Source organism: Anastrepha obliqua, chromosome 1 (genome assembly GCF_027943255.1).
Source record: "Anastrepha obliqua isolate idAnaObli1 chromosome 1, idAnaObli1_1.0, whole genome shotgun sequence".
NCBI classification, from domain to species: Eukaryota; Metazoa; Arthropoda; class Insecta; order Diptera; family Tephritidae; genus Anastrepha; species Anastrepha obliqua.
This window is the reverse complement of record NC_072892.1, coordinates 135,275,410-135,384,008: the sequence shown is the minus strand read 5'-3', so window position 1 is coordinate 135,384,008 and position 108,599 is coordinate 135,275,410. Positions and strand designations below refer to the sequence as shown.

Here is a 108,599-nt window from a genome sequence, read left to right as displayed (position 1 = left end):
CAAACAGTATTAAATAAGTAAAAACAATTTCTATAGGTAAGTTCAAAAATTGACCGGGTGTGGCGGCCATTTTGGTGTATCTGTTAAATGTGGCAGAATATTCAGTCAAAATATTTAACAACAGTAAGCTACACGATTTATACAGTAAAAACTTGGAACTCACCTTCAAAATGCAAAATGCAACTTATCCCTCATTTTGCTCTCTTATTTTCCCCTACATTGCAAGTTTTTGGATACATGAACACCAAAACTTGATAATTTTTAACAATCGCTACAAATTATTTATGTCATGAGCGTACCTTATATGGTATATGAGAGAAACGCAGCATAGTTGGAGAATAATGCTGCTGTTTGGAACAGTGTCCGAAAATATCCAATACAGTTCATTATGTGTTATATGGAAAAACTCGGATTTTCTGCGACATTAACTCTATGTAACTCCTTGCCTCGACGTGTGGACGCTGAAAGGAAGTACATTATCTCATGCGGTATAATGCAAATAGAGATCACTCATTGTAAATCTCATGCGATTAAACGTACAGTTTATGAGGTTTATCTCATGCAATGAACAGCCACTTTGGCATTTTGACAGCTATATTTTCATTTATATGAAATCTTTCATATGAAATTAAAAGAGAAATTTAAAAAAGTAGTGTTTCTTCTAATTTCATTAGACTACTTAACTATTTTGGTTCATAAAGGCAGAGAATAGATTGATTTAGCGATTTTTTTTCTAATTTTTCATTCAATAAGAGGGTCGTTCATTTTGTACTGAAGAAATTTTAGCCAGTGAAAATGATCCATCATGAAAACGTATGATTTGTAAGCATACGATTTGTTTTGTAAATTAACAAATTATTTTGTTAGAATCTGGTCTTTGGCGCCTTGCGTAGGTTTGAAATTTGAAATCAGAAACGGTAGAATGGAAACTTTAACAAGAAAAATCAGAGTTAATTAAGTATATATCTAGTAGTTTTTTTTGGCACTACCAACATTTTTACCAAATCTCGGCTTATATGTATGTCTTTTTCTACCAGCTTTTGCAAGAGATGGCAGATTTTGCATTCGTTCACTTTTTTTGCGTTTCTAGTTTTTGGGAGAAAAGTTTCGTTTATGTTCCTGATTTGGATTGCTGGCGATGGCTCATTTTGTTATCGAATACAAATACATTTTGATAATTTTAAGATCATATAAAGTTAAAAAAGTTAAATCAGCTGCTCAATAGCTACTATCTTATTGATGTGCCTTATCTACCCTCAAAAAACTTGCAAGAATGGAGAAGTCAACAGAGTATCGACTTAGTTGATTTTCAGTATTAAGTGCAAATTATGCTTTACATATCCATTTTTATTTACAATTTTTACAATTTTATAACTGAAAAACATAATTTCATTGGACAGTGGAGTTTAAATAAGCTTAATTCGGCCATAAAATCAGTAATCCTCATCAGAAAGCCGTCAAAATTTCGCTGCTGGGTATTCGCCTTTTTAGGTACGAGCAAACAATCTGCTATTTTATGTATGCTTCGTTATTTAATATAATTAGTTCCAGAAAAGTAAAGGAACAGCTCGGATGCATGTAAATATTTTATTATTGCGAGCTTACGACCAAAAGTTCATTCCGCAAATGAGCACTTGCAAGTAAATGTTTTTTTTTTTTTTATTTACGCTTTTATTTTTCTCGGCGCTGGTGCTCACTTAAAAAACCTGCCATATTTTAGGAGGAGTGCTAAATATAGTCAGATTAAAGCAACTACAAGTTTATATTCCTCTTCAGATCAATCAATAAAATGAAACTGCCTTCTCAGAATATGTTTCGCGTTCGGTCAGAAAAATTAATACCACCAAACTTTTTTTGATAAATGATGAGAAAGCGCTTTCCAAAGAGGGACTTGGATATTTGTTTCTCAAAAGAAAATTAACCCTGCTGTTTGTGGTTATTAATTTCCTACAGCCTCATTTGAGTTTCTTTCCATATAATATGCCTTAGTAGGCAATGAGCAAGGAGAGACTCCCTGTTGGTACTCCCAAGGATGTTGTTGTGAGAATAGTTAAGCCAGAATAAAGTTAAGAAAATTTCACCATTTTCCATCAATTCCTCCATGCATCTCGATCTGCATCTCTGCAATACTACGGTAGTTGGTCTAATCGTCGCTCTCTTCGCTTTTCGCCATACATGCGTGCATCCAAAACTTTGCGAGGCTTTTTTCAACCTTGTAGACATTCCTCTAGCTCATTATTATATCTGATACGTTGGATATCATTTTCTCCTCATACTGGACCCAGTATTCTTCTTTCCAATGTGTAATTGTATGTGCTTTCAGTTTTCACATCCATATTTTGCCACTGGTCGAATTAGTGTTTTATAATATATAATTTGATTTTCATTCTTCTATTTAAGAGCTTGCTTTTTAATTTTTTCACCTAAATTATTTACTTGCATTTAAACATTTTAGTATTTTTAGTAACTTTTGATATACATTTTTTTATTACTTTGTGTGCCCTTTACTGTTGCTTCGGAACGAAAATAAAGTTGTCTTACTGAGAGATAAGTTGACTTACTGAATAGAAGAAAGCTTTATTAAGCTTAAAGTTTTTCCACTGCAGTTAATCAGTTGGTTTAAGCTTTACAAATTAACTTTGTTGAAGCTGTGTATGAATGTATGTAATGAAGAGTTTAAACATTCGTTGAAGGCTTGTTGTGAAACTAAATAGAAAACGCATTTTTTTTAACTTCTCGAGTAAATATTTTTTGATACAAAATTAAAGTGATTTAATAATTTGCAAAATGCGACATATTTCTCAAGTGAAAGGTATGAAAGGTATATTTTCTATACTTAATATATTATTATAAAGAGGAAAACTTTGTTTGTTTGTAATGAATAGGCTCAAAAACTACTGGACCGATTTTAAAAATTCTTTCACCATTCGAAAGCTACATCATCCACGAGTAACATGGATTATATTTTATTTTGGGAATAGGGCTCGAGATATAGGTCAAAACGTGGACCCGGGTAACCTTCGGATGTGTATGTACAATATGGGTATCAAATGGAAGCTGTTGGTGAATGCTTTAGTTCAGAGTATTTCCATCCGCTCCGTGACTAGGCTCTCGAGATATAGGTCAAAACGTGGACCCGGGTAACCTTTGGTTGTGTATGTACAATATGGGTATCAAATGAAAGCTGTTGATAAGTGCTTTAATACGGGGTAATTTTCATACCTATTGATGACTAGGGCCTCGAAATATATGCCAAAACGTGGACCCGCCATGTCTTTGCACCGAATTAAACCAAACTTACGCACATTGTTAAGTAAGTATTGAAAATGGGTTTCGTAAAGTTTGGTTGTAATTCGGAGCACTGGCAACGGGTACAGCGTTCTTTTGAACCAGCCATAATGTCGCTTACTTTTTTAACGCTTGGGGCGGAACTGAACTGTCAAATTGACAGTGTGAGTTACAATGTGTCAATATTTCTTTCTGATTTGGATGCCATAAGGAAAAAACGTAAGTGCAACATGTAAAAATTGTTTTTGAATTTTTTTGGAGTGGATTTTGGAACAGTGAATAATTTCTCACGAAATTTGAGAATTTAATGTGAAATCCGAATGAAATTATATGTTCGTGGAAAAAAAATTTTTTTTCGTTTTTATTTTTGAAAAATATAAATGGATAATGGTTAAAAAAGCTCCAATGCTTAATAAAACATATAAATTGAAACGAAAAATTCATGAATGATCAGGAAAAAAGACGATTGTTTCTTAGTTATTCATATGCGTTGATTTGAAATTTAAAAACAATCTTCTTTTTTCCTGATTTTCAATTTATATTTTATATTTACTCAAAAACAAATAGAAAAACAAAAAATATTGTTTATGCCAAAGCGCTTGAATAAAGAGTAAAGAAATAAATAATATGAAAATCATATATTTTCTGTTCTAAACCATATCTATTCTATTTTAGTGTGCCCAGCGAAGGGGGCCGGGTTTGCTAGTCTTTCAATATACGGATATATTTGACTATTACAAATTATTCTTCCAATAGTGGAAAATACCGTTACTTGGTTTAAAAATTATATACAAATTAAAAATAAAAACACAATTTATTCGTACAGTTACAGTTTATAAACAGATACACCTGAACTAAGCACGATGTATGTATACAAACGAACAAAATTTTGATATATTCGTAAAGAATAACATATTTATTCAATATTTAGAGAACAAAAACGTTCAATTTCATTTCTGGAATTAGAGAACCTAAGGCAATAACGAAATAAGGCACAATTTCATGCAAAAATATTATTCGTATTATTCGGCCAATGCCAAGAAATTGAAATGTTGCAAAATCTACACGATAATTTTTATCTCCACAAAAAATTAAAAGAAACCTCAGGCATTTACAAAAAACCAAATCATTCCTTTCTTGTTAACGAGAACAATGAAGAAGTATTTGACACAAATGTGAAAAAGAGGATTTGGGTAAGATATATATCCGATGCCTTTAGTGACAGCAACAGAGCAAACGAGATACCACTGCCACACACAGTATCCGGGACACCGATAAGTAGAGATGAAGTAGTGTCTGCGCTCAACAGCATGAAAGAAAGAAAAGCGGCCGGACCAGATGAAGTGCCGGTTGAAATCTTAAAACTTATCGATGGTGACAATATTCAACTTCTGGTGCAACTCTTCAATCTTGTCTATGACACTGGTAACTACCCGCAAGACTGGCTTAAATCAACATTTATCACTCTTCCAAAAAAGAATCACGCAAAACACTGCGGCGAATATAGACTTATAAGTCTTATGAGTCATTCGCTTAAAATATTTCTGAAAGTGATTTATAATAGAATATATCAAACTTGTGAGGAAGTAATGGGACAATCACAATTTGGCTTCAGAAATGGCATGGGTACAAGAGAAGCATTAATTTGTGTTCATTTGCTAGTAGAAAATTGCATGGACGTGTAAAAACACGTTTTGTTATGTTATGTTATGTTTTATTAATCACGAAAAGGCATTTGATAATGTGCAGCATGAAAAGCTCTTCAACATTTTGAGGGCATTACATCTTAAAGAAAAGGACATACAAGTGATACAAAACTTATATTGGAATCAAACTGCACACATTGTTATTGACGGTGAAAAAACGAATGATGTACCCATTTCCAAAGGAGTACGGCAAGGATGTATTCTTTCTCCACTTCTATTTAACATCAAATCAGAAGCAATTTTCCAAGAAGCCTTAGAAAACACTGAGGATGGTATTAAAGTTAATGGCGTATATATAAGCAACATAAGATACGCTGATGACACAAGTTTAATATCGGACAGCATGGAATGACTCCAACATTGGTCGATAGTGTGACGAGACGAAGCCAAATATATGGTTTGAAAATCAATGTCAATAAGACCAAATTTATGTCAATCAGTCGTAAGAATGCCTACAATAATCTCACACTGACAAGTAATAACATGCCAATTGAACATGCCAATAAATTTAAGTACCTTGGCCGATATATTAATGATACATGCGATGATTCAATGAAAATTAAATGCCACATACCTAGAAATGGATAGAGCTGCTTTTTATAAATACAGCAGCGTTCTAAAAAACCATAATTTTAATTTAAATTTAAAAATACGTTTTGTTAGATGTTATGTTCTGTCAGTTTTGTTGTATGGCATGGCTACTTGGACGATGAAAGTTTCTGATATGAATCGCATAGAAGCATTCGAAATGTGGATACTAAGAAAAATACTTAAAATTCCGTGGACCGACTGTGTCTCAAACTCTGAAGTGCTTCGAAGAGTAAATAGCGAAAGAGAGCTTCTACGGTGCATTAAACGCAGAAAAATAGCCTACCTGGGTCATATAAGCCGAAATCATAAGTATAATCTTCTGCAACTTATACTGCAAGGGAAAATTGAAGGAAGACGAGGCATCGGAAGAAAAAAATTATCCTGGTTGCGAAATATACGTCAATGGATCGGAGTCCAAAATATCGGTCATCTTTTGGAATTAGCCCGAAACAGAGACGCTTTTTTCAAATAATATATTATAAAAAATTTATAAAAATGTTTTTTTTTATAAAAAATTTATAAAAATGTTTTTTTTTTTGTGAGCATATTTGTTAAGCTTTATTGTATTCATTTAATTTTGTATGCATAGAATTTTATAGTTACACTAGCAAACCCGTCCCGCTTCGCTGGGCAAAGACACGGCGGATCCACGTTTTGGCATATATTTCGAGACCCTAGTCATCAATAAGTATGAAAATTACCCCGTATTAAAGCACTTATCAACAGCTTTCATTTGATACCCATATTGTACATACACAACAAAAGGTTACTCGGGTCCTCGTTTTGACCTATATCTCGAGACCCCAGTCACTGAGCGGCATGAAAAATACTCTGTACTAAAGCATTCACCAACAGCTTCAATTTGATATCCATATTGTACAAACACATTCTAGGGCCCACGTTTTGGCCTCTATCTCGAGACCCCAGTCACTGAGCGGCATGAAAAATACTCTGTACTAAAGCATTCACCAACAGCTTCAATTTGATATCCATATTGTACAAACACATTCTAGGGCCCATGTTTTGGCCTCTATCTCGAGACCCCAGTCACTGAGCGGCATGAAAAATACTCTGTACTAAAGCATTCACCAACAGCTTCAATTTGATATCCATATTGTACAAACACATTCTAGGGCCCACGTTTTGGTCTCTATCTCGAGACCCTAGTCATATGATCGCTTATATTCGGTAACGAATTGCAAATAAAGAAGAAGATTATTCATACATGACCAAATAAAGAATATTTTACTAAAAAAAAAAATATGATAATAGGAAAAACGAATACTCAGGACTTTTTTGGGCCGCCTTTAGCTTTTATAACTGCTTCCAAATATCGTTGCATACTTTTTACCATACCTTGGTTTCATTAGCTGCTATTTACTCCCACTCAACACTTAAAGCTGTCGTTAAAGATGCCTTTGATGTTATTTTGAGCTTTCTGATTATCCTTTCTAAGAGCTCCTAGACATGCTCAATTGGGTTCAGATCCGGTCATTGAAGTGGAGTTTTAAGCTGCTTACATTGGTAAATAAGCCATTCTTACACGAGACAAGATGAGTGTTTTGGGTCATTGTCTTGTTGGAACAAGAACCTTCTAGCATTCAGTACGATTTTTTTTCATTATGTTCTGTATTTTCTTTTCGCCAAACTTTTGGAGACCCATCTGATCCGGAAACATTAAATTTCGACTCACCACTGAATATGACGTTTTCCCAAAACGAATGTGGCTCATTTATATAGCATTTGGTGAACTCTAATCTCTTTTTTCTGTTAATATCTCAAATGGAAGGCTTGCGGCGTGCCTCTCTGCTATGATAACCAGCGTTTTGCAGACAATTACGGACTGTTTATGGGCTTACTTTTTTATGCGAAGACTTTTGAATATTTCGACATAGTATTGTGGAGGTTGTTTTGGGATTTTTTGGGACTGATGCTACTTTGTTGCCGTCCTCACGTGGAGCCAATATTTTTCGCCTTCCGGTTTGGTGGTGATTAGCTTCCAATTTACCAGTATTAACGTAACTAGCAATAACACTTTGCACCGTAGAATGCGATTTGCCAATTTTTTGCCGATTTCGCGCAGAGACTTGTTTTCCATGTACAATTTAATAACAATTTTACGCATTTCTATTGGTAAATCCGCACTTCGTACCATTTTGCCTCTTTCAATCGAGATATTACGCGTAACTGAAACTGAATTAGCGAAAAAGTAAAAAAAAAACTAATATATAGTATATTATTTCGTTTTAAGCAATATTCGTAAAAACACAAACGATTTTTACCGCATCCCCACACGATGATCGAAAGTTTGTCATATTTCACTGTTAGTATAATATTCCACCGTTCCAGTGCGTTTAATGACTGCCTCCACATCGTTGTAATCGAGCATGATTTTAGTCTCATCGCAGAATATCTGGTTGAGCTAGATACGTTCTAACGAAAGATAACCGCTTTTTAATAGGTTGTGCCGAGAGCAAAAGCTTCTTTTGAGCAACGAGTATAACTGTACTTTTGTGAAACTTGGGGGACTGTTTCATTTGAAACGTTTACCCCACACTCATTTGTAAGCTTATTAGCAGCAGGTTTTCTTGTCGAAATATGCGGGTTCCTGGCTACTTTGCTCAACGAAATTCGTTCGGCGCGGACAAATATTTTCCATGGTCTTCTATTTGCAGATTTAGGGTCCAGCATATTTTTAAAATTTTTGTCGGGTTAAGTAAAACAATTTTGATAACTGCTGCAGGCTTTTTCCTATTGTATAATTATAATAGACCGACTAAGGCTTCTTAAACGATGTCTGTTTTTCAGATATTTCTACGTCCTTTATAATTTACGTACGATTTGATCGACAAATCACTCTTGCGATCACTTTATGACTGAGTGATGGCTAGCGCGTGCGTAATAACTTAGTGAAATAACGGTATATCGGATCATCTGAGCAAACGATGCCGAAAAAGAGATGTTTAAAAACACTTTCTTGATAGCTGAGAGAAGCATTCGTTTTGTTGTACCTTGGCGAAGTACCGGCAACTGTGTTAGTTAATGAAATAGTTCCGAAAGGCTTTGAAAGGCACACTTAAGGGGTTACATAAGGCCAGTTTTTTTTACAGATTATTATTCTTTATAGTTTAAGGCGTATTTCTGGGGAAGCCGATTGGAAAAATTCCTCATAGATACAAAGTTATGGTAGAAAATGTAACTGCCCGACGAGAGTTTGATGCACACAGGTAGCTGTCCTTCGTTTGAGGCAGCTGGCCGTTACTTTTGGAGCCTTTCAGCCTGTCGGTTCTTTTGTTACAATAAATATACAAGAACAATTGCTTAGTGATCAGGAAGGCATACAATATGAAGCTGGAATGCGAGATTAGACGTAAGTTAACAAAATAAAGCAAAAAATTCATTTTAAGTTTTTGCTTTAAAATGCGCGCGACTTCGAGCAAAATGCACTTGAAAGTTTAACACGTTTTTCTCGAAACTACTTTTTCCGGCACGGTCTGATAACTCATACAGTTTTTATTATTATTTTTTTTTTTTTGATGCGGCTTTTTTTTAATATTCGAAAGTGTTTTCTCTATAGTCCGTCGAGCGTAATTTTTGATATTGTTATTAAACAAATTTATAAACATAACTGAAGTGTGACATTTATGACGTAAAACGCCTCCTTTTTTTTAAATGCCGTAAATTGCAAAATTTTTCGTAATTCAAAAACTCGGCTCGATAGACTATACCTACAACTTTATTTTACAAGAATTTTTTTACTTTTTACAGATACATCAACATGTCCAGGAGAAATGATGCAGACCGTGGAGCTACTTTTTTTCATTCTTCTTCGGGTCACGTGATTTTTTATGTATCAATTTTTGTAAAGAAAAATTAAAATAAATTTTTTTACAATGTTTAAGTATTAATAAACAATGTATACAATTTTTTATATATTATTTTTATTGTTATCCCTTCTAAAAACAGTTTTTCTTTTAGCGCATTTTTGGCACTGCTAGACGTATGTAACCCCTTAAGAAGTGATGATTTTAGTTAAAGGAGTGCAAACAACTCGAATAATTTAGTGTGTCAAAACATTTTCTTGACAAACTGTATGTATTTCTTTTTTCAAGATGTGTACAAATCGTAAGGTACAAAACCAATTGTTGTTTATTGTAAGTATTCCGCAGTTTTACTCCTTAATACATCTTTTAAGTAATGAATCTCTGGATATGAGAAGAAAATTATGCTCTTATAGCAAAGGTGTCCTTAAGTTCACGGTGCAGACTGTACTTTTGCAACAATGTCACTCCAGAAAGTTCCATACTCCTTTAATACCGTGCCCCTGGAAAGAGAAGCAGTAAATATAATAATAAAGTCAAACTCTTAAAATGAATACGCTTTTTATGGCATAAAATATTTCAAATAAACGTTTAATTTATTTATAAAGTATGCGCTATATTTTCAATTGTATATATGCTTGATAAATAAAAGTATGAACGCTATAATAATATAATATAATAGCTATATACATAACTTCCAAAAAAAGTGCCGGGAATTGTTCAATAAAACGCAAATAATTTTTAATTATTAAAATTTATTTTGCCGCCTTCAAAATAGGCTTCATTCGAAGCAATACGCAAATGCCAACGATTAGTTCAACCATCAACGGCACCTTTTAAACGCCTTTGCAGAGATCTTCTTCAGCTCCTTCAGCTCTTTAAAGGACTCTATCGACTCAATGCACCGTCCGCCGAGTGGTAATTTAAGTTTTGGGAAAAAGACAAATCCACAGGTGGCTAAATCCGGTGAATACGGTGGTTGTTCGATGATATTTGTCGAGTTTTTGGTCAAAAAAGTGTTCACAATATGATCCTTGTGAGACGGTGCAAGATTCATGAGTTGTCTTTCCACATTTGCAAAGAGCAAATTGTTGGCGACACTGCACAACTCGACAAACGTGACGTCACGCACTCTTGATGGGCGCAATCTTGTTTCTATCATTCTTGCATCGTGACATAAATCCTGAATCGATAAATCGTCGAACTGAGCGTCCGAAATGTATAGGGTTATCTAATAAGAGGTGTTATTCTCATTTTTATTTCATTATAAGGAGGAAGGTATGCCGCTAATAATGGAAAATAACATCACGAAAATGACCACCACGACCACGCTTACAGGACAATATCCTTTTCATGAAATTTTCTATAACCGTATTGCAAAGTGGCTGCCCTATGCCCTCGATAGCCTCACGAATTCCATCTTTGAGGTATTGAATCGGCCCTGGGCTGTTGGTATAGACCTTCTCTTTCACGTGGCCCCAAAGAAAAAAGTCACAAGGTGTTAAATCACAAGATATCGGTGGCCAATTGTGATCACCTCTTCGAGAGATAACACGGTCCGGAAACTTTTACCGTAAAAGATCAGTGGTTTCGCTGCTTGTGTGGCACATAGCGCCGTCTTGTTGAAAATAAACGTTGTCCAGATCAATACTATCTAATTCCGGCCTAAAAAAAGGTTAATCATCTCTCGATACCGATAGATAACACCTGTTATTGGAAAACCCTATATGTATGTACATAAAAAATCACGTGATCCAAAGTACAATGAAAAAAAGTTGCTCCACGGTCGCATCATTTCTCCGTGAAGTAAAAAAAGTAAAGTAAAAAATTCTTGTAAAATAAAATTGTAGGTATAGTCTGTCGAGCCGGATTTTAGAGTTTCGAAAAATTTTGCAATTTAAGGCATTTAAAAAAAAACTATGCGTTTAACGTCATAAATGTCACACTTTATGTTTATAAAATATAATATTTTTAATGGAACTATCAAAAATCAAATCTATAGAGAAGATTCTTTCGAGTATTAAAAAAAACGCATCAAAAATATTAAAAACATGCAAACCGTGCCATAATATTGAGAATTTCCGCATGAAAATTTCACTGTACTCTATATCTATATCGAAAAAAATCGCTATTTTGAAATTTCTGGACGTATTAATTGTCTATCTTAAAGTTGTTATTTCCACCAATTTTAAAAATTCAAAAACTTTTTAGGCGCCTTAACTTTTTCAATAAGCTTTATTCAATTGTACAGAGACCTTTCTTAAATAAAGTCACTCATTCATAGAGTTTGTACATCGTCCACTAATTTTATTATTGTTAAAATGAAAGAAACTTCCTTTTTAGTAGGCTAAGTAATGCTTAATTACAAACATACACACACATACCAATATACATACATACGCACATATATTCGTCTATAAAAACAACCGACACCACTCAAGCCATGATAACCGGCCTATGCTGACCTACTTACCTTTTATATTAACGGTAGCCAGAGAGTTTGCAGCAAGTCGGCAAATCTTGCAACAAATGGTAAATAATGTTTACCGATATTGCACAACTTGAAATATTTATTGCTTGATTCATTAACCATGCTTTGCCATGTTTTTTCTTAAGTTTTTATTACACAAACCTCCAAATACTATTTAGTACTTGTGCATGTAACGTACATTTGTATGCATTGATGTATGTGTGTGCATGGCGTTCTTGTTTACTGGTGCCGGTCGGCTTTTTGCCCATATATTTATGTTTATATCATGCATACGTATGTCTGTATGTATCAATTAAATCTGAGGGTCTGTTAATGGTTTTCGAGTTAGTATTAACTTTTAAGTTTTGCTGATAGTTTGGCGCAATTTTTGTGATTATTTAAAGTTAAATGCAATAAAATGTTTTTTCGTAGGTGTGTAGTAATGCTGAACGATGTTGTTACAAGATTTTTGCATTAGCGGATTTGATGAAACGAAAATAATTGGTTAGAAATGTCTTCGCGGAAATGTCTTCAGAAATGGTTGGCCACGGGTTTTTAGTATGCTTCAGTTCAAATGCGGGTTCAACCTCTCAATTCTTGATTGTTTGTCGAGTGCGTCTAAGCGGTTAGGGGCAGTTAGCATTTTCAAAAAAATGGATTGTTTTTTCTTTACATTTTCTTAAAGTATAATATCTTAAAAATATTGTGTGAAAATTTGAAGTGAATCCGACAAATACTTTTCCAGTTATTCAACAATTAACAAAGGGCGCTCGGACGCTCCGGTAATCGATAGCAAAACTTTAAATGCGTTTTTCTCAAAAGAATATTTTTTGAACTGGTGATCACTGTAACTTAAAAACCGCTTGGTTGATTTCAATAAAATTTATACTGCTTTTGAAAAACATATAATAAAAAATTCGTGCCTGATCGAAGGATTTTGTTTTTTCAAAATTTCGATTTTATTTGAACAATTATTTGTCGGTTTTTTCCTTGAAAACCTGAAAAATATTTCCTGATTAACTATGGGTGTCATTCTACGGATAGAAATTTCAGTTTTTTCACGCCAAAGAGAATTATTGGATTGCTCAAATAGGGCTCGCTGTCATTTGTCATATATGCGATCTTGTGTTAAATACATTTAGAGCGATCTTAAATTTTTTACAAATAGACGGGATGAAATGAAATGCAAATTTCTGCTTAGATAATGTCTGACGGCTCCATACCCGAATTCCCAAAAAAACCTGCATCTTCATCTACATCGTCAAACCAACTGAGCCGCGTCTTCTTGTGGCACTTTCCAAAGAGTATTTTTTGGGGCGAGTTTTTGCCCGTAATATGCGACCTGCCCATCTCCGTCTGTTGATCATTATTGTGGTTAATACAGACGGGTGCACGTACAGTTCAGTCAAGTTCATTATTGTAGTGCTTTCGCAATTCGGCTTTATCACATATCGCGCCAAAAGTTTTTCGCAGAACTCTTCTTTCTAAGATCAGCAACTTCTGTTTATCCTCATTTCGGAGTGACCAAGTTACGAGATTGAAATACAAGTAATAATTGAGCGACATAAAGAAATATCTGTTCTCCCGTCTAGAAGGCGGCTCTTTAGGCGATTGCGCAAAGAGAAATAGCAGTGGTGCGCAATTCTGAGCAATTTCTGTAGAAATTTTGTTGTCATGATCAATGGTTACTCCTATTTTGGAGTTGGCTTTTACATCCTTTTTGGGTGTTGAGCTGAGCTCCTCCTCCTATTTATGGTGTACGTCTTGATGTGTTTCCACAAGTGAAAAGACCCTCGGTTTTAAGCCGACTCCGAATGTCAGATGGTTTTTTATGAATAGCTTTTTCATGGGAGAAATACACTCCGAGGATTACCATTGTCTGCCGAGGAGTGACAGCCATTAGAAAAACTTTTTTCCATTAATTGGTGTAGCGTGACTGGGGTTTCGAATCTGCACTTCCAACACTTGGTAGTCACGCACTAACCCATTGGGCTACGGTGACTGTTAATCCAGAACTTTACTTATACCTAAATTGAGTAGTCACTTACTTGGCCGAGTCATAAATTGTTTTACAACTTCAAAAATCGTGACGTGGATCTGGAAGACATGCCTCACTCGCTAGCCACCATTTTCCCTTTCCTCAAGAAATTTCGATGAATTCACAACAGCACAGTTTTTATGGTCTTACTCGTACGAACAATGCGCTAATGTCTGGTTCTGACTCTGTCTTGCGCTTAATATGATTTTAAGAATGATTCGTGGTACGATGCACAATCCATCGTGGCATTCCGAGCTTTATCACCTGATTTTAAAACGCTTTTTTATGTAAAATGGTTGCTTAAAATATAATTACATTTCATAGAAAATGGTATCAAAAAGTCTAAAAATTGTCGTACAAACTAAGATATTTCTCAATAAAAAAGCATTATTATAGCAAAGAAATCTCTTAAAACTATTTGTTATTCTAAATTTTCCAACTCAAAGATATTATTATTATTTTTTTGTTTTTTTTTGTCGATATTCTGTTACCATAATCGATATCGATATAATGTTACCATAAAAATTCTAATTTGGCATAGCAACCCCGCCAACACGCTCAAACGAAAAGATCAAGCACTCACACCATCACACAACTGGGGTGCCTTTCACACTCACATCTAACTGCCTGTCGAAAATTAGGAAGAAGAAGCGTATTTTTACTCGTAATTTTATACAATGGGCAGTACTAAGTAAATGTGCGCCTGAAAAATTGAAATTTGAATTGGTCGAGCCAAGGAGCACCAAGAGACTTGGTGGCTCCTAAAACACTTAAACTAACAAGCCCACTGTATTTAGAGCTCTGGAAAGAGGTTAGATAGTCAAGGAGGAAAGGAGAAAAGTATCAGAGAGATAGGAAAGAAGAGAGACAGAGACAGAGGTAGTTAGTCCTGTCAAAATTTTCCAGATTCTTTGGTAATCTGTAAATATCTTCCAGTTTTAAATAACGAATAATAATAATTCTCATGACCTAGGAACCCAAACTAGTAGCTTTGCTCTAGCAAAGGCAGGACACTCACAGAGCAAATGCTCAGTCCTATCCGCCTCTTCTAAGTAAAACAGGTACATTGGGTCCTCAATCAACCGAACGTTTTCCTTCCAAGTTTGAGTAGAAAGCTTGACAGTTTTCTGTTCGAACTTGTCACAAAACACTTGCAGTTCTGCAGCTTTCTAGACCGGACCATCGCTATTTATGCAAATTGCAGATCTAATCGCTGATCATTATTCATTATTGCTGCAGAACTGATTCCGATTATTGGCTTTGGAGCTTGTGGGGGAACCGCTGATCCACGATTGGTCAATTCATTGGCAATTTTGTTTCCTTGAATACCGGAGTGTCCTGGAACCCATATAAGTACAAGCCTGTTTTGTCTTGCGACAGAATTAAGCTTCTTCTTACATTCTTGAACAATCTTTGAGGTTTGCTTCGCGTTCTCCAGGGCCTTCAATGCAGCCTGACTGTCACTGAAAACTCCAATCTGTTTTCCGCTCCATCTCCCCTCGACTATCAATTCGGCTACTTTGAGGATGGCAAAAATTTCCGCTTGGACAACAGTTGCCATTTCCCCAATGTGCGCCTACTCTACAAAATTTACGATTTAAAATCAGCCAAATGAGATTTTTTAGTACATCCGTGGTGTAGCCTCGGACCCCCCATAGTATTTTATTTTACATTACAACTTGAATATAGCAAATACTTTAAAGCCATTAAGTGGTTTTACTATTCTTTTAATTAACATTTTAATTGTCACTTGGTATTTAGAAGCTCGTCCATTTGCATCTTCTGCTTAATTTCCACGTTTAATAGTTTGTCTGTTAATATGGATACCGGCATTTAGGTTAAAATCAGAATAAAAGTAATAAACGCTAAGAACGCACACACTTTTGCCAGACTTATTTGTAAATTATAAAGAGGAAAACTTTGTTTTTTTGTTTGTTTGTTTGTTTGGTTGTAATGAATAGGCTCAAAAACTACAGGACCGATTTTAAAAATTCTTTCACCATTCGAAAGCTACATCATCCACGAGTAACATGGATTATATTTTATTTTGGAAATAGGGCTCGAGATATAGGTCAAAACGTGGACCCGGGTAACCTTCGGATGTGTATGTATAATATGGATATCAAATTGAAGCTGTTGGTGAATGCTTTAGTACAGAGTATTTCTCATGCCGCTCCGTGACTGGGGTCTCGAGATATAGGTCAAAACGTGGACCCGGGTAACCTTTGGTTGTGTATGTACAATATGGGTATCAAATGAAAGCTGTTGGTGAATGCTTTATTACAGAGTATTTTTCATGCCGCTCCGTGACTGGGGTCTCGAGATATAGGTGAAAACGTGGACCCGGGTAACCTTTGGCTGTGTATGTACAATATGGGTATCAAATGAAAGCTGTTGATAAGTGCTTTAATACGGGGTAATTTTCATACCTATTGATGACTAGGGTCTCGAAATATATGCCAGAACGTGGACCCGCCGTGTCTTTGCACCGAATTAAACCAAACTTACGCACATTGTTAAGTAAATATTGAAAATAGGTTTCGTAAAGTTTGGTTGTAATTCGGAGCACTGACAACGGGTACAGCGTTCTTTTGAACCAGCCATAATGTCGTTTACTTTTTTAACGCTTGGGGCGGAACTGAACTGTCAAATTGACAGTGTGAGTTACAATGTGCCAATATTTCTTTCTGATTTGGATGCCATAAGGAAAAAACGTAAGTGCAACATGTAAAAATTGTTTGTGAATTTTTTTGGAGTGGATTTTGGAATAGTGAATAATTTCTTACGAAATTTGAGAATTTAATGTGAAATCCGAATAAAATTATGTGTTCGTGGAAAAAAATTTTTTTTTCGTTTTTTTTTTTGAAAAATATAAATGGATAATGGTTACAAAAGATCCAATGCTTAATATAACATATAAATTGAAACGAAAAATTCATGGATGATCAGGAAAAAAGACGATTGTTTCTTAGTTATTCATATGCGTTGATTTGAAATTTAAAAACAATCTTCTTTTTTCCTGATTTTCAATTTATATTTTATATTTACTCAAAAACAAATAGAAAAACAAAAAATATTGTTTATGCCAAAGCGCTTGAATAAGGAATAAAGAAATAAATAATATGAAATTCATATATTTTCTGTTCTAAACCATATCTATTCTATTTTAGTGTGCCCAGCGAAGGGGGCTGGGTTTGCTAGTATAATATAAATACGTACGCGTCTATACCTATGTATGTATGTGTTATTGTGTTCCAACATTTATCATATTTCACAACAATTAAAAAGGAATATAGAAGTACTTACGTAAAATAGACACGCCCACGTTTATTTTGTGGCGCCTTCCAAATAAGTTTCGCCCCCAACTTGTCGCGATTGTCCGAATGTGTTATTGCCGAGCATTCCGGAATGGTTTTGGTGTTTTCACTTTGTATCCACTCACCACTCCATTCGTTGGAGTTGGCATCACGCGCTTGCAGAAAGAATCCGCGGAAAGTGGCCTTATTGTCAACGGGATAAATTAAGACTGTAAGGAAATGTTTACACACACATAAGTAGGAGTAGGCACTTAAATATTACCATATGTACAAGTATATCTGTTTTTTTTCGTTAGGTTTAATGAAATTTAATTAATCGCAAGTTTAAATACTCTTTGTGAAATAAGATAAGCTTGCCCATTTTGATATGAAAGAAAAAAAAGAGGTTGTCTGTAAAGTCGGTTTACTGACGATAGTTTAACGTGATAACGTCGTAAGAAAATACTGATTGAATGGTTGCATTTTTCAAAAGAAAATTTTAATTTTATTTGCTTGATAGATATTTTGTATGGATATAGAGAATGAGTTAACATTAACATAACATAATATACTTTAACATAACATAACATAACATAACATAACATAACATAATATAACATAACATAACATAACATAACATAACATAACATAACATAACATAACATAACATAACATAACATAACATAACATAACATAACATAACATAATATAACATAACATAACATAACATAACATAACATAACATAACATAACATAACATAACATAACATAACATAACATAACATAACATAACATAACATAACATAACATAACATAACATAACATAACATAACATAACATAACATAACATAACATAACATAACATAACATAACATAACATAACATAACATAACATAACATAACATAACATAACATAACATAACATAACATAACATAACATTTCATAACATAACATAACATGCTGTTCAAGCAAGGTAACGACGCATTTTTTGGTGCGTGCAGCCGGCTATATAGAATTATAAGACGTTATCACGTCAAAAAATAATAATAACATTAAAACAACAGGTATTATTAACAAACTTGGTTTTATTTTAAATTCTTCAAGTAAATCAAATTAATAATAATCAATAAGAAGGCATATGCAAATACAAATACGTGAATTTATATATGTACGTATGCGCATATACATACACATATACGCTTAAAAAGGAGAGAGCAAGATGTCGAACGTTGCCGTTCGTTTGCTTTGTTTGCTTTGTCGTTCGCTCCGCGCTTTCGCTTGCAGTTCATTCAAGGTAACGGCAATGAGCAAGGTAACTACAAATGAGCAAGGTAACGGCAATGAGCAAGGTAACACTAATGAGCAAGGTAACGACACATTTTTTCGTGCGTGCAGCCTGTTAAATCGAATTATAAGACGTTATCACGTCAAAAAATGTGTTCTAAATTTAAAGAATATTGAAGCTGAAGTTGAGCCAACACGAGAATCGCTTGAAAAGGCCGTGCAAAGTCAGAGAGATGGCACTACTGGTGCGAATCGGGAGATATGGACGAGTACATACCAATTTTCAGCCAGATCGGTATATTTCTTTGTGTTTGGTAATCGCTTGAATCGACGAAGTGGAGTGATTTTCCTTTTCCATCGCTACAACCCACCAGCTCACGCCTCAGCAGTTGTGATCGCAAAATTAATGGAAATAAGGTTCCAACTCGTTTTACATCTCTCCTATTCTCCAGACTTGGCTCACTCGTATCCCTCGGACTACTTTTTGTTCCCCAATTTGTAGAAATGGCTGGTGGGGAAAGGATTTAATTCAAACGAGGTGGTAAATGCAGAAGCGAATGGCTATTTTTCAGACTTGTACAAATCCAATTATTCGGCACAGCGTTGGACGAAGTGTATAAGCCTAAAAGGAGACTGTGTCGAAAAATATAAAAGTTTTACCCTAAACAGTTAAGTAGTTTTTGCTTTTGCATGGACATTTCAAGCGGCCATCGCACACCACCCTTTAAGCGTACGCTGCCAACATTGACATGATCCGGTGTCACCAACTGGGAAGTCTATTATAAATCGTCGATGTTTGAAACGTGGTGAATGGGCAAAGTATCAATTTTCACTTATTCGCCGAGCCGATGATGCAAAGTTTTAAGTTTGAGTTGACCAAAAAAGGGGGTTTTTTTTATTTAACCTCTAAAAATGCATATAAAAAATCAGCTGAAAAATCAGCTAATTTATGCAATAAAAAAAAACAAGAAGACGCCTAAAAATATCAAAATTTATCTTACATCAGAAAAACTGCGCTTCAAATTAAAATAGATGTCCTTGAATCTGGGGGCCATAGCATATAAAGAAAGGGTAACCTACGGCATTTGTGATAATAATTTTTTAGTAAAGGACCTCGTTTACTTGGAATCCAACGATAGCATTGATAATAACACCAGTCTTGAAATTAATGAAATTAAAGAAGAATTACTCGTACCAATAAGCGCTGCAATGAGCTGAGTAATACCAATAAATAATAAATAGAACAACAAACTCCTCTCTCGACGTACAGAAACTACACTTCAGCAGACTCTCTCCAAAACCATTATATCTCAGAAGCGAGAATGAGAATAGTATCTATTGAGAAGGCCTTTTGAATGTTCAGAAAATGCACTACCACTAAATTTGTTTCAAAATAAAGGTTTCATTATCACTAAGTACTCAATTTTTCAGTGTTTTAACTATCCCCTTACTGGATTAATTATTTAGTGCATTATGCCCAACACTGCGGAAGAGAGATCCGCGGAAGATAGAAGGTCGACCTGCCGATGGAAGGTGGAGTTGCATTGGCTTAGGAAAGACATCGATATAGTCACATCGAAATAAAATCCGGTGTCTCCGCTGGACAGGCTTTATCGTTCAAATGGATACACGTATTCGAGCCCTATCGGCAATCTTTGTTAGGTGCTTCGCTGAACTTCTCCGATTTCGAACGAAATTCAGTGTTTAGCCGAAGCTTCTTCATAGCCGAAATACACTCGGTGTGGTACACATTTGTGGTTCGGCCATATTTCTTGTCCGGGCTTTCGTCTGCTATCTCCATTGTTTCCTATCTCGGCTATTGTAACATAGACGATAATGAGAGGTTTAGAGCTGTAGCTTGGCGGGTTGAACTTTAAGAAGAGCCAGTTACATTTGCTTTAGTTTTAATGTGGGGAGTAATTCGTCAGCAAATCTATGGCGAAATATAGTTAGGTAGCGAAATCTCTAAACTTGTAAGGCAGAAAGCATCTGAACACAATCAAATAGAGGGAGAACAATAAATTTAGTGAATAGGCCAAGAATAAATTGGTGCACCTATGAAGGGATGTTCCAAAAAAGTAGGTGATACAATTGAAAATGGCACCTAAACGCTGTTTAGGAAAAAGTGTCTATATAAGTAGCTCAGTAGTTTACTTAAGAACTCGGAAAAACACGAATTACTAAAAGGTCGCGGAAAACTAATTTCACAAAAATATTCTTTATAATTTAAAAGGTTCCCCGTAATTTAGTCCGGCTTAAGTTAGTCCAAATACAATTATTAAAAATTAAATAAAACTAACAAAATTATTGGAAGAACAAGTCACTCTCATTATTTGTGGAAAATTATTCGAATCATGTGGCTGCCTGGACTGGCTTTGCACCCTGTGAATTTTTCCTCTTCTTGATGAGTTCTTCCTCCATCTGAAGAGTATATATGTATAAGTACATACACCCTTTATGGGTGTTTGGCCGCGCCTCCTCCTATTTGTGGTGTGCGTCTTTATGCTGTCCCACAAATGGAGCGATCTGCAGTTTTAAACCGACTCCGAAGGGCAGATGATTTTTATGAGAAGCTGTTTCGTTGCAGAAATATATACAATCGCCATTGCCTGTCGAGTAGCGACCGCTATTATAAAAAACTTTTTTTGTCATTTGGTGTTAACCCAATAAGGAACTGTATACGGTATTGCAGTTTTCAATTCAACTTCATTTCCAAATTAAGAATTATAAAATAATTCAAATTATTTTCCATCAAATATACAATTAGCAATAATAAAACACGAAAAAATTGTCTATGATTTTATGACATTTCGAAATATCCCCTCATTTGTGCAAGTGAGTGAAAGAGCAGAACTGAAGTGCGAGTGATTCATTTTCGCAAAACGATAACAGAGTAAAACGTAAATACTTTTTGACAAAAAAAAATACTCCATTGTTCAACTTCTAAAAGTTTGCTCAGGAAGCAGCTTTCTCGTTCGCTCTTGACAAATCGGCTCCCTTGGCAAGACACTGTGTTGCTAACTCTAGAAATTTTGAGTAAACGTGGAGTAAAATAAGGCGCATTTATTAAAGGTGGTGGCACTAGACCAACAACAATGTTTTGTACGTTTGATTGTGAAAGCAAACTATTGGAAAAGTAGAAAATAAAAAATTAATTCGCCTTGATTAATTCTGGGCTTACAGCTACATGGACACGGCGAAAGAAAAAAAAAAAAAACAACTCAGCTGATTTACCAACACCACCTGTAATAGATTCGCCTGCATCATTGCTATTTGAGTTTTTTGATTTTTTCATATTCGCTGACATTTGAATTTCGGAATTCGTGAATTTGAGTGTGTATTTTAGTAAATTCGAATTACAATATTTCATAAATAAATTATAATTTTAGATTGATTTGGTTATTTCCGCGCTGATTTGAGCCTTTTTCTGCCCAGTGTAGCGACATTTCCTTCGCAAGTGCGTCGTACAGACATAAACACGTATGTAAGTTCCAACCAGTGGTCAATAAACTGTGTTACTACCGTCTTTTTCCGAAAATAAGACATCCTCCGAAAATACACCTAGTCGTGATTTTCGGAACATTTTGTAAAACAAGACATTTCCCGAAAATAATCATTAGTTAAAATAATGTGACAAAAAGAATTCGTTAAAAAATGCTGTTGATTTATTAAGTATAAGTAATAATGTGTCTAGTTTTCCTAATATTACTGGTATTTCAGAGAAATGTTTGAAACAAAATATTCCAAGAAATTGATTGTTTACCTCTACAGTTCATTTCAAATTAATCCTTGGAATTTATCCAAAAATAAAACATCTGCTGCCTTATGTGTACATTGAGCGACAGTGCAGGTATACAACGTTCATTCATTTCAGTTTAGTAAGTCTGATTATTTCCTCATATGTAATTTTATTTAAAAATAAAGTGAATAGTTTATAACCCCATTTAAAATGAGTACAAAACGAAAGAGCTATTCCGTCGAGTACAAAAAGGGAATCGTGGAAGACTCCAGGGGTGTAAATCTTGTAGCATTCTGTAAAGAGAAGATGCTGGATCGTATGGTTCGTAAATAGTGTGGAGACAACGATTACCTATGTCAATTGGTGGACCAAGGAATTGAGAAAAAAACGCAGAGTTGGATCAGGTCGGCAGCCGTTATTTTCTGAGTTGGAAGATTGCATCTGGGAATGGATTGCAGGCAGATAGCACTGGCTTTAGTTGTGCACAAGGCTGACATTAAAAAATTTACCCTTGAAACAGCAATCGAATTTGATATATCCACAGAAGAATTTAAAGCATCGTCACACTGGTTGGACAACTTCCTTAAACGATTTGAACTGTCTCTAAAGAGATCAACAACATTGTTTAAGCTGGAAGACAATGAAGTTGCTAAGCGTGCACTTGCATTTAACGACAGTTCACCGCAAGGCTTCTTCGTCAACTTATGTTCCTTACTCACCGCGCTAAAGACGTGAAAAACTTTCTTGCTGAGGGAAAGATTGATCAAATAATGATTCCGGCAGGAATGGCTGGTTACCTCCAGATACTTGACATTGCATTAAACAAGCCATTCAAGGATCATTTTCGGAGAGAAATCAATGAATATATTGAAAACAGAATGGTGATTTTGGTACTGAAATTTTCTAACTAGTAGTTTTGTAAAACCAGGCTTACAGAAGTTGTGAATTGGATAAAATATTCATGGGACAAAATAACTGATAGTGATGTTTCCAATGCACTACGAACAGGCTACTTAGACAAAAAGTATTCATTTAATGATAGATACAATGCACGACAGGAGAGATTCGGACCAATGATTCAACAGGAAATCGATTTGGAAGAAAATTTGAATATAATTCAGAATTTTATTTATGACGATGTTCCAGAAGAAGATTACATGACTGTAATTGAATAAATTTAAATTTCTGTATTCTGTGTAAAATAAATATTAAATAAAAATATATAAATATACTTTTATTTTTGCCCTCCTCCGAAACTAAGCCCCAGCGCGTATTTTAGACCAAAAAAGAAAGTACAGTGTCTTATTTTCGCAAAAAGATGGTATTTAACAAGTGAACCTTTTTGGTTAAAGGTTTCTAAGCGCCACTCGTGTTTTACAGCCCATATCTTAATTGACTCTGTTAAAAGAGAATAAATATGGGAAGCCTTAAATAGGTTGGGTATACAGGGGAAAATCACAAATCTAATTAGAAATAACTACAATGGAGCGAGAGTTCTTCACAATGGAAAGCTCAGTGAAGCTTTCAGCTCCACTACTGGAGTGCGGCAAGGGCGTGTCTTGTCCCCTTTGTTATTTATCGTTGTAGTGGACTGGATTTTTCAAATATTTGACTCTGTAAACCGTGGAATTACCTGGAGAATGAACACCAGCCTCGAATATCTAGAATATGCAGATGCCGCTGTGTTACTCTCGCGGTCGCCTCAACACATGCAGATGAAACTAAATTTGCTTCAGCAGGAGTCCGCAAAAGCAGGTCTTAAAATTAATATTAAAAAGACGGAATCAATGCGTATCAAAGCTAACAACGCTGCGTTGTTTACAATTGGTGATGAAACCATTGCAGACGTTGACAGTTTTTACTATTGGAGAAGTATGATCTCCATAGACAGTGGTGCAAAAAGTGTCATTTACAACCGAATAAATAAGGCACGTAACGCATTCGCTAAGCTTCGAAATATATGGCGCTCCAACAACATCACAGCTTGCACAAAGGTTAAACATTTTAACGCTCCTAAATCCACTAACCTCCCCGCGGATTTCGCTGCCAGATTTTTCGCATAAGGTCAATAGGTGGTATGCAGAGCAGCGAGTCGCTGAATCCTTTCCAGTGGCATTAAGTATGTCAGTTTTCTTGTCGTAAAGTAAATTGACATGCATAAGTATAATATTTAAATTCTGCGTTATTTTTTTTGTGTCGCGAATATAGTATTTGTTTTTTGAAGTGAAAACTTCTTTAGAATCGTTGGGAGTGATTTGAGAAAAAGTGAAACGAAAAAGCGACCCTCTTGGCTACGAAGCGTTATATTATATGTTGATATAAACGTAGCGACGAACTAAATAACTTTTAGGCCAGCGCCGATAGCATGGCGCGATAGCCGAGCGGCTAGCAATGTGAGCTTCCGATCCAAAATTCTTGGTTCGAATCACAAGAAAAAAAAAATTTTTTTTTTTTTTTTGAAATTTGCATTGTAGGACATTTCTGATTATTTATTGAGAACAGGTTTTTGGCTTTTTTTATTTTTGGTTTAGATACTGAAAGTCAGTTTAAGTGAATCGGTATAAATATTTCGTACATTAATTTTTGTGAGCGTGTAATTCTCAAAAGGTTTATTAGAAAATGTATTGACAAGGTAGTTTGTTGGTTGTGTATGGTTATCGCTTCTCGGCCTTATGGCTAAGATCAAAGTGTGGCGATCTGCCACCTCTCAGTTGAAAAGGTTGGTCACATCCCTCAATTGTGACAAAATATACTTTGAACATAAGCAAACTATTAAGGAAGTAATTTCCAGATACAAAAAAATCAAATCAACAAAAACAAATTTCAAAAACAAAAAAACAAACAAACTCTTCTAAGATCACTTTCTGCCCTTAAACAAGGCCAAAGCGGTTTGAAATAAGAAAATTCTCTCAATTTTCGTCGAGGGGTTTAATTGATAAGATACTGGAGAGGTGCAACGTAATCGCCATTGGCGATCTGCCACCTCTCAGTTGAAAAGGTTGGTCACATCCCTCAATTGTGACAAAATATACTCTGTTCTTATCAGCTTAACATCTGATAGATCCTCCATCCGAGGACAACAAATGTTAAACTGATTTTTGGAAATGGGCGGAGTGTTTTAGGGGCTTACTCCACCTCTGCCACGGGTTGGCCCGGTATTGCAGTACCGCCGGGATTTCGGCCTTGAATAAATACAAGAAGAAATATACTAATACATTTAGCTTTGGTGGGAAGAGACATAAATTTTTATATGAATACAAGTAGACGAAAATGGAAGAAATTTGTAAGTCTGTTTCTTCGGTCCGTTTGAGTATTTTTTTTGACAACATCGAAACCAAAGCATTTGTATCATATTTTATCTATCATAAGCCACTCGTATCATTTGTTGAAATTGAAAACATTGAGGATGAATAATATTAAAATGAAGAAAATAAAATATGAACTTTATAGCAATATTATAATGAACCTATAATTATCCCGCTCCTAATGCTGCTTTCGTCTTATTCTCTCTCAGTTTGTTTTACGGAAGGTTTCACTTCTATCGCGTCTAACCGTTAGACTGGTATTTTTTTTTTTTTTTAGCCTACAAGTTATATAGTTTTGTTTTATATATTTAGTATTTATTTAAATGAATGATAACACTGTGCGACAGCAATTTTCGGGCCCAAACCAAACCAATTGTAAATGAAAGTGCTCATGTAGAAACGTAAAACCCCAACTGGGTTTTGGTCTACCGGGTCACAATTTTTTGTACAGTGTATTAAAGTTTTGCAATACTGATCAAATGCCATATTAAATAATACGGTAAATTCAGTAAAAATATTGATTTTTCTTAAATTTCGTCTTAGAAGACTTATAGTAAAATTCAATGATAAATTTTTTTGTAGAACATTAACACATTTTTTTAAAAATTGTTCAAAAGGTCTCTTAAACTGGGTATTAAAGGGTTATTATGATCTACAAAAAGATTACTTGGAAAATTTCACTAGGAGTTGTCAAAGACATTGAGCACCTATGGGTTAAACGTACATAAAACGTAAACGATTATATAATAATACAAATAGTTACAAGTTACATCAATAAAGCAAACAGAAAACAATAACTGATGTTCTTTTAATTTTACTGCATAGGCCAAGAAATATGGTAAAAAACAGCGGCATATTATTTGTCTACGCTGGATTATTGAACGTTACTTATGGAGTTTATTTTAGTTTAAATATTCTATCGTCAACACAAATTTTGCTCCGGTTGTTGTGTAATTGGAGTGCAATGTTTATAGTCAGCTTGCAATGTATATAGTCTTGGGAGCTTGAAAAGTAAAAAAGCTGATTAAGTTTTGTAACTAATTTGTGATCAATCCGCTTCTTCTATGAAATAATTCATCATGACCCTATTTGCCTATCGTACGGCAGTCGTTACTTCGTTACCGGAACAACCCGGAGTTATATCCCTAAGACTGTCGCTCAAGCAACATTTCTCAACATTTATGGGTAATGTTTAGCAGCAGGCTAATCACCTACCCTGTTAGAAATAAAATAGATTAACGAAACCAATGCAAGACAAGTCTTGTCGAGTCCGTATGCTCCCCACAACAATCGGAACCCTTTTTGCTTAGGTAACATGCTAGCTTCATATTGGCGAAATTTCGCAACTTCGCGATCTGTTTTCAATGCAAAAATTAATTCACAAAATCTGGTTATTGGATTAATTTAAATAATTTTTTGTTTTAATTCTCATTAGGCAATTTCTGCTATAACTGCTATTTGTGCTATTTGTACCCTACTATTATTTACTTATACTTCCCTTGCATATGGAAGTAATATATATGAAATATATTTCATTGCCCATAAACAATGAGTTTTAAAATAATTTATTTAAATTCAAATATTAATTTTAAAATATGCTTTAAACCGTTTGCAGTTTGTTCCCATTTAAGGGGTTAGGTGGGTACTCAGAATTATCAAAAAATTGGATTTTATTTAGCATTTTCTTAAAGTATATCTAATACTAAAAATATTGTGTGAAAATTTGTAGTGAATCCGACAAATACTTTTGGAGTTATTCAACAATTAACAAAGGGCCTCGGGCGCTTCGGAGCTCGATAACCTGGGGCCGTGCGCCAACCTAAATCCAATCAATCTGCTCCATTATATCAACAGCTCTGGCTGGCTGTAGATATATACCTGTTATAGGACTCATAATGGTATCAAAACGGCGCTTTAGTGCTACTTGAGTAGTGCCAGGTGCACTTCAACCATTTTACCTAGCTACCTACTGATGATCACTGTAACTTAAAAACCGCTTTGTAGATTTCAATAAAATGTATACTGCTTTTGAAAAATAAAAAAACTCGTGCCTGATCGAAGGATTTTTTTCACAAATTTCGATTTTTTTTAACAATTAATTGTTTGTTTTCTCCTCGAAAATCTGAAAAATATTTCCTGAGGCCGCCATATTCATAATTTAAAAAAAAAAGCTTTGATCAGACACAAGAGTATCTATTAATAAAACTAATTTCTCTTGTCCGATTGATTTTGGATGAATCTCCAAGGACTTGTGATGATCACCGCAAGAGACTTCTGGAGAACCGGCTACACACAAACAGCGATAACTTTTACAATTATTATTTTTTTTTAATTTTTCTAAAGTCAAGTCGAAACATGATGAATTAATGCTATGTTTTTATCTTTGTGAAATAAAGCAATTGACTAGCAAAAAAAAATTATTGAAAATCATAATTTTTTCGGGCCTCTTTCTACCCATTACGCCTTAAGTAGAAAAGTGTGTTTTTACTACCATTATCATCAAAAGAGATTTAATTTGTTCCTTTTTCTCCATCCTTCTTAAATGCCTCCTTTTGTAAGGGAGTGTTAAAATTCTAATATCCCAAGTGAGCAAACCTTTTATTATTGAATCGTTGATAAACTCATCTTTCTCAACGGATAACATTTTTTCCGTTTTATTAATGGTTCCGTAAAAAAACAAAAAAAAAAATATACTATAAAATTTTATCATTATTTTTCTTTGAATATTTTTTAATTGTAACTAAATAAAGCTTTTCCGCTTTTTCATCGATTTATCAATTCATGCAGTAAAGGGTTAACTTTATCTCTTATTCATTAAATATTGCCACTATACAATGTACAGACTGGCGCAAAATTAATCACCCTATCGGAAGATTAGCAGTTTTATCAAATGGCCTTGTAGGCCCATCATATTTGACACTTGTGAACAGGAAATGAAAATAAAGATTTCAACCACTCAAAACATTTTCTTTTAATTTTAATAAAAAAGGCTAATTTTGCGCCGCCTTGTAAAGGGGTTTTCAATAAGGGCGGGTAGATGTTGAAATGGAATAAAATGGCGTTTGCTGTGTGGCACGTAGCGCCGTCCTGCTGGAACCACATGTCGTCTAGGTCCATATGGTTCAATATGGGCCATAAGAAATTGGAAGGGCCACTACGTCTACCGAAAAATGGGCGCAATGCGCGCAACGTTTGCGTTAATGAACACTCATTTTGATAATAAAGTTTTATCATTTGAACGTGCTGTTCAATCGTGTAACTTGCAATGATGATTTGGCATAAACAACTGAATAATAAACAAAAGATTTGACGGATGTCACCAAACCAAAATGGCTGCCACAGGGCGCCAAAATCGACCCGCGCCAATTGAAAAACCCTTTATAAACACTTTATTATTCATCATCCTCTGATAGTTCTAAAAATTCAGTGCTAAATACTAGCTTTTTAATACCATTCCACAGCACCCATCCACACATTCAGTGCAGATTTTAGATCCCAACCCAATAAACTTTGCATATCTAGTAGATTCTCTGAGCATGCTCGTATGTCTGTATGTAATTTGATAATATTTTAGATCACCTGAAATCTCTTGTCCAGGATGAAAAGTTTCCGAATTGGCGACGACTTCATAGAGATTTGTATGCCCTGGCTGAGTACGCGCTTTTCCGTGATTCGGTTGATTGGCACGCTGTTTCACGCAAGTATCAGCGGGAGCACCATCAGGAAAAGCACTTGTTAAGCCAACGAGAGCCGTTGCAAGCCAAAGAACACTGCACAATACACGCATATCGATCACTAGAATGCACTGAGTTTTTCTTTTAACTAAAGTAATTATTTTTTGATAATTTTTTTTATAATTTTAATTTAATTTTCCAATTTAAATTTAAATTAATTTTTTTTTATTTAAATTAAAATTCTTAGTATTTATTTATTATTTATGTATGTATGTATGTATGTCAACAGCAATTTAATAATTTGCTTGCTCAAGTTATTAAGCGCTTGATTGCTTTCCGTTCAGCGTTAAACCGAATCTGATGTGTATCTGAATAGTGGCCGCAAGCCTGGCGCTTTTTAAGCCTCAACATATGCCGCGTGGTTCAAAAGATATGGGTAGGTGAGTATGTATGTCGACAAAGCTTGCGTGGGAACGGCTGAAATAGAGATCGACGCTCCGAACATACCTAAGCTTGTTTGTTGAATGAAGTAGCCGGGCCAGGAAAAGCGCAGACCAAGTTTTTTCGAAAAGCTACTTAATTTTTTTCTTCCTCTTAAAATGGCCAGTTGCAGTATGAAACCATAATGCAAAGGTATTACACACAATTTTTTATTTTGCGCGTTTCGCTAGGTAAATACGCTTGTAATTTGCAGAGAGCGTAGAGGTTTTTGCAACTTAAACCATTAGATGTATGCGCGACGATTGCAAAATCTTGATTGAAAAGAGCCTGTAATTGCTTACTCATATCATATGAAATAAAATAAAAAAAATTAAATACTAAAAGGTTTGCTCTAATTAAAGTGCACTCTCCAACATAAACAAACTATTTGATAAGCCCAGTTGGAAATCTAAGAGCTGTGTGCCGAATGTATGCTGAAGTGACAGAGACAAGTTTTCGGATTCGAGAAATGTCTGCAGCTGCGACAGTCAACAAACAAAAAGCATTGGAATGTAAATCGTTTGAGAAAATATCAAAATGTAATAAACGCTAAAAACTAATACATGGAAATATAAAAACTAAGAATTTGTAAGGTAAAATGTTTTTTAATTATTTTTATTGTAAGCTTTTAATGGTATTTTGATATTTCTCCTATTATTATTATTATACATATGTATGTAGATTTAGCACTGCTGGGCGACTCTTTCATGGGAAATTTGTCAATCAAAGAAGTTCGGCATTGTAAATTAAGGGTTTTTCAATAAAGCACTTTTTTAATTTTCTTTACATCTACTCGGCCTCCGAAGAAATCTGAGTAGATCTTGTGGTGCCAAGGAGTCAAGGTGGCCGCTTCTTAGCACATCAGTGGCTTTGATGGTTGCAAAAGGGAGTGACAGAACGGCCTCCGGGCCATAAAGTTGGCCTCAGAGCCCATTCTGGCTAAAGAGTCAGAGAATTCGTTACCCGCGATATCTACGTGTGCCGGGAGCTATGTTAGCATCAGGCTATTATGTCTACCCCTGATGTGGTTGGGGGCTGTCTAAGGCCATGAGCGCAGCTTGGCTGTCGCTGCAGTCACATACAGATACACCTCTCCACCTGTTTTTAACAATAAAGTTCATTGCTTTTTGAACAGCATACTCCTCTGCTTCAAACACAGATGCCTCTATTCCAAGAGCAAAGTGCAGTTCTGTCCTGCTGGATTCCACGTAGACGCCAGAGCCGGAGCCGTGCTCGGTCCTGGAGCCGTCCGTGAAAATGCGAAAACAGTGCCTGAGTTTAGCCACAGCTGAGCCTCTGGCAGCACCACACTTTATCTCTTGTCAAGCACGACTCTGTATGGCATGGAGTCAAGGGGTATGGCGTTGGATCGAAGTCCAAGCATTTGCACGCTCGTTTGCCACTAAAAAATAATTCGATGGTAGAAGGAGTTTCATTATGGTCTATCGGTACAAGAAGAAATTGGTAACATCAGATATAACAACCGGATTGCTAACAATCTAAATAGTCGAGGGTCAAACCTACCACAACAAACCAACATCTGATGCAGGACTTAAAAAGTTTATGCCTACTGAACAGCGGTAATCAGAGCTGCTTCAACCTATCGCACTGCCTCAGGCGCAGCAGTTTTTGTGATCAACTGGAAGATATCTATGGGTCTCATGGCCCGAAAACAATTGGATGCATGGGATTCCAGGAAAAAACGCGTCACTACTAACACCGCTGAATGGAGAAGCCAACCATGAAACCGTGGCAAAGCTGATGGGGCACTGAACTGAGTGGCAGATGGACGATGAAGCTGATTCCTACAATAGGCAAACCCAAAAAAACTTCGGGGAAGTCGGCTATTTCATGGCTCAGTTCCTCTCGGACCATGGCTGCTTACGGAAATATCTATAGCGCATGGGTAAGGTAAGCGACCCCAGATGCATATATTGTGAAACACCGAGCGATGACTCCGAACACACGTTCTTCAGTTGCGACAGATGGCTCGTGGAAAGAGGGGCGCTGAGGGTGCAAATTGGCGACATCGCGCCGACCAATGCGGTTACAAGATACGTTGAAGTCGTAGATAAACAAGTAAGATAAAAAAGATAGACCTCGGCGGAATACAACAAAGCGAAGCCTCTTAGAGAGGGAAATAAGAAGACGAGCCTATAGCATGAAGCTGACTACAAGCATGGTGGGCCCAGACGTGTGCGAATAGAACTGGTGCATTTTATGGACGTCATTCTGAGTAATTCGGGAAGTAGTTTCGGGAAGGGAGTCTCCCCAGAAGAGAAGAAGGGATTGTTTTAGAGGCCACACCACTTGACGACGGTCGCTTTGGTTTGAGAGTGTTTAAGCTTTTTGTCATATTTTGAAAATTGTAATTAAATGTAATACTGAATGCTATTTTATGACAGATTGCATTCAAAATAAAATAGCAAAAAAACATCAAATAACAGGTGGCACAAAATTAATCATTCAATTTGTTTTTTAATAATTTTTTATTTAAAAAAAAAGAACATTTCTTTGAGTGATAAAAATCTTTATTTTGACCTTTATTTAAGGGGTCCCGGTGGTATAGAGCTCGAAAATTTAGGGTATTTTCAGTATTTTTTTACAATAAAAAAATGATGTACGATATTTAATTTTTTAGGCTCTAAAAATCGAGTTTTTTTTCAGTTTTATAATAAAAAAAATACGAAATATTTGAAATAAAAATATGATTCTAGTACGGGCGCTAGCCATTGATGTTGTGAACAACATATTAAAATTTCAGACGATTCGGTTGAAAGTTTTTTTTTTTTTGTTTTTTTGTTTTTTGTTTTTTTAAAGTCGTTTCGAGATAAATGAATTTAAAGTTCGAGGTACTGTTTTGGGAATTTCCGCGTGAAAATTTCACAGTATATTCTTAAGATACTATACTTTTGAAATATCGGAAAAACAAAAAACCGATCTTTTGAAATTTCTAGACCACCCGGTCCCCTTAATAGATGCCCTACTGCTCGTCTGTTTGTATACTGCAGCCGTCTAGTTCACAAGTGTCAGATATATGTATGTATTTCAAATCTATTGCGACGCTTTCATAGATTCAAAGTATTTCTCTGAGCCCAATTTCCTCAATTGGTCGAGCTCTTCCTCCTATTTCTGGCATGTGTCTTGATGTTGTTCCACTGAGTCGGCAGACATTTTTTATGAGACGGTTTTTCATGGCAGAAATACACTCGGAGGCTTGCCATCGGCTACCGACGGCAACCGCTATTAGAAAAACCTTTTCTATTATTTGATTTTTATGCACGAAGATTAGAACTTATGTACTCCGAATGGTAGTCACGCACGAAACTATTCGGTTACGGCAGCCGTCGCTGTTACCCAGGTATTTGTCCCGCTCAAGCATCAGTGCTGGGCACGAGTCTAGCACATGTTTTGCAGTTTCATCTTGCTCTCTGCAGAACATGCAAGTTCCATTAGAGTATATTCCAAGCTAGTAAGATTAGAATTCAGTCTGCAATGCCCTGCTAGAATTTTTAGAATTCCTGCGATGATTATAAAATTCCTATGAATTCCATACAATCCTTAAATCGGTTAAGGTTGAAGCTAACTTTCATTAATTTTTATTACGATAAACCCGGTAGATTGTCCCAATAAGAACTTTCTTGTCTTGCTGCTACTTCCTGAATAAAAAGAGGGGATGTTACCCTATCGTAGGCATTAAAATGTTCCAGCCATTTATAGAACAGTCCGAAGTAGATTGTGAAACACATCTATTCCTTCAAAAATTTTAGTTATTGCCACCTGAAATCCTTGAGTGTGTTGGTAACTTTTCTGAAATGACTTCTACTCTCGAATTATATTTGGGTGGCAATCGAGCGTGCACGTGCTTTATTAAAAACTCTTAATTTATAATCCCAAAATCCCTTGATTGGCAAATGTCCCATAAAACATCCGCCCTAGTGCATTTAAGTTTAACGAAGTGTGCCTTATTCATATTAATTCATGCTGTTGCAAGCAAAATTATGCCAAATGTATTGAGAGCAACAAACTCAGAGGACCTCTACTCGTATGACGTACGCGCATGCGTTGTAAGTCGTATTCTCTCTTCGTTAAGTTACGCCTTACCGCTTTTATAGCCAACAATTTGTAAGTTATATTTCTGTTTTGGTCCAAAAGTAAAAACTAGAAAATTGTGCTACGAATCCCGAAAGAGAGTTTAAAAAGTTTGGCCAGTTTTAAAAAATACGACTAGTTACGAAAATGGATTATTTTTGATAGAGATAAAAATGTAAATAAAATATAAAAATATATCAATTTTGTTAGCGACATTTTTTGTACGGCGACATTTCATCAAGTGTCTTTTTGTGCGAGTAGCAACGCAGAAATGACTTAGTTCTTTCTTGGTGAAACAAGTTTTATAAGTCTCAAAAACTGAGGTCACTGGAATTGTAAAATTACTTGAATATAGACTAGGCTGTGAAAGTTCCACACCTAAAGGAATTGTTTTGGTAATTCAGTGAAGGGAGCAGAGCAAAGGCGATGTCTCGTCTACAATGGAATGATTAAATGGATCTATATTTCGCTCCACACGGAACCTAAGCTGTCATTAATAACGCAGTTGTGTCAATTTAAGTTGGAAGTATTCTACTATGAATCCAACTGCAGATAAGTAGCTGAAATCTGGCAAGAGTTTTTACGCCTACTATAAAGTAAAAATAATCAATTAGAAAATTATATATATTTTTATTAATTTTTCGTCTTAATACGAGCGGAAAAACATTTCCGCCTTTTCTGTTTGGGGGATAAATAAACAATTTATCCATAGTACTAGGTCTGGAGCAAACTAGACATAGCTGCAATGGATTTTTCAAGCTCAATCCAATCAGATTTAAAGTTAGTCCTTGAACGTTTTTATTGTAATAACAAATGCAAGGCGCACAAGATTTTTTCTTCGCACTTGGAATCTTGATATGATTCGGCTATCCGGTTAAACAAAAAGAGGTTGTCTGTAAAGTCGGTTTACTGACGATAGTTTAACGTGATAACGTCATAAGAAAATACTGATTGAATGGTTGCATTTTTCAAAAGAAAATTTTAATTTTATTTGTTTGATAGATATTTTGTATGGATATAGAGAATGAGGTAACATTAACATAACATAACATAACATAACATAACATAACATAACATAACATAACATAACATAACATAACATAACATAACATAACATAACATAACATAACATAACATAACATAACATAACATAACATAACATAACATAACATAACATAACATAACATAACATAACATAACATAACATAACATAACATAACATAACATAACATAACATAACATAACATAACATAACATAACATAACATAACATAACATAACAAAACATAACATAACATAACATAACATAACATAACATAACATAACATAACATAACATAACATAACATAACATAACATGCTGTTCAAGCAAGGTAACGACATATGAGCAAGGTAACACTAATGAGCAAGGTAACGAAATATGAGCAAGGTAACACTAATGAGCAAGGTAACGACACATTTTTTCGTGCGTGCAGCCTGTTAAATCGAATTATAAGACGTTATCACGTCAAAATTACAAAAGCAAAAATGTAAAGCGTGGATGGCGTCACTGCTATCAGCTGGTGTTTGCTTACAATATGGCGGTCGTCAAAGTGTTGTCTTCTTTAATAATTTGCACGAGAGTAGAAATGATTGGGATTTCCGGAATCAGCAAAATTTCTCCTATAATATGTATTGGCTATGGGAGTAAGTTTCCGCCCTCGCAAAAGAGTGTGGCTGTTGATACTATTTTTGTGTTCGCTCTAGTAATACACTGGTGATTTGAAGGTGTATATGTGAGGTCTCGATCGCAGTAGTTGACATTCGTTTGAAGCGTAAAGATCCTTTTTTATCATCGAAAAAGCAGCATTTGCGGGAAGTCAGCTTCATTATTACCTTTTAAAGAAAAGTGCAGCTGATACGTGTCGTATATTGATAAATATTTACGGTAATCACGCTCCATCAAATACAAGTTGTAAAGAGTAGTTTGAACGCTTTCAACTACAAAAATTATTGGAGGAAGACGCATGTTGAACTCTTGAAGATATGTCTTAAGAGTTGGATGTTGACAGGTCAACCGTCGGTAAACGTTAGCACGCGATGTTAATGTTTTAGAATGCAAGTGACTGGGTAACTGGGTGCAACATCAATTGAAGGACGGGATATCGAGGGACGTTTGGTGACGTGTGAGATGCTTCTTGAAGGGTAGAAAAGAAAAGATTTTCTGCATCGCATCGCCACTATCGATGAAAAATGGATCTATTATGATAACCCCAAGCATCGAAAATGTTGGAGCGTGTCATGTGAACCAGGTCCATTGACAGCGAAAGAAAATATTCATGCTTCAAAGATTATGTTGTATATTTGGTGGGATGAAAAGGGTGTCATCTGTTCTGAACTCCTTAGACCATATGAAACCTTCACTGGCAATTCTTACCGATTGAAGCGAATGCGTTTGAATCGTGTTCTCAAAGAAAAGCGGCCGGAATGGGACGGTAGACAGGACAAACTGATTTTGCTGCATGACAACGCCAGGCCATACGTTGCTAAATCGGTCCAGAAATATTTAGAGGGACTGAATTGGGAAATCTTACCCCAACCGCCGAATTCCCAGACATTGCACCTTCGGATTACCATCTGTTGTGAACTTTTCCCGTAAAAGATCAATGGTTTCGTTACGTGTGTGGTACGTAGCGCCGTCTTGTTGAAAATAAACGTTGTCCAGATTAATACCATCCAATTCCGGCTATAAAAAATCGTTAATCAGCTCTCGGTAGCGATAGATAACAACTGTTATTGGAAAACCGTTATATAATAATTACCGCCTATAATAATTTTCGTAATACCATTCAGAATTATGCTACTTTTGCTCCATTGTCTGGTGTAGGCAGATCTACATTTCGAAGGAGCATTGCATGTAAAGATAATTCTACAATTTTCAATTCGAGCGCGCCTTCCTATACATTAACACCACGGCTGTGATGTCAACTCAAGTACCTTTCCTCCCTTCATAAGTCATGGAAATAGTAATTGCATCCATCCGGTCCATCCAGATTGAACTATTTTTCGTCAATAAATACTACTTTTTCCATTCACCGAAATTCCAAGCCAAGAGTTCCTTTGCAAAATCGAGGCGGCGTTTTTTGCCCTTCGAATGGCGGATGTGCTGGCTGCAACATTTCTCATTTCTTTGATTTTTGCTGTTGGAAGGGTGCAATTTGATGCAATCCTAAGAATTTTGTGGGTTTCCTTCTGTGTCAAAGCCATCGCAGTTCTGACTTTGCAGTGCAAGTTTTGCACCTTGTTTCACGTAAATATCCACAACGTTTGGATTTCGACCAATCTTTTTGGTAATTTGAAAACCCTTCTGAGCTCAAGATATCGATTTTACGCTCAGAAGAGCTTGTATTAGAGCTCAGAAGTTTTCGATTAAACACAATTAATGCTTTAAAAAAACGATCCTCTTTGGCGTGTTCGGCGATTTTCTGCTATTGAAAAAAATGGATCAAACAAGTTGCACCAAATTTTGTGCAAAAAATGGAATTAAGTGCTCAAAAACACTTGAAATGTCGACATTGACATACGTTGAAAGTACTCTGAGATAAAAAATGTTTATAAGCGGTAGAAGCTTTTCACAGAAGGCCGAGAAAATGTGAATGACGACGTCACAGCATATCAACAAACATGAAAATGTTGAGAAAGTGAAGAAAATTTTTATGGAGAATCGTCGAATTACAATTAGAGAAGCTGTTGAGGATGTCGGAACATCTTTTTTGGAAATTTTGGGCATGAAGCGTGTGGCAGCAAAGTTCGTTCCAAAATTGCTGAATTTTGATCAAAAACAACGGCACATGAGTATCGCTCCGGAATTGTTGAATGACGTCGACGATGATCCAGATTTGCTCAAAAGGGTCATAACTGGTGACGAATCATGGGTATATGGTTGTGACATCAAAACCAAAGCCCAATCGCCCCAATGGACGAGTCCGGGGGAGCCAAGACCAAAAAAGCACGCTAAGTTCGATCAAATGCCAAGGTTTTGCTCACTGTTTTCTTCGATTACCATGGCGTAGTGCATCAGAAGTTCTTATCACATGGTGGTACGATAAATAAGGAGTATTACCTTGAAGTTATGCGCCGTTTGCGTGCAGCAATACGAAAAACGGCCGGAATTGTGCAAAAAATGCATGGCTTTTGCATGCATAATGCACCTGCTCACCTCTGCCAACGTATTCACCAGATTTGGCAGCCTGCGACTTTTTCCTGTTCCGAACATTAAAGATACTCAAGAAAGGTCGGCGTTTTGCGGAGATAAAAACCGCCTCGCTGAGAAGCTCAAGACCATACCAAAAAGTGCATGTTAGAACTGCTTCGAGGATAGGAAAAACTGGAACAAGTGTATTATATCCGAGGGGGGACTACTTTGAAGAAGATCAAATGGATATTCATGAATAAATAAATATTTTTTGAGAAAAATGAAAATTAACGCTATTTTTTGAACACACCTCGTATACCTATGCATTGGATTTGTCATTGGCTATTCCTGTAGTTTCTTATCACTCACATGCCTTACTTTGCATTTGAAATTAGGGGAACTCAGCTGCGAACATTTTTTACAATCGAAGCTTAATAAAGCTCAACTTTCTACGAGAAATTTTGTTTATAATTTAATAAGTTAGGTTTAATGTGGACACAACTTTCCTTATCGCTAAACTAAAAGTACATATTATAGTGATTTTATTCCGAGAGTACTGCATTACATATATGATATTATACAATATAAGCATTTAAGTATGAGATTACCCCCAGTTGAAACCACTGAGGTGCGGGTGAAGCCAATGTGGGCGACTTGTGCACTGATAAGCCGTTTGTGCAAATTTAAAGTGAACTTTTTCTCTTACCACACTTGTCCAAACAGCGTAGGCAAAAATATTTTCTCTAAAATACAAAAAAAAAAAAAAAAATACAAAACTAAAACAAAAATTAGTAAGACTATTGTGTTCAGAACTAAAAAAAAATTGAATTATTTAAATGTATTTGCCTTTTCGCGAAAATTTGCTGACAAAGAGCGATACCAAACTTTTTTTAATTCAAGTGACTGTACTAAGAATATTTATGTAAGAAATCACTCAATAAAAACAAGTGCAATTACCCACCAACTTGTTTCCTTCATTCCCTAAACTTCGATCCTGGCTATTATATATACTATATTGTATAAATAAAAAATAATTACCACCTTGGCACCTCGGAAAATTATTTTCAGTATTGACCTAAAAAGGGAGTAGTAAAATGCTTATTAAAAATAAAGTTTAGATTTAGTAATAAAATGATTAGGAATTTCCTAGTTTAATGTAATTTGAAATCATAGTAACTACAAAAATTTAAGTTTTTTAAGCGTTCAAGTAATCTGTTTACTCGGTTTGAAAAAAGTGGTTTCCAACGCGAGACGCTCCAAAGAAAACACCACTATATAGTGTGTTTAGGACCGATATTATTATTTAAGCTCATAAAAACAACAACAACAAAGTTTTCAAATTTTAGAGCTGTGTGGCCCATTAAGTCGAATTTCTCTGGCTTTTGAAATATTTTCTCGGTAGATGGCTGTAGTGATCGATATCTGGTAAAGTATCGATCAAACAATTTAAAGTTTATGCTCGTTGTCAAGGTGGCATTTCACACTTAAAAAAGTGTTTGTGCTGTGTTTTGTTTGACTGTGAGTTACAGGGTGTTAACAATGGAATCCAACGAAAAGAGAAAATTCGGCACATTTACAGTTTTTCTTTGATAAAGGCGAAAGTGCAAGCCAGGCCCCTGAAATTGTGGATGGTGCTTATGATGTTCTTGGTGCGGATACTGTAACAGCTAATTACGAGCAAATTTGGCTCCATCGATTCCGTTCAGGCATTTTTGATGTTAAGGGGTTACATGGGTTTCGTGGATTAAAAAAATCGATTTTTTGGCTTATTAATTTCTACAGCATCTCCGTAATATTATCCTAAATTTTCAAGTCGATGCGAATAATAGTTTCGGAGATACAGCCTTTGGAAGGTGTGCGCTCCAAGCCACTTTTATTGTTACTCAAAACTTTAAATGCGTTTTTCTCCGAACCGTGTTTTCAAAGTCGGTTGTCAAATGTTCTCGAAAACTACTTAACCGATCTTGATGAAATTTTACATAGGTGTTCGTGATACAATTTTCTCGTGCTTGGACGAAGGATTTTTTTTGTTTTTCAATTACAACTTTTTAAAAAAAAAACAAAATGTCAAGCGAATTTGACCGAAATTTTCATTTTTTTGGAAAAATGTCAAAATTCCAATTTTTACTTTTATTTGCTTTCCTTCGTTCAAGCACGAGTTTATGGTCTTAATTAAAACACTTATTTTTGTTTTTTCATTTTCATTGATCCTGTCAGGAGTTATGCTGACAACGCGGATGCACCTTTTTTCCGAGGGATCACCGGAAATCACGTCATAATGGAGGAGTTTTAATTTTTATTTTTGAAAATTTCAGAAATTATTCTTTAAATATGTATCTATACGACAGAAAAAAGTTTGAATTAAATAAATAATTTTTTACACAGAAAAAAAAATATTGAAAATAGGCCTTTTTTTACCCGACGAAACCCATGTAACCCCTTAAAGAAAATGTTGGCAATGTTGAAAATGTCGATAAAATTAGAGAAATAATCGCATGTTATGACTACTAACATGCCAGTTAAATGTTAGTAGTCATAGCATCGCCCAGGAGCTAAAGATGGACAATAAACCCAAAAATAATGTATTCCTTTTTGCCATATCTAATATATACAAATGAAACACCAAAAATAAGAAAAAGTGTTTTCTAATAGTGGCCGCCCCTCGGCAGAGAATGGCAAAACTCCGAGTGCATTTCTGCCATGAAAAAGCTCCTCATAAAAATATTTGCCGTTCGGAATCGGCTTAAAACTGTAGGTCCCTCCATTTGTGGAACAACATCAAACGCACGCCACGAATAGGAGGAGAAACTCGGCCAAACAGCCAAAAAGAGTGTACGCGACAATTATATATTATATATATATATATATATATATATATATATATACAAGGTGGTATAAAATTAATCATCCAATTTTGTTTTTGATACCTTTTTAATATAGTAAAAAAATGATTTTGGGTGCTGTAAGTCTTTGTTTTGACCTTTACGCGCTCCACTGCTTTTCTGTTTGTATGCTGCAGCTGTATGGCTCTCAAATGTCAAATATGACATTTTGAAAAATTACACATCTTCCGATGAGGTGATTAATTTTGCGCCACCTTGTATTTTCTTTTTGGCTGTACTTCGAATTTATAGATATGGCTTTTCATGCAAGTCATTTTTTGTTATTTCTGTGTGTGCTTTTCACCAACTGCTTTCGGGACTTACAACACTAGGCACGGTGTACATGTGCACTGTTCTCCATACGCTCTGTACGTGTTGGAATTCCAATGCATATATTATTCAAAAGCATCGCTTTGAGAGACGAAAGTAGAACATGAATTCGAAGGAACTGGCGAATATTTCAAACCGACAAAGAAATCAAATCAGACCGCATTGCATAGTCAAGGAGATTTAACTTGTCGCGAAAGTGTAGCGGATGCTTATAGTTCATTCACAAAAACAAAAATAGAATGAGAAAAATAACAAAGTAGAATATAGAGCAGCAACAAAGAAAACACAAAATAAAAAAAAAATTGTGAAATATTAATAAAAAATTAAGCAAAAATCAATTCGATCGCTGCGTGAATATTGTGCAAATTTCAGCAACAATAATAAGGTAAAACACGCACGTCTTGTGAAATAAATTAATAATTCTCTACTGGATTCTAAAGTAATATATTTAAATGAGGAAAGAAATTCATTCAAAAATCTATGTTCACTTATAAAAAGGACTTTGAAATTTTGAATATTTGAAAGATGCTCGAAAAAATATTTATTAAAAGTCAAATAAATGCATGGAAGTACTACAATTGTGCTGAAGAACGTTGAGCAAAGAAAATTAGCGAAATTTTGGACCAAAGCCTGAAATAAAATGTGATTAATATTTAGGTCACATATTTTCCATGTACACATGTATGTGTGTTTGTGTAAGGGATCTCTTCTTTTCAGCAGTCGACTATTCCTCAATAAATACGTCGGTATGTAATGTATGTATGTATGTGTGCATAGAAATATTTCACTCAACCGATTTCGTCTGGCTTATAAAGATCAATTGCAGTTTATAAAACGTGGTAGTACTTTGGGATTGCGACTGTTTCTTTGTGAGTGTTTGTTGTTGCGTAGTTGCCGCCACATGACTATTCGCTATTGATACTATAATGTGTAGTGGTGACTAATAAACGGAAAATTAATCAATAATTTGACAAAAAAAAAAAGAAATAAAAGAAAAAGAAAAGAAAACCAGAATAAAACAAACATAAAATCATAAAAAATCGCATTATTGCAATGAGTTAATGAAAATTTTTATTCCAAATAAATACAAATACGACAAAGTAATAAGAATACCACCGGGAGTGTAAGTTGGAAATCTATTTTTCCTTACGGAGTGTATCAAAAATTGAAAAATATTGTAAAAAAATTGTGAGCAAATATTTTTTTTGATGGAAACCGTAGCGTAAAAGAACTTTTTGCACTCACGAGATGAGTACAATAATAAAATTGGGCGTAGTTGGAGGCTGAAGGCCACTTGCATATATTTGTTTTTATTACCTTAGAATGCCGACAGGAACTATCGTACGTAGCCACTTTAGGGCAGCAGAATAAAGGCAATTTTGTTGCAAACGGAAATAAATTTGTGTGTGTGTGCGTTTGTATGAATTTTAAATTTACTGTACCACCGCTTTATTCTTACTTGCAGTATGATACGAGTATCGTTCACATACAGGTATTTTTTCGAAGTCAAATGCATGAGCGTGACAAAAAACCGTGAGGCAGGACATTCTATGCGAAGCAGTGACAGCAGCAATGGTGACATGCGTGAACATTTCGTATCGATTCGGTTTAACGACGCTTCCAGAGGAGAGAACTCACTCGCTCAGTTGCCTTATAAATTTGTATTTACGTACACATTTATGCGTTCGGGTGTGTGTGTGTATGTCGGTGCGTGCATTTGAACAATGAAAGTTGGCCTGCTATAAATGAAGAGTGGCCACCACTCTTGTTCCTCTAAGGATTGTATTGTTGTTTTTGTTGCTGTTGCTGTTGTCGTAGTGTATTTAGTGCTTATTTAGCGAATTTATGAATAATAATGCAAGCACATATACAAGTACATATATAGCACCGACACATGTACATATATGCGTGCGTACACTTGTGCATGAAAATTCTCTTTGTTATTCTAATATTTCCACATCGCAAATACGTAAATATTTGTGTTTAATCGGTCAGCTAACTGTAATGGCTTGGGCCACTTGACTCAATGAACTACTCATAAGGCAAAACAAAGCTGAAATGTTTATTGAAAGCAGCGTGATTCAGATGTTAATGCACTAATAGAAGGCGCCATGATTCTAACGGCACTGCTATAATATTTCACTGCAAATCAAATCGAACGTGCGGGGAAATTTTATGAGTTTATTCGCAATTTTAGTGGTTTGAGTAGCAGCTGCGTATTCTAGCGTACTTCTTTCATTCTTCGCAAAAGTCCTCAACATTGTTGCTTTAAACAGGAAGTGTCAGCGGTTAAGCCGATTTCCCACTTTAAATTATTGGTACGAAGGAGTTTCTGAACAATTTGAAAAATATTCAGGCCTTTAATACGCATTAGTAGACCCTGGCAAAAATGTCAATTTGGTTTAACATAAATAAAATAATAATTTTAAGCAATAAAGCACGGAAATGTCAGAGAAGTCCGTATATTTATGGAAAAGAAATCGAAATAAATTGCGAAATGAGTACAGAATAAAAAAAACATATTCATTGTGCTTGATAATTCCCACACAAAATGAACGAAGCTGTGGTCAAATTGACACGAGGGACCAAATATTTATTCCTTTGATTCCATAATGAAGCATAGCGTCACGACCCAAGGGTCTCATGCGTGCTAAAAGTACACAAACTCATGCCATGACAACGAAAAGTAATCGTCATGACAGGATGTATAGCCGGGGAAAGCCAAAGTGGAAATTTCTTTTGTTTTGATTGGCAATATAAGAACCTGCGTACTTTTGACTGAACTCAACTATTAAACTATTCAACTATTCGTTTCCTCTTTCTCGTGCTCCACAATGCCAAAAAACAAAAAACCCGAAATCAGCACGGAACAGGTTTCCTCAACTACCAGCGCCAGGTGCCGTATATAATGGTGTGGTTTTTGTTCGCGGAGGGAGGAAGGTGATTAATTAAAAATAGAATGTGTTTTTTTATATTTGTCGTGGTGAAAACCAGTTCTTTTTTCATTATTTGCTTTTGTTTACTACCCTTCTCACCCTCCTTTGTATAATTTGTTGTGCATATAATTAATAATGACCAACAATTTTGAGCTCTTGTGCGATGATATCAGGGCGATTTAGTTCTACAATTTAAATTGCATATTTTCTTCAAGATGACATTAAAGCAAGAATGATAGAAAGAAGAGTGCGCCCATCAGAGAGTGCGTGACGTAGCATTAGCTGAGTTGTGCTGTGTTGCCAAACATTTGCTCTTCGCAATAAATTTTGTGCTTTTTTATACCCAAAATGCGAAAATTTTTAAGTTTGGCGTTTGTTTCTTTTTTTTTTAATTTAAAGCTATCCTATTAATAAACAAAAGAATGTTAAAAAAGGTCACTCGGAGAAGAGTTTAGTGTTAATGAAAATTTGTTGGTTCTTATAAAATTTGATATTTTGAAAGTGAAAATTTAATTTTTTGCTCCTTTTAAGGTTATGTTAGAATATTAAATGTCCCTCTCTCACCTCTTCTTAACATTGAAAACCTTTTTACATTTTAAAAAGCGTTTGTATTTACTGAATGCGAATTAAAACCATAGAGGTGTAATCGTTTCTTCCATTCCTCAATCTTTAGTGCGACATAGGGCATCAAGAGGTGTATTCATACTAAAAATAAGCATCAAAATACTACTGAAGCAACTATAACGGCATTTTTACAAAAATAGTACATTATCTTGTTCCATAACCTCAAATATAGCAAGAAAGTCGTTCTCTTAACAAAAAACTCATAAATTAAATTGTGCATAACTATAAAACATTAAATTAAAAAATCCACATTTTAAAGAAAATTTGTTACGCATACGTTCTTTGAGTAATTCAATAAAAATTTGGTATTTTATTTTGTTTAAATGGGCATTTTAGTGCGTTTTTATATCCCAAGCTGGCAACACTTCAGTAGGGAGAGAGATATTTGACTGCAGAAAGGAGAAGGACACCAACAATAACCACAAACGCGGGTAATGCGAGCAGACGTTAAAAAAAGTAAAGATATATTAAATAAAACTGAGTAATTACGAAAAATGGTAATCTGCCATACTGGTGCTAATACGACGTCACTCATTGTCAAATTTGCTGAGAGCAAAGTAACGTTCCACGATAGGCGCCATCTCTTTATCCTTTCCATCATGTCATTAAAGAAATCTCATGACACAAATTCCGCTGTCTAAAACCTCTCTGACATCAAAAAGGATCAGAGAGTTACTTATTAGTTTTGGAATTTCGCTCATTGATATTTCACCAAATATTCTCTGAAACCCATACTTATGTGGCCCAATTAATCGATTGAGGGTGCGCTTCAATCTTGCACACGATTTATACTATATAAAATTATATATGATAATATGATAGTAACTACTTGTAGTTAGTTCTGTAGTACTCCGTATAGAAATATATTCAACCACTTTAAAAGATCCTCAACAATGAATTTATGAATGGCTCAATGGGAAACTCATCATTTCATCTGTTCTTGCAGTATTGAAATTGTTGAGCTTCCTCACAGCTTTTCCTACTTTGCCACAGTCAGACTTTGCATTGCCTATTCGTATTCCACGCGGCCACCGTAGCCGACTGAATTGGTGCGAATCTTCGTGAAAAACAAAAATGAAGAAAATGTTTTTTCTAATAGCGGTCGCCCCTCGGCAGGCAATGGCAAAACCTCCGAGTGTATTTTTGCCTTGAAACAGCTTCTCTCAAAAAAAGTGTCTTGCATTCGGAGTCGGCCTAAAACTAAATAACTAAAATAATTTTGCTTGATATTTTTCTGCTTGGTTGTTTTGATTTTATTCAACGAGGCATAGCAATGAATGCCGGGTATTGTATATTATGGTTATTAATAAAAAATTATTTTCTATGAAATTATTGTTTGTAATTCTTTTATAAAAATATCCTAAATCCCTCAAAACCACTCCTACGCTAGCGGGGCCGCGGGTTAAAGCTAGTATATATATATTATATAAATATATATATTCGAATTCCACTGAGTTTTCGAGTTTAGTATGACCACTTTTTCCGTTCTGTTCACAATTGAGTGAAAAGACAATTTTTTCACACTTGAAACATGCTCTAGAGGCTGGTTGCGAAACATTTTATAATCTACCGAGCTATCATGTAGATATTACGGCTTATTTCCCCATTGGTCAACATCTCAATCATCTGGTCAGAGCTCCCACTAAAGCCTTTTTAAATCTTTCTTCTTTGTTTCTATTTCTTTTGCAAATGCGTCTATCTTCTTTCTAAAACTCACAATATGAATGCGCTCTTATTTAACCCTTTTAGCGCCGAGAGTTTTTTTGCAAAAATCGCCCAGAAGACGAGGGAAAGTTAGGTGTAATTCTAAAATGTTTATAAGAATGGAAACTTTAACTAAACATTTAAACTGATTTATTTAGATATGAATTCAATATATTTACTTGATTTTTAATTTTATATGACCAACAAACCAGGGATGTACAAAGTTGCAATATTTGTTAAAGAAAACTACAGTGATGATAAATAAATGAAATGAAAACTGAATTATTTTCATGTACGAGGCCTTTCGTTTTCTATCTCCTAAGTACTACTATGCCCCCGTAGCAGTGCCTTTCGGCCGTGAAAGGTTAAAGGCACTATTCGTTAGAGAGAATATACGAGTGTTTCTGATCTATGCGCTCTTCTTACATGGCTATGTAATCGTTTGTTGGTTTGCGCCGAGACCAATGCCGCTTATTTTTTACTGCCGTGCCTAGTTCATTACATTTCCTGCACTGTGGTGATGACAGCCATAAATTTCTTGATGACATACAACTGTTGAATAAATGCACCATTCTGGTCGGGAGGTTGTTAAGATTTGAAGAACTTGTTATACAAGCATTTTTGTGCACTTTCATTGGTAGAGAGTTTTATAAAGCGAGTCCAAAGCCAAGAGTACAATCCAGTTTCTAGAAGCAGACACTTTTATAAATGGAGCCATTTTTTAAGACAAATGTACACTCGTAGCCGTATCTACGATGAAAAAGGCTGCCTAACCTAGGAAGGACTTGAATGCCCTCCTCACGGTTCACCTTATCCTGCTAGCTTCCCGAAAAGTGAGCTTTGTTTGCCACCCAGATGTTATTTGATCGCATCTACTTGGAGGACTTCGGTATAGTACTTGAACAGGTCACTGCATTAAAGGGTTGCCAGTTCAACAATTTCTTGACGATATGGCATTTGCTTATGGTCGTCATTATGTTGGAATATTATATCATACATATCTTCTTCAGGATAGTCCTGTTATCTATAAATCGCGTAGCCGGTCTTTAAATTGTGCAGATACTTATTCTTCTTTTGTATTCCAACGATGCAACGAAGAGGTATCGGGCATAAATAGTTTTCTTGGTTGAGGAACATAAGGCAGTGTAGATCTGTATACAACGTGTGGGTTCCCTCTTGGAAACAGCTAGAGACCGCGAATTATTTTCAAATATAATTCAAAATTTGTATTAAAAAAAGAGGTTGTCTGTAAAGTCAGTTTACTGACGATAGTTTAACGTGACAACGTCATAAGAAGGTAAGGGTTGGAATTTTCAAAAGAAAATTTTAATTTTATTTGTTTGATAGATATTTTGTATGGATATAGAGGAGGAGGTAAATGGGATTGCAATGGAATAGTCCAAGTTACATTTACACAAACGTAAAAAATGACGAAACATTTATCAAATTCATGAAAGATATCTTCAATTTCGATTGTGCATCAGACGTTAATAAGTCAACAACACTAAGAGGCACCATCATCGATTTGCCTTTTTCAAGACACTTTACACTCGAAACACTCCCTTTCATTTCCTACTTTTTCTATCATCGTCCTATTCTCAACAGAGAAATGGTTCAATACCATGCACACAGGAAGAAGGCGTATGCAAATACAAGTATGTGAATTTATATATGTACATATGCGCATACATATACATATACGCTCACTTAAGTAGGAGAGAGCAAGATGTCGAACGTTGCCGTTCGTTTGCTTTGTTTGCTTTGTCGTTCGTTCCGCGCTTTCGCTTGCAGTTCATTCAAGGTAACGGCAATGAGCAAGGTAACGACAAATGAGCAAGGTAACGACAAATGAGCAAGGTAACACTAATGAGCAAGGTAACGACACATTTTTTCGTGCGTGCAGCCTGTTAAATCGAATTATAAGACGTTATCACGTCAAAAAAAAATTGTAAAAAAATTTTATTACTTTAGAATTCTATAATCGCTAATATTCGATTACGAATAGCAAATAAGGAAGAAGACGAAGATTCCAACGATGATTTGCAGTTGTCCAACATGCCACCACATGAAGCAACCCCACACCGTGTCGTTACCGTTACTGTGATTTGCTTTTTCTTCAACACGGTAACTTTGATTGGTTTTCCCGGCGGATTGAATGCGATTAAATTTAGACCTATTATATTATGGTGTTATCTGGCATATTTCAGCCGAACCTTAACGTTTTGTAATGAGAATGCAAATTTTTGTTTCATTTTTTACCGCAGAGATTTAGGGGGCGCTTCTTGCAGTCCAATCAGCTTATTTATTGTTATAAAAATATACTTAGGTATTTAACACTTATTTCTTTTCTTTGAGTTATCGTGAGAATAAATTCGTTGAACACTGGCGAAATTCTATTGGTCAGCGACAAGCGAAAGAATTCCTAACACCGGATTTTTTGATAAACTATTATACTTACGCTGGGCAGAGCAGACTAAAGACTCTCAACAGGCCCCTGTAGCCTGGGATATCAATTAAATAAAATTGGTTTCGATTATGTAGAATGGGCACTGAAAATTCAGAACAAATTCTTTGTGAATGTCCTGCACTAAGAAGGAAAAGGCTACACCACCTTGGTATTTCCGTGCTAAGGTACACAATACATGTCTTTTCGTTGTAGTGTGCAGTAGCTTATCAATAATATGATGAGACGTGCCTCCGCATTGGTTAAACGTTTTTCGCTTCCTTTAATTTGTTTTCTAGTAAGAGAATTTTTTCTCTTTTGGACTCTGACTCTAGGAATGATTGCCTTCCTTTAAGCTACTTGCCATTCTTCATTACTTTGAGCTATTTGCCATTTATTCTTTCACATGGGCACAATGCTGTCCATAATACCTCAGAAAAGTTTTTTTCATAATTTTAAATATCTTAGATATTTTTACTTACTTCGCACATTTAGAGTCTAAACTCACCGACACGCAATTCCGATAAAAAAAAATTTTCACACTCAATTTATCATTTACGATTTTTCAATTTTACATCGATAACTTTTTTTAAATTTTTCAATTGATGCTAATTTAAAACAAAAAATTAAATTTTAATTCAATTTTCACAAAAGATTTTAAAAACAAGAAAAAAGTAAACAATGAGCTTAATTCATTTACTTTAACGTTTATTTGGAATGGTTCGATTTTGGTTCGCAAGCACTGTATACTACACTGACATATCTAAACTGTTTCTAGCTGCGTAAAATGTTTGTTGATGCGCAGGCATAGCAGGGTATTGTTTGTTTTTTAGGGAAAAAACGCGCTGTTTGTTGGTGTGCGCTAGCTTGTAATTTCCGTTTGCTGCTCTGGATATCAGATTTACCAAAGTAAATTTGGTCGTATTTAATTTCCTAAAGTTGGTAGACCAACCTTAATTATTTGTTTGGGCAACGCAAAACCCAAAAGCGTATAGATTACCTAGATGACTTTAATAAGTTCTAATTAAGTGGAAAATTTTCCAGTTGTGTTTAAAGCGATGAAAAAAAAATTAAATAAAAACTGTACTTCTCCATAATCTTCAAGTCAAATATTTTCCCGTCTAAATGGCACCAATGGAAAATTAGTAGTAGCCAAAACAATACAGAAACCAAAAAATAAAAAACTAAAACAAAAACAGAGGTTGGGTGCACTGTGCTTGTGCGTCCTCCTCTAATTTCCTCACGCCTGTTGACTATAGGCCAATTCTTAAATTTATTACAATATGGGCATGTGCGTGGGATGGGGCTAAGTTGAATTAGATATTTAAATTGTAATGCGGTTTTGAGGAACTAAAAAGAGGCGTTTATTTATACGTATAAATTATTTATTTACGCGTTTCGTCTGCCAGTATGTGCCCATTAATATGTTTGTGGCCCTATTTAAGCGTGATTCGCTAAAACTTTGGCAGCAAACCGCAAGTTTCTTGCATCTGAAAGGCATGAAAATTGCCCAGAAATTGGGTTTGCGGCGGTGTATATTCAAAAGCATATTCTTAGGGATTTTCTAATTTTTTTTTAAAGTCAACTTCAAAAGGAAAAATCTACCATGCCGCATTACAACCGCGACAACCTAACTTAACCTATATTCTCCTTCTTGCCCCTAAAGCATCTGTCAGCTGAAACTAATGACAACCGTTAAGATAAAATACACTTTCCGATGCGGATACTGGGCAAGGATAAGAAATATTTTAAGCCACACGTTTCATCGTTCCCACGACAGTCGATTCTGCGCTACCGGAACGTCCCGTATTTAGATCCGGCCAAGGACCGTCACTCCAGCAGCATTTCCCGACATACCAATGTTCATGGTATTCAATGGGAATGTTCGTGCTGCTACAGTAACAACCACACGTTTCGTTATAGTTCAAATCGGGAGTTAGCCAAGAGAAATAATAGAAATGGAAGCTTAAGTTGGGTTGTGGTTTTTATGGTTTTATTTAGATAGAAAGAATTCAGTCTTCATTTTTTCGCTTCAAAAGGAATGTGAGAATTATTGTATTTCTTCACTTCTAGAAAAATGACGACATGTTACAATCGGGGTTGGATGAACTCCAGCTTAACTGAAATCCTCGATCGAGTGATCATCAAATTTCTTTCATTGAGTATTTTGTAGAGAGAAGTCACAGAGAGTGATCAAACATTAAGGGGTTATATACAGTTAAAAGGCCGAAAAAACCGAATGTACCCGAATTTTTTTTGAGAAAACTTTTAAATTTATTGATCTAAAAATTTGTACACATATCTTTTGTTATCTTTTAACTTTATTCGAAGACTTAGTATTAGTATAAATATTTATTTGGAAAGGAGCTACAGCTGATCTCCGTGAGCTCTTCTCACAAAATACGTTTTGCGGTGACCTCTATATCTTTGATCTGGATCCTCTGAAATTAAAAAATCAAGCCGATTTCGTTAAAGTAATGGTAAATCTAATAATTAATCGAAGGAATGAGCAAAATAAAATTTTTTGGCGGCTTCTCAAAAAAAAAAAAAATGATGATATACGAAAAGAATCAGCCAATGGGCACTTCGTTGCTGGCTGAACATCGACTGATTGGACAAGTGTGTGAATACATGCAGAACTCGGTTCCCGAATCTTCCAAGTGAGGTGGCTGCCGTGGTGTCCCTTACAGTTTTCTTTTTCACCATAGTTAAAGAGCAAACCTTGTACGTTCCCACGACAGTCGGTTCTACGTTACCGGAACGACCCAGATTTATATCCGGCCAAGGACTGTCTCTTCAGCAGCATTCCCCATATAGTATGTATGGGGAATGTTTATGCTGCTACAACAACAACAACAGCAAACCCTGTAAATCTATCATCTTGCAAGTTATAGAGAAATAGTGAAATGGTAGAGAGATTGTAAACGAATAGCGATAATGAAATGCTCTGGGTACTTTAAATTTAGTGCACTGGGCCCAATTATGTTCATTACTGGAAACGTCATCTTTTACTAGCCATGAATGCTCTATCGAATCTTTATACAAATATTTACCTTTTGTTATTTATATGGCCGTATATTTGAACGCTCAATTTATTTCAACTTTTATTTTCTATTTTAATCACTTTGTAGATTTTCATGTGCGTACACCAACTGCAAATCTGAAGACGGGCCTCTAGAATTTTTTTCGTTATAAAAATCCAACAGAATGGATGAGGACCACGACGACGACGTAATATGAGATCAGATGGGGCTGTAAAGCCCCAGCATAAAGCTTTCGTCTCCACTGCTGCCGGCAGTCGTAGTAAAGACGCTAAAAAACACAATTCAAATGCTAGCAAATGGTGTGAGGACCAACAACGTCCATGTCAAATATTGTTATCGCTTAAAATTATCACTGTTGCTGCCGCTCTCTTCACAACTGCCGCTTGCGCTGATGCTTTTGTGATCGTTGATGCTGCCGCAAATGTTGCCACTGTTGAGGATCGAATAGCCATTGTTGCACTGTGGTCCAGCAAGAGTATTAGCGAAGAGAACCGTAGCGAAGAGCATCATAAATACAACAGCAACTACTTAAAAACGTACACAAATAGAAACAAAAATAAATACAATGCACGCAATTGTTATGAGCTGATGAGAAATCAAAACAATCGCAATGCTATAAAACGCGAAAAGAAAAACATTATAGAAAATTATAAATGTGTAGTTTGTACAATTAACGAAAATATAACTTACACTACGAAAGCTTTAACACAAAATAACGAAAACACCGATTTTAAGGATACTCGTCGTAAATGTGAAATAGCCAGTAACGTTAACATAATGAATTCGATTTTCAAAAGCTCCCATTGGTCCAATCGAGACGACATCGATTCGAATAAAAGTGTGCCCCCGACAACTACGTCCAATACTAATTACAATGCATTCCTAACAATACCATTTCTAACGGTTTTCTGGTTGTCAATCAGTGGTTTCGCAACTTCTTTACTTAACATTCAATCGTTTGCTGTGAAAATGCTCCGTATACAGGAATCGCTGGTATTGTGTGGCTTGAGCAGCAATTGTAATAACAATCAGCAAAATGTGAGACCTTCTGAGAGTACACCAGCGGTGCCGTCAATAATTTGGCAAAGGCTGCCACTACGCAAATCGCTGCCTCCAGCGCAACCTTTATCTTCGGCTGCGCCCAGTACATCGCTGGTTGCCTGCTTGAGCACAAGGCCAGTCTCGCAGATAATTTTCGCCATGAATCCACGTTTACCTTTTACAATTTCATATGTGATGTATGCTGCCTTCATTCTCTTTCTCTTGCCGACTGTTCACAGCGATGATGGCGACAATTTCTTCTCGGTGAATACATTTAGTATGAGCCCGGAAACTACTACGCCTGAATTTGGTAAGTAACTGTGCCCCCCGAAAATCCGTGCTTGCACTTGTGCTCAGATTTAATTAGTTCTACATGCACATGTATGCACTTACACATACATATGCGTACTCACATAAGTAAGTTAAAAGCTCTCCAGGCATGCCTTTGATAATGCAAAAATCAATATTCTATTATCGGCATCATCTTCGTAAAATTTATCCATTCGTGATAGCTACTCGCATCTGTATTGTTACATGATTTCTACCTTCCACTTAAAACGTGCTTGTCAATTTTTAAGAACCTTTGAAGTATCTACGCCACATAAATAAGCTTTTATGTTCGCCTAATTATTGTGAAAACCTTGACTTCTATACGTATCAAATTTACGAGTGTGAATTTTATTAAGGTGAAAATGAGAATGTTGCACACAATTTTTTTCTTCAGATATGTACGGGGCTAGAGATGAGCGCTTTGAATCATTTTCAGTTCCGTTTCTTACAGTTAATCATTTGTGTTCGTTAGTAAATTTGTTTAATTTATTTGGGTTTGCTTGATAAAACAAGCTATCAGAGAGATTTTATAAAAGGTAGCCTAAAATTAGTCAGCCTATTGGAAGATCTATATTATAATTTTTACAAATGCGCCGTAAGTCAATCATATTTGACACTTGTGAACTAGACAGCTGCAGTTTACAAGCAGATGGAGCAATAGAGCGCGTAAAGCCCAAAATAAAGATTTCCATCTCTCAAAAAAATTTTTTTATTTTGTAAAAAAGCTATTGAAAAACAAAACCGGACGATTATGGAGGTGGTCATGAAGGTGGTCATCAAAAGACTGCAACGTCACGTGAAATGGTTCAAAAAGTGAAGAAGCGACTTGAGCGAAATCCACGACGAAGTGTCAATCAAATGGCGAAAGAACTGAAAATATCTGACAGTAGCATCCGTCCCATACTGAAAACTGATCTGAAAGTCAAGCCTTGCAAGATCCAAACAGCGCATGATCTCACACCAAATCAGCAACAAGTCAGACTTGAGAAAGCGAAGGAGTTCCTTCGCTTCACCGAAAGCGGTCAATTTCCGAACATTGTGTTTTCTGACTAGAAAATTTCAAATTCAGCAATTCGTAAACTTCCGTAAAAACGATAGGGTTTATTTGACCGACCGTTCATACGAGAATTTGAGTCATCGGTTGGTCACCAGGAGGCAGTACCCGCCACAGGTAATGGTTTGGGCCACTGTAACCGCAGATGGGCGCACTCCAATCATTTTCATCGAGCCTGGCGTCAAGGTAAATGCGAAATATTATCGGGAAATGTATTCTGGACGTTGCTTTGAAGCTGTGGGCTGACAGCCATTTCGAGGGCAGATCATGGACATTTCAACAGGACACGGCACCGTCTCACAAAACTCGAGTGAACCCAGAATGGCTAAAAACCAACGTTCCGAACTTCATAACGTCTACACAATGGCTCTCAAATTCACTAGACGCGAATCCGATGGACTATTCTCTTTGGGCCATTTTGCAGAGCAAAGTCCGAACTAAAAGATTTACCAGTCTCGAGGCGTTAAACAAAGCCATTGTCCGCGGGTCTGTCCAAATACCTGCAGGTCACATTCGGGCAGGTTGCGACTCGTTTCTGGAGCGTCTCAAGGCCATAGTCAAGGCAAAAGTTGGTCTAATCGAGCAAACCAGAATTGATTCTTAATTTTGTATTATTTTTACACATTTTTTACTTTGAATTGAATAAAAGTAATTTTCCAAACTAAAGTTGTGGCCTTTTTAATTGGTTATACTTCGAGTGCCGGGCGCTGTATTTCGAAACATGTACTCGCTGTTAAACCGTAAATCTCCCATCTTAATGGATAAGAAGCTTGTCCTTTACAAATTTGTACTTAAACCATTCTAGACTTATGAAATTAAACTGTGGGGCACAGCATCTAATTCAAATTGGGAAATTCTGCAACTTTTCCCGTCCAAGAACCTACGCACTTTAGTAAACACTCCGTAGTACGTGACGAATGCCTAAATTCATCGGAACACACAAATTCTTTTAATAAAAGGGGAAATAAAAAAATTAACTAGCAAATACCGAGATCGCTTTCAATTCCATACAAATGAACTGGTCGGTCCTACTCTCATGCCACCATTGCGAATCTTTTTAGTGTTGAAAAGGAAAAAAACCGATCGTCTAAGAACTACCTATAAAATGTAAAATTTGTTTACTAGAAAGAATATTTCACAGGATATACAAGTATCATATAATACTCGTATAAGTATACCTTTAATATTTAAATCAAGGTCACTCTTTAAATGAATACAAATATTTGTAGAAGGCCTTCTATGAATCCCAAATATAGACAGAACACAAAATGCATTTTAAAAATGTTAAGTTAAAAAAAAGCGTAAATACTGTACAACTTTCCATCTACTAAACACATTTCGGTGCAAAAAAATTTTTAGTTTGTCTCTGAGATATCATCTGTTGAATTTACACTGAACTCATGTAAAGTGACCAAAAAAATTCTATTCGGTAAATACCTCCTGTAAAATCAGCAATCGGAGTTATTCCCCGAGATTGTTATTTTTTTTCAGCACTTTCGGAACTTTTGCTCTTTGCTCTTGCTTCCTACAGTCGATCAAATGTAGTCCAAAGGTAGTCATAGCAGTCTCAAGCTCTAAAATTAATATAAAGCCCCAATTTTCTTTTACGCGGGGAAGGCTTTAAATCGCACGATGCGATAAGAGTTTCACAGAAGTCATATTTATCCATAGTTAGTTAGCAATGCTCAAAGAAAAAGGTTAATTAGTATAATTATAATAACTAACAACAATGCCACCATGGTGTGAATATATGTGTGTATGTATGTACGTATGTATACAACGGAAACTGCTGTGCCACAATGCCACAAAGAAAGGAGAGCGGTTAGTTATTTGCTTTTATAGAACAAAAGATTAAGTTGTAATACGTGTACTGAAGTATTTTTGGAGGAGTGTGGTTATGGTTGTGGTTGTGAGTACAGTATTTTAAGAAGCTTTTCACATTTTGGCATGACACGTGGCACATCTACACAGTCAAACCAACTTGAATCCATTTATATGAGTTCAAAACCGAACAGCAACCAGCTCACCGGGGAAGGGATTTGCTATTTTTATGTATATACATATGCACCATAGTGTTTTTTAGTTTGATAAAATCCTATATAATATGCTCTTTCTTTTAAGGGGGGGGTAGGGTCACAAAATCGAAATTTTTTTCTTCACTCATCTTATAGTAAATCATTTCAAGAATGTTGTGTCAAAATTTTAAGTGGATCGGAGCAGAACTCTCAAAGTTATAGCCTTTGTAGGCACTCTACCTCGAATGCGGAGCATAGATCATTTTTCAGAGTCATTTTTTCAAACGCGTTTTTCCCGAAACGACTTCTTAAAAGTCGGTGCCCATCACAACTCCGAAACTATTCAACCGATTCTTTTCAAATTTGGCACACGTTTTCTAAATCAAAAATACCTCCCCCCCCACACTGTTTTTTTTTATTTTTTTTTTTTTAAGGTTGTTTTTCACTTACAAATATGGCGAAATTTTTCGCCAAAAATGCTCGTTTTACGTTTTTTTGCCACCAAAACTACAAAAATGAAAAAAAAAAAATTGTATTCATGTGGGGGGGGGGGGGGGGGGGGGGGGGGGGGGAAGCATTACGTCATACTTTAACTGAAAAATTCGATTTTTTTGGCTTCAGATGATTCTACGACGAATGCCGATTGGCACCGCAGAGCACCTCTGCAAAAACATATCTCCAAAAAAACTCTGTCATGGGCTTATTTGTCAATATTTTATTATTAATATTTTTTAAAAACTTATTGAAAAGATGTACAATAACATGCAACTGATTTTATTAAAGTATCTTAAGCCATATTTCTGTAAAAAATTCAAAAAAAAGTGTTTTTTTTTAGCGCTAAACCCTACCACCCCCTTAAATAAATTTAAAATTCTGAGCAGTAATTTTTTTCAATGCTTTAACCACTTTTTAAAATACAATTTTTGCTCTTAGATACAGCGCTAGCTACATACACAGAATCCCTCAGCTAAGTCCAATTATGCTCAAGGGGGAAAATCTTGTGATTTCGTAAGAAACCAAGACTGGGGACTAAACATAGATGGAAAATTGACTTGGAAGCCAAACATCTTAGAAAGAAGCCAAATATCTTAGGAAAGCGAACCCAGCTTTTTATGGCTGTAAGAGAGCCTTAGGTAACACCTGGGGAATTAAAGCTAAAGTTGCTCGTTGACTTTATACTGCTGTCGTCAGACTCATTCTTCTATATGGAAATGTTGTGTGGTAGTGTGCTATGTAGAAAAAAACCTATTCTAATTTATTGAATAAGGCGCAGAGATCAGCGAAATTAGCAATATGTGGCGTCATGAAAACCACGCCATCCATGGCTTTGGATATCATATTACATCTGCCATTCCTTGATCTCTTCTGCAAATTTCGCTTAAAGACTCAGTGCGAGCTCACAATGGAAGACTGTAACACATGGACATTCAACCATCTTGGACTCCTATACGGATATACCCAGTGATTATAATTATCACCCCCCATTTACTGCTTCGAAAGGAATTTCGTAATAAAAATCCATTCCAGACTGGAATGGCTTGAAGAAGATCCATCACCCAACCCGTGAAGATCTACACGGACGGATCTAAAATGGACACCGGTGTAGGATCTGGGTTATATTTCGAAGAGATTTTTATCAGTGATTCCTTTAAACGACCTGATCACTGTAGTGTTTTTCAAGAGGAAGCCTTAAAATGTTTAGAGATAAACAGAATATCATCAACAGATATCTGCATTCTATCAGACAGCCAAGCTGCCCTACGGGCACTGGATGCATTCCAACTAACATCAAGGAGTGTCTTTCATTGTCGCCAATCTCTTAATGAGGTGGCCAAACAATATCGTATAATCTTATGCTGGGTTCCAGTTCACAGAGATATACCAGGGAACTGTAGGGCTGACCAACTTTCAAGAGACGGTACTTGTACGAGTCGGGGGTACCTCTCGCAACTTGTAAGCTTCTTGTTATAGACGCACTAATGCATTTTAGAAATCAAAGATGGATTAGTGTCAATACCTGTGAAATTGCTAGGCAAACATGGCCAAGGCTAAATCTACGTCTGTCCAAGAGTATTATAAGATTGAGTAGACTTCAAATTGGGACCTTAGTAGGGGCCCTCACAGGTCATTGTCTGATGCCAGGAAATCATGAAAGGAGATTAGGCGTTTACACGTATGATTTCTGTCGTAGCTGCAGAAATGAGGAGGAGTTGGAAACAATGCAACACCTTTTTTGCACATGCCCGGCTCTAGTCAGAAGCAGGAACCGATATTTAAAATCCTACTTCTTAATGAATATAGCTAATCTATACACTTTAGGTATCAACAACCTTTCACGATTTGTCAAAAGCTCAGGATGGTTTAAAATGTAAGGGGAATTGTAGCCCAGCCAGGCTCACAACGGACCCATTTCGAGGTCTAAGTGGCATCGCTGTCTCTATGGGCGATGCGGCTGCCAAACCGAACCTAACCCAACCTACATACATACGTACATAGCTGCCAATATATAAGGTTGTCAGAAAAGTCTTGCGGTATTTTTATTGAATTTTCAATTGTTCATAAAATTGGTTATAATAATGCGATTTAAGTCAAATATGCGCCGTTTTGTTCGATGACGAGTTCCCAACGAGATGCCAACTTCATAATGCCCCTCTTATAGAAGCTCGCTTCCCTATTGTCAAATAACTCGGAGAGCCAATTTTCACAGGACTCTCTTGTGGACAACTTCCGACTACCAAGCTCGTTCGCCATGGGCAGAAATAGGTAGTAATCACATGGTGCGATATCCGGACTATACGGTGGATGCAAAAGAACCTCCCATCCGAGCTCCCGGAGCTTCTGGCGCGTCACCAAAGATGTGTGTGGCCTGGCGTTGTCCTGATGGAAGACAATTCGGCCTCTGTTGATCAAAGATGGCCTCTTCTGCATGAGTGCTGCATTCAAGCGGGGCAGTTGTTGGCAGTACAGGTCCGAATTGAGCGTTTGGCCATAGGGGAGCAGCTCATAGTGGATGATTCCCTGCCAATCCCACCAAACACACAGAAGAACCTTCCTGGCCGTCAATCCAGGCTTGGCCACCGTCTGGCCAGCTTCACCTCTTTTCGACCACGACCGTTTGCGCTTCACGTTGTCGTAAGTGACCCACTTTTCATCGCCAGTCACCATCCGCTTCAAAAACGGGTCGATTTTGTTGCGATTCAGAAGCGATTCGCATGCATCCATACAGGCAAAAATGTTTTTTTGCGTCAAGTCGTGTGGCACCCATACATCGAGCTTCTTTTTGAATCCAAGCTTCTTCAAATGGCTTATAACGGTTTGATGACTCATGCCCAGCTCTTGGCCGATGCTACGGCTGCTACTATGCCGGTCTCTTTCGATCAATTCAGCGATTTTATCGCAATTTTCGACGACAGGCCTTCCGGACCGTGGCGCATATTCGATCACCTCTGCACCAGAACAAAAATGTTGAAACCATCGTTGTGCGGTGGAAATGGAAACTGTATACGGTCCATAAACTGCACAAATTTTATTGGCAGCATGAGATTCATTTTTGCCTTTATCGTAGTAGTACTGTAAAATATGGCGTATTTTCTCTTTATTTTGCTCCATGTTTGCGACGCTATAACTCACGAACGACTAAAAGCAAACAACAATTAATCAAACACGTGTTAGCACGTGAAAAGAGCTTTCCAAAAAGCTTTAGCGTGAACCGATGCGACGAATACAACTAGAACTTCGCGCTTGCAAAGACAAGCTTGCGAAAATACCGCAAGACTTTTCTGACCACCTTATAGCTTTTAATATGACGGTAGTTTTGCTTAAAGAGGTTTAGTCGTTCGTTATATAGACACTGACCGTACATCGATTTTTAAGACCGAAACTGAACCGAAACGTTTCAAAGGCCCAAGTGATAAACAAGCGATGACTTTTGAAAAATCCAGTATTTTTTTTAATAAAAAAGTTACATAAATTTCAATCAAATTAATTTCAGCCCACTTCAGTACGTAGAATTAATAAAAAAAATATGTTTTTAAGTGTAAATGCAGTGATTATTTTATTCTCATAAAGAAGTGCTCATCGCCGTTTTCACCTTTCGTGCTTTCACCTGGCCGTGCCGCCAGCCTATCGGTATAGAGCAGACTAGCAGCACGGAACGATTGCTCACTAGACACACTCGAAGGAGGAGCAGATGTATTTCAAAGGGAACGAGTTTTTGAACAAAAAATGCAGGCTTTGATAGTAGTGTTAAAACAATTTTACAAAAATTGAAAGTTTCTTAAAATTTTGAATAAAGACAATGTTATAAATTGAAAAATTAAATTTTTTTGTAAACGAAAAATTAAAAAAAGTAAACTTTAAAGTAAACATGTAAATTGCTCATTGATCGAGAATTTCACAGCATTGCTGATCGGAGGTGGCGAGTGGAAACTACTTGCGTTACGACCAGACAAATCTGGCCATCCTACAATCTGAAACAGACAAAACCCCTTATAAGTCTTTCGAAACACGAACTAAGGCATATAATATCTCTTATCACCGGCCACTGCCTTTTGGGCACTCACGCACGTCGGCTCGGGGTTCCTCAAAACGACCTGTGCAGATACTGCGAGGACGAAGATGAGGAAGTATCGAGCAGACATTTGCTGTGCAGTTGTCCCGGTCTAGCCAGAAGTCGACTCGCTCTTCTAGGCTCTCCAACAATTGACAATCTTTCAGTACTCTCGGACCTGAGAATCGAATCTCTCATCAAATTCTCGAAACGAATTAATATCTTTGACCAAAATCTACAATAAAAATCTCGGTTAGGTGGGGAAATCATTTAAAATAATGAGCTCTAGGGCAACACAACGGACCCAACTTGTGGTCTATGTGGCACTCCGATGCGGGGTCACCCTTAGACCAACCAAACCAACCAACCAACCAAACTTTTTTTGGCAAACATAAAAATTTTTACGAAATTGAACCGACACCTAACTGAATTTTTGTGGACAAGCATGACCAAGGCCAAGTCAAAGTTAAAGTTCAGTCCTTCTCTAGACGTTAATGTTTTAATTTATAAAAATTGGCGAAGATTTGTTATTTGATATTCTGCCTGCACTAGTCGCTAGAGTTTTTGTGTTGTATATTAATAAATAAATGAATAAACATCACCATATGCTAGATGGCCTCCGACTGTCTTGCGGGCTCCAGTCTAAGCCTGCTTTTGTGATATCTCCATGCGGTTTTCGCAGTGACTGACCGATCCATTTCCACTTTCGCCATCGGATTTCAACATGAACGGGTTTATGCTTCGTTAATGCCCAGTGCCCGGTGTTAGTGATGGTATCAGGCCAGAAAACGCGCATAATTTTGCAAATACTGCGATTGTTAAATACCAGGAGTGCTTATATATCACCCATTGTTGAGTTCCATGTCTCATACCCATACAGATTTTGCATTAGATTCCAAGATTTATATATGTGATGATCTTCATACTTTGTCCAAAAGTCCAAATACAGCGCGACACTTCGATATTCGACTGCGATGTCGGCTCTTGAGCCGCCATTTTTGTTGATGATGCTTCCGAGATAGCAGAACTCATCTCCTATTTTGAGTTTAGTGCTGTTTATCTGAAAGGTTTGCGAGCCCGCAATGTTGACAAATAAAATCTTTGTCTCCGCAATGTTGATTTTCAAGCCCATTTTCGCTGTGTATGTGAGTATTTGTGCGGTAGCAGACATACATATGTCGTCGATGTAGTCAAGATCTTCAAAATAGCCGCGCAGATTCCCGAATATATCTCTGTTAGCCAGGTTGAATAGGAGCACGCATCCCTGTCTTAGACCTGTCTGCCTTGAATGTCTCCGCTCAGGATGTTTGCAAATCTCACTCTGCAAATGGCATATATGTACCATTCTTTCATGATGATTTTTTCAGGTACTCTTCTACAGACAAGAGCTCTCCAGATCGCATCATTGTGAGTCTCAAAACCTTTTCAAAGTCGATGAAACCCATGAACTCAACAGACTGCTCTACGATCACTCTTAAGGTGACGCAAGAGCGACGTGACAGAAATCCGGCTTGTTCTTCCCTTAGGCCACACACCAGAGCGTCTGATAGTATGTTGATTATATGAGCCACGCAATGCCTCTTCAATTTTTGCATTCAGATAGATTGCCCTTTTTCGGTAAAAGTGTGACAAGACCTTCCTTTAGCCCACTGGGTATTTTTTCTAAATTCCAAATATCCTCTAGTAGGGGGAGTGTACAACGTGCATTCACCTCCCGATAGTCTTGAGAAGTTCTGGATCCATATTATCTAGTCTTGGCGCCGTTTTAGCTTTTAGTGCGCCAATAGCTTTTATTGTTTCGCTAAAATCAGGGCAGGTGGTCAGGATATCGAGTTTAACTCAGTGGCTTACGCATTCACATGACAGGATGGACTGCGATGATTTTGAAGGCAGCAGTTTCTTGTAATACCTCGCAAAAATCTGGTCTTTGAACATCGTTGTTTCGCTATTCTCATCCTTTAAGGGTTTTGTTGTTTGCAGCGATGTATTTATTAGACTACGCGCTGTATGGTACAGGTCGCCCGTGGGGAATGTCTCCGCAGCAGCCTGAGCTTTACTGGCTAAGTTGTCATCCCAGAATCTTTTGGCTGTTCTTGCACTTTTCTTGATATGTTTATCAATGTTACTATAACGTTACTATTAAGTTGACTTTTTACCGCTTTACGTTCCCTTATTAGGTTCCAGGTACCTAAAGGAAATAACCCTCTGTGCTTTTATGTACATTGCCATTGCTCTGGTCTATCCTGGCTGACGATTTGGTACCAACGCGTAACAATAAAGGCTATAAAACAATAGGGTATGCAGATGGCATTTCTGTAATAATTAAATGCAACCACGAAAGGATCAAAAAGGACTTAATGCAGGATGCCTTAAATAAACCTTGGAGTGGTGCAGAAAAGGAGGATTATCAATCAACCCTTCCAAAACCACTATTATTCCATTTCTAAATATTCCCACCCTGGGAATAAATGCAATAGACGTACCTATAAAGGAAGAGGGAAATAAAACTCACAAAAAAGGCAACGAAAATCCTTTGGACAAGAAAACAATTCTTGGATAAATCCTGGGGTCTGAACCCTAAAATGACCTTCTGGATCTACACCCAAATGGTATGACCTATGTACTATATGGGACTTTGGTATGGTGGGTTAAAAAAACCAAGCTACTGCTACATCAAAACTGTGTAAACTACAATGGCTGGCGTGTCTAAGCATAACAGGGGCCATAAGAACTACCACAACTGCTGGCATGGAAGCGCTTTTAAATTTACCACCGCTACATTTAGCAATACAAGAAGAAGCTCTTGTGCAAGCACTCTCTTTTCATATGAAAGAAAAACTTAAACCAGGAGATCTTACTGGGCAACTCAATATCTTGAACAGGCCTCAACATGCAGTATGCATAACCCAGGCGAATGACTACACGGAACCCGTACTCAATTTTCCCGTCTAGGGAAGAGTGGAACACTAATCCAACATGGCTAAATGATGACTCATAAAAATAGTGCAAAGATGGTTCCAAAACGGTCCAAGGAGTAGGAGCAGGAATAGTGGGGCCTAGAGCACACAAATCTCTAACACTAAGTACAGATACCACGATTATCCATGCAGAGCTCTTCGCCATAATAGAAACAGTGGAAATCATATCCAAAAGAGAGTTCGAGAAAGTAAAAATTAAAATACTTTCGGACAGCCAATCGGTTCTCAAAGCCTTGAATAGCTTCACATACAAGTCAAAAGTCCTAATAGAGTGTAGCAATGAACTCAACAAACTGACCACTCATAATCAGGTCTCTCTGATTTGGGTAACAGGATAAGACATTTATTTATTGGACCATTTTTCGGCTTTAAGAAAAATAATATAAAACAGGGAACCAAAAAAAGGGATGCAAACTAAAATCAGGGAACACTGGAACCGCACAAGCGGCCTTAATCACTCAAAAAAGTTTTTAAACTTCAATGCCAACAGACCAAAATCTGTCCCTAGATAAAAAGGGCCTCAGAATGACTCTGTGGAGCACTTACAGGTCACTTTGCCTGTAATAAACACTTTCACACAATAGGATTATCTACAATAGTACAAGATTATGCAGGTTCTGCTGTGATAAAGAGGAGCCTATGGAACACTTAATCACCAACTGTGAGGCATTAGGCCACAGGAGATACAGATCCTGGGATCGTACCTACTAGAGATTGAACACCTACTAAGGAGCTGGTTGGTTTCTTCGATTTCGTTCCTAAATAATTATAATTAAGTAATTAGGGGCGCACAATAGATCAATCTGGTCGCAGGGCATAAAGGCCTTAGCCTAACCCGTACAACTATTACCATTAGATTCCAGGTATTATTTCAAATCCAACACTTGGGTTTTATCATTCTGAAGCCTATATGGTATTCTACTGTCGCTAAAAATAGTTGCTCATCTCGTTGCCACTCATCCACCTGTGCGGTAGTTGCGGAAGTATTCGAGGCTAGTGCCGCCACAAACCTGACAGAAGCGCTACAAGTAGGTCGCGCTTGGCGACAAATAAAATTCTTTGCTTTAAATGCATATAACTTTAACTTGTTTATCGAGGACCTTTATTCCACTTAACTAACTACAGGAAAATATATATAACACAAGAACCCTCGGCTGTATTTCGGCATTGGATACAAGTGACAACAATCTATTCCAGTAATGTAAATCAGAGAGTATTCAATAAGCGTATCCTTAAAATTTAGGGGTGTCGTAGTCCCGTGAAACTTGCACTTATAAATTCTATGACTACATCTGTGTTTATTTCTTTACATTAAATATAATTATAAAACGATTATTTACACAATAAAAGCAATTATTAACAAATGCTGTCGGCCTGGCTATCAACTCAGTAACAATACATCTGTATTAGCTCGTAAAATTTGGTGGTTGGATATAATTTCCAGTACGCAGCTAATTGAAGGCCTTATCTCGCCAATAACAACGAATTTTGGCTCCCAGGGCGTTAATCGAGTATGCACCAATGACTTAACATATTCCCACAAAAAGTACGCCAAAGTGAGCCAGACGACAAATTAGTGACAGTTGGTTACGTCCACGTTACCGGAACGGTTTGGCAACGTAGTTTGGTAATTTACAGTTTCAAATGTTCTTTGTCAATTTTCAAGTTGGATTGCAATCATCTGCCCTATTTTTATTCGAATTAACTTGGAACTTTTGCTCAAAGTGACGTAGAAACGAATAAAAATTTTATAAAAAACGCATACCAAAATGGTAGATAAACTTCAAAACATTAGTTGAAAATGCAGTGTGTCAAATTGACCTAATAACAACTCATTTGTGATATAAAATGAGCGATGCTAGAGGATTAATTGTTGAAAAACTGATTAGTTGTGAAAACTAAAGTGACCCTGAAAAAATAAAACTACCTCTAAAGCCGCTTTGATTATTCAAAAACACAAGAAAAAAAATCAAAATATTGTATGAAGGCATTGTAGTACTGTATGTAGAGCAAATATGTGTGTATGTATGTATTAACAGATTTTTATCTCCGCTGCCCCCAAGCAAATACTACTAAACTGAATTTTAATGCGCATTTTAGTTTCAGCAGGAAAATAAGTAGGCTACAGCAGAGCATAGGATAGCACTTATACACAGGCACATTTTCGTATATACATATGTATGTATAATTCATAAGTGTAGATACATAATAAAATATGCAGTGCCAATATGTCGTAAGACAATAAAATTAAGCTAACCCCCTTACTTGTGCGAGTATGCACAGAAGCAAATGCATCCCTGTAAGAAATCCGCGCCTTCCCAGCTATTGCACTTCTAGTAGCTAAGGAGTTCTGATTTATATTGTGACCTCAAGATATCATCAGTATCAGAACTTGTCAAGCATTTTGCTGCAGCTCATACCGAAAGGCTCAAAAAAGTGCGTGTAGCGTAGTACACATAACAGAAGTGAAACTTTCAAGGCAGGCAAAGAAAGAGGGAGAGACCCGAGAGAGAATGAGAGAGAGTGAGAGAAAGAGAGAAAGAATATATATCTAAATAAATTCACAGCATTTGCAGAGAATACAAATAGACAAAATTTACAAAAAACGGAGAAGGGTCGACCGGTGTAGGTAAACGCCGGACACAGACCGTGGCAACAACGCGCACTACTCCGACCGTTTATCACTCGCACCCGTTTATCACCCGCAACAACGGCACAAATTATCGCAAGGCAATACCAATAAATTCGAGGCCGGAATGGATAGGATTTTATAGTACGCGCAAGCACTAGCCAGGAAATGGAAATAAGCGCCAAAATGTAGGCACCAAAAACAACGTCAAAAAAATTGGGACCAAAAACGCCCCAAACAGCAGGCGCCAAAAATATATTTCTTACAAGTTTGCACCAACAAACAAGTGCCAAAAAGTAGGCAGTGTTTTTTCTCACTAGAAATTAGCAACCACAAGGAAAAACTCAGGAAAAATAGCATAAAGTGTATCTAAGATATATATAGGTTATATCTTTTTTCTCTCCCGCGGAACGAAAATGCCCAACACGTTGCATGGCCTTGGAATTGTACTCTCCATTCCCGCTCGTCCATCGACGCCTAAGAAGTTTTACTTCAAAAAGCATACCAACCCAGAGGATTGCCAACTTGCCAACGGAGACTTTAACGAAAAAAACCAAATGATTTTGTTCCATATATTCTAACGGCTGGCAAGCAGATATAAGTTTCTGTCAGCTGTCTATGTATTTCATGTAAATACCGTCTCATTTAATAGAAAATTATTACTTGATAGTGTAAACTAGGTATAATAGAATCAAAAAATTATTAATTCTTGAAAAAGTTACCCTTTGGTGAACTTTAAACGACTAGGCCCACCGAAGATTTTATGTCCGCAGACATAAAATGATATAAAGCGTTTTTATTCAAAGCGATCACCTCTCGGTAGGTAATGGAAATGTTCTAGCGTAGTTAGTTTCTGCTGTGAAAAAGGCGTTCCTAAAAACCGTCTGTCATTGGGTGCTATTAACTGTAGAAACCTCCGTTTGAATGTCGACATCTAACGTATCTCAAAAATTTGGAGGAGATTATATATCTACACGTCATAGTCGAGCAATCGGCCGAATGGAGTTCGCCGCTTTACTTGCAGTTCATTGGTACGTTAGTCACTTTTTTATTACCTTCGGTTGGCACCCGTGTCTAGCCTTTGAAAAAGCCAGTCTGACAATGGTACCATAAGTGACGCATTCTCAACCAATGCTGGAGTTAGACAAGGCTGTCCCCTATCACCGCTTCTTGTTGCCATCGTTCTGAATGAGGACATGTGCCAAATCACCACGCGTTCCAGAGACATTACATGGCTTCTCACCAGGCAACTGGAGGAATTTGTTGACGATACTTGTCTGCTATCGCACAAGTTGACCGATACGCGAGTGAAGGCGGACAAACTAGCAACGCTGCCACACAAAGTCGGGCTGGAAGAAAACGTCACAAAAACTAAGTCATTAAGAATGAAGCACTCCAACAATAACCACGTAATGTTGTAGGTATGTCAAAGAAGTGAAATTCGTTGGTAGCTTTTGCTACTAGAGCTGCACTACAGCAGCGGATAACGGATCAGAGGAAGACGTCAACAACAAACTGAGCAAGGCAAGGGCTGTATTCGAGCGCTTATGGAAAATTCGCGTGACTAGTTGCGAAAACGATCACGCAGAAACCTCAGTGCTTTACCGAAAAATGCTTGAGATAATATGCAGAATATTCTGCCTGAACATAATAAGTAACGGAGAACTCTGGAGAAAAACGAACGAGGAGCCCATCTTACGTCATCAACATGCAGAAAATGGAGTTTCGTAGGCAACGCTCTTAGAAAATCGACCCACAGCGTCACATCCATCATTTTTCAACCTAAGAGAAGGAGCAGTGGCTGACCAAAGAACACCTGGAAAATACTAAGGTAATAGCATCTAGCCGCATACGTTGGAGAAGCCTTGTAGAGGCCCTATGCTCCTCAAAGGAGTAATCAGGAAAAAAAAATAATAATAAAAAAGAACGAATAACTTACGAAAGATTAATTGACCCCCGTTGCATCACTTTTTTTGGAGCAAATACGCACAAGCCATACACGTATCTATTGTAAAAGCTGGCGCAAAATTAATCACCCTATCAAACTATCATCTATTTACCAACAAACAAGCGGTGGAGCACGCAGAGATAAAAATAAAGATTTCCATCACTCAAATCACTTTTTATATTTAGTGAAAAAGGTATTCAAACAAAAAATTGGATAATTAATTTTATGCCAAGTAAAGTTTTTTATACAGCGCACCAGATTAGGTTAGGTTAGGTTGAAATGGTTGTCCATAGAGAGGGCACACTTGAACGAAAATCGAAAATTCACCCTTTGTGATACCATTGTAAAGGAGATTGGAAGGCTGGGAAAGAGGAAGGGAAGGAGGATTAGGAGGGGGGATTCGTATTTGGTGAAGTTAAGAAGAAAGTGCTGAGATGATTCCACCTCATCCTCCATGCAACTGACGCAAAAAGGATTCGAAATAATGCCGAGCCTCACAGCAATTATACCTGGCGGATAATGTCCTGCAAGGGCAGCCGCGAAATTCAAGAGCTGAGATTTTGTTAACCTCAGGAAAACACGCGCCTCTATACCACTCGAATGATTTCTCGAAAGATTTGGAGACCTTACAAGTTTGTTTGTTTGCCCAGCGTTAGCTGAGTTAACACGAAGCCCACCTCTCCAGAAGCAGATCGCAGGTAGTCAACGGGATCCCAATCCACTCGCTTCGCGGCGTAACTATCTCAAAAGTCCCATGTCTACCCAGTCAGGGGTCTGCCTCACAGGTTTCTGCTATGACGCTATGACCAGCTACTCAGATGAGTCTTATATCGAAGAATTCGGATGCAACCACAAGAGAAGTCAGGCATTCCCCCACCACCAGTTTCGAGTGCACCGTCATCGATCCCAGAGCACTGATTGCCGCTTGACTGTCGGACTAGAGTATAGTGCACTAATACGTATGAAATATTTTCTAAAAAATAAAAAAGAAAAATAAAGGGTTTCCCAATAACAGGTACTATTGGTGAATGGATTGCGCTATCGAGAGATGATCAACGATCTTTTATGGCCGGAATTGGATGGTATTGATCTGGACAATGTTTATTTTCAACAAGACGGCGCTACGTGCCACGCAAGCAACGAAACCACTCATCTTTTACGGGAAAAGTTTCCGGACCGTGTTATCTCTCGAAGAGGTGATCACAATTGGCCACCGAGATCTTATGATTTAACACCTTGTGACTTTTTTCTTTGGGGCCACGTGAAAGAGCACCTTGCTCGGTTATGTATAATTTCATGAAAAGGATATTGTCCTGTAAGCGTGGTCGTGGTGGTCATTTGCCTGATGTTATTTTCCACTATTAAAAACCCTTTAGTTTTGTAATATTAGACTCACTTTGAATCTTATTTTAGACCGGTTAGAAACTAGTCAGTAACTGGTTTGTCGTAAGATACAAAATATAGACATTTCTTTCTCTATTTAGCTAAGGCTTTCTCTACAGTGCATAGTTTACCCACATATATGTAAGTATATTTAGTATATGTATGTATGTGTGGATGTGCCACATCATATTTGCTGCTGACTATGACACCATTGCTACTGCTTTTGGCATTCTCGGAATAGCTGATGCTGTGCCTGTTTATAAAATTTACGCCATTGTTTGCCCAAGCGACCTGCATGCAGCCCACAAAAATGTCATCATCCGTTGTTGGTCACAACAACAAACGCATGCTTAGAACAATACAAATCAAGCGCATATATTTGCATGCATGAATGCACATTTGCATGACCCTCGAGGGGGGAATTAAGCAAGTAAAAAAAAAAGAAAAAAAATTAAAAGTTTCAAACAATGTATGAATACGTACATATACAGATAAGGGGGATTGGATTGTCTGTGGTGGCGCTTCATGTTTTGTGTTTTGTAAGTATGTAAGGTCAAACATCAGCAATGTTACTCATACTTCACGGTGTACCTGAATGCACTAACTCGGTTGACACGCCTTGATGCTTGCATGCATATCTAAATATAAATCGTGCATAGCTAAGTATAAATGGTTACATTCGTTTGAATGTGTATTTATAGATATGTTCGTGAAATTGGACTAAATTTAGTATACATATATGCCTGTATGTACGTATGTCGGTGTGCTGCTGTTCATATATAAGTAAATTTTATATTGCGGGTACTCGGCTAAATATAGAAATGCCAACCAACTCTTATTTGAGCCTCCTGTATTTTCGAATATTTTTTTATATTGTATATTTGTACCGTTATATTTAATACGTTCGCACTTTTATAACTTTAATCTGCATTTTTTTCATAGACTATGCCAGCCGAGGACAAAAAAAGTTTGGTGACAAATGCGAGGGTACATTGGAGTGTGGATTCCCCGGTTCGATTTGCGATGCAAAAAAGAAGTCCTGCCAATGCACCGAGGATTTACCAGTGACAAATCACATCGACAAATGCGGAAAAGGTTTGTGCTGCTTGTATGCTTCTTTATTTATTAAGTTTCTGTTTGCTTATTTGTTTGCATTTATTTATTTAATAACAAATACAATAACCATTGGTTACATTTCCAGTGCTTGACAATATGAGTACTTGCATAAGCAGATCACAAATGTAAAACCAGTGCAAATAATAAGTACAGGGTGGCGTAAAATTAATCACTCTATCGGAAGATTTATAATTTTTGTAAATGACACTTGAAAAATAGACAGCTGCGGTATGCAAGTAGATAAGCAATGAAGTGCATAAAGGCCCAAACAAAGATTTCTATCACTCAAAATCATTTTTTAATTAGTAAAAAAGTTATTCAAAAACAAAACTGGATGATTAATTTCGCGATCCCTCGTATGAAACACAAAAATTTGCGAAAGAATGGGACCATGCACTGAGCTGGTTTGGACAAATATTTGAAATTGTAAAACATGGCAAACATGTTTATGGATGGCTCGAAATTAGGCGGAAAAGTTGGTGAGGGAGTATTCTGCGAGGAGGGAGCTCCGAAAACACAAATTAGACTTTCGGACTACTGTAGTGTTTTAGTCGGACAATGCCTGACTTTTCTCTCGATTGCATCCGAATACTTTGATATTAAGCTCATTTGAATTTCCGGTCACAGCGATATAGAAAGAAACTGCTGAACTGGCCAGGCAGAGAACCCTGGAGACGGTTTCACCGCAAAATGAGAGGATTGGGATTCCCTTGAGAACCAGTAGGCTACTCCTGAAGAGATGGGCCTCGTGCAAACTCAGCTTGTGCTGGATTAGTGCGCAAACGTACAATGTCGCGGAATCCTTCTTGCCACAGGTAGAACGGCTGCGCTCGAATGAGCTACTAAAGCTAACAAAGCCGTAGCTGTCGAATTTGGTAGGTATCCTTACCGGGCATTGTCCGTTATGCGTCCATGCGTTGAGACTTGGGATTGCTTCAAATTCTTTCTGCAGAAGCTTTTTGGAGGGTGAGGTGTAAGGTGGAATCATCTCAGCACCTTCTTCTCAGCTGCCCTGCTCTCGCCGGGCAAAGATTTAAAAATCTGGGCTCTCACTTTTTTTTGCTACACCTGCGGCATTTAAATATTGCAGATCTGGTGAAATTCATCAGCAGTTTGAAGCGGCTACACGAACGTGGTTAGCCACTGTTGGTCGCCAACCTTTTATCCAAAGCCTCTTCTTCCTTCTTCCACCTATTTGGCTCTTTTCTTTCCCTAGTGCTATTTTGCGTAAATAAAAAATCATCTTCCTAATACACCTATTTTTTTAAGAATGGTAACATAAATGACATGTCAAATGTGTTCATAATTTACTTAAAGGTTTGACATTTACGAAATGGGACGCTATACGCTTGAACAAAATTGGGAAATATTGAAAACCTATTTCCAAAGTGGTGAGTCTTCTTCTTCTTTTCTGATTTTCACATCGGTGGCTACGTCAATAAGCAAAATTGTCGGATTTGGGGCTCAGAAAATCCACACGTTACTGTAGAGAAGCAAATGCATCCACAACGAGTCACTGTTTGGTGCGGTTTTTGGTCTGGCGGCATCATCGGGCCATTTTTTTCGAAAATGAGCGAGGAGCCGCGGTTACAGTAAATGGCGAGCGTTACCGTGACATTGTTTCCAAAAATTGAAGAGGGTGATATGGACGACATTTGGTTTCAACAGGACGGTGCAACTCGTCACACTGCCAAAGTTACTCTCAAACTTTTGGCTACCGTTTTTGTATTCCGAATAATCAGCCGAAATTCTGATATCAAATAGCCGCCCCGGAGCTGTGATTTAACCCCGTTGGACTATTTTATGTAGGGAGCCGCTAAGGAAAAATGCTATGCGAACCATCCAGAGACGATTGATGCTTTAAAACACGAAATCGAAGTTGCCATTCATGAAATTGGAGCCCAAAAAATCGAAAATGTGCTTAAAAATCGGGTTGATCGAATGGCATACTGTAAAGCCAGTCGTGGCAGTCATATGAACGATATTATTTTTCATTCATAAATGACAATGTTCAATCTTCAAAATTAAAAAAAAAAGTTTGAACAAATATGAATTAGTTCTTTTTTTATAGCCGATTCAAAAAGCAAATTTTACATGGCCCACCCTATAGTTGCTAAACATTTTGTAATGTACTGTATACTGATTTGTGATTGACGTATAGCTATTGCTCTCATCAAATCTGATCACCTAAAGTCTGCCGATTGCAAGCAAAAGCTGCTTTAACTCGCGAACTTAAGGGCTGGTTTAGACGAAGTTTAGGTTGCGAAGGGTGATAGATTACTAGGGTTGGCCAATCTGCTGTGGTGAAAAACGAAATTGGGCGAGTAACTTCCGCTGCCCCGTCAGCGGGTACCTCGCAGCAAAATTCTGCACGATGAATTTCCATTTATTCACACACTTGTTCAATCAGTCGTTGTTCAGATGGCAATGAAGTAATGTACGCGGAAACTGTGTGTATTTTTTTCGTATAGCACCAATACAACCTAAGTTTTTCCGTAAACAGAATGCTGTCATGACCTCGGTGACGTCAGCAATTTGCTGATTCATTCGAATTCGCTGAGAGCCGGTTAACGGTTTGGTCGTGGCCGCATTTTCTGAACTCTTTTTACTATGTAGAACGCTGGAATGGTTCATGCTGTAGTAACCGAGCAGAAACTAATGGGCCTACAGGCCGAAGAGTGGCAACTACCGTAAGCAAATCTAGCCTATGTCTTCCGATTGTATTACTAAGCAGTTGCTGTTCGGCGAATATCAAAAGGTATCTCGTTGCAGTCCCTGCTTTATCTACTGAGCCTTACTAGTCCACAACAATCAAATTGACACTGCGTAATTTAGTAACTTGGAGTTTGACCGTCCACATATTGATCAGGGTAGTTGTGTATTTCACAGGGCAGTAAGTTAAGCTACCTACAGAGAAAGAGCGAAAAGTGGTTTGTTCGGGCCAAATAATACCTTTTGTTTTAACTTTTTTTTCTCCTTTTGAAAGTGAGGCAGCTGACTGTTTCAGCCTGATATAATTTCTGATAAAATTTCGCATCAGAATGGAGCTACGTACCAGGAAAAGTCGTTAAGCAGATGTATTATTGCTGGCCTTTAATCTACTCAGCTATCTTAAAATCAATATGGACCTATGGCATACAACTCTGGGGCACTGCGGCTAACTCTAATATCGAAATATTCCAAAGATTCCAGTCAAAAGCCCTAAGAATAATTACACACGCACCATATTACATCACAAATGCCCAAATACGTCGTGATCTTAAATTTCCCAGATTAGCTGCAGTAATAAATAAGGTTGCCACATCTCACAATAAAAGACTTCAATCACACACAAGCCCTTTAACCGCAGAAGTGACTCTCAATCTCATCTCGTTTAACAGACTGAAGAGCGAGTCAACAATGGACTTGTGCTAATAAACAAAAGTTTAAGGAATAGTTGCACCACTGCACAGTGGTCCGGCGGCCGGACAAAATTCAATTTTTCAACATTTTTGAAATAAAAATATGATAATGCAGATGTTTTCTTAAATATTCAAGGTATATTTGCTGAAAATATTACTTAATTTAAAAAAATTTTCGTTGTAGTTTTTTGACTTTAAACATGAAATTGTATGCAAATCGTACTTCATACAAGAGTTTCATTCTCATGTCTGCAAATAAATATTACCATTTGATTGTTAACCAAATATTGAAAAAAAAACAAAGATAATTGAATATATTAACGGAAACAGTAATAATTCTCTTAAGTTGTGGTACAAAATCCAATTTTTTTTTTTTTTGAAATTTCAAAATTTTTCGAAAATTTTTTTTTTAAAGATCATTTTTTCGAGTGGTCCACACCGGTCCACTTGAAATCAACATGAAACCTGTTCTCAAACATCTCAAACTGAAACCTGTTGCGCAAAGTTGCGCTAATTAAAAATAATGTAGCTTTTGTGCATTTACCCACAGACAAAACGTTACATATGGCTTATGCAATTTTGTGTAAAAGACAGAAAAAGACATCACAGACCCCATCAGCATTAAGAGACAACTAAAAAAACAATGACAGATTTATTAAATGCTTTGCTTTGTTCATCAGATGTAGTTATAATTACAAAAACTAGGGTTCCGAAAAACAAGCCAAAACCATTTTCAAAAATTTGAAAAATGATCCAGCCTCAGAAAACAGCTCATCAGAAACCGAGTATTCTGAATCATAAAAAAAAATTAAAAATGAAAAACAAAAAAACAACTAAATATCCAAAAAAATTTAAAAACTAAAACAAACAAAAAATTTTAAAATTAAAAAAAAATTAAAAAAAATTAAAAATAAAAAAAAATTTTAAAATTAAAAAAAAAAAAATAAAAAATAAAAAAAATCTAAAACCAAAAAAAAAATGAGGAGAGAATAACCTTACCGTAAACCTCCACGTGGTACTCTCTGGGGTCGTGAAAAATGTAAAAATGAACTCATCAGCTAATTACGGAAGTAAAATGTATTTATGAATTTAAAATTTGCTAAAACTAACGTCAGGTTCGTCATCACTGATCCTTAAAAAACCTAAATATATGTTTTCAGCTTAATTAAATGAGTTTTTGAATTTTGTCCGCCAACGCCTTCTGGTCGGACCACTGTGCACTGGGTGTTTTCCATATATGTCTAATAAAATGTCTTAGTTTTAAGTCTTGGTTTAGGATTAAAAAAAATTGCTGATCGCGGATTTTCTCGAAATGGCAACTTAATTTGTCTCTAAAAAAAGTTCCAAACATGAAATAGCTTTAGTATTGATTAAACCCATGTGAACTAATAACGGCCAATAGCTTATGGATCTGTGTTCAGAGGTAATACAAATATGATATCTCAATACCCTAAAATTGCCTTTATTCAAATGCACTTACCAACTACTCTTCTCACCAATTCAAACGTATTCCATTTTAGAGGCTGCTGTGAATGAGACCTGTTTCTTCAATGAACAATGCGAGGTGAGACATTATCAGACCGAATGTCGTGATGGCCGATGTGCTTGCCGTTATGAAATGACACCCTTTTGGGGTAAAGATGGTACAGTAGAGTGCAAAGGTAACTACTCAAATGACTTTGTGAATCAGCTTAATTGCGTATTTAATTCATATTTCTTCCAAAAAACTAGGGCGTGGCGATAAACGTGGACCGGAAACTTACATCGATCCAGCAATGATTGGCGTACTGGTAGGAATGGCATTGATGTTTATTATAATTTGTGTCGTCCTTCGATTATTTAGCCAGTGAGTAATATTTGCCATTTTCAATACCTTAACAATTTTTGAATTAATGTCCTTTTTTTAAAAAGAATTTTTGGCGTTGTTAATAACATAATTTTATTTGTTTTGCTTATTGCAATACCAATCACCAGCACCGAGAGCGATTATGCCAATTTTCCGGTTGGAAGCATAAATGTTAAAAGTTTTGTTAGATGTATGTATGTACACCTTACAAACAAAAAAAAAAACATAAAATATAACAGAAAAAAGAAAAAAAGAAAGAAAAAAACAGGCACGTCTGCAGGAAATGTAACGCATTAGGAATTGAGGTAGTGGCAATAGCAGTTTGTTTATTATCTGTTAGCACCATGCTGAGGAAAGCTCCATAAGACGTAGGCGTGACATAAATGCTTACAATTATTTATTATATTATTAAATAAGGGTTACTTTTTATATTCGTTAAATAAAAAAAAAATTAAGGTGAATAGGTGATTGGCCTATCGCACCCGATTCTAGTGCTGAGGCTGCCAGCTGATCCTCCAGACAGGTATCCAGTTATACTGGATAGGCCTTATGTTCCACACTGGAACTCTAGGAATTTACCATGATGACTTTTTATATAGCTGAATAGCCTAAATAACAAAAGAAACAACATTACAAAAAATCGATTTGAATGCATTCCGCCTTGCTACTGGAAATAATTACATTCCAACCCAACTGAATAAACTGGCTCACATATATTTTGTGTTAGCAATAGAGTTTTCGCAATTCTCTTCATTCTTTTTTTCAACTTTTGTATGAAAGTCGTATACTCCTATATAGGGTCTTTCAATAGAGATGCTCGGTTTGCTAAACAAAGTAATACGTGAGATATAAAAACTACTCAAGTATTTGAAGTAAAAAAAAGTAATAATTTTAACGAGGCTAGAATATAGGTACTCGTACCTTTATTCAAGTGCCCGTTGCAGCCTTACCTTTTGACATGTATTCAAAGAGTCCCATTTCGATAGACTTTGTTGCATGAGTTCAGCTGGAATTTGCTGATTGGCGTTCGTTGTATTTACTTTGAGGGCACCGGTTTCGTTTGGCTTATTCAAATATACCTGTTGTTGTTTTTTTATTGTTGTAATATCATAACATTCTCCATAAACGTTTGGGGAATGCTGCTGCACTGACAGTCGTCGGTGGGATATAAATCCGGATTGTTCCGGTAGTGTCATAGAATGACTGTCGTTGGAAGACGAGCGGATCGAGACGAGATCGGAGACGAGCGCCGTCACTAGTTTTTTTTACACTTTTTTGGAAATTTATTTGTGATTACCTGCAGAAGCAGAAGCATTGGCATTCTTATCTTTCAAAAATCCTTACAAATAATAGCATCAACCAAATATGGGCCAAATCGAAATATGAAATTAAAAGAAAGTGGATCTATAGATAGGTTTGTGGCTTCAGTCGGCAGTAGAAATAAGTGCAAATATTGAATGTTTCAATACAAGCGGATTTTTTCAGATGAATACGCAATTTTTTTTGCATTTCTAATTAAAAAAAAACTACATTTCTAAATAGTCTGGGCTGAAACCATAGATGCCCTAAGTATAGGTGCCAGGGTCGTTTTAAAAGTCTTAGCAAAATCTGGGAGATGACACCTAATGGCGCACGTTGAGTTATGTTTTGTTAGTAGCATATCTTGGAAGAACATACACCGAGTTTTAGCCAGATCGGTCTATTGAGTGATTTTCCTTTTCCATTACGACAGCGCATCAGCTTACGTCCCAGCAGATGTGGGCAGATGTGGTGGCAAAATTAATGGAAATAGGGTGCCAACTCGTTTCACATCACCCTATTCTCCAGACTTCGCTCCCGCAGACACTTCGGACTGCTATTTGTTCCCCAATTTGAAGAAATGGCTGGCGGGAAGAAGATTTTATTCAAACGAAGAGTTGATTGCAGAAACTAATCGCTATTTTTCATACTTGAACAAATCGTATTATTCGGAAGGGATCAACAAATAAGAATAACAGGGGACGAAGCTTATAAGCCTAAAAGAAGACTATGTCGAAAAATATAAAAGTTTTACACCAAATAATTAAGTAGTTTTTACTTTTGCACGGACTTTTTAAACGAGCCTCGTACCTTAAAAATTAAAAAAAAAGTTCAGTTCATTTGCTTTTGAGCGAATTTCCGAGTCATTTTCAAAAATTTAGCTTTTGGAAAAAGCCGTGATGGAAAGTTAAAGAATGAATACGAATTCGAATTGAAAGCAAGGCTGTAAAACATATTTATTTGTTGAAAAAAAATCGAGTTTATGACCAAACACATGTCGTCCCCACGACAGTCGGTTATACGTTACCGCAACGACTCCGAATTTATATGCGGCCAAGGAATACCACTCCCGTATATATGTGGGATATTTATTACAATAACAACAACAACAGCCACCTCAAGATCAAGGCGTGAAACAGAAGTTCCGAAGCAATATTCTCGCAATTTAAGCAACAGAGATGCCAAAGTTTTATGAATTCTGCGAAATACATTGCATAAGGGTTTCAATCAGGGATGGCAAATGGCAAAGAAGTGACATTGTGTTTTAGTTTTTTTTTTATATCACTAACACAATTTTAGTTTTTTCGTAAATAAGCCGCTTCATTCCCCAGTTATGTCAGCCCCTCAGCGGATTCTGTCAAGTTCACTGAGAGCCGGATAATGGTCTGTTATTGGCCACAACTTCTCAATTTTTTTTTACCATGGGTTTTCATCATCTCGGGTTTCAAAGTTGTACGTGTGTTAGTCAATTTATAGGACCATTTACCTTGAATTTGCCGAATAGTTTCTTTAAAATGAAATTTAATAATTGCACAGGTTGATCAATCTTCTATAGCGATTTGCACTATACTCTGGCGAAATTCTTTAAAAATGTCCAAAAAGTTTCGAACGCCTCTTTTGAAAGACCCTTTGTATAAAAACTGAATTTTTCAAACCCTTAACTGCATCCGTGAGTTTGAAATTGTTTCGAATATTAGGCTTAGCATTTAAATTTGTTAAATAATATTATTCATGGAATTTAGACTTTTTCAAAGCTTAGATTATTAAACGCTTTTAATTTGAAGAGCTGCTTTATTGAAAATAAATTCAATAAAAACTGTTCAGGCCCACATACAAGCAAGCAATCAGTTGTTTAACAAATTAGACCATAGTCGACCTCTCTTCTCATATCAATTATAGTCAGCAGTCATGCTTTTGCATCTGTTCTTAGAAAGAGACAGACAATTTCTAGCTTTTGGATTTGTAAAAGGATTCAAATGTAAACTCATTGGCCAGAACATCGATTACTAAAAAAATTAGTTATCCTTCGTCTTTTGTCGGTTTTCACGAACTATTCCTAGAATAATCTGCCGTAAATTCCCTTATTCGTATGTCTCGGACGCCGTAAATGGATTATTAATGAATCAGTATTGTTTTTTGCTTTTGGTGGAGCTTCTTATTGTCATAAGTGTTTGTTACATCATATCTTACTAAATTAACAATTATTAAAGTAATAGAAGAAAACTTGGATTTTTCAAAAAAAAAAAGAAAAAAAAAATCAATAACTGAGTATGGGCGTAGCGGATAAAAGATTTCAAATTTTAGATTGTTTTATACTTTTGCTCAAATTTTTTTTTTAATTTCTATAAATCTGTCAATAGCCACGCTAATAATATGCTTTTATAAAGGGTGATCAATTTAGAGGTATCGGATTTTAAATTGAAAAAAAATCAACGAAAATTCAAATTGATTGGCCAATCTTTATTATTTTTGGTTAGAACCAATAATCCAACTGCACCGTAATTCGACCATCCGTAGCTCGTGACTCAATTTAGCAGTGCTGGCGCCCAACGCCTCAATCGAAGATGGTTGTGTGTGCGAGTGTCTTGTCTTAAGGGGAGCTTCTAGTCCAAAGGCCCGAAAATGTGGGTAATTTCATGATTTTTTTTTTGAGAGTACATACGTATTTTTTTAAACAACTTTTGTGGCATTTATTTGTCTATATTTAAAAAGTTTATAAAAAATTTTCGAGTAAAAATAATACAAAATGGCAACTCCATCCCTCACTGACGACGGTCGAACGCGGCGTACCCTGCCAAGTTATATGAAACGAAAGAACCAAAAAAAAAATCTTAAAGTAGATAAAATGTGGGGGGCCTTATGAATTTCCGATTTTTAAAAACCCCATTTAAAAAATATGGGGACCCTTTGAAAAAAACACCTTTTTTGCCTCTTTTTATTTGTTTTAACGATAAAAAAAAACAATACTAAAAAAATTTTTCACAAAAAACACTTCCTGACGGTTCCCTAAATTGAATAAGCTTTAATTTGAGCTGCCAAACGTCGAAATCGGTGTAGTCGTTGAAGCGGAATCGCGCACCGCGCGCAAAAAAAAAGGTGTTTCGAGAAAAACGCGTTTAAAGGCTCCAAACGCGCGCTTCTACCTGTTTTTCAGCCGACGCGCTCTCTAGTCTATACGCTATAACTTGTAAAATCAATTAGATAGGGAAATATCCTTCTGCCCACACATTTTTAAGACCTTAAGGATGAAAATAAAGCATTACAAAAAAATAAGTTTTTTTGCTCGATTTTGACTAGAACCTTCCCTTAAACAAACCTAACCTAACCGAAGCTACCTTTGTGTATTGTCGGATACAGCACAAAATATTGGCACATTGTTAGAGTCGGTCATCCTACACAAACAACGAGTGTTCGGAACTATTTTTCTGCTTTTGAAATAATTGGTTTTTCGTTTTAAAAATTATATATTTTTCAATTTTAAGATTGAATTTTTTCATTGAAAAAAAAAAAACAAAATGAAAATAAAAAAGGGTTAAATCAATGTCATGTCAAATAAGCATCTAGAAAAACTCAATTTCCAATACTTATTTCGGTTTTAGAATACACTTTGAATTTATCTATGAAATAATTGGACCTATGTATAGTGATTCACTTACGACCTATTTTCCTATACTTCAATTCAAACTCTAATCAGAGCATTTTCTAAAATCTAGTTTCGTCTACGCCCATACAAATTAGTTGTTTAAGGTCCTACAATAACAATTTTAAACTAAACATGTAGGCTTTGTGCGAATTGCATAAATAGTTTGTGAACACAAATCATCGCAAAATTTTTATTTGAACACAAAGCTAACAAAGCGAACGATTTATTCATAATTATATAAACGCAATTGCTTTGAATTTATTTCTATTAAAAAATGTGTGTATGTAAATTGTGTTAATAAACCACACTCATAATATAATTTGCTTGAATTTCGTTGATCGAGCTCGTTTTTGTTCCTATTTCTTTTGTTCGTTCTCTTTTTATATTTGTATTATTACGCCGCTCCATTTCAACACCCCTACGTTCCGTTGTCATCGTTACCAACACTTGTTGTTGTTGCTATTAATTACACAAAATACGCCAATAACTAAAATTTACTCAGGGCACGTTGGCGTGAAAACCGGACTATTTTCAACACACCAAATCCACGTCTCATGAATGTATCGCTTTTGCGTGATAGCAAACTCTTGCACGGCCAGGAGCGACGCGGCTCGCGAATGTCGGTGCGAGCACCGTCGCGCCAGCCGAGCATGGCTTCGCTACGTCCGCATTCGCCGAATCCGTCGTTAGGTAAGACAGGTTTGTATCCAAAATAAAAGTGAAACATACAAATAACAATAAAATCGAAATCTAAATCAAAATGGTTACTTTAAATCAATATTTAATTAAACGTCTTTCCCTAATACCTTTTTTTTTGTTTGTTTTTGTAATGAACGACAATTACAACTCTTAAAAACTTAAACTACGTGCATATGTATATGTTTATGTATACTTTGTATGTATCTTCTTAAGAAAATGTTATAAATACAAGAACAATTTCCAGGATATTCACAAAGTCTTGTGCTGTGCTTGTGAGTCTATTTGACGAGTAGACTTGAAGGGGAACAATAAAAGAGCAATTTGAGTATAAAAACAAAACAGTGCATGATTTTCAAGAGTATCGATACTAACTAGGCGCATTCATTAAAGGTGGTGGCACTAGGCCAACAATACTGTTCTGTACGTTTCATTGTCAAAGCAAAGTATTGAGAAACTAGAAAACAAATAATGAATTCGACTTGTTTCATTTTGAGCTGACAGCTACATGTACACGGCGAAAGAAAAAAAACAACTCAGCTGATTTACCAACACCACCTTTAATAGATTCGTCTGAAAAGTACTCAAAGTACTTAGTACTTGACTTAAATTGAAAATTTTTTTACTCAATATGAATTCATAGTATTCGATGTAAGCCCCGAATAAGTATTATACCAGGTGGCGTAAAATTAATCACCCGAACGGAAGTTATCATACTTGACACTTGTGAAGTAGACACATGCAGTTTACAAACAGAAAAACAATTGAGCGGTGTAAAGGTCAAAATAAAGATTTCCATCATTCAAAATATTTTTTTGTTTTCGTAAAAAAGTAATTCAAAAACAAAATGGACTAATAGTCTTCAGTGGTTACTCACAGTACTCATAAGAAGTGAATACTGTAAGTGCATAAGTATTAAAGCGATAGTAATGCTGCTTAATTGATTACGTTTTGAGTACTTTGCTTTCCAAATTGAAGGCCGTAGAAACATTGAAAATCAGCTCGTTTTAAAATGCAATCAAACTTCTATGAGTCGAGTCACATTATCCAATGAAACTGTTCGACCGATGGGGACTTCGAGTTATTGAATATTATTATGTTTTTTTTTTTTTTTAACTGCAAACATAAGTAAAAGTTACAATAATCAGAAATTAGTGACTGAAAATCCAATTTCTTTCTGGAGTTTTCATTAAAAAAATATTAGAATTTGTTCAAAGCTTTATAGGGACCGTCAGTGGTAGTATCTTTCGTTTGCAAATATAAATAATTTCCTCTACTGGAGTCCTCATCATCAATTTCCATTCTGCTCAATCCGAATCTACTGCTATGGTGAAAATAATGTCCTCATCCGTGGGAAATCCTGCTATGAAAACTGATTAGGAAACGTAAAAAAAAGATAAAAAAAAACATACATAAGTATTTCTCCGTATACACTAAAAAAAGAAACTAAACAAAGACATAATTCGGAATTTCCCTTAAATAATTCGACTTAGAAAAGCATGCGCCAAAATTCTTTTTCCAGTTAGTTTTTCTAGTTTTATTAGTTCAAGTTATGGAAGTTTGACTGTATAACATATAGAGGGATTAAAAATAATGTATCCGATACTTTTAAAAATAGCCGATTCTTAAAAAAATGTATGCCAAAGTACTCAATTTTCAAAAGTACTCGATATTTCCCATCTCTAATAAAAACACAACGAAAGAAGATGCAAGTAGCTTCTTCAATGCCTAAAAAGGAAAATGTTGAGTACTTTGTGTTTATGCTTCAATATGCTCCTAATTACGTTTAGTTAGAGGTGCCATAATATAACGCCATAAGCTGCAAATATTGTTGACGTAGCCATAACGCCATAGCCGCAACCATAACCGTAATTACAGCATGTGTCAGTTAGTCATGCCGTAATCATAAACAGCTGATGTTGAAGCAAAGTGAATGGCAACATTTGCATTTTGTCATAAAAACACGGATCATTTTCCATCAAGTCAATTAATTTTTCGTCGTTCGTTTCTAATATTCAAATTTTTATCGCAAATAACCAAACAAGTGTCAAGTATTTCACATCTGCTTATGGTTACGAGAAAAACCAAAATTCGATAGAAAAATACGGCTACGGTTATAGCTATGCCGCTATGGTGCGGCTCCTATAAACGTTAACAGTGATGCCCATATGTTTGATCAGAACAGCTGATTGCTATGGTTACGGTTATGGCTAAGATATGGCACCAGTAATTGCGTATCTGAACCATAACGGTATTTACAGTCAACTATTATTGGTGCCATGCCCATGAGCACCTGATATTTAAATATCAGCTGATAATATCATTCATTTGTTCATTTCGAAGGTGCAGAAACTAAAGAAAAGATAACAACATGAGCAGTGACGAGGGGATTAGTAATTCATTCATTATCATTACTATATATCCCAAAATGTAGAAAATGAATAATCAGCTGTTTATGGTTACGGCGAAAAATCAAAAATCAATTGGGCATTATGGTATATCTGCTCTAATCCATTACAGTGTTACCCATAGGAATTGTACAGATCTACAAGTAAAAACACTCTCAGCTGGTTGTCAAAAAATGCCCACAGCTGATGTCAGCTGATTCCAAAACGCGCTTTTATATAAATGGTTGCATAAAAATGATTAAATTTCATAGAGAATCGTATCAAAAAGTCTAAAAAAGGTGATACAAATTTAGATATTTCTGAATAAAAAAAGCATTATTATAGCAAAGAAATCTTATAAAAATATTTGTTATTGTAAATTTTCCAAGTCAATGATATTATTTTGTATTTTTTTTCGGCCGACATTCCATGGTTTTTTATGTTACCATAAAAATTGTAATTTGGCATAGAAAACTCGCTAATACGAACAAGCGAAAAAGCCAAGCGCTCACACCATCACACTCCTAGGGTGCCTGTCAAACTAACGCCTAGGGTACCTGTCAAGAAATAGACAGAATAAGAGTGTTTTTACATGTATTTCTGTACAATGCCCATAGATCGGTTCGATCAACAAATTTATGTGCTTATGGTTATGCCACCTCTAATACCAACGTCTACAAGTAAATTAGAATCTGACAAGACTTTGTGAATTAGCCTTTATTTTATATCTCATTTCATCATTGCGTTGCAAAACTTTTTTTTTATTAATATTTATTTGATTCATTGCTGATTTTGCTAATTTTTGGTAATCCAATTTTTATGCTAATTTTAAATGGATATTTTTGGTATTGTCAAACTTAATTATTATCATTAAATATAGGGATTTGCTTACGAATATTTAATTCTTAAGGTAAATCATATATTTGTATGTATCTTACATAGTCAGGGGGTTTTCAATAGGGACATGAAACTATTGCAGAGTCCATTCGGAGAAATTTTGATAAAGAGGCTTCACGTTCCTTAGAAATGCGTGCGAAAAAAAGTCGTGTAAAATTCATGCGGCATGTGGTATGTAAATTTAGAGATAGGTTCCACAACTTCGTGCAGAATGAAAAAAAAGAACCGTGCAAGAGAAGTAATAATGAAATCCATATTATATGAGTGTTTATAAAACAAAAACAAGGAATATTTATTATAAAAAAAAAATATTAAAAAAAAAACAAAAAAAATGATGTACAATGAAAATTTATTCCATAAATACAAAACATATAAAAAATTCTATTAAAATTCTAATTAAGAAAACATATCAATTTTGCAACTATTCATCGCTACTTGATAAAAAGCGAGCACGTTTATTACGAACTCGACCAAAAATGCTATCATCAATAGATATGTCAGATACTCTCTCAGTTATGGCTAACAAAGGCTCTGCAAGCATACCACTAGGCCATTAATTCTTTCTAGGTGTCAATTCTGCATCGATTCTACTTTGGATTGACGACTTCATGACGTTGGTCTGAGTTGAACTCCTGCAGAGTAGCCAAGTGCTTTGTGAAACAACCAAAAAGGAAATTAGTGACCTTTCTCTTAAAACTTAGTGGGAAACACCTGAGAGTACTGGCGGGTATACTAACAGGGCACAGTGCCTGTGGTTAGCATATGGGAATCCTTGGCGACTCAATATGCCTATCCTGCCTTGAGAATGAGGACACGGCAGAGCATTTGCTCTATAGCTATCCGGCGTTCTTTAGAATCAGACATAGACTTTTGGGCTGCGATGTACAGAGTATGGATCCTCCTCCGGATCTCTTAAGAATCATCAATGAATCCACAAGATTTATTTGCAGAAGAGTGGCCTCAAAAGTAATTTTTCCGTTTTTCCATCCATATTGTATGTCCATCCCAGATAGTATGTCCGGCCCATCTTTCGGATTTTTTTTTTAATTATTAACGGCTTCTACTGGTTTTTTCGTTGTAACAAAATATTTTATTAGCCATGGTTTTTTGCTTTCCCAAGTTGTGTATACCAGGTGGCGCAATATTAATCCCCCTACCGGAAGATTTATAATTTTTGCAAATGCCGTCATACGTCAATCATATTTGACACTTGTGAACTGCGAAGAGCTGCAGTTTACAAGCAGATGGAGCAATGGAGCGCATAAAACTCAAAATAAAGATTTCCATCGGCCAAAATAATATTTTTTTATTTAGCAAAAAAGTTATTCAAAAACGAAGTTGGCTGATAATTGTGATAATTTTGTGCCACCTTGTACAATGTGAAGTCCAAAATAAACAAAACTAGCGTCTTAAAAATGATTTTGATAGCGCCATATTTTTAATGAGTTAGTGCGTTGGAAGTAACATCCCTAGCTAACTTCCAATGAAAGCTTGATGACATTCGGTTCAGTGGAAGCGAAGTTATTGCGTTAAAGTGTCAGTATGTTTGTGTCATGGGTACACAAATGAGTTTCGAACAAAGAGCTAATATCAAATTTTGTTTTAAAATCGGTAAAATGTTTACCGAAACATTTGAATTGATGGAAAAAGTTTATGGCGATGATTATCTATCTCCTGTACGAGTTCATGAGTGGTTTACACGTTTCAGAGATGGTTGTGAGGACATAAATGTCAATGAACATACGGCCCGCTGAAAATCAGTAATCACCGAAAACTCCATAGAAATTGTTGGTAAATTGATCAAAAATGAACCGAAATCATCGTTGCAATTCATAGAATCGGAGTTGAATAACTCCAAAACATCGATTTATCGCATTTTAACTGATCATTTGGACTTGGGCGAAAGGTCTGCGCTCGTTTCATTCCGCACAAGTTAACTGAGGACCAAAAATTGCTCAGAATTCAACATTTGCCAGACCTCATTAAAGAGGCGAGAAAAGACGAGAACTTGTAACTGGTGATGAAACGTGGTGTTTCTAACATGAACCTGAAACTAAGCGTCAAAGTGCCGGATGGATTGCCCCAACCACCCAAAAAATCGCGTTTGGAGAAGTCAAAATGGTTCACAAGACTTTCATGCTAATGGGCCAAACCGTCAATGGAATTTTTTAACTTGGCGTTTTGAAGCGTTTGTTGCATCGCATTCATCGAATTTGCCCTGAATACCACGAAGGAGAAAGCTAGCGCTTATTGCATCGATCCACTCTTGTGACGGATTTTTTGACTGGAAATCGCATTTTACCCATCAAAAACTCACCGTATTCGCCTGATATGGCTCCCTGTGACTTCTACCTATTCGAAAAATTTCATTTCGTCGTGAAAGGAAAACGTTTTGCATCCGCAGAGGCCATCCAAAAGGTTTGTACCGACATCTTGAAGAACATTCCGGTCAATGACCTGAAACACTCTTTCGAAAAGCTTTTAGATCGCACAAAACGGTGTATCGAGGTCAGAGAGGACTATTTTGAATAAATAAACTCACAGTTATCACAACAAAGCTCCTGTCGTTTCTAATTTAGCTCAGTCTTGTTTATTTTGGACTTCACCTTGTAAATATATTAGCAGGTTCCAAGCCCCCATATAATAAAATCACGAGCTCTATGTTCAATTATTTTTCTCAAGATTCTCTGTTATATTAGAACTAATACGATGATTTTAGAAAAGAAAAAAAATAGTAAAAAAACAACAGCAACAACAAATGCATATGCGATAGTGTATAAGTAATCCAATAGCCGTTTTCTGCTAATCTCGCCGGGAATAGTGTAAAATCTTATAGAGTGCATTTTTCAAATATGAGTGTTTCTCATTCTCATACATATATACATATGCATTTTTTTGTACTTGAAATAGTACTTTATGAGGTATTCATATACAAATTTATACTAATCGAAAACTTATATTCAATTTGAGTGACAATAATTTAAAAAATTTGCTTCATTTAAAACCAATGCAAACTGCAATGATAGACCAACAATTATTGATTTTTCATTTTACTTTTCGCCACATTGTATTTACTTACGAATATTATCACCTCATTAACTGTTGAATGACTTCTACTCGCGCACCATCAACCGCAAATGTTTTGATGGATCCTATTGGCTAATTCAATTAAAACATATCACACAGCAGGGCGTATGACGCGCTCAAAGAGCAATACCAGATCGAGTGATTCTCGCGTTAGTGACGTTTCGAATTGTTCGCGTCTGCTCGACCACTCCAACACCAACACCACCACGCACGCACCACACACATTTGCGCCGTACACGACGACAACACACATCACGAATCTGCAAACATCACCACATTCACTACCGCCACTAACCACCGCAACTGCCATCGACAATGCGAATTCGGATACCGACATGGAAGCGGCTATGTGCTTGACAACACCGCCAGCGGTTGCCATTAAGGCGAATAAATTCTGAAAGAATCGTTCCAAACTGCCTTCTCAATGATCGCAATAGGCGTATCATTCCTTCGCTGTTCTCGGTATCCCAAATGCGAGTAATTGACAAATCGAATAATGTGCATGGTGCGTGAAATTTGCGTTCTTTTCGTATAGATAGTCTAGAAATCTAAATATATAGAATTTCTCTATTTCCTCCAAAAACACACCAAGCTACTAACAGCCTACATATATATGTGCATACCTTGTTATGTGGGTATGTATGTAGGCGCATAACAACAACACCACCACGTAGTTGTAATCGTAGAATTCTTTTAGTTAAATACTACTCGTACACTTATAATATTTCATATTTATGTACATATACTTAAAATATATGTACCATTGTAAGCAAGTAGTAGTAGCTGTTCCATGCCCAATTTACTCGAAATAACACATCTGCAATGCCATACAAAAACACGAAACCACAAAATAGTATTTTTGGTAAATTTACCTACACCTACTGATTTATGTGCGAGGATATTTAAATATGTTGGGAAAAAATTAAACAAAAACGCGTTTTGCAATGTCGAATATTAAAAGCAAAAAGGTTCCTTCATTAGGCAGACCTGCGCTGCTGGAGCTAAGGAAAATTACAACCGATTACAGCAGCATTCACGAAAAAAATTTCTAAATTAGAGAGATTCTCTTTTATGTATTATAATTCATACCTAGACAAGGATCTAAAAATTTAATAGAGCATTCGTTAGCTTCACGCGGAATAAGCCGATGGAGGCACCTACAGTTTTATGTCGTCTTGGAAGTTTGCCAATACTGGGAGACTATCGTTATTAAGAACAACTATTTCTATCAATCGATATTTCTAGTACATACAGTGAAGGACTTAAGTCTACATACAGCAGCATATTTCTCAGAAGGTATATAATAATTAAAAAAAATTGTTAATGTAGTTTTTTCGGAATTCATGTTTATTCATAAATTTAGGTTAGGTTAGGTTATAGTGGTAGTCGGTCCGTATGACCAACTCACTTAGACCTTACAGGTCCGTTGTGATACCACTGTGCGACACGGCAACCTCATTTCTTTTTCTTCGTGGAACCATTTTGTGGCTCTTAGGATTAAGCGCAGGATGGGTCCCATCCCCACTCCATACAATTCTGTAAAATAATTGAAAAGTTATTCACCTAGACAACCTGCTCTGATTTTAGCTAAGGCTGGACAATTGCTAAAGAAGCGCTCAACTGTTTCTTCCTCTTCCTCATCTCTACAACTTCTACAATATTCATGGGAGAATACTCCTAGCCTCAAGGAATGCCTGCCAAATAGCCAGTGACCGGTGACACAAGCCACGACCTTCGAGATATCTTCTCTTGAGAGGCTAAGCAATTCCTTTGTCCTTTTCTTGTTTATTTGCGGTCATAGTAGCCTAGCTGTTACGCATGTATCTTTATCTTCCCATGACCTATCGGCCTCTTGGGTAATGTTGTTTTTTTTTTTATTAGTTTACTCGTGGGCAAAGGTATTCCATTGGTACTTTTATCACGGAACAGTTGAAGAGCAGTACCTTTTCTGGCTAGCTCATCAGCTCTACAGTTTCCCTCAATATCTCTGTGTCCCGGAACCCAAATAAGGCGACCTTGAATACGACACTAATATAATTTAGTGCTGCTCGGCATTCCTGTGCAACCTTTGATCTTAGTATAGCCGCATTCATTGATTTAATGACCGCTTGGCTATCCGAGAATATATAATATTTATAGTACTTTTTGTTACTGCATGCATATCTGACTGATAAACGCTACAGTAGTCTGGTAATCGAACGGATAGTTCCAGTCCTAATTCTTTGGAAAATACTCCATAGCCAACTTTATCGTCTAGCTTGGAACCATCTGTATAAAAATTTAATTCCCCCCTTCTCCATGGCCTTGGAGTCTGCCACTCCCTTCTTGACGGTATACTCGTCTTGAAGAGCTTGTCGAAGGTAAGTCTAGGAATAGAATAGTCTATTTCTTGTTTGTGACTGTTCATAGCGCCATACTTATAGTCTAAGCGCCGAGGCGGCGGCCATGTATGAGGTTTAGTGCAGGCAAAATGATTAGCACTTCATAAATTTACAATACAAAAATTGAAGTATTTTCACTTTACAGCATAAAAATTAGCAAAACAACAAAAAAGCGGTAGGAAAAAAAATTTCAGTTCAGTTTGCTTAAACAAAAAAATGTATTCGTTTTAAGAATAGCTTGTAAGGCCAATATTAACATATGCGGCACTAGTTTGGTGGCCTGCAACAGAAAGGAAATACAACAAAACAAAGCTGAACAAGATACAAAGAACAGCGTGTATCCTAACTACAGGAGCGCTTAGCACCAGTCCTACTGAAGCGCTCAATGTACTAACACATCTATTGCCATTAGACTTACACATTAAAACAATAGCTACTTGCAGCGCGGTGAGACTCAGAGACATAGGAAACTGGACAACAAGGCCGTACGGTCACAGTAAGATCCTCCTACAGGGACCCCCGCTGCTCAAAAACGGATCAGACTACACAGTCCCCGACCTCAACTTCAAGAAAGGCTTTACGGTACGCTTTCCACCGAGAGCCGAGTGGAGCAAAGCAGAGGTGATTGGAAGACACGATATCGAAATTTACACCGATGGTTCTAAGATGAGCTGTGGTGTGGGAGCTGGCTTCCATTCGGAGCCACTCAACCTATCTCAATCAATTCGTCTTCCTGATTATGCCACCGTGTTCCAGGCAGAACTTTTAGCGATCAGAGAAGCATGCAAATCCCTAGAACTCTACAAGGAAGTTGGTGCAAGAGTAGCTATCTTCTCAGACAGCCAAGCAGCAATTAAGGCCTTAGACTCCAACTACATTTCATCCAAACTGGTCTTACAGTGTAGAGAGGAACTGAAACTGCTCAGCCATTGGCTTGCAATTACCCTAATATGGTTTCCCGGTCATAGGAACATACGGGGCAATGAGATAGCGGATGAGCTGGCAAGAAAGGGCTCGACACTAGACATAGCAGAGGCGGTGGCAGTCTCCACCCCACTGAACACACTAAAAGCATCCATTGCTTCATACTATCATGCTTTAGCCGAAAGAAGATGGAAGCAAATACCTACATGTATTACAACAAAAAACACATGGCCGTCATACAAAATCCAAAGGACGAATGACCTCCTAGGATGTTCTCGGCCAAACATTTCACGTATCACTGCAACCCTTACAGGACATTGGAAAGTAGGGGATCATGCAGCTAGACTCAATCTACCCTTCAACCCTATCTGTAGAAGCTGTCAATCGGAAGGGGCGAAGGAGAGTCTGTTCCACTATTTATGTGAATGTCCGGGACTAGCCAGGGCACGACTCCGATCCTTCGGTAAGCCTTTCTTACAGCAAATTAAAGAAATCTCAGAGATAGAGATAAAGGATTTGCTGCTATACTTGCACCTCACTAAATGGAAAAAAAAAAAAAAAAAAAAAAAAAAAAAAAAAAAAAAAAAACAATAACAACATCATCTTCACACGAGATAGTGGTAGTAAAACGGTGCTGGCCACTAATTAGGAGCATTTTCAGCTCAGAAATGTTCAACCACCTCAACAACAACAACAACAAGACTAGCTTTTCTGAAGACTTTTAGTATTTAATAGATCCACTACCGTTACTAATCACTGCTTGAAGGCGTCGTTCCACTGATTCAACTAGTTGGGTAAGCTTTTCCTGCGTTATTTGGTTCCATGTCTCTATCAACTCTTTCCGTACCGATTTTGTGTCAGTTACTATACTTCGCCGAATTTTTTTCTCTAAGAGCTCCCAAACATGCTCTACCGGATTTAGTTGTCTGGGTGCGTAATGTAAAAGCCATTATTTGACAGTTAGTGCAGCATGCTTAGGGTTATTATCTTGTTGGAAAAGTCAACCTTACCCAATTTCGCATTCTACTGATGGCTTCAAATGTTATTTCAACATGTTTTTATATTTATATACATATAGTATATATCGGTCCATAGTACCTTCAATAAAGGTCATCTTACCAACGCCAGATGCAGCTATAGCTACTAAAATCATTACGCTACCACCGCCAGGGTTGCCAGTAGGTATTTAATTTTTAATTTCCATATCTGCATTTCTTCTCCTCCATATTTTTGCCCAGTCATCACTTCCAAATATATTGAGCTTCGTTTCGTCAGTAAACAGAACTTTAGACCAAATATATGGTGTCCTGCTGAAATAGCTTCTATTATTAAGATATCTTTTAATATGTAGTTCTTGGATGAACATCTTTTCCGGATGTCTCGACGATATGTTGTACCAATTTCCAAGCGCTATTTCTCGAATTTCGGTCGATTTCCTTTAAAATGGGGCTTACATCTCTTCTGGACAGCTTTTTTGTCGATTTTTCAACTGTCATTTTCTAATAACGGTACTTTACAGCTACTTTTTCAATGTTTGCTTTGTTTGAGCGAGCCAAAGCGGACCGCTTTTTTTTTTGTTATAAAGTGAAATAATTTAATTTTTGTAAATTTATGAGTCAATATGAATTCCGAAAAAAACTATATCTTCTGGGAAATAAGAAAATATGCTCCTGTATGTAGACTTAAGTCCTTCACTGTGTATAAGTAGCGTGAGTTTTATGCCGCCTCCGAACGGCAATTGGGTTTTTGTGAGCAGCTTTTCTCATAGCACAAATACTCTCGTAGCTTTTCCATTGCCGGCCGAAGCGACCGCTAAAAAACTTTTTTTTTAATTTGGTGTTCAATGCCCGAACATTCGAACCCGTGCACCACCGTCCCGCATCAACCCATTCGGCTATGGTGGCCACGCTTCTCTAAATACATCAGTATTACTTATAATCAATGAGATCTCCAGCTGGAGTACCAAGGCAATTTTTCTCTCACGCGCAAAATGGGCGTCGCGTTTGCTCACATTTGATCAGAAATCAATCGGCTGACAGCTCTAAAGAAGTAAGAGTAAGAGTTAACGAAGCATGGATTCGTCACAATACACCGGACACAAACGAACAATGAAGGCAGTGGACTTTTCGTGTCAAGCTGAAGCTCAAGAATACCAAGGTTAAGGTAGGCGACGTTATTCACATCGATTACTTTGCAAGGGGTAAAACAAACACCGGCCCATAGAATCCAGAGCTGTTGAATGGGCTCGACACCGATTTCACCTAAAAACCATAGCATTTGGCGAGGAAACAAAATCGTTTTCACGTAAAACAGCAAACAAATTCGCAAAACTGCTTGAACTCAGTAAACTTCTAGAAATTACGTCTAGGAAAGAGGTCTTGGATGAAGCAAACGTCTTTTTTTGGAAACTTAGAGATATGATATTAGTATTGGTGGACCAACGTTGGATAAAGTGTGACGAGCTAAAAGAATACTATGTTAAAATATTGTTTTCTTTTTTTTAACCGAATGGGGGTGTTCGTATTTAAGTTTTCAAGAACTTTTGACCAAATTTCGTATAGAGTAAAATTCGAAACGCCAATTTTGTAGCCTCATAAGCCTCGAACCTGCTTTTTGGCTTACCAGTATTACACAACCACAAACAAGCTTGGCTGAAAACACTTACACGCCGTCATCAAAAGTTTTCGTTTATTTAGAAACACATTTTTAAATACCAAAAAACTGAAATACACATGTACATACATACATATCGCGCATTTGTTGGAAGAATGTCATAACTCAAAAAATTAGGAATACGAGAAAAACAGCTTCAAAGTTGTCAATTTACTATAGGCTTCTGCGTTACGCCAAGCGCTAGCAAGTCGCCAATAGATGAAGCGATTGGTATAAATAAACAAATCTTAGTAGTGCTGAGCTCAAGAGTTGCCAAAAATTAGTTTTGTTTGTGAAAATAGTGAGTTATACCAGTTTTATGATTTATAGCCGTGCTCGCTAGCGGCGAATATTGATCGATAACTTTGTTGCTGCTTGCACTTTCGAGCAGAGAAGTGGCGAATCGAAGGCATCTTATGCCTTCCAAAGTAAAAGTAGCGGCACATTTTCATATAATGAGATACTATTAATACATACATACATATCGCCATGAATTTTTGCACAGCATTAAAGAAGAGCTGGTTGCCATTTCTGCATACTTAGTTACCATTTTGGGTTATGTCGCTCTTCTAACAAACCAACGACGTGACATACAATTACTTGTAGAACAATGACCCACAGCCATTGAAGATTTTCAAGTATGTATTGAATTGTACTTATGTATGTGCTTGCGTAAGTGCGCCAGTAATTGCATGAAATATACTAATAAAGAATGTATTATGAACCCTTTTATGTATACGACATACATACATACATATAAACATGTAATGTAGCTATTTATAAGTGTTCAACCCGTCTGCAATACCAATTAGTGATGTGTGATGAAAGGAGTTTTATTTCGATGCCAAAAGGGCTGGTAATCCTTTTATTGCGTTCATTTAAAGCTTATGAACTCTTGCATTGTTTTTGGTTTTTATTGGAGTTGAGTTGCATTCACCACAGCATTTTTCTCTAATTTATTTAAAGCTTTAGATGTGCTTCGATGTGTAAAGTTATACTCAAATGCAAGCAAAGGAAGAGGAAATCCGCCAATGATGTGGAGATGTGAAATTTGCCGATTTGGGTATAATTTTAATAACAGATTAAACTGTTAAATGTATTGTAAATATTTTATGTAACGTACCAATACCAATAGATTATTTTACATATCTACATATGTATGTATTTGTCTTGTAAAATAACTAATCTCCAACATTTAATATTGTAAATTATAAATGTGTGAATGTTTGTATTATATGTATGTAGTAGAAAGTGTAATCACACAAATCGTATGCTAATTTTCTAATTTTATTAAAACTAACTTGTAACCACTCGATTTATTCAACCAAAACTCTTTATCTACATACGAGCAGGGTCACATTCGGGCAGCGCGAGCGCGAGCAACGCGTCGGCCACGTCTATACGTTCGACGCGTAGTAATTCGGTGGCACCAGGTCATGTAGCTAATAGCAGTCAATTGGAAAGGAAGGGCTCACAACATCACAATCAACATCAACAACAACAACAACAACACCAACTCCAACAACAGCAAATGCCGCTTATCACCAATATCACTGCTAATCCAGCAGCTGAAAGTGTCGCGGTCGAGATTATAGTGCCGGAAAAATGAATAATTGCAAACACAAAAATGTATGAATGCGAAAACGAACTAAAAAAAATATACTCATACATGTGTAGGTACCTACATACGTAGGTATGTACGAAAAAGTAAAAGAAGACAAATCAAATTATGTAAGTCGAAGCTGCAAGAACATTTAATGTAAAAAAGAAATGAGAATAATGTAAAAATGAAAAAAAAAATAAATAAATAAAAGTCATATACAAATGACTATGCACAACAAGAAGCTAAAGAAAAATAGTTGAAAAAAATCTCATAAAAAAAATAAAAGAGAAAAATTTAATATGCATTAATTATAATTATTAATTATACTATATTTTAGCAGCAAATAACGTCATACTTCAAATAAATTAACGCAATAACACACAAAACAATGCTTGGTTAGAAACGAAAAAAAACTTGCATAACAAATTCATCTTTTTATTTCTTCTTCTTCAAAAAAAAACGCAAATTATTAGTACAGCTTTAATCACAAAAGAATAAGTCTAGTAATAGTGAACTATTTAGCAAATATTTGTATGGTAATATGTAAGAATCGTATATAAACATATGTACGCACATATGTATATGCACTGGTAGTAGTAAAAAAGCACCGTAAAGAAAGAAAAAAAAACAATTAAAACTGCAATTTAAAAAAATTACATAAAAAACAAAAATAAAACGAAAGCAATTTTAGTGCGCAGTCAACTTAAATAAAACGAAGTGTTTAGCTTTAATGTCGAACAGCAAAAACAAACACAAGCAAATACTACATTTATGGCAAAAAGAAAAAAATGATATATTAAATCTACTAGAAATTTCTACGAATAAACAAAAATTCGTACAATCGCGTTAAAAATTATGAATCTTTCGCTGACAGTCATCTTCCTATCCTAGTGATATTACAATGTAAGCAAACACAACAACACACGCGCACTCTTGCAGAGCTATCGTTCACGCCAAATTTTCTATAAATTAAACAATTTAAAACTATACAAATTTTAAAACATATACTAATGCATGTATGTACCTTAACAGCCGACGCGAAATACAACACAAAAATAAAGGCGGTAGTAATTGAACAAAAAAGTAAATAAATAAATCAATAAATAAAAAACAAAATACAATGCATAGTGATCGATAGATTATCAAATAGACGTAACAATATTAACAAAAACAAAAAAAAACTCTTAGTACACCCTCAAATTAAACAGCATAGACAAACAGTTTCAAATTAAAAATGTACTCGTAGCAAAAAATAGTCAACTCTTCGGAACAATATTTTACAAAACAAAGATAAAATACCAAAAAAAAGAAAAGAGAACAAAAACAATTTACAAATATGCTATTTTTACTTACACGTCTTTTCCGCAAACTGGTTTGATTTAAGATTATATAAAATGTTACACATATACTTATATATGTATATAAAAAAAAAAATAAAAAATTAAAACAAAAAAAACGAAAAAAAACTATGCAAGCGCCGATTGTGCACTTTCCAAAACTTTATTAATAAATAATCGCGTAAAACATACACACTTTTTCAACATTTAGGGACTACGTATAAGAAAATATTCAAAATTCCGCTGAACTCCTTGGATCTATGATTTCAAATGGCATGTTTTTTTTTTTGTTTTTGTTAATTCAATAATTCAAATTAAATTCAATAATTCAAATTAAATTCAATAATTCAACTAGTTTAGAAAAACATCGACTCTTAAGAAATATTGTCATATTTTCAAGTAGCTTGTAATAGCATAAAAACAAGGTGTTTAGATTGAAAGTCTGCAAATTGCGAATTGTGATTGCTAGAGCTGCTTGAAGTAGAAAATAATCAACGCGTTATTTTTATAGCGCTGCGAAATTATAAAGCGAGCCACTAGAAGCGTTTACTTGTTAGCAGAAAAACGTTTCACAATCATTCAAACACAAATTAATTTATTTGAATAGCCCAAAAAATTTTCATTATTTTAATATTGCCGCCATTTGTATTTACTGCAAATTATTATAGAAATATTCATCGATTAAATATACTTTTGGAGGCATTCTTGTGAAAATTCTAAAATATTCTTTAACTTTCCAGTGAAAAATTGGGGAAGATTTTTTACTTGAACGTTAAAGTGGTTTTTTCCAATTTGAATAATTCCAATTATGTATTCAAGCAACTTTTCTAATTAAATTCTTGCTCAATTTAATGTAATTTATATAAATATTTAAAATCCTAACCTCCAAATTGCAACATTTCAAAAACACAAAAAAAAAACGCTTACTTGCTTTTACTTCACTTAAATTGATAGTTTTTATTTCAAAACAGCACAACAGCGTAACTTACATATACTTATGTGAGTTTAAATATATATACATACAAACAAACATGTGCATGTAGCCATCATGCCAGCATGCATATTTACGATGCCTTTACATATAATCACTTATCGAACTCGAATACGTCTCTTAAATGTTAAGATAAGCAATTTTTCTTTTCTATAAATATTATCAATAACACAAAAAAAAAAACTAAAAAACACTGAAATAAAAATTGTAAATACGCAACGAAATCTCAATGAAAATTTCATTCTCGCGATTAGTATGCGTAAAGCGTGAATAAAAACAATTCTGGTTTTGAAATTTGGGGAAGAATTTCAAAATTGCTTTGTTTTTAGTAGAAACGCACAAAATATTACAATGATGTACCAGACATTACTGAATGAAATGAAAAAAAAAAAAAAATAAATAAATAAAAATAAAAAACAAACAAAAAAAAAATTATTATATAAAAAACTATAAGAACACTAATATATGCGATTGCCTAGACGTTTTTAAAGTTGTTCAAAAATCGATAGCTTTTAACGCAAATATCGAACGAAAAGTTTGTTCTGTTATAAAATAAAACCTGATCTCTTTATTTAAGCAGACAAAACTTATACACCTAGAAAAAAGAGTTTACAGAAAAGTGATAAAAAAAAGTAACAACACATACATACATTACCTATACACATATATATTATATATTAATTTCGTACACTTAACAGACACTATTCGTGACAAAATGCTTTATTTACTTTAAGCATGTACCTAACGGTGTACATACATATGTACGCTAATGTACGATGTACATTACTAATTACTACATACAAACATATATTCATACATAGTAATTAACTATATACATGTTTGACATTATTGTAAGCACACTCTACACTTTGTATAACAAAAAAAAAAAAACAAAAAACAAAAAATAAAAAAAAACCAAAAACCTAAAGGAAAAAGAAAAAATTTAAATCTATCCATTTTTAATCTTTATACGAAAGCGTCTAGAAACTAATGATTGATACAAAAAAGTTTTCCAATATTAACAATGCAAAAAGAACAAATCAGTAGCTAACATTAGTATCGTTTACAAAGAATTTATTTATAATCCTTACACCAGCATACATACAAATTTATGTACGCAACATATATAAGTTCCCTCCACTCTTGTGGCGCCTTGCAGAAAGTGAACGAACATATTTTCATAAGTACTTACACACACACACACCCACATATATATATGTACATACATGTGTACATGTACATATGTTCACACACAAAGTGCTACACGCATACATAATCAAATTATAGATAGCATAAATATCATACATCGCATACTTAACGCTTAATACAAGCATACATACATTAAAGTATGTTAACACGCGTATGGTACAATGCAAATGTATGTGTGTACATTTACTTACTTGAATTAAAAACAAAATGCAGCTATGCAAAAATATTAATACTTATTTATGACAACCGATACCGCATCACAATCTCTAAGAATGTATTACAATCAATTTAATTTTAAAATACTTAAACACTTTATTGTTGTTCTGTTGAACATAAACGTACACGAAAACAAAAAATATAAACTTACATGCTTATAAATGTATTTCTAGTACATACTATATCACATAACTACAAACATACACACATTATAAATAATTATGTAATGCATATAAAAAAAAATATAACACATTGAAATAATTTCTACAACTCCACAATTTCTCTGATTTTCATTTGTTTATGAACTCAAGCAAAGTTGGAAAATAAATCGTCTAAGCACGAGAAAGCAAAAACTGCAATAATTTGTGTTTTTTTTAATTAGTTTCTCAAATACATTTACATTTATTGAATTAATTCTTCATTTAAAATTCCCATATACAGACACTTCGTATGCTCTACAGCCCCACTACATACCTACATACATACTCTCATTATGAGCAATTTCGCTTGTGATACATATTTGTATTTGTATTTGCGTGAGAACAACAAATAGGAAATCGGTCACTTTCTGAAAAAGCATATAATAGCATCAACAGAAGAAAAAAAGCAAGAAAAACACAAAATAAATAGTTGGAACCTTAAACACTTTATATTTAAGCAATTTTATTAAAATATATTGCCATTACTGAGGAAAAGAATTGTGTTTACCTTAGCGCGGATGGAAATGTAAGTCAAATTTAGTTATAAGTATATTTTATTTATTCATTCATTAATGTCCCACAAAATTCAGAACAGATATTTAATATTTAAATTCAGAACTAAAATACAAATTTACAATATTTAATATTAAAAAGTGTAGTAAAATTAGATTATCAACATACGAAACCATTAAATTGCTAAAAATACAATTGAATTTTAACGAAATGAATAATTATAAAACTAAAATAACACATACATATATACAAGGTATTATTTTGATTTCTTACACAAAATGTAATTTTTTAATTGCATTTGAAATATTTGTTTGGCCCTAGAAATTTCCAAATCCAAATGGGTTGAGAGATAATTAAGGTCAGACAACGTTCTAACGAATGGCGCATTGGCACTATACATTGCCCTACTAAAGCCAACGCGGGAAATCTTTCAACTGCGAAAATTTCTGGAACGAACATTAAACTGTATTCTTTCTAGAAGAACCGGGCAGTCAATTTTGCCATTAATGAGATCAAAAATAAATTATACTGCCTGGAGAGTACCTCTATCACTCAATGGGAAAAGACTAATCAATCGACAGCGAGATTCGTATGATGGTTTCGGGTCTGAGAAATTGAATGAATGTAATGCGGAACGCAGAAAAACTTTTTGAACCCTCTCCAGTCGATTTATATGGACTGCATGATAAGGTCTCCAAATAAAAGCAGCATAATCTAATTTGGACCGAACAAACGCAGAGTATAATATCTTAACCCTCGAGAACACGCGCTGTGAGCATTTTGCTCAAGCAATTTTTCATTTCGCGAAATTTTTATGTTCTATGTATTTCTGGCACTAATTGTGGTGAGTACCTTCGCTAGTAGTTGTGCTTCGTACTTTGAGGAGCATTTCTTTCGATTAGTGCACGATCGGACGTGTAGGCAGACGGTTGATTTTTGGGAGCGGCATTTTGCTCATTGCGCGAGAAACAATGTAAGTATTTCTTGATTTATCTTTTTTGTTGAAAACCTCGGGTTGTGAAAAGGGTTGCTGCCCCAATGAATAGTGGCATAAACATTACCATGGATAATTATTTTACTTCAATACCTTTAGCAGATGAACTATACAAACAATATAGAAACGACCATTGTGGGTACAATAAGAAAAAATAAAAAGGAAATTCCACCTCAATGTATTTCAGCAAAAGGAAGGTCGCAACCACATACAATGACTGCATTTGCCGAAAACAAGGTTCTTGTCTCTTACGTTCCAGTGAAAAAAACGAAAAAAGTTGTACTTATGCTATCATCACTTCATGCCGATGGCCACGCTAGTGATGAAACATCTGAGAACAAACCCGAAGTAATAACCTTTTACAACCAGACGAAAGGGGGTGTAGACACTGTTGATCAAACGAAAGGCACATATTCAGTTTCCAGGATAACCTGCACCTGGCATAAAAGCACAAATTATTTACAAATCAAATACAGGCAATTTAACCCAGAGGAGGACGTTTCTAAAGGAAATTGCCCTGGAGCTAATAAAGCCACATATTTCTAATCGGCAGGCCATAAAAACTTTACCTCGTGATTTAAGAAATACTATGGATCGCATTGTACCAGCAAAAGAACCTGAAAGTCAACACCTACAACCTGACTTTTGCGAGCTTTGCCCCAGGAGTAAAAACAGACATTCGAAAAAAGGCTGCACTTTATGTGGAAAATTACTTTGCACGGAACACGTTATGTATATGTGCCCATCTTGCTTCGAAAGCAACGTAAATGTCAATCTTACCGAAGACTGATTTTTGTCTTTTATTTATTTATTTTGTTACAAGGAGTTTTTTTTCTTAATATACTAAAGTATGAATGTAAAATTTTTGGCTATGTCTTGATTGAATGAATTTATATAATTTTACAGTGTGAATTTCTTAAATAAACACATAATTGCAAAAAAAATGACTTGGTATTATAACTATGTTAAAAATGAGATGTTTAAAAATCGTAATCCATTAAAAAGTTACATTCTTACATGAAGTGAGCAAAATGCTCATGCGCGAGAATACGTGCTATCTTACGAGGCTCGTGTTCTCGAGGGTTAAGAGTATATGGGTGGGTCAGTGAAATGCGATGAGTGACGTCTAGCAAAATCGGACGAAGCAAGATATGTATAATTGATATGATAAGAGGTACTAAGGGGGTTTTGAAGCTTAGAAAACGTGATTTTATGACATTTTTCAATATTAAGAAATGCACGATCCTTAAGGGGGGAACTTCATGTAGAAGCCTAAAAAAAAATATAGGCTATGTTCAGAAACGCATTATAATGCGCAGTACTTGCAGCGCTGGCAGAACTGTCAATGTGACAATTCATGCAACTGATAGATTTGTTGAAAAATTGCAAATAGATTTGTTGCATTTATGAACGCGTTGTACAGTAAAATGGAATTGTTACTAAGTTTGGTCATGGACGATGTATGTGAGGAAAAAACCGATAGTCTTTTATTAAATTTAAGAAAAAAAAACCGTGTAAAGCTTAAAAGAAAGACATATCTTGTAAAAAGTTTAATATCAAAACGGAAAATACCCAAAAATAAGTATTTTTTTGAAACAATAAAATCGTTTCCCGAGGATATATTTTATTCTCATTTTCGAATGAATTGGTCCACTTTTGAGGTACTACGACCTTAGCCCAGAGCACGCTCTTTTTCCTCCTTCCCGACTTGAACTCGTTCTCCATGATCAATCGGACTCTGAGCAGTAATTTTATCTCCGATGTACTAAAGTAATCAATAAAACCAAGAAAAGTATAATAAAATAAAGTTTAAATATCGTATTTTTCATCAATTTTTGTATTAAAAGCTAAAATAAATAATTAAATACCCACTTTTCATCAGACATTGTACTAGCGTATTTATTGGCAGTGTGAAAATTTTTGCTGCAAATAATGCACGACTTTTGATACAAAAATGGCGTTGCATTTGCAGTACTGCCATATTTGCATTTTTGAACGCACTGCTCACTCTGAAATGGTATGTATGGCATTATAATGCATTGTTGAACATACCCATATACTTTTTTTCTGATAATCTGAAAATATAGTATCTTAGGAATATACTGTGAAAATCTCATGCCGAAATTATCAATACGACTATTATAGCTTCTATAGCTCACTAACTAGGTAGAGGGGCCTCCGCACGCTCCTGTACCTCAAACTTCAAACTCAATTATCTCGAAACGACTTTTTTAAAAACTGCTCGTGTTGTATCTCAAAAAGTTATCGACCGATTTGTTTGAAGTTTGGTGAGGCCTTTCTGTACATTACTATCGGAAGGATAAACCTAAAATTTCAGATATTTCGCGTTGATAAATTACTTTTTGGGGGTTAAAAATGTCAATAAAATAGACCTAAATTCTGACTTTTTTTCAAAGGCTTATTTTATATATTAATTAATTTTATACTTGTTTTTTAATTGTTTAGGTTCATCCTTTCCATTAATATGTTATAAAATAAAACCAATTTAATTCTTTTGTTTCAGATCTATAGATTAAGAGTAATAAATAGAGCAGTTTGGGACCTCGCGCCGTAGGCAGCCGACAAGAAATGATCCTGAGCCATTTTAGAAAAAAAATAGAACAATTTTTTTTTTTGTGCTCTCGAAAGCCTAAATAAAGTTGTGTTAAAGCTTCAAAATAATATAATTATTTTTCACCTTTAAAAATATGTTTAAAAAATTACCGATCTTGCGGCTTCTACATGAGGCTCCCCCCTTAAGGCACCAGAAAAATAAATTAGTCAACTCGGACTGTAGGACGGCTAAATCACTAGAATTTCTTATTTCAGCATACACTTCTAGATCATCAGCTTAGAGAAGAAAATTAGCAAAGGAAAACACAAACAAATATCATTAATAAACAAAACTAATAACAAAGGTACAAAACCCTGGTTCACCAGATGTGGCGATAAACTGTTTCGAAGAAACTCTATCGATAACTACAGTACTGAATCTCTTTATTAGATAGGATCGAATCCAATCAAGGAAAGTTGAATCCCAATTAAGTTACTAAAATCGTATGGGAGATTTTATCAAAGGCTTTAGAGAACTCCTTGTATATCGCGTCAGTTTGGAAATCATTCTGGAAGCCTGCATGGCAATCTTCAGAAAAAACGGATAAGTTTGATAACATAGATTTTGTAACTACAGCCGGTAAAGTTTTATTGTCGTGTCATTAATGCTTGTGTGTATTAAACAAATACTGACTTACTTGCAAGTCTCTCTTTTCGCAAACATGTTTCTTAACGATTTCGCCTATGCACCTCTTTTTACTTGTCACTTCGATATTCTATATTTGGATAAGAATTTGATCCCGTTACTTTTGCTAATTTTCCGTAAACACAATAACCTAACTCTTACGGCACTTAAGCATATTAAATAACACACAGATATGACATATTACAACCAGCCGAACTATGCCGTTAACCAAAAAAGGTAGGTATTGAAATATATGTACCTTCATATATTGAAAATTGGGGCTCTATAATAATTCTAAACTGGAACTTGACGAAGACGCTTTAACAGCTTGACATCTCGCTTATTTATTCACAGGGGCTGGAAATTCTAAACTTCGATATTGCGTATATTCTACGGATCTTTATTGCTAAAGTCACGAAGTGGTCCACAACATTTTGAAACTTTCATTCATTCTATGGCCAAAGCATTTTCGGTATTGCGCTTTAATGGCTGCTTTTGTTGTTACATACGCGTATATCTGACAACACCTAAAAAAAAAAAACAAAAAACTAAGAGCTGTTATAACAGCATAAACGTTCTCCATAAATGTTTGGGGAATGCTTCTGGATGACAATCTTGACCCCATTCCCACGCCTGGTGGTTTTCTACTTTACCGGAAAGACTTGGGCCCCTATTATGAGTTGGATTCGATCTTCGATATTCGATTGGGTTCGAAGATCGAAAATCAAATGTCAATTTTGTATTATGAGCGGTACATGCCTGTCGAAATTTTCATTGTATACCGAATTTAGAGTCGAATGCAATTTTGCTTTCGATTGTGTAGCGTATTGTGGGAAAACTTGTTAAAATGTAAGTTGTTTGCGATTATTTATGGTTTTATAGTAACCAAATAATAAATATATACTAATTTTGTTAATTTTATGCAGGTCGAAAGTTGTGAGTACCAAACAGCAATTAGAAAGCCTAGTTTCATTAATGGAAGAGAATCTACAATTCGCAAAAAGGGTTTGCACCAAAGTTCAAGCAGCAAAAAAATGGGAGGAATTTACAACGGAGCTGAATTGCTTGGAACCACCAGTTAGAACGGCAGCAAAATGGATTAAGGTTAATAATGGTTTTTTTTTTGTGATGTTTATAGAAATACATTTTTATTTTCCCTTGGCAGGTATGGGCTGAAATACGTAGCGTAACTGAAATACATATATTTTTCGAATGACGAATAATTGAATAAAGAAAATGTTTAACAAAAATAAAACAGAAACTGTGGCGTAAAGATTTTTATTTAATACTTTTTAGATTTTTCTATAATATTCTAAGAATTTCATTTCTTATGTTTTCCGCTTCTCCGCTATTTGACTCCACTTCAATATCTTCAGCATCGTCGTACACAGTGGGTTGAGCAAGTCCTAGCTTACCTTCATTACCAATACTCAATTGGTACGATCCCTGAGCACAAAATCGCAGAATTGGTTTGTAAAATAATATATTTGGAATGGATTTGGCTCGGGTGCACTGCTGCAACTGGTTTTCTGTACTGGAGAGTAGGTTCATAAACGCCTCTTTAGATAATCTAAAGTTCTTTAAAAATCTGTAAGGAAATTTCTGTAATATTAAGTACGTCAACACATTTTGAAAATTCTAAACTTACTCCACTTACTTACTTACTTCCACTAGCCATTTCTAGGGGGTTGGATGCGCCCCTCAACGCTTTTCTACTTTTAGCTAGTTCCACTAATCTTTCATCGTCCGATGAATCGTCGAACCGCAGCTCCGTTGTATTCATTTTCACAAAAAATACTTTTTTTAACTTTTAAAAATTTTGTTAGCAAAGAATTTCAACACAACCGATTTTTCTATTATTTTGATTTGCTGTATCAGCTGAGAAAAAATTATCTATTGTAAATGCGTCAAGCGATCGAAATTCACAATAGTCCTATTCTTCAACGAATGAACACCATAATACCAAATGAAAATTCGTTCGATCAGCACTTTCGACTACAGTCGAAGATCGAATGTTGCTCATAATAAGGGCCTTGGATTTGTCACTCCAGCAGCATGCCCCGCTTATATAAGTTAAAGTATCAGAGGCGCAGAATTAAAGCTGTTGTCCAAATTCTGCTTTGGCACTCAATTTTGTGCTTAAACTTAATTTTGTATTGATCGTACGTTTGCGTTATGATCATAGCATTACAATAAGAATTCAGCAACAACATACCTATGTCCCCGCTTAGCGGCACCTTCGAACACGCGTTTATCGACACAGTTAATTTGCCAACAATAACTTCAGTTGCTGATCGAAGCGTCCCGCATTACAAATAGAAAATAGCTTCGGTATGCCTTTGCATTTCCCCAGCCTTTGCATTTCCCCAAAATAACGCCTCTTGTTATCCCGCTACAAGCAACGGAATGCGTTTGCACATTCATACCTATCAGAGGTCTCCCAAAACGCACTTGAGTGATAGTAGGGCATTATAAGATTTGTCATAGAGCGAGTAACATTGCTGTGAGCTTTTAATAAATAAAAAAAGTAATACGAAATAAAAAGTGTTTTGTATTAATTTATATAAGGAATATGTATGCTGCTACAATAACACCAACAACAACAGGCTGTAGACAAAACGGCCATGGAAACAACTGGTTTTATAGTCAAAATTGTTTCATTCACATATTATTTGCAATGTTTAATCTAATATATCCGGAAATAAATTTTAACGACCGTTTTCATACTTCCGAATTGTCCACTAGAAATGTGGTGTAAGTGCTACCATATGAACGTATAATATTATACGCAGATTGTGGGACAAAAATACTTCGTAGGTGGATTTCGAATCCGGCTCTAAAAATGCAGGAGTAAAATATCAAAACAAAATAATATTCTTATTTAATTCAAACAACAAATAATAATCAAAATATTTTTATCTGATGTAGTGTTCTCATGCTTTATATCACGTGCAAGACGATAAAACAATAACACATTGCATAGCAATTGAATAAGTACATATCAGGTGGCAGCACTTAAGTAGCAATAAACACTCCAACCCATATGAGTGGAATGCGTTATGTAGAGTCTAGCCAGCTGTTGTGGGCCGGTGTTGCAGAACAGCTGTTTGTGATAAATTCCGTTTATTTGTGAAGTTATAAATATACATTTTCAGTTCAAGTTTAACAGAAAATATGGACGAATCAAGGTTCGATGCAGAGGAGGAAGTTTCGCGCAGAGTAAGTATGTCTAGATAGTAGGTAAATATTCACTTCACTCTTTTTCCATGTTCATTTACAGCAACTGAACGTGTTTGGACGCGATGTTTCACAGATTCCGTGCTTTCGTAATAGCTTTCTGTACGGGATTAGCGGAGGAATAGCCGTAGGTGTAGCCACTTTCCTAGGCACATCTCGAACTCGATTATCGACGCATGTTGGTTTTAGCAGCTTCTTTATTGGCACACTTGGCTATTGGTTGGTTTGCAGGTATGCATTTAATATAAATTTTGTAATTCCAATATGAGCGCCCTAACTTTTATTTATCTTCAAGATATCAATGGTCTAAGAGGCGCTTTGAATATCAGCAATTGAAGGAAGCCATGCTGCTCCAAGGCCTACACGAAGGCACTGATCTTGAGCGTAAAATTCTGGAAGAAGCCTAATTTAATGTGTTACTTAATTTTTACAATATAGTTGACCAAGAACGAATGTGTATATAATATTTACAAACAAATTGTTTCTTATTAATTGTGACAAGTCTTTTAAATAAGTGACTAAGCCAAACTAAACTCCTCGTTATAAAAATGAGAGCCTTGCTTTATTTCCTCTATTAATATTAGGCACAGAGAAAAAGTTCGGTTACAAATTTTTAGAAACGATAATTTTTTGCATTGAAACATGCAAAATCTATTTTCCTACTTTCCGAAGGGTGCCTATTGAGACCAAAATTAATGTTTGGATTATTTAGAGGAAACTATTTTAATTTAATGTGCATAAAAACCGAAAAATCAGTAACGGCTGAAGAATCAAATTGTTATAGTTGGCAGAACTACAGATTAATAAATAAAATAATATGAGTATAGAATAGTAAAATATCATATTATTATTATTATTATTATTATAAATGAAATCCACTTAAGC

General features: G+C 35.9%; 3 protein-coding genes and 1 pseudogene across 10 annotated transcripts; 3 read left to right on the top strand and 1 right to left on the bottom strand.

Annotated features, from left to right (window-relative positions):
- Positions 1–9,719: 9,719 nt before the first annotated feature.
- Positions 9,720–29,380, bottom strand: LOC129253061 (putative defense protein 3). Its single transcript, XM_054891300.1, has 3 exons — positions 29,119–29,380; positions 17,221–17,440; positions 9,720–9,909 (listed from the first exon to the last, which is right to left on the bottom strand). Exons 1-3 carry the CDS (start codon positions 29,324–29,326, stop codon positions 9,840–9,842), a joined length of 498 nt encoding a protein of 165 aa, XP_054747275.1. The 5' UTR covers positions 29,327–29,380; the 3' UTR covers positions 9,720–9,839.
- Positions 25,242–25,425, top strand: LOC129236504 (U2 spliceosomal RNA; annotated as a pseudogene).
- Positions 29,381–41,324: 11,944 nt separating the features above from the next.
- LOC129236232 (uncharacterized) lies at positions 41,325–100,230 on the top strand. Of its 8 annotated transcripts, none has more exons than XR_008581638.1 (8): positions 41,325–41,554; positions 52,008–53,271; positions 70,790–70,942; positions 75,885–76,025; positions 76,096–76,210; positions 81,655–81,842; positions 88,319–88,724; positions 95,529–95,641. XR_008581638.1 is itself a non-coding variant. In XM_054870491.1 (7 exons), the coding sequence occupies exons 2-7, from the start codon at positions 52,113–52,115 to the stop codon at positions 95,783–95,785; spliced, it is 2,013 nt and encodes a 670-aa protein (XP_054726466.1). In that variant the 5' UTR covers positions 41,325–41,554; positions 52,008–52,112; the 3' UTR covers positions 95,786–100,230. The 8 variants fall into 8 exon arrangements, 4 of the variants coding, with proteins under 4 accessions (XP_054726466.1, XP_054726465.1, XP_054726467.1 ...); XR_008581637.1 differs by having other exon boundaries at positions 81,655–81,851; positions 88,322–88,724; XR_008581635.1 differs by having other exon boundaries at positions 81,655–81,851.
- Positions 100,231–107,558: 7,328 nt separating this feature from the next.
- On the top strand, positions 107,559–108,551 carry LOC129236231 (cytochrome c oxidase assembly protein COX20, mitochondrial). The gene is made up of 3 exons (XM_054870488.1): positions 107,559–107,696; positions 107,758–107,945; positions 108,010–108,551. The coding sequence occupies exons 1-3, from the start codon at positions 107,652–107,654 to the stop codon at positions 108,119–108,121; spliced, it is 345 nt and encodes a 114-aa protein (XP_054726463.1). The 5' UTR covers positions 107,559–107,651; the 3' UTR covers positions 108,122–108,551.
- Positions 108,552–108,599: the final 48 nt, after the last annotated feature.

Coding starts and splice junctions, on each gene's coding strand:
- LOC129236232 (XM_054870490.1), top strand. CDS start 52,113: ATGAGATCAGATGGGGCTGTAAAGCCCCAGCATAAAGCTTTCGTCTCC. Junction 53,272..70,789: donor AACTACTACGCCTGAATTTG/GTAAGTAACTGT, acceptor TTTTTTTCATAG/ACTATGCCAGCCGAGGACAA. Junction 70,943..75,884: donor CATCGACAAATGCGGAAAAG/GTTTGTGCTGCT, acceptor ATTCCATTTTAG/AGGCTGCTGTGAATGAGACC.
- LOC129236231 (XM_054870488.1), top strand. CDS start 107,652: ATGGACGAATCAAGGTTCGATGCAGAGGAGGAAGTTTCGCGCAGA. Junction 107,697..107,757: donor AGGAGGAAGTTTCGCGCAGA/GTAAGTATGTCT, acceptor GTTCATTTACAG/CAACTGAACGTGTTTGGACG. Junction 107,946..108,009: donor GGCTATTGGTTGGTTTGCAG/GTATGCATTTAA, acceptor TTTATCTTCAAG/ATATCAATGGTCTAAGAGGC.
- LOC129253061 (XM_054891300.1), bottom strand. CDS start 29,326: ATGCGTGTATTGTGCAGTGTTCTTTGGCTTGCAACGGCTCTCGTTGGC. Junction 17,441..29,118: donor TCCTGGACAAGAGATTTCAG/GTGATCTAAAAT, acceptor ATTTCCTTACAG/TCTTAATTTATCCCGTTGAC. Junction 9,910..17,220: donor CGTGGGCGTGTCTATTTTAC/GTAAGTACTTCT, acceptor TTCTCTTTCCAG/GGGCACGGTATTAAAGGAGT.